Source organism: Salvelinus sp. IW2-2015, linkage group LG19 (genome assembly GCF_002910315.2).
Source record: "Salvelinus sp. IW2-2015 linkage group LG19, ASM291031v2, whole genome shotgun sequence".
NCBI classification, from domain to species: domain Eukaryota; kingdom Metazoa; phylum Chordata; class Actinopteri; order Salmoniformes; family Salmonidae; genus Salvelinus; species Salvelinus sp. IW2-2015.
Window position 1 is genome coordinate 747,068 of NC_036859.1, and position 142,842 is coordinate 889,909.

A 142,842-nucleotide genomic window follows, 5' to 3' on the forward strand; every position below is an offset into this window, starting at 1 on the left:
ATGTTGAGATTGCCTCACCAAGATTTACATGCTAAAATCGCCACTGGTAGCACCCTAACCATTATGAAACGTATATTTGATCAAATAAACCTTATATGTAGCAAATTAGCGATTACATGTTTTGTTGACCAAATTCGACCCTCATTAACCTCCATACAAAGATTCCTCACTTAGTAGTCTTATTTTCGAGGACAGATTTTGGGCAGAGTAACCATCTAGCTTTGCCTGTTTCTCTGGTTGCGTTTAACTATTTAACTACGAACGGCTCCCAGAATGCTTTGAGAAGGTAGGATAACATAAAGAATGATAGAGGCTTCTAGTTGCCAAAAGGATGTATTAGCATGGGCAGCGCCAATGAGGGCTTTCGCCTATTTAATGTAGTCAACTCGGTGGGACTTGCAACTTCATTGACTGGACTCTCCTGGTGACCCTGTTGGAGTCATGTCCAACCAGGTAATCAGGAAGGATCCGCCAATCGTGAAGAAGAAAATTGACTACTTCAAAATTGAGATATCCTCAATGGTCTAACACATGCTGTCACAGACGCTATAAAGGCACAGATACAAAGGGTCCTCTATCTTTCTCTATGTAGGAAACGGCACAGGCTCGTACACGCAAACGCTGTCGATGCTATCCGGGATCCTTAGCAGCTGATACAAAGTAACAACATTTTTTACTACAGTTTGCGCTGGAATTAGTTCGAGGGTGGGGTAAGAATTTATCGAGACTATCGGGTTGATGTCGTATTTTATAGTTTTATTTCACGGGGAAATGAAATACTTCTTGTTGACTTAGGCTGTAACACCTGACCTGACTATGTGGACCTGACTGTTGCTAGGTTGGTTGGTCGCCATAAAAATGTTACATTGTAATGATTGCAGTAATTTTAACTTGAATTAACTTTTCGAAAATTCTACCGACATGTATTTGACGTACTGAAATGAAATGCTTTACAAACATATGCCTTGTAGCCTTCAAACTTAAATTCATACTTCAATGCAGTATTTGCTCAAAATCAGCTGTTGAAAGTAATTCAAGTCACTTGGAGGTTATATGTTGTCAAACTAAGATTTTGAATATCCATCTCTCTCCAAGACATCAAAGCATAAACGTTAACAGACACCCACTTGTACCTATTTCTCTACACACTTCTCTCCACTACTGAAATTAACACCTGCCATTCACACTCGTGATTATTCCCTGTTAGGGAGGGAAGAGGTTCTTAACCTCAGTGGCTCTGTTGAATACAGTACTTTACATTAGAAAGACAGATCCTCATGGACCCTGTTAGAAGATCTGACAGGTGTCACTATCACCTCTCAGATAGAAACTAAACATGGGACACTGTTTAGCAAGCTACCTATATGATGTGTGTGTGAGGGGAAAAGCCCCAGGCAGGGTGTGTGTGTGTGTGAGGGGGGAAAAGCCCCGGCCCAGACCAGGCCAGCCATTACTGAGGCTGTATTCTGTATTTTTCAGTTTGTCCATGCAGAACCCCTGATGGGAGTAGGTCACATGATTATAAGTAGGCCTAGCTAGCTGTGCTGGAGCTCACATACTCTCTCTCACACACACACACACACACACACACACACCCCTCACATCATTTTTCCCCAACCCAAGGATTTAGACTCTCGCCCTGAGAATTCGCCTCCACAGTCCACACACACACACGCACAGAGCGAGAGAGCAAAAGGGAGAGAAAGATACTGTAGCTATTTCCTGTTAATGAGTAAACAGTGTGTCAAGGCCCCTGCCCTGTGGACATCATGAAGGGAGCATGTTGAACATTTGCTAGTGGCAGTGTACTGACTAATGTTTTACAGGCAGTCAGTGTTGTAGTGGAGTATAAATGCCATTTACGCACCTTTTTTATTTTGCATTATCGTTTACTACATTTTTTTCTGGGAAAATGCATTGAACGTAGAGAAAGCGTTAATCTACTGACACTGCGTTCACCCGCCGGGATACTTGGCTGACCTGTATTTCACGTCCGCACCCACTCTCCCCTCCTCCCCTTTCCTGCCAGGTCAGTATGGGGAAGTGTAAAACTTAAATTCCTAAATGGCACCCTATTCCCTATGTAGTGCATTACTTTTATGGGCCCTGATCAAAAGTAGTGCACCATGTAGGGAATAGGGTGCCTCTTCTTGACTCTCTGTGTATAGTGTACTGTAGGAGGAAGCTGTGTCCTGTCTGTCTGTGAACAGGTGAGCCAGAGACTGTAGAGACAGAAGGGTGTGTGAACTGTGTCTTTAGTACCCAGCTGTGTGAACTAAGCACACACATTCACACACACACACATGCAGCCAGTGGGTTACTTTCCTCTATGGCACACACTCCTGTCTGTATGTTTTGGCCAGCCTTGGTGTCACTAGGCTGTCACGTGTGTGTGTGTGTGTGTGTGTGTGTGTGTGTGTGTGTGTGTGTGTGTGTGTGTGTGTGTGTGTCCACCCAGTAGAGAGAGATCTTTGAGCTACAGTGGTTGGACAAATAAGACCAAACTTGCTCTGAGGCCCATACATACTGATGGTGTACTGACATTTTACATGGGACATAACCCTTTCCCCATCCTTTTTAGCATGACATATGCTTATGAATGTTTTTTTTATTCATATATTTATGCCTTATAAAGGATCTATGAAGGCTTCATTAAGTTGATAGTATATTTTATTTCAATGCAATTTAGTTGATGGGGTCAGTTCACTACTGTGACCATTAGGTCTATGCTATGATGCTAATGAACATCAATCAAGTTCGTAGGAGCATGTCAAATTGGGTCTCAAATTAAAGCTAAGAGACATTTTTTTTTAAATTAAGGCATATATAAAAAAAAAAAATGTTAATCCATCCTAAAAAGGCGCGGAAAAGGGGTCTTAGAAAACATCTACAGTACCAGAAAAAGTCTTCAGTTTTTAGAAATACATCAAAACACAATGATGTTGAAGACCCCTGTCAAGTTATATTAACACTTTAATATTTAGTTTTGGAGAAATTGTTTGCCTCTTGTAAGTTTAAGAAATATTGCCTTGTGCCTCGAAATTCCGTTACCAAAAAAACACATCTTAAAGATATTTTTTAATTTCTCTCCCTCATGAAGAGGGAGGATAATGAACATGCACAGAATTAACAAGTAAAGGTAGGCCTATCAATTAGTGTTTTTACTGATATCAATTGTATTAATTAAGTGATTACAACTCGAAATTCCGTTACCAAATCAGTAACGGGATTTCTGAAAAATCGGTAATGGAATTTCTGCAATTGAATTTGCTTCAATGGGAAATCATAGTTGTCACAAACCATAGTTGGGTTCACACGTTTGGATAGCACAGTACAGTAGAGTACAATAAAAAAAAGTAGAGTATAGTTCAGTACAGTATACAGTAGAGCACACTGAGCTGAATTCACTAATGTATTGTGCTCTACTCTACTTTACTGAACTCTACTGTGCTGTACTTTAATGTTCAAACTTGCAGTGGTGGAAAAAGTACCCAATTGTCATACTTGAGTATAAGTAAATATACCTTAATAGAAAATGACTCAAGTAAAAGTAAAAATTACCCAGTAAAATACAACTTCAATAAAAGTATTTGGTTTTAAATATACTTAAGTATCAAAAGTATAAATCATTTCAAATTCCTTACATAAAGTAAACCAGACGGCACCATTTTCTTGTTTTTTAGCCAGGGGAACACTCCAACACTGAGACTTAATTTACAGATAGCCAGGGTCACACTCCAACACTCAGAAATAATTTACAGATAGCCAGGGGCACACACCAACACTCTGACATATTTACAGATAGCCAGGGTTACACTCCAACACTCAGACATAATTCACAAACGAAGCATGTGATTAGTGAGTCCGCCAGATCAGAGGCAGTAGGGATGACCAGGGATGTTCTCTTGATAAGTCTTTGAATTGGACAATTTTCCTGTCCTGCTAAGCATTCAAAATGTAATGAGTACTTTTGGTTGTCAGGGAAATGTATGGAGTAAAGGTATATAATTTTCTTTAGGAATATAGTGAAGTAAAAGTTACCCCCAAAAACTACTTAAGTAGTGCTTTAAAGTATTTTTACTTAAGTACTTTACACCACTGCAAACTTGTGAAACATAGACGACTAGGATTATTTCAGATTTGATTACCCAAATTCTGTTACTGGGTGTAAATCCTCTTCACTTACTGTAGTTCAATAACCAAAAAGGATTTTTTTCAAAGTCAATGTACCATGCCATAGCTGATACCCCATTCTTTCTGCAGACATTGTGGAATCCTAATTCGAAAAACGTGGACACAAACTGAGGGAGATTTTACTGAAATTCAGTATAAATTGTTAAAAGGATTCATTGTGCATGGAGTTGTATGGGTTGTTAAACTTTGAAATCAATGTTTTTGTTTGGCGTACTTTTTAATAAATAAATCTGTGTCTCGGCGCAAGTTCGTTATCATGGAATTGCCCCCTGCGGTCTTGTGTTGTGTGAATTCTCCCTGTCCGTCCCTCACCCCTGCCATGTGTGTTGTCAGTGAGCTCGTCTGACTAGGGCTGTCGTGCTGTAAGTGTGTCAAACCAGCTTTCTTTCCTTTCCACACCACAGGCTTTGTTTCTGTTCTGTAATAGAAAATAGTCTTTCTCAGGATTCAACACGATTTAATCCTCTCTTCCTGTCTGGGGTATTTTCTATACAAGCTTTTGATCGTTTCAAGGAACGGTAGAAATAGTCTAGAATGTCATTGTGTGCTCTAGCCTTAAGATTTCCATTCACTGGAATTATGGGGCCTTAAACAGCCCCAGAGCTACTCCTCCTCCTGCATCCGCCAAACTGAGATTTGTCCGTCGGACTGCCAGATGGTGAAACGTGATTCATCACTCCAGAGAACGTGTTTCCACTGCTCCAGAGTAAAATGGTGGCGAGCTTTACGCCACTCCAGCCAACGCTTGGCATTGCGCATGGTGATCTTAGGCTTGTGTGCGGCTGCTCGGCCATGAAAACCCATTTCTTGAAGTTCCCGACGAACAGTTATTGTGCTGATGTTGCTTCCAGAATCATTTTGGAACTCGGTAGTGAGTGTTGCAAGCGCTACACGCTTCAGCACTCGGCGGTCCCGTTCTGTGAGCTTGTGTGGCCTACCACTTTGCGGCTGAGCCGTTGTTGCTCCTTGACGTTTCCACTTCAAAGTAACAGCACTTACAGTTGACCGGGGCAGCTCTAGCAGGGCAGAAATTTGACGAACTGTCTTGTTGGAAAGGTTGCATCCTATGACGGTGCCACGTTGAAAGTCACTGTGCTCTTCGGTATGGGCAATTCTACTGCCAATGTTTGTCTATGGAGATTGCATGGCGGTGTGCCCAATTTTTATACACCTGTCAGCAATGGGTGTGGCTGAAATAGCCGAATCCACTAATTTGAAGGTGTGTCCACATTTTTTTGGTGTGTATCTAATCTAAAACCAGTTTAAACATCTAAAATTATAGTAGGCCACAACAAACAAAACACTGTCTTTACATGAAACCAAACTTCCAGTACCGTATGCGGTATTGTGACCTGGCCAGGTTATTTCTCATTAGCTTTACAAATGAGCAATTAAATAACAAAACACAATGTAATACAAATGCAATCTCTCTCCTCCCTCCATCCAGCAGTTCTGTATACAGGTTCCATCCCCCAGGCTCCCATGGCCTCCCCATGGCCTTGGTCCCATCATCCTGACCTTTAACCCCCACATACTGTAACACATGGATGACCTGGATGCTGTCAGAGGACTTTCTCCTCGACCCCCTCCTCCTGAGGACTCTGTGTCCCTCTCCTCGTCCAGCACCGACATCATCAACTTAGAAGGTACAGGATCAGGGAGTCAGCTACACTACAGTAGTTGCAGTAGTTAGTCCTGTATGTGTTATTGTATCTGTCTTATATTTGTTGTGTGTTATTGTGACACTTTTTTTGTGTGTGTCTAGATGTCCATTAAGCTGTGTGTGTGTTATTGTGTGTGTGTAGATGGCCACTACAGTGCCCTGCTAGCGGAGTTGGAGGCTGATGCTCAGGACCTAGAGGGAGAGTCCTGGAGTGTCTCTGTGGACCAGCAGTACATAAAGAGACTACACAAAGATGCTATAAAGAGACAAGATGTCATCTATGGTAAGACTATAGCTGGGGTAGCTGATCTTATCATTCAAGAATTGGTTTGGGTGATGATGATAACCATTGCTACAATTATGTTGTTGATGACTTCTTTATAACAGTAATAATGATGACGATGGTAGTAACTTTATAACCGTAATAATGATGATGCTGTATTTGTGTGTGTGTGTCAGAGTTGATCCAGACTGAGGTGTACCACATGCGGACCTTGAAGCTGCTGCTGAGTGTGTACCAGTATGAGCTGAGACACAACCTACAGATGGAGGAGACTAGGCTGGACAGGATGTTCCCTCAGGTAACACACACACACACACGTACATACAGAGAGATGGGGAGAGAGAGAGATCTGAGACAGAGCCTACAGATGAAGGAGCATAAGCTGGACAGGATGTTCCCTCCGGTGACTCCATCTCTTGCTTAAAACGAATAGGTGTGTATTACATGTACAGTAATCATCATCCTTTACTCTTCCATCAGATGGACAGCCTGCTGCACATCCACCAACACTTCCTGTGGTGTCTTAGAGACTGCCGCGACGGACAGAATCACTACACAGTCACACAGCTGGGAGCTATACTCATCAACCAGGTAGGAACCATTACACCCTTACACAGACAGGTAGGAACCATTACACAGTCACACAGCTGGAAGCTATACTCATCAACCAGGTAGGAACCATTACACCCTTACACAGCCAGGTAGGAACCATTACACAGTCACACAGCTGGGAGCTATACTCATCAACCAGGTAGGAACCATTACACAGTCGCACAGTTGGGAGACATACTCATCAACCAGGTATGAACCATTACACTGTTACACAAACAGGTAGCAACCATTAATTACACTGTTACACAGAAGGGTAGGAACCACTGCACTGTAACACAGACAGGTAGAAACCATTACAAAGTGACACAGACCAGGGGAAAATGACTGCCACCTCTCATTTAAGCCATGGAAGTTGAAGGCCGACCGCGGTACTACAGGCATTGTTAGCAAAAAACATGATCCCCCATTTTAGTGAATGGATAAAATGGCAATCTTCGTGAAAATATCGAAGACAATCAAAGTACCAATAATTGCTTCTAATACACCAGATGTTTATCTTTGAACCGATTATTTTAAAATCGCACACAGAATAAGTTATTTTTGTTGATTTTGTTAATTTTGTTGCTCATGGCAGCCTGCAGTACCCAGGTCCGCCTTCATCTTGAGTTAATGAATGTAAAGGGGCAGCACTGAGCTAGCCTGCAACTTCACTTCCTGGAGTAGCTCAAACTGCGCATGTTGTCTCCATGAGACGCCGTCTTAACTGAATTCATTTGGCTTCAATGCGCTATTGAGTCTTCACATAGGAATTAATGGTTTCACATGATCGATGGCTTGGTCCATTCATATACACAGTCATTGAAACAGACATGTAGGAACCATTACACTGTAACACAAATGGGTAGGAGCCATTACACTGTCACACAGCTGGGAGATAAACTGATCAACTAGGTAGCCCGCCTCTCTCTCTCTCTCTCTGATTCTGAGAAAGCATTCTCAAGAAATCATGACTCTCTCTGTACTATCCCTTTGTCATATATTGAGTGATACCTGATGTTTGCTTGTTTATTGTTGTTTACCTGATCATTATCATGATGATGTGGTGGTGTAGTTTTCAGGTGAGATGGGAGAGAGGATGAAGGAGAGCTATGGAGACTGCTGCAGTCACCACACAGATGCTGTCAGCTTCTACAAAGAACAGCTACAGAACAACAAGAAGTTCCAGAACTTGATTACGAAAATCGGTCGGTTGTCCATCGTGCGGCAGTTAGGAGTCCCAGAATGTATTCTGTTGGTGACTCAGCGGCTCACAAAGTACCCCTTTCTGGTCGAACGCATTCTACAGAACACTGATGGTAACTAACAAACTCAGTTAGGTAACTGAATGCCTTTAAGGTGGACTCAGCTGGGCTAGGATGCATATCTCTTTGCACTATAGGCCCCCAGGCCCAGCATGCTTGATAACCGCGCTGTTCACAAGTGAAATTAGATTTTACTTCCTGAATTGACTGAATTGAATTGGAATGAACCCAAACCCAATCCTCTACTCTCATCCCATCTTCTCCCATCAGCTGACAGTGAGGAGCACGATGCCCTGGCCCAAGCCCTGGTTCTGATCAGAGAGACAATCTCTGCTGTGGACTCTCAGGTCCATGACTATGAGAGGGCCTCTTGGTTGAGAGACATCGGCAGCAGTTTGCAACCTCATTCCCACGGCAGGCTGAAGGACGAAAGGGTGTTCAAGAGAGAGGACCTGGCAGTGGGGACCAGAACCCTGCTCCATGAGGGGACTGTCAACTGGCAGGCAGCCAACGGATGGCTGAAAGGTGATTTAAAAGAAATACTGTCAGATCCCAAATTTTTGGTACCCTTGATAAAGATCAGCAAAAAAACAGTATCAAATAAATAATACACATACTGAGCTATATTGTATGCAAAAACAATTTTTTACATGTAAAAATGTTTCTTTCAAAAAGATTGGGGTCAAAATTATTGGCACCGCTGTTTTCGGAATCTTTCCAGATCCTTGATATCCTTCATCTGCGCTTATGGACTGCCCAACCACAGGTTTTCACTGTGATTCAAGTCCGGAGACTGAGATGGCCAATGCAAAATGTTGATTTTTGTGGTCAATTAACCAATTATTTGGGGTTATTGTCTTGCTGGAAGATCTGCTTTCGGCCAAGTTTCAGCCTTCTGGCAGAGGCAACCAGGTTTTTTGGCAAAAATGTCCTGGTACTGGGTGAAGTTCATGAGTTGACCTTAAAGATATTCTCTGGTACTTTTGAATACTTTTTAGCCAGTTTTTCTGAAAGTAGCGTCCACGAGCCAAAAGTGGTCACCGTAAATTGCTTACTACGTCACAAATGTACAGTTACAGTGAGCTCCAAAAGTATTGGGACAGTGACACATTTGTTGTTGTTTTGGCTCTGTACAGTCATGGCCAAAAGTTTTGAGAATGACACAAATATACATTTTCACAAAGTCTGCTGCATCAGTTTGTATGATGGCAATTTGCATATACTCCAGAATGTTATGAAGAGTGATAAGATGAATTGCAATTAATTGCAAAGTCCCTCTTTGCCATGCAAATGAACTGAATCCCCCAAAAACATTTACACTGCATTTCAGCCCTGCCACAAAAGGACCAGCTGACATCATGTCAGTGATTCTCTTGTTAACACAGGTGTGAGTAGTGACGAGGACAAGGCTGGAGATCATTCTGTCATGCTGATTGAGTTCGAATAACAGACTGGAAGCTTCAAAAGGAGGGTGGTGCTTGGAATCATTGTTCTTCCTCTGTCAACCATGGTTTCCTGCAAGGAAACACGTGCCGTCATCATTGCTTTGCACAAAAAGGACTTCACAGGCAAGGATATTGCTGCCAGTAAGATTGCACCTAAATCAACCATTTATCGGATCACCAAGAACTTAAAGGAGAGCGGGTCAATTGTGGTGAAGAAGGCTTCAGGGCGCCCAAGAAAGTCCAGCAAGCGCCAGGACCGTCTCCTAAAGTTGATTCAGCTGCGGGATCGGGGCATCACCAGTACACCACCAGCTTGCTCAGGAATGTCAGCAGGCAGGTGTGAGTGCATCTGCACGCACAGTGAGGTGAAGACTTTTGGAGGATGGCCTGGTGTCAAGAAGGACAGCAAAGAAGCCACTTCTCTCCAGGAAAAACATCAGGGAYAGACTGATATTCTGCAAAAGGTACAGGGATTGGACTGCTGAGGACTGGGGTAAAGTAATTTTCTCTGAATCCCCTTTCCGATTGTTTGGGGCATGCGGAAAAAAGCTTGTCCGGAGAAGACAAGGTGAGCGCTATACCATCAGTCCTGTGTCATGCCAACAGTAAAGCATCCTGAGACCATTCATGTGTGGGGTTGCTTCTCAGCCAAGGGAGTGGACTCACTCACAATTTTGTCTAAGAACACAGCCATGAATAAAGAATGGTACCAACATATCCTCCGAGAGCAACTTCTCCCAACCATCCAGGAACAGTTTAGTGACGAACAATGTATTTTCCAGCATGGAAAGGCAAAAGTGATAACTAAGTGGCTCGGGGAACAAAACATCGATATTTTGGGTCCATGGCCAGGAAACTCCCCAGACCTTAATCCCATTGAGAACTTGTGGTCAATCCTCAAGAGGCGGGTGGACAAACAAAAACCCACAAATTCTGACAAACTCCAAGCATTGATTATGCAAGAATGGGCTGCCATCAGTCAGGATGTGGCCCAGAAGTTAATTGACAGCATGCCAGGGCGGATTGCAGAGGTCTTGAAAAATAAGGGTCAACACTGCAAATATTGACTCTTTGCATCAACTTCATGTAATTGTCAATAAAAGCCTTTGACACTTATGAAATGCTTGTAATTATACTTCAGTATTCCATAGTAACATCTGCCAAAAATATCTAAAGACACTGAAGCAGCAAACTTTGTGGAAATTAATATTTGTGTCATTCTCAAAACATTTGGCCACGACTGTACGCTAGCATTTTGGATTTGAAATGACACAATGAAAAGGAGGTTAAAGTGCAGACTGTCAGCTTTAATTTGAAGGTATTTTCATCCATATCGGGTGAACTCTTTAGAAAGTACAGCACTTTTTGTACATAGTCCCCCCATTTTAGGGGACCAAAAGTATTGGGACATATTCACTTGTATGTGTATTAAAGTAGTACAAAGTTAAGCATTTAGTCCCATATTCATAGCACGCAATGACTACATCCAGCTTGTGACTCTACACATTTGTTGGATGCATTTGCTGTTTGTTTTGGTTGAGTTTCTGTGTTTGTTTTGTTTGTTTTTGTTGTGTTTGTGTTTTGTGCCCAATAGAAATGAATGATTCATAATGTATTGTCATTTTGGAGTCACTTTTATTGTAACGCACAAATATCATATCCCCTCAAAAATGCTAACCTCCCCTGTTATTGTAATGGTGACAGGTTATTATGTCTTGGGGGTTTGATATTTGTGCATCTGTAACTTTCTCACTCATCATTATTCACAATTCATTCAGGATTATCCATAATCATGGTAGCATCCACATTCATGTAGAAGTGTTTAGAAACATAATCTATTCTAATTTACAAAAAAGTGACTCCAAAACGACACAATACATGATGAATCATTCATTTCTATTGGGCATAATCTGAAACACAACCAAAACAAACAGCAAATGCATCCAACAAATGTGTAGAGTCACAAGCTTGATCTAGTCATTGTGTGCTATGAATATGGGACCAAATACTAAACCTTTTATTACTTTAATACACAGGAATTTGTCCCAATACTTTTGGTCCCCTAAAACGGGGGGACTATTTACAAAAAGTGCTGTAATTTCTAAACAGTTGACCCCATATGGATTAAAATCCCCTCAAATTAAAACGGACAGTCTACACTTTAACCCCATAGTCATTGTATAATTTCAAAGTGCTGGAGTACAGAGCTAAAACAACAACACATGTGTCACTGTCCCAATACTTTTGGAGCTCACTCTATGTGCACCAAGTCATTGCTCTCTCTCTCTCTCACTCTACTGTGTGTGCATCTTGCTAGCTGTCACTCAAATAGCGAGGGGCTGAAGCTCATTGGCTGAAACTCGAATTGCTAAGGGCACTGACCAGCGTGGGGTTAATTTATGCTCATGCATCCTTATTTTGACTCCAAACCCACCACTGGTGTGTGTGGCCAAAGAGATCTATTTTCATGTCATCCGACCATAACACTGGTTCCAATCCAAGTGCCAATGACATTTGGCATCCAAGTGCCAACTCCAGGTGTTTAAGATTTGTTGGATGACAAGAAAATAGAGCTCTTTGGCCACGCACACGATGGAGGAGCAGCTGTACAGTGAACAGGAGGAGGCCAGGCTAAACCAGTCTCAGAGACTTCCAAGGTAAAAGACGCTACCCATACCAGCTCTACCCGAGCGCTTCAAAATGTCCTCGATAACAGCTGCCTGCAACTCCCATTGTCAGGTCATATGGAATATATGTGTGTGTATCTGTAGGTCTGTTTTTTTTCTGACCATAGAATCTGTGTGTGTCTCCAGGGAGTCTATGTATGAAGGATGCCCAGATCATGCAGAGCCTGACAGAGAAGCTGCGTATCTTTGCTGACATGGCGGAGGCTGTAACAGGGCTGGAGGATGTAGCTAATCACTCTCGTCTGCTGCTCCGCAGTGACGACTTAGACCCCCAGCAGGGGGAGACACTGCTCAAGGGGGCCATCACTGAGGGTAGGTTTGAATGATAAATCCACCCCTAGACCTTATGCAATTGTGGAGATCTGAGAGGATTTGATAGGTTAAAGCAATATTGTAATAGCTCCACCTTCACCTCTGATAGGCTGGCCTTGGTACTCCTGCTAGGTCTGATAGGATCTGATAATAGGGAACTTAACCCTTTTCTTTAGTAAATCTGATATACAGTTGAAGTCAGAAGTTTACATACACCTTATCCAAATACATTTAAACTCAGTTTTTCACAATTCCTGACATTTAATCCTTGTAAAAATTCCCTGTTTTAGGTCAGTTATGATCACCACTTTATTTTAAGAATGTGAAATGTCAGAATAATTGTAGAGAGAATGATTTATTTCAGCTTTTATTTCTTTCATCACATTCCTAGTTGGTCAGAAGTTTACATACACTCAATTAGTATTTGGTAGCATTGCCTTTAAATTGTTTAACTTGGGGCAAACTTTTTGGGTAGCCTTCCACAAGCTTCCCACAATAAGTTGGGTGAATTTTGGCCCATTCCTCCTGACAGAGCTGGTGTAACCGAGTCAGGTTTGTAGGCCTCCTTGCTCGCACATGCTTTTTCAGTTCTGCCCACAACTTTTCTATGGGATTGAGGTCAGGGCTTTGTGATGGCCACTCCAATACCTTGATTTTGTAGTCCTTAAGCCATTTTGCCAGAACTTTGGAAGTATGCTTGGGGTCATTGTCCATTTGGAAGACCCATTTGCGACCAAGCTTTAACTTCCTGACTGATGTCTTGAGATGTTGCTTCAATATATCCACATACATTTCCATCCTGATGATGCCATCTATTTTGTGAATTGCACCAGTCCCTCCTGCAGCAAAGCAACCACACAACATGACGCTGCCACCCCCGTGCTTCACGGTTGGCATGGTGTTCTTCGGCTTGCAAGCCAACCCCCTTTTTCCTCCAAACATAACGATGGTGATTATGGCCAAACAGTTATATTTTTGTTTCATCAGACCAGAGGACATTCCTCCAAAAAGTACGATCTTTGTCCCCATGTGCAGCTGCAAACCGTAGTCTGGCTTTTTTATGGCGGTTTTGGAGCAGTTGCTTCTTCCTTGCTGAGCAGCCTTTCAGGTTATGTCGATATAGGACCCGTTTTACTGTTGATATAGATACTTTTGTACCTGTTTCCTCCAGCATCTTCACAGGGTCCTTTGCTGTTGTTCTGGGATTGATTTTCACTTTTCGCACCAAAGTACATTCATCTCTAGGAGACAGAACGCGTCTCCTTCCTGAGCGGTATGACGGCTGCATGGTCCCATGGTGTGTATACTTGTGTACTATTGTTTGTACAGATGAACGTGGTACCTTCAGGCATTTGGAAATTGCTCCCAAGGATGAACCATACTTGTGGAGTTCTACAATGTCTTTTCGGAGGTCTTGGCAGTTTCTTTAGATTTTCCCATGATGTCAAACAAAGAGGCACTGAGTTTGAAGGTAGGCCTTGAAATACATCCACAGGTACACCTCTAATTGACTGAAATTATGTCAATTAGCCTATCAGAAGCTTCTAAAGCCATGACATCATTTTCTGGAGTTTCCAAGCTGTTTAAAGGCACAGTCAACTTTGTGTGTGTAAACTTCTGACCCACTGGAATTGTGATACAGTGAATTATAAGTGAAATAATCTGTCTGTAAACAATTGTTGGAAAAATGACTTAAAGTAATGTCCTAACCGACTTGCCAAAACTATAGTTTGTTAACAAGAAATTTGTGGAGTGGTTGAAAAACAAGATTTAATGACTCCAACCTAAGTGTATGTAAACTTCCAACTTCAATTGTAAATACTTATTGACCCACCATGAGAATCCAATGTCAGCTTGTCAGTCAGATAATCAGCTTTTAGTTTATTCTTCTTCTCTCTTCAGTGGAGAATCTGCAGAACCTTCTCCTGTCCAGTGTGACTCTGAGAGACCCCTACCCCCCTCCAGAGGACTTCCTGGGATCAGGGGGATACAGTTTGAGGCCAGAAGATCTACGGCTCCTTCGAGGGGGGCTAGGCCTTGGGAACCTGGCCGCACTCAGGAGAGCCGAAACCTTAGGGGGTTATGTCTGCAATCCCATACCCCCTATGAAGAGTAAGTCTACCGCTCAGTCTACAACTCATATTGCTGTGGTTGCTGGATTGACCCCCGCACCTGTCTGATTCAGAGGGGTCGGGTTAAATGCGGAAGACACATTTCAGTTGAATGCATTCAGTTGTACAACTGACTAGGTATCTCCCTTCCCTTTCCCTTATTATACCACTGTTCGTATTCATATCTGGTCATGCTGTATCATTCCTCTTATCTCACAAATCCAGTGTTTTCTTTGGAACACAGTTGAACATTATTTGTTCAACATTTGCTGAATGTTTTCAGCAAACATTTGCTGCATGTTTTCCAGATGGTAATATACAGGCGGGAGATCGGCCAGGCAGTGTGGCGGTACAACCTCTAGACAGAGGTCAGCATTCAAACTCTGACCCCCAGCTACAGGACCTTGACCAGTCAGAGAGTCTGGAACTGTCGGTGAGTGACTGGCTGTCCCATTCTCTCCCTTTCAATTCCAAGTGGGCACTTGTTCCCTCCTACAAGTGTGCTCTTGTTCTCTGAGAGAGAGGGAGGGAGGGAGGTATTGACTGGTTTAGTTAATCTGATTCATGGTATTGTGATTACAGGCTGATGAGTCACCAGCACCAGCATCATACTGGACTTCTCCATGCCCAAATCCATCCTTTCCTGAAGCTGAGGTAAGTGTTGCTAGATGACTCTGAAGTCTGAACATATCTTGATGTTTAGGTTCATGAATATCTGCAGTCACATTTTTTTTTATTGTGCTAACCAAATATGCAAATATTTGTCTATTAGATCACATTTATATTTAAGGATCATTTAATTTATGTACAAGTGCTGTGAAAAAGTATTTACCCCCTTTCTGATTTTCTCTATTTTTGCATATTTTTGACACCGAATGTTTTCAGATCTTCAACCAAATCCTAATATTAAATAAAGGGAACCTGAATGAAAAAAGGTTTTCATTTATTTCATAAACAAAGTTGTGCAACACCCAAAACCCCCTTACTCAATAGCTGGTTGTGCTATCTTTAGCTGCAATGACTGCAACCAAACACTTCCTAGAGTCGTTGAACAGTCTCTCACATCGCTGTGGAGAAATTTTGCCCCACTCTTCCATGCAGAACTGTTTTAATTCAGCGACAACATTTGTGAGTTTTCGAGCATGAACTGCTTGTTTCAGGTTCTGCCACAACATCTCAATCAGGTTTAGGTCTCGACTTTGACAAGGCCATTCCAAAACTTTTAAATATGTTGCTTTTCAGCCATTCTGATGTAGACTTGCTTGTGTGTTTTGGATCATTGTCTTGCTGCATGACCCAACTGTACTTCAGCTTCAGCTCACGGACGGATAGTCTGACATTCTCCTTTAGAAGTCTCTGGTACAGAGCAGAATTCATGGTTCCTTCAATGATGGCAAGTCGTCCAGGTCCCGAGGCAGCAAAGCATCCCCGAACCATCACACTACCACCGCCATGCTTGACCGTTGGTATGAGGTTCTTACTGTGGAATGCAGTGTTTAGTTTTCGAGAGACGTAACAACGTTCCACTTTTGACACATCTGTCCATAGAACATTCTTGACAATCATCCAGGTGCTTTTTGGCCAATTTGAGTTGACTTTTTAGACGACATGGGTCCCGTTATGTCTGACGAAAACCAATCACTGCATTCCACAGTAAGAACCTCATGCCAACGGTCAAGCATGGCGGTGGTAGTGTGATGGTTCGGGGTAGCTTTGCTGCCTCCTGACCTGGACGACTTGCCATCATTGAAGGAACCATGATTTCTGCTCTGTATTAAAGAAATGTATTTTTATTTTTTATCCCCAATTTCGATCTTGTCTCTTGCAACTCCCCAACGGGCTTGGGAGGCAAAGGTCGAGTCATGCGTCCTCCGAAACATGATCCGCCAAACTTCGCTTCTTAACAGCACCAATGTGTCGGAGGATACACCATTCAACTGACGACCGAAGTCAGCCTGCAGGCGCCCGGCCCGCCACATAGTCACTAGAGCGCAATTAACCAAGTAAAGCCCCCCCGACCAAACCCTCCCCTAACCCGGACGAAGCTGGGCCAATTGTGCRTAGCCCAATGGGACTCCCGATCACGGCAGGTTGTGACACCTCCTGGGATCGAACCCGGGTCTGTAGTGACACCTTAGACCGCTGCACCACTCGGGATGCCTGTATTAGAGAATTCTAAAGGAGAATGTCAGGCTATCCATCCGTGAGCTGAAGCTGAAGCGTAGCTGGGTCATGGAGCAAGACAATTATCCAAAACACAGAAGCAACTCTACATCAGAATGGCTGAAAATCTACAAATGTAAAGTTTTGGAATGGCCTAGTCAAAGTCCAGACCTGAACCTGATTTTAAATGTTGTGGCAGAACCTGAAATGAGCAGTTCATGCATAAAAACCCACAAATATTTCTAAGTTAAAGTAAGAAGAGGGGGCCAAAATTCCTCCACAGCGATGTGAGTATGATCAACAACTCTACGAAGTGTTTGGTTGCAGTCATTGCAGCTAAAGATGGCACAACCAGTTAATGAGTGTAAGGGGGCAATTTCTGTTTTCACACAGGGGCATTGGGTATTGCATAACTTTATCAAAATGTTGTGTTATTTGTTCACTCAGGTTCCCGTTATCCAACATCAGGTTTTGGTTGAAGATCTGATAACATTCGGTGTCAAAAATATATAGAAAAAAATATATAGAAAATCAGAAAGGGGGGAAATAATTTTTCACGGCACTCTATATGGTTTATGCATTCATTTGGTTATGCTCTATTATTTGAATTCTAATAGGCCAATTACTCCCTCTATCCTCAATTAGTTGTAAGTATGGGTGGGCCTGCCCGGGTATATAGAAACAGGAAGTGAGGCCTACGAGTTATGGCAAACGTTTTACCTTGATCTAATTTGTATACCTGGAATACCGGAACCTTTTGTTTACCTTGCACTTATTTGTTTGGATTCTTGAGTTTACGATGGGATGTGCTTCTCAAATCTTGCAATTGGTTTTCCCACGGCTATTCGAAAGCTGCTACACAAACCTATTTCTATCTCTCTCTCCCCAGTTCTTTGACAGAGTGCTGCTGCTCTCACAGAAACTCTACAGTCTGCTGGTAAGACATACTGTATCTATTCTTTACATTCTACAGACAGTTGCTATGTTTGACTGGTCTTATCTTACTATTAGATATGTTTTAACTGTGTCCCCTGCCCGTCCCCTGGTCTGAAGTTTGTCCTCTGCCTCCTGGTGTTAAGTTTGTCCCCTGCCCGTCCCCGTAGGCCATCGTGTCCCAGCAGGACAGCCACATTGAGTTGCAGCGTGCCTCGCTGTCAGAGCGTGAGCATCCGGGCCGTTCTCGTGGAAATGTGCTCCTGGAGCAGGAGAAACAACGTAACATGGAGAAACAGAGAGAGGAGATGGCTAACTTCCACAAGCTGCAGACACAGCACAGACAAGAACAGGTATTGATCTAGAACACAGTTTATTACATTATAGAAATGGAGAGAGGAGATGGCCAACTTCCACAAACTGCAGACAGCACAGACTAGAACACAGTTTAAAACCCTGAGGTAGAAAATTGTTTATATGTTAGAGACACGGAGAGAGACACCATCAGGAACAGACACCATCAGGAACAGGTAGCTAGAATAGAGCTTTAAACTGCAGACACTGTATCAGTTATTACGTCTTTCAGCTTTTACCAAAATATAGCCACATGTTGTATAAGTATACATACAATCTTGTTACATGGTTACACCTGCTGGATGAATGTTGCTTGTCTGTCTGTGCACAAGTACTTGCGATTTCCTGCGTCTTTATTTTTATCTCGATTAATCCTCTATCTATTAATTGAACTATCTATTGTGTTTATCTATGATATCCATCTCATCTCTCTGCCTCACAGGTGTAAAACTCGTTCCACGGAGGGCAGAGTGTCTGCATGTTTTTTTAAACTTCTCCCTTGTAATTGATTGATCACTGATTTAGTTAGGAACTTTCCTCGCCTGGTTTTCTAGTTGCTCCAGCAGAAACTCAGGCCTCCGTGTAATGAGTTTGACACCCCTGCTTATCTATCTCACTTTTCTCTCATTGCTATTTGATCCGTCTCATTCTCAGGCTCGCTGCGGGGAGGAGCGGGAGCGTCGCCAGTTGCAGGCGGAGGTCCTGGAGGTGGAGCTAAGACACAGAGAGGAGGAGTGTAGGAGAATGAAGGCGAGGCTAGCAGAGGAGAGGGGGGAGCTGGAGAGATGGAGAGAAACCTACCAACAGGTTTCTGCTTTGTTTTGTTACATTATACAGTGTTACAATATAACAGTTGTGGTCTTACTGTGATAAGAGTGTCTGCTAAATGACCAAAATGTAAAGTGGTCTATTAAGAGTTAAAAAAATAAGTTAAAACAAAGCTTCAATTGCCGATTTTATCCAAGTGAGTGCTGCTGGCATGTTTCCATTGTTCATGTGACGTACCTTGCCAACAGGATCTGGAGAGGCTGAGAGAGGCTACAAGGACTGTGGAGAAACAGAAGGAACGCCTGGATTTACAGATGAAGTTGAAGAAGAGCAAGACCATTGCCAAACCTGGGAGTTTTAACTTCAACACTCAGCAGGTGAGGAGGTGGTGTGGTCGTTTAGGACTGAGGACCAATAGTGAGAGGGCTGTTAATTATGCATTTATAGATATTGATGTATGGGATGTTTAGGTCATCTGGTCATTCTCGTCTTCTTCTCAGGCTGTCCCCCACTCCCAGTCGTTCCGAGGGGACCTCCCCCACTCTGCTTCCTTCCGAGGGGACCTCTCCCAGTCGTTCCGAGGGGACCTGATTGGTGGTTGGACCACGGGAGGTGACGTGACCCCCATCCCGGCCTCTAAGGTCCACGTCCAACACAGCCCCTCTCTAGCCACAGATTTCTTCCTGGAGCCGCGCCCAGAGGTGAGACATAGCTAGGACGTAACGTGGGCTAGACTACATGGATGGACAGTATACATTTACATTTACATTTAAGTCATTTAGCAGACGCTCTTATCCAGAGCGACTTATAGGGTTGACAAATTACGGCAACTTTCCCCAAATTCTAGAAATAGGAAATATGAGAAGTAGAAGATTTCTGGAAAATTTTTGAAAAGTTAACGGTACTTTGCAAACCCTATCCACAGGACTATGTGAATATGTGTGTTCACCTTCCAGCGTTTTTGTATTCTATTTGTTGTAGTGTATTGATATTTTGTATGATGACCTCACAAAATGCATTTCCATGAAAAGTGACAAAGTTCCCTATCAGATGGTACACTTCGATACAACACTCTTACGAGTTTGATCCTCATAGCTGTGTGTTGTAACTCGTTTCCCAATAGTTCCCAGTATTCATAATCTCGTTCCCAGAGACTTCCGCCCTAAATGCGAGTCTGGTGGACCAACGTGTCAAACTTTCCCTTCGTTAGCCAATACAGAAAGAGCAGGAGAAACTCCCAGAGCATAAGTATTAACTTAATCTACCAACCAATCATCTCCGACAACTAAGGTTGGGCGGTATTCAGATTTTCATAGCGTCATACAGTTTCTGTACCACCCGGAGTATACGGTATTACCGGAAGTGCACACAAGGGACGCCATTTCCAAAAATAACATCTAAAAAAATGTACGAATAATATATATGCACAAACAATTAAGGCAACAGGGGTCTTGATCCAGGAGGAGATTGAATGTGTCTGCTGTAAACAAGAAGCTGGATTTTGACATATAGCCACTTAGCTAGCAATTTAGCAAACCAAATGCCTAGATGGAGCCCTGAGCTGGATATACAGTGCCTTCAGAAAGTATTCAAACCCCTTGGCTTATTCCACTTTTTGTTGTTACAGCCTGAATTCAAAATTGATTAAATAAAATACAACTCACCCATCTACACACAATACCCCATAATGACAAAGTGAAAACATGTTTTTAGAAATGTTTGCACAGTTATTGAAAATGAAATACAGAAATATCCCATTTACATACTGTAAGTATTCACACCCCTGAGTCAATACTTTGTAGAAGCACCTTTGGCAGTGATTACAGCTGTGAGTCTTTCTGGGTAAGTCTCTAAGAGCTTTCCACACCTGGATTGTGCAACATTTGCCCATTATTCTTTTCAAAGTTCTTCAAGCTCAAATTGGTTGTTGATCTTTGCTAGACAACCATTTTCAGGTCTTGCCATTAGATTTTGAAGTAGATTTTGAAGTAGATTTAAGTCAAAACTATTACCTGGCCACTCAGGAACATTCACTGTCTTCTTGGTAAGCAACTCCAGTGTAGATTGTCCTGCTGAAAGGTGAATTAATCTCCCAGTATCTAGTGGAAAGCAGACTGTACCAAGTTTTCCTCTGGGATTTTGCCTGTGCTTAGCTCCATTACATGTATTTTTTATCCTGAAAAACTCCCCAGTCCTTGCTGATGAAACGCATGACATAACATGATACAGCTACCACCATGCTTGAAAATATGAAGAGTGGTACTCCATAATGTGTTGGATTTGCCTCAAACATAACACTTTGTATTCAGGAGATAAAATAAAATAAATCACTCTGTCATTTAGGTTAGTATTGTGGAGTAACTACAATGTTGATCCATCCTCCTATCATAGCCATTAAACTGTTGAACATTTTTAAAGTCAGAATTGGCATCATGGTAAAATCCCTGAGCGTTTTCCTTCCTCTCCGGCAACTGAGTTTGGAAGGATGACTGCATGTTTGTAGTGACTGGGTGTATTGATACACAATCCAAAGTGTAATTAATAACTTCACCATGCTCAAAGGGATATTCAATGTCTGCTTCTTTTTTTTTTTTACCCATCTACCAATAGGTGCCCTTCTTTGCGAGGCATTGGAAAATGTTCCTGGTCTTTGTGGTTGAATCTGTGTTTGAAATTCACTCTTCGACTGAGGGACCTTACAGATAATTGTATGTGTGGGGTACAGAGATGAGGTAGTCATTCAAATATCATGTTAAACACTATTATTGCACACAGAGTGAGTCCATGCAACTTAACAATGTGACTTAAGCAAATGTTTCCTCCTGAACGTATATAGGCTTGCCATAACAGAGGGACAAAACATTTCAGCTTTTCATTTTTGATTAATTTGTAAACATTTGTAAACATAATTCCACTTTGACATTATGGGGTATTGTGTGTCACTGGCCTACACACAATCTCAATTTAATCAGGCTGTAACAACAAAATGAGGAAAAAGTCAGGGGGTGTGAATACTTTCTGAACACACTGTCATTTATTTGACACCTCTTAATTTCCTATAGTTACATTTATAGGTTGTTATAAACAGCGGCGTAGCACGCTCCCCCCAAAATCATACCGTCGGTATTTCGTAATACCCCGGTGTACGGTATATAGCCCATGTCTACCCACAATCCCTTCCCCATAATCCTCCCCCGTATGCTAGCGCAGAACGCCTCGCACTCGTGTGATTCGCCAAAATTAAATGATGACAAATACTTTACTTCGTAAGGTCCCTCCCATAGAATTCTATGGTCAATCCCACTAAGGCCAACTTTGAATCGTAGATGTACCAGGTTTATGTTTGCTGTGCGCGATAGCCTGGGGACAAGGTTACAGTATTCATAACTTTACATTATTGTATTGTAGGTGCCCCTTCATAGGGAGAGCATCAGCCCTGCGCCCCCTAAAGCGGAGGTTCCCATTCACCTGATCAGCACCACCAACCAGGTGGTCCACAAGCCAGGGGCTGTGCAGCAGCAGATCCCCACCAAGCTGGCTACCCTCAGCAGCAAGGGCAAGGAGAAGAGCAGAAAAAAGGGATCGCACCAGCGCATGCATAGTGCAGGTCAGAACACAGCACTGTAGAATATAACAGAATACTTCATGGTAGAAATGATCACATAAGAAAACTACCCACACTGGATGGTTAGATGCTCCTATAGTTTTTATTAGCAATGTATTGAGACAAAGGCTCTTCATCAGGCTGTGGGAAGGCTCCTCAGAGGAGGAAGGGGAGGACCATCTTCAGTGAATTTTATAAAAAATAGTGAAGCATAAAAAAAGTTATCCTACACTAAATATATTCACATGTCACCAAATAATAGATTAAAACACAGTGTTTTGCAATGAAGGTCTACAGTAGCCTCAACAGCACTCTGTAGGGTAGCACCATGGTGTAGCCAGGGGACAGTTAGCTTCCGTCCTGGTCTGGGTACACTGACTTCAATACAAAACCTAAGAGGCACAAGGTTCTCAACGCCTTCCATAGATTTACACAGCACAGGAGGTTGGTGTCACCTTAATTGGGGAGGACGAGGGCTCATGGTAATGGCTGGAGCGGAATTAGTGGAATGGTATCAAATACATTAAACACATCCTTTTCATATGTCCAACACTGGAACTCTTCCAAGTCAAGGTAAGCTTTTGGTTTGACTCATTTATTGCCACCGGGGCCTGCTTTCTAAACTGCTTACTGACTGTACACTGTACTGCATGATTGTAGTGGGTTTACAAACACATTAGTTCTATTAGCTATGTTGACTATGACATTACTTTAGCTAATATGGTGACAACAATGTAGGCTATGTGTATTGGATATGAAGGTTTAGCTTGGACATTTCCCCCCTGGTCACAGACAGCTGATGTGTTGTGCATTGAAGTCCACAAGCGAAGGGAAAAGGTGAGAGGAAGAGAGTGGGTAGATGTGAGAAGGAATACAACAAGCTATGAAAGTGAACTGTTTGCGTGTGTTCAGGGGTGTATTCATTCTGCCGATTCTTCTGTTGAAAAACGTTTCTTAAACGGAAGCAAATGGAACCAAACAGGGATAAACATACCTGAATTTGTCCAATAGAAACTCTCGTTTGCAACTGTGCACCTACATTGTAAACTTTCATTCATAGGCTAGGTTGTAGCAACCTCATGGGTATAGGGAGAATTCAAGTAGTAGCCTAAATCTATCGATGTTACATTGAACTGGGTGAATGGGATACAAATGACAGTCATCCAATATGCTGTTATAGAAAAAAGGCCATGCTCATAAACAGCACCAACCGCCACTGGTGGGATCATGATGTCAATCACAAGTCAGATCTTTGAGCAAATTATAACATTTACCTCCACTGTTGATATTTTCTATCTGTTAGGGAGTGAGTAGTTGTCTTTCTTCCTGCAGCATCTATAGACATGTCTCAGGTGGTGCCGATCAGAGTGACAAGAAAAGAGTGCGGGAGTCTGCGAGGGAAGAGGACTGTGAGTCCTCACAGGAGCTACCAATCAGGTAAAACGAGAACCTCGGGATTTCCAGGTACACACGATCAGATTATTACCATGACTGGAGATGTGTTTTAACGTCTCAGGATCTAAATGAACATGGGGGCACGCATGCACACATGTACAGACACACGATGAGTAAGTTAACCCTATGTTGTTATCCCTCCTTAGATCGTTTCTTTAGTCCTCCAGAGCCTCTGTCCAATGCCAAGCACTCCCAGACCCTATTGTCCAACAGCAGCATGAGGAACAGCCAGAGCCACTTCCCTCCACCCGAACCTCCCCGTCCTCCCCCCTTCCCAAAAGACATAGCAAGCAAACCAACCAAGGAACGCGTAATCTACCTGTAAGGACACAGGGTAAGACCAAAACCCTAACTCATAGGGCCTATGCCAGGGGTCTGCAACTGGGTGCCTGTGTGCCAAAACTGGTCCACAAGTGATTTTATTTGGCCCGCCAAAGCAGTCTGTTCTGATCGAAGTAAAGATGTGATTTAAAAAAAAATGTTGAACTGATTTGGCTTTTCTAATTCCTTGTACTTCTTGAGTGCCTGTTGAATTTCCAAAGACATTTATATTGTTCTGATGAGTGTTTCTGTCATGGTTTAAGAGAAAGTGTCTCTAACTACTCAAGTCTTTACTTTTAAAAGGATTCTTATTCATGTTGAGCGGTGTTGTTAGGAAGCTGTTTATTATTTTAACTTGTTTACAGATCTGAGGTGCCAAGCACGTTTTATTCTCAGAGCACATTACTACTCTAATCCATATAGTTTACCTGCTGCTTGAAATCAGAATGTCTTAATGAAAATAACACATGGAAGTAAATGTAGCTTTCTGTTAGAGGGAATAATAACTATATGGGGTTATGGTGTATTTTAACACTAATAATGTCTACTGGACATAAATGATGCCAATTCTACTGTGGTTTCTGTCATGAGGGAGACAGGAATGGGTGTCATGACAGTTTGTGCACTTGGTGGACTGTTGAATGCAGAAGGCCTGACCACGTGATATCAACGCTCAAAATGGATTGTAGTAAGTCAAGTTTTACCACACAGCTTCCCTGTGTGCGTGAATGTACAGAAATGTTAGGACACTCTGTGTTTAGTTTGAACTGGAGCAAATAGTTTTTCCTTTTTGCTCATTGTGTAACTGTAACAAGGTTATGTTCTGGGAACCAAGGTAACTTGTAAATAATGTTTTAATAATAATGAAACTTTTTTAATGATGATTTAATATGGGGGAGGTTGTTTGGAAGGATTTGTGAATCATGTTGCTCAGTTTCCAGTGCACACATAAATATAATTAGAACACGTTATATACAGTGCCTTCAGAACGTATTCATACCCCTTGACTTATTCCACATTTTGTTGGGTTACAGCCTGAATTCAAAATTGATTATTTGTTTCTCAGCCACCTGCAAACAATACCCCATAATGAGTGAAAACATGTTTTTTAAAAAAATGGTTTTGCAAATGTAACACAGAATTTACATAACTATTCGTACCCCTTTGCTATGACACTCCAAATCGAGCTCAGGTGCATCCAATGCTCTTTGATTATCCTTGATGTCACGACAACTTGGTTAAATTGTTTGGACATGAATTTGAAAGAAACACACCTGTCTATATAAGGTCCCACAGTTGACAGTGCATGTCAGAGCAGAAACTATACTATGAAGTCCAAGAAACTGTCCTTAGTACTGTGATGATGTATATATCTGGGGAAGGGTATAAAACTATTTCTAGATTGTGAAAGTTTCCAAGAACACTGTGGTCTCTATCATTGGGAAATTGAACTACCCAGACTCTGCCTAGAGTTGGCCTTCCATCCAAACTGAGCAACTGAACAAGAAGGCCCTTGGTCAGGGAGGCAATGACCACTCTGACAGAACTACAGAATTCCTTGGCTGAGATGGGAGAACCTGCCAGAAGGACAACATTCTCTACAGCATTTCACCAATCTGGGCTTTATGGGAGGATGTCCAGATGGAAGACACTTCTGAGAAAAAGGCTTGAAAAAAGTTTGAAAAAAGGCATGTGAAAGACTGATCATAAGGCAAAAGTTTGTGGTCTGAAGAGACAAATGTAACTATTTGGCCTGAATGCAAAGCGCTGAGAAAACCAGGCACAGCTCACCACCTGTCGACCACCATCCCTACTGTGAAGCATGCTGGTGGCAGCATCATGCTATGAGGATGCTTTTCAGTGGCAGGAACTGGGAGAGTGGTAAGGATAGAGGAAACATTGAATGGAGCTAAATACAGGCAAATCCTTGATGAGAACCTGCTTCAGAGTGCAAATGACTATAGACTGGGGGGGGGGGGGGGGATTTACGTTCCAACAGGACATTGACCCCAAGCATACAGCCAAAGAAACACTGGAATGGCTTCAGAACAATAATGTAAAAGTCGTTGTGTCCCAGCCAAAGCCCAGACTTGAATACCATTGAAAATCTATGGAAAGACCAAGATTGCTGTTCACCACCGCTCCCTATCAAGCTTAACAGAGCTTGAGAAAACCTGAAAGGAAGAAAATCCAGACGTACAACGCTCATACAGACATACCCAAGATGACTCAAATCTGTAATCGCTGCCAAAGGTGCTTCTACAAAGTATTGACTCAGGGGTGTGAATACTTATGTAAATGAGATTTCTGTATTTCATTTTTAATACATGAGCAAACATGTCTACACATGTTTACACTGTCATTATGGGGTATTGCGTGTAGAGGGGCGGAAAGTATTTCATCCATTTAGAATTCTGCCTGTAACAACAATGTGGAATAAGTCAAGGGGTATGAATACTTTCTGAAGGCACTCTAGATCTCTATGGTCTTGACTATTCTGTTGTAATATCATTGTTCTGCTGTTCTTCCCATCCACAGCTGATAGAAATAATAAAAAAGAACCATGACGTATGTAGCCAGCCTTGCCTGTTTGTTAAGGCTGTCGAGTCAATGTCATCTCCGAATTACTCCCCTCCTACCCTTTCCAGTCTAAAACAGAAAGTGATTTTTATTAGGATCCCCATTAGCCGATGCCAATTGCGACAGCTAGTCTTACTGGGGTCCAAGACGGTACAGACAAAATACTTTACAACTGAAATTTAAAAACATGAACATGTTTGTTTGCATCTATCAGTTACACATTTCATATCAGTACATACAAAGTAGGTCACATGGAGAGGCGTTGCTTTATTTGTTTTTTTTAAACCAAGTTTGTTGCTGACTTGTGCTATATGAGATGGAAGTGAGTTCCATGCAATCATGGCTCTGTATAATACTGTACGTTTCCTTGAATTTGTTCTGAACCTGTGGACTGTGAAAAGACCCCTTTTCACGTAAGTGTGTGTGTGTAAATTGACTATGCAAACAATCTGGAATTTAACACATTCATGTTTCTTATAAAAACAAGAATTGATGCAGTCAGTTTTTCCTCAACTCTTAGCCAAGAGAGACTGGCATACATATGATTGATATTAACCCTCTAATTACAATTAAGAGCAAAATGTGCTGCTCTGTTCTGGGCCAGCTGCAACTTAACTAGGGCCTTCTTTGCAACACTTGACCATATGACTGGACAATAATCAAGTTAAGATAAAACTTGAGCCTGCAGGACTTGCTTTGTGTGTGTTGTCAAAAAAGCAGACAGACCTCTCCCTATCTTTACAACTCTTGAATCACAATGTTTTGACCATGACATTATACAATCTAAGGTAAAACGGACTGCGACTCTTTGTTTAGGGCTGCTGTGGTTGCGTACCCCCCCAACACACACTTTGCGACAAACATTTCAGTAACCCACCCGTGAGAGCAAAAACGTATGTTTTAACGTTCCTTTCCTGCCATTTTGCCATGTGGCGTAGAGAAAATGTTGCCGTTTTAAAGCAAGTTTGCTGCAATTCTACACATTTTCCCTTGGGGCGGAAAGAAAGATGTGCAGTTTTACAGCTAATTTCCTGTAATTCTACACATTTCCCACACCTTCAACTGACTACCGGAAGTCAGCCTGCAGGTGCCCGGCCCGCCACAAGGAGTCGCTAGAGCGCTATGAGCCAAGTAAAAGACCCCCGGCCAAACATCCCCTAACCTGGACGACGCTGGGCCAATTGTGCGCCGCCCTATGGTACTCCAGGTCACGGCCGGTTGTGACAGCCTGGGATCGAACCTGGGACTGTAGTGACGCCTCAAGCACTGCGATGCAGTGCCTTCGACCGCTGCGCCACTCAGGAGGCCCCATGTTTGCAGTTAATATAACTGATGATCAATGGCTCCACCCGGTCGGTAATTAGACCATGCTTACGATAAGTTTAGATAGACTGGTACATTAGTTTAGCGGACAGCTAAGAAAGATTTAGCTGACATGGGCCAATTAAGTGACTGCTGATGCTCAACCACATTTTTTAATTGCTCCTTGTGTATTGTATTACTCTGTCAGCACTAAGTTGACACTGACTGATTTACAAAAACATGTATTATATATTTTTTATTTGTCCGAGGACCTACAAAAGGGCCCGCCAGTTTAGACCATGGTCAAAAGTAGTGGACTGTATAGGAAATAGGGTACCATTTGGGATGCAGACAAAAATATTGCGCAAATGTATCGAGTAAGTCACTCGAGAATTGAGACTGTTGGTAATTATTATGAGACACCCACCAAACTTCAAAATGATCACTTATCATAGTTTAATTACGAAACAAACACAGCACTTTGTCTTCATAAAGCAATATGCACAGAGACATTCAAATTGTAACCATGGATACAAGTAAGGCCAAAACCCATTTAAGACAATATTGAATATTATAACCAAATCGGTCAATCTAGGGGATTTGATTCAATCCGTATTGCTTAAGTTCAGCACTATTGTGCACTTGAAATAAAGGTAATTTCAGATTGAGCCATTATATACAGCATTTACCATGAATGCAGCGGGAACGTTGCCTTTCAATTTCAATCGTGCTATAGCGCTGAACTTTGGTGATATGGATTGAATCGAGCCCTTAAGTCTCCTTATAACGTAGTTACGTACTGGTAAGTAGTTAGTGTAATGAATTAGTACTTACAACTTAAACTGTTTACCTATGTAAGAATGTTTGCCTAGCTGCCTACAATGTAATTAAACACATACATGGGTTTTACACCTACTATAAAGTGGAACCACAACATCTACTGGAAAAAGAGTGGGGACAACCTTAATTGTTGCAACCTTAAATGTATATAAAAGACAGCCTGGATCAAACCAAACCCATAGCAAGCAAAGATAAGATTTAAAAAAATATATATATATATTTGGGAAGATTTCCCAAACACAGATTAAATCTTATTCTGGATTTATAAACACTTTACATGAAGATTCTCCACAAAGCTTACTTTTTAGTCCACTAGTAAAGTATCCCTTTATGCCCTAAATCAATAATCATTATTATCATATACCTTTGGCTGGTTGAGAATCCATGATAGCACCACATGAAAAAGGGTATGTCTGATACTTCAGTCATCTTTGATGTACAGAGGACAGGCCGTAGTGTGGCTCTTTCGTTCTTCATGGTACTTCAAGAAGAAAAAGAAAGGGAACAAGCCGACCGATTTATAATGGTGGGACACATTGGCATCATCCCAAATCGCACCCCATTTCCTATACAGTGCGCTACTTTTGACCAGGGCCCTATTTAGGGAACAGGGTGTAATTTAGAATGCACATATATTGACCTTCTAGTAGTGTAGATTATAATGGCTGCCAGGCCTCCCTTAAAAAAAGAGATTCAATGGGACTCACCTGGTTAAATAAAGGTTAAAAAATTATTGAATGCTTTTCTGCATAGAATTGGTGGGGGAGACAAACTGAACAGGATGGTGTTGAGGGTGGGATGTTGAGCAGGGCAGGTCATGTGTATTGGATGCGACTCAGGCTGACTACATGGGAGATGCATGAACATAATCGGCTACCACATCATATGGGGTTGAACAGGGCAGAGTAGGCAATCTATAGTGATGTGACTCAATTTCAGTCACGGGGGTCTAACTCATATGGGAAGGGCCAGGGGGTGTTGGTTAGCGTAAGCCTTTATTTCCAACCTACCTCATGTCCGATTGGAATAGCCGAGTAGTGAACAAGACTTTGGCATAGTGTGTGGTGAGAAAGTTAGACATACTTTTTATACTTAGAGAAGTGTCTATTGTTATATGCTAGTGTTTTTTCCCCCCTGATACAATCTTGTCGACAGCTAAGAGCCGTTTGGGTGCAAACGCAGCATGCGACATCACATTTTATCTATCTGCCGGAACTCAGCTGTGTGGAAACTTGCAGAAACGAGCACAGTGTGAGCTGTGGCAAATGCCGTTAGATGGTTAAACCCTCGTGCTATCTTAATCTGCACAGGCAAACTAATCGCCTTTTACACACTGTTCCACGCCCCTGTTTACACACATCTGCTAACTGCCACATATACCAAGAGGTTGTAATTTCATATAAAAGCTGAGACCCAACTGTTCGTTGGGCTCTAAATCTGCACAATTGAGTGACTTAACTGCTCCGTTTTTGCAAATCTTATAATTAAGTTGTTTGAAGAATCAGGTCTCTCTTCCTTTTGGTTAGAATTTCCATGACAATGGTAACAAGGGACTAGGTCAGCGTAGGTCGAAGCTATATTGTGCTCTTTGCCTGGCTTGGTGTTGTTTAGCCTGGGTCACGTCTGGCTCATTTACCAGGACTCCCATGGCTGATCCTGCCGCCCCAAGGATATGAAGAACAGCCACTGTAGGTTGGGTGCCCTCTTTCCCTCCCTCCCGCTCATCCATTCTTCCCTTTCATCCATCCTCTTTACACACCAAGTGCACTGAAATGTTTATAATTTTGTCCATTACGAATGTATAGAGTTCCATTGAGAACCTTTGTAAAAAAAAAAAGAGGAAAAAAAGAACAGAAACTAAATGAATAAGAAATTGGCATCCTAGAAATCCTTTATTCTGATTTGCTGGCCTCTGGAGGGGGTGTGTCCTGAAGTGGGGGAGGAAGAGGGTCCTCACTCTGCTTCAGGACCTTGTAGTTCAGGATTGGTGAGGGGCTCCTCTATGGGTGGTCCTGGGGTTTGCGTACAGTTGATTGGTTGCAGAACTATGGGAGGCTGGGAGGGACAAATAGAGGAGAGACATCAGACCACTGTGGAGCTAGTCTGAGACAACAATAAGCACATGACAGTTTATGCAGAACACCAAAACATATACTGCCATTCCTCTGTCAACAAGTCAATTCTAGATCAATGGACTAAATAAAGCCTTCACTGTATTTCTTATCACAGCAATCCACTGACTGGAGGAGTGTGCTACTATAGCAAGCTTGTTAGAGCTCTAGTATCTGTGCATTAAGGATTTTCACTATGAGTAGGTGTCTCTAACGCCCAGGAACCTCTGATTCAAACTCCCATTAGACAGCTCCGCAAGAGTTATAGGTTCGTTCCTCACCAAATATGGAGTTTCGTTGAGAAACTATCTTCATTTACTCCTGTTACGGCCAGTATGTACTTCCAAAAAAGGTCTAAATAAAAATGTACAAGCAACCAAAAAAAAGCCTATTTAGCACCTCCAATCACTCATTACTGCAATGTACAGGTCGGAAGTCTACAACAGCAGAATACATTGAAGCTACTGAAGATTTTTTTTTTAACGGTTTCTTGTATCTTTTATTGGAAGTACATACTGGCCGTAATGGGAGTAAATGAAGATAGTTGCTCAGCGAAACTCCATATTTGGTGAGTAACAATCGTATTTTGACATAGCGTTTGCAGAGCTCTATAATGGGAGTTTGAAATCGGAGCTTCCTGGGTGTTAGAGAGGAGACATCTTTAAACACACATTTTTTATTTATTAAGTCAGTTAAGAATTTGTTCCTATTTACAATGACGACATACCAGAAGGCAAAGGGCATCTTGCGGAGACGGGGGCTGGGATTAAAAATAAATATATATAGGACAAAACACACAACACTACATAAAGATAGACCTAAGACGACAACATAGCATGATAGCAGCACAAAACATGGTACAAACATGTGGCACAGACAACAGCACAAAGGGCAAGAAGGTACAGACAATACCTCACGCGAAGCAGCCACAACTGTCAGGAAGAGTGTCTATGATTGAGTCTTCAAATGAAGAGATGGAGATAAAACTGTCCAGTTTGAGTGTTTTGTTGCAGCTCGCTCCAGTCGCTAGCTGCAGCAAACTGAAAAGAGGAGCGGCCCAGGGATGTGTGCGCTTAGGGGGCCTTTAACAGAATGTGACTGGCAGAATGGGTGTTGTATGTGGAGGATGAGGGCTGCAGTAGATATCTCAGATACGGGGGAATGGTTTTAAAAATAAGCATCAACCAGTGGGTCTTGCAACAGGTATACAGAGATGACCAGTTTACAGAGAAGTATCGAGTGCAGTGTGATGTGTCCTATCAGGAGCATTTGTGGCAAATCTGATGGCCGAATGGTAAAGAACATCTAGCCGCTCGAGAGCACCCTTACCTGCCGATCTATAAATGATGTCGCCATAATCTAGCATGGGTAGGATGGTCATCTGAATCAGGGTTAGTTTGGCAGCTGTGGTAAAAGAGGAGAGATTACGATAGAGGCAACCAAGTCTAGATTTAACTTTAGCCTTCAGCTTTGATATGTTTTGAGAAGGACAGTGTACCGTCTAGCCATACTCCCAAGTACTTGTATGAAGTGACTACCTCAAGCTCTACACCCTCAGAGGTAGTAATAACACCTGTGGGAGGAGGGCATTCTTCTTACCAGACCACATGACCTTTGTTTTGGAGGCGTTCAAAACAAGGTTAAGGGCAGAGAAAGCTTGTTGGACACTAAGAAAGCTGTGTTGTGGAGCGTTTAACACAAAATCCAGGGAGGGGCCAGCTGAGTATAAAACTATCTGCATATAAATGGATGAGAGCTTCCTACTGCTTGAGCTAGGTTGTTGATGTAAATTGAGAAGAGCGTGGGGCCTAGGATCAAGCCTTGGGGTACTCCCTTGTTGAAAGGCAGTGACTGAGACAGCAGATTTTCTGACTTTATACACTGCACTCTTTGAGGTAGTTAGCAAACCAGGCCAAAGACTCCTCAGAGACACCAATACTCTTTAGCTGGCCCACAAGAATGGAATGGTCTACCGTATCAAAAGCTTTGGCCAAGTCAATAAAAATTGCAGCACAACATTGCTTAGAATCAAGGGCAATGGTGACATCATTAAGGACCTTTAAGGTTGCAGTGACACATCTATAACCTGAGCGGAAACCAGATTGCATACCAGAGAGAATATTCTAGATCTCAATAATCAACTGACTGGCTTTCTTGATAAGTTTTTCCAACACTTGATAAACAGGGCAAAATAGAAATAGGCCTATAACAGTTAGGACCAGCTTGATCTCCCCCTTTAAATAAAGGACACACCGTGGCTGCCTTCCAAGCAATGGGAACGAGAGACAGGTTAAAAAGGTCAGAGATAGGCTTAGCGGTGATAGGGGCAGCAACCTTAAAGAAGAAAGGGTCTAAACCATCTGACCCAGATGTTTTTTGGGGGTCAAGTTTAAGGAGCTCCTTTAGCACCCTACCTGCAGGGAGAAACTTTGTAGCGGGGCAGGGGAAAGAGGGGAGATGAGGAAATGTTTAATGGGCAAGGAGGCATGGCAGAGTCAAATAGGAATCCTGACTTAATGAAGTGGTGATGAAAGAGCTCAGCCATGTGCTCCTTGTCTGTAACAACCACATTGTCAACATTAAGGGACATGGGCAGCTGTGAGGAGGGTTTATTCTCCAGGTCTTTAAACCGTTTTCCAGAACTTCTTGGGGTTAGACCCATAGAGAGAACTGCTCCTTAAAGAAACTAACTTTGGCCTTCCGGATAGCTTGAGTGCACTTTTCTAGTTTGCCTGAACGAGAGCCAGTCAGCCCGAGTATGCGTGGGCCGAGCGATTTGCCAAATGGCATTCTTGAGGTGGAGTGTAACTCTACCAGATCACGGTCGAACTAGGGGCTGAACCTGTTTTAATTATCATTTTCTTTATGGGCGCATATTTGTTAACGATACCCCTGAAAAAAAATGTATAAATCCAAGCGTCTTCGACAGAGGGGATCAAGCTGACTCTATACCAATTTACAGAGGCCAGCTCATGAAGGAAGGCTTGCTCATTAAAGTTTTTTAGCAAGCGTCTATGACAAGTCGTTTCACTGAGCAGCCATTACAAACACAGGCTGTAAAACAGTGATCACTAAGGTCATTACAGAAAACACTAGACTGATACCTATCATGATTATTTGTAAGGATGACATCAAGGAGAGTAGCCTTTTCTGGGTGTTTGGAGTCATACCTTGTAGGATTGGTAATAATCTGAGAAAGATTTAGGGAGTCCCATTGCTTTAGGACTTGGTCAGGTGGTTTAAGCACGGCCCAGTTTAGGTCACCTAGCAGGACAAATTCAGACTTAGTGTAAGGGCATTTAAGGTACAGGCCGGTGCTGATGGTGGACGATAACACCCAGCAAGTCAACAAAGAGCTATTTGAAAGCTTAACGTCTAAAACCAGCAAATGAAATTGTTTGGGGATCGACTTTGTGGAGACAACCGAGCACAAAAGGTATTCCTTGGTAAAGATTGCCACTCCACCACCTTTGGAAGATCTGTCTTACCAAATAATGATAATAAGTAATGACCAACACATCTGGATTGTTGCTGTGAACCCACACTTTCAAATGATCCATTTTAGGGTAAGAAGCTTCTAGTGTTAACGTGCAGAAAACCTAGGCTTTTACGAGAGCAGAAATCAGTGAAGCAGAGCACAGGTCAGAATTGGGGCTAGCAACAGACGGGCCAGGGTGTACATGCACATTTCCAGAAAAAAAACAGCAGTAATACAATTAGGGCACGGCTGAGGACAGGGAGAGCTCTGCAGTGTTGACTTAGAACATTTGAATGTTCATTAGATGGCAACAAGATCATATTGTACAGCAATTTCATCAGGTAACATGAATACAAAGCCGGCGAGAGGTGGTTAGCATAGGATGGGAGGCCAAAAGTCGGTGTAACCAATGGAGCAAGGCTGTCCAAACCTGTTCCTGGAGAGCGACCCTCCTGTAGGTTTTCAACCCCAGTTGTAACTAACCTGATTCAGCTTATCCACCAGCTAATTATTAGAGTCAGGTGCGCTAGATTAGGGTTGGAGCGAAAACCTACAGGATGGTAGCTCTCCAGGAAGAGGGTTGGACAGCCCTGCAATAGAGAGTCAGAGTCCCGAGTGTGGGAACACACAGATTGTCCCACAGTTGGGTAAACAAGCAAGTTCATAGTCAACAAAGCACACAGGAGTCCTTGGCCAGCTCTCCTGCTATCTCTCTCAGAATGACCTTCTTGATCCAAATCAGTCAGGTTTCAAGACTAGTCATTCAACTGAGACTGCTCTTCTCTGGTCACGGAGGCGCGCTCCGCACTGCTAAAGCTAACTCTCTTCTCCTCTGCTCTCATCCTTCTAGACCTATCGGCTGCCTTTATACTGTGAACCATCAGATCCTCCTCTCCACCCTCTCCGAGCTGGGCTTCTCCGGCGCGGCCCACGCTTGGATTGCGTCCTACCTGACAGGTCGCTCCTACCAGGTGGGCGTGGCGAGAATCTGTCTCCGCACCACGTGCTCTCACCACTGTGTCCCCCAGGGCTCTGTTCTAGGCCCTCTCCTATTCTCGCTATACACCAAGTCACTTGGCTCTGTCATATCCTCACATGGTCTCTCCTATCATTGCTATGCAGACGACACACAATTAATCTCTCCTTTCCCCCCTCTGATAACCAGTGGTGAATCGCATCTCTGCATGTCTGGCAGACATATCAGTGTGGATGACGGATCACCACCTCAAGCTGAACCCGGCAAGACGGAGCTGCTCTTCCTCCCGGGGAAGGACTGCCCGTTCCATGATCTCGCCATCACGGTTGACAACTCCATTGTGTCCTCCTCCCAGAGTGCTAAGAACCTTGGCGTGATCCTGGACAACACCCTGTCGTTCTCAAACTAACATCAAGGCGTGACCCGTTCCTGTAGGTTCATGCTCTACAACATTCGCAGAGTACGACCCTGCCTCACGCAGGAAGCGGCGCAGGTCCTAATCCAGGCACTTGTCATCTCCCGTCTGGATTACTGCAACTCGCTGTTGGCTGGGCTCCCTGCCTTGCGCAGTAAACCCCTACAACTCATCCAGAACGCCGCAGCCCGTCTGGTGTTCAACTTTCCCAAGTTCTCTCACGTCACCCCGCTCCTCCGCTCTCTCCACTGGCTTCCAGTTGAAGCTCGCATCCGCATACAGACCATGGTGCTTGCCTACGGAGCTGTGAGGGAACGGCACCTCCGTACCTTCAGGCTCTGATCAGGCCCTACACCCAAACAAGGGCACTGCGTTCATCCACCTCTGGCCTGCTCGCCTCCCTACCTCTGAGGAAGTACAGTTCCCGCTCAGCCCAGTCAAAACTGTTCGCTGCTTCTGGCACCCCAATGGTGGAACAAACTCCCTCACGACGCCAGGTCAGCGGAGTCAATCACCACCTTCCGGAGACACCTGAACCCACCTCTTTAAGGATACCTAGGATAGGATAAAGTAATCCTTCTCAACCCCCCCCCCCCCTTAAAAGAGTTAGATGCACTATTGTAAAGTGGTTGTTCCACTGGATATCATAAGGTGAATGCACCAATTTGTAAGTCGCTCTGGATAAGAGCGTCTGCTAAATGACTTAAATGTAATGTAAATGAGTCATGAGGCAAATATCATAAAGCACAAGAGAAAAATATAACAACTTGGGGCTAGCCATTGTAAGTTCAGAGTCACTTGCCCCACAGTGCATGTGTGCTGGAGGTGATCGAAAGCTCGGGGAGAGAGGGGAGTGTGGCGGGGGGACAGGGGGAGACAGGCCAGGGAGACAGCGAACGGATTGCCAGGTGGAATCCAAGCAGCAGTGCAGCAGGCAATGGGAGTAGGTGAGAGAAGTTTGAGAGAAGTTTTTTTTTCTGCACAGATGGAGGGGGCTTCAAAGGCCTCATTTGGTGGGGGGGGGGGGGCTGATGAAACTCTCCCGCCATTGTTAGGCCAAGAGTTCACATCTCTCACTTTGCACTTCAGTGCTAATTTCAGTCAGATTCTATCCTAGCAGCTTGATAGCCTTAATTATTAAGCTTTATATAACAAAATTAGCTAGAGACAGTATTTTACTGTTTGGCTTCAGAAAGGAGGTTCAGACTGAATATTACTCACTCAGTTTTGTGTTGGATGGTATTTCCAGGTTCCGCTGTGTTTCTTCTGAATGTTTTGGCTTGTTAGAAGTTTGTTTTTCTTGATAGTCCTTGGTGGTAATAGTCCGTTCAGGTAATTTTATCCAAAATCAAGGTTTTAGGTATGGAATTGTGAATTGTAATAAAGGTTTTGATGTTAGTATCCTATAATAAGTCCTTGCAAATTTTAGTTTGACTTTTATCTACATTTGTCAAACTCAAATTCTATGTTTTTGCAGAAGAACTCAGGAGCCCATGCTCTCTGTGTGTCTCCGTCTCTCTCCCTGACCACAGATAGTGGGGCAGCTTGTTAGCACAGGTATGGCTGTACATTGAGCGATAGATCTGACACACAGAGGTGGAGGAAACATTAAGAGGAAAGCAAGAGCCTTAAGAGCACCTTGTGATACAAAACCCAGTACCTTCTAGAAACATGTTCACAATGTGCAGTTCAGAGAAAAAGGGGTGAGATACAAAGTACAGTACACTCCCTTGTCACCGCCAGATACTATGCGTTGTCAACTACCTACCAAATGGTGTTTAATGACCCAAAACCCTATAACGCATCGTGTCTATTCCAACACCACAGCATTACAATCTACTGTAAGACAATCTGACTGGTATCTAGCAGCAGAGGACTATAATTATACTAGTAAAGAATAAAGGCAAGCCCAGATCAGATATCGGCAGCGACATTCATAGACACCTGATAGCAAAGAACCCACAGTAAAATGACAGTATGGGTTGGGAGGGCAGAGCAGGGGGAACAAAGAAACCGATATCTAGTTTTTCGGGGCTACGGTACTCAACAGTAAACCTAGAATTTAAAGTTTGGTACATAATACTAGACATGTTTCTGTCCATAGGCGGCGGCGGCGACACTCATATCAAACTGGTAATCACCACAAATCCACTTCCTGTCCAGAATAAGGGCAGCTCTTTGCGCCACAGCGCCACCGCCAGGCTGGAGAGGAGGGTGCAAGGCACCAGGTACAACAGGGCCGGCTGACCCATCTGCATCAGGGCCAGAGCTACAAAGGTGATGAGCAGCCCGATACCATAACCTGGAGAGCGGGAGCAAGGGAGAGGGTGAAAGAGGTAGAGGAAGCGTGAATCAGGTGTGTTACTGCTTGGTTGGAACAAATATTGTCCGGTATAGACTACAAACAAAGTCGATTTGACTATCAAAAAGATTATGTGTTGGTCTTACCGATAGTGCAGGCCAGGAAATAGAACCGTGAGGACTGCATGAGGATGTCAAACCTGTGACAGTAGGCTACCAGCAGACCTGACACACACAGAGAGTGAGGCAGAGAGCGAGAGACCATGTCAGCTAAGCCGGGACGAGTTCAGATAGCAGCTTTATCTCGCCACAGAAAGATGCTGTATGATATAGGTCCAGGTCAGGGAGAATTCCTGGCCCTAAATGAGATTTAGATTAGGCACTATGGGTATTACCTGGTAGTAAGACAGGATACAAGAGTAGAGTAAATCAAATTGTATTGCAAAAACAGATATCACATTTACATAAGTATTCAGACAATTTACTCAGAAATTTGTTGATGCACATTTGGCAGCGATTACAGCCTCGAGTCTTCTTGGGTATGAAGCTAAAATCTTGGCACACCTGTATTTGGGGAGTTTATAGCATTCTTCTTTACAGATCCTCTCAAGCTCTGTCAGGTTGGATGGGGAGTGTAGCTGCACAGCTATTTTCAGGTCTCTCCAGAGATGTTCGATCGGGTTCAAGTCCGGGCTCTGGCTGGGCCACTCAAGGATTCAGAGACTTGTCCCGAAGCCACTGCTACGTTGTCTTGGCGGTGTGGTAAGGGTCGTTGTCCTGTTGGAAGGTAAACCTTTGCCCCAGTCTGAGGTCCTAAGCGCTCTGGAGCAGGTTTTCATCAAGGATCTCTGTACTTTGCTTCATTCATCTTTCCCTCGATCCTGACTAGTCTGCCAGTCCCTGCCACTGAAAAACATCCCCAGAGCATGATGCTGCCACCACCATGCTTCACCGTAGGGATGGTGCCAGGTTTCCTCCAGACGTGACACTTGGCATTCAAGCCAAAGAGTTCAAGCTTGGTTTCATCAGACCAGAGAATCTTGTTTCTCATGGTCTGGGTGCCTTTTGGCAAACTCCAAGCGGTCTGTCATGTGCCTTTTGCTGAGGAGTGGCTTCCATCTGGCCACTCTACGATAAAGGCCTGATTGATGGAGTGCTGCAGAGATGGTTGTCCTTCTGGAAGATTCTCCCATCTCCACAGAGGAACTCTGGAGCTCTGTCAGAGTGACCATCGGGTTCTTGGTCACCTCCCTGACCAAGGCCCTTCTACCCCTATTGCTCAGTTTGGCTGGGCAGCCAGCTCTAGGAAGAGTCTTGGTGGTTCCGAACTTCTTCCAAATAAGAATGATGGAGGCTGGGGTGTTCTTGGGGACCTTCAGTGCTGCAGAACATTTTTGGTACTCTTCCCCAGATCTGTGCCTTGACACAATACTGTCTTGGAGCTCTACGGACAATTGCTTCGACCTCATGGCTTGGTTTTTGCGTTGACATGCACTGTAAACTGTGGGGCCTTATATAGACAGGCGTGTGCCTTTACAAATCATGTCCAATCAATTGAATTTACCATAGGTGGACTCCAAGTTGTAGAAACATCTCAAGGATGATCAATGGAAACAGGATGTACCGGAGCTCAATTTTGAGTCTCATAGCAAAGGGTCTGAATACTTAGGTAAATCTGCATTTTATTTTTAATAAATTTGCTAACATTTCTAAAAACCTGTTTTTGCTTTGTCATTATTGTGTGTAGATTGAGGACATTTTTGTAACGTAACAAAATGTCGAAAAAGTCTGAATTGGGGTCTGGGGGTCTGAATTGATGTGCAGGGTTACAAGGTAATTGAGGTAGAGACAGTATGTATACTGAACAAAAATATAAAACACAACATGCAACAATTTCATAGATTTTACTGAGTTACAGATAATGAGGAAATCAGTCAATTGAAATAAATGTATTAGGCCTTAATCTATGGATTTCACATGCCTGGGAATACAGATATGCATCAGTTAGTCATAGATACCTTAAAATGGACCTCGCAATGGGCCTCAGGATCTCATCACGGTATTTTTGTGCATTCAAATTGCCATTGATAAAATGCAATTGTGTTCGTTAACAGTAGCTTATGCCTGCCCATGCCATCATGGAGCACTCTGTTCATGTCATTGACATCAACAAACCGCTCACCCACACGACGCCATACACTTGGTGTGCGGTTGTGAGGCAAGATGGACGTACTGCCAAATTCTTTAAAACGACGTTGGGGGTGGATTATGGTAGAGAAATTAACATTCAATGCTCTGGTGGACATTCCTGCAGTCAGCATGCCAATTGCACACCTGTGGCATTGTGTTGTGTGCATTTTAGAGTGTCCTTTTATTGTCCCCAGCACAAGGTGCACCTGTGTAATGATCATGCTGTTTAGTCAGCTTCTTGATATGCCACACCTGTCACGTGGATGAAAAATGCTCACTAACAAGGATGTAAACGAATTTTAGCACAAAATGAAAGAAACAAGCTTTTAGTGCATATGTAACATTTCTGGAATGTTTTATTTCAGCTCATGAAACATGGGACCAAGACTTTACATGTTACGTTTATATTTTTGTTCAGTGTACATATAGGTAGGGGTAAAGTGACTAGGCTAGACTAGGATAGATAATAAGCAGTAGCAGCAGCGTATGTGATGAGTCAAAGGAGTTAGTGCAAAGGGAGGGGGGGGGGGCGTGTCAATGTAAATAGTCCGGGTGGCCATTTGATTAATTGTTCAGCAGTCTTAATGGCTTGGGGGTAGAAGCTGTTAAGGAGGCTTTCGGTCCTAGACTTGGCGCTCCGGTACCACTTGCCGTGCAGTAGCAGAGAGAACAGTCTATAACTTGGGTGACTGGAGTTGACAATTTTTTGGGTCTTCCTCTGACACCGCCTAGTGTATAGGTCCTGGATGGTAGGAAGCTTGGCGTTAGTGTTGAGGCGTTAGTGTTGAGCTTGTACGGGATTATGGTGTTGAACGTTGTGGGAGCTACGCATTAAATATAAATAGGTGTAGTTGCCATGCTGAAGTAGCAAGGACATGCACATTTAAAGAAGATGACACCCAGGCCATACTCCATTTCTGAAAGGGTAACATGCCAAAGAGTACATTAACCAAGGCCATACATACATTTATGACAGCTGGACATACTATGGTCAGAAGGATACAGGAAGGAGGATGGTAGCAAAATGACTGATGACCAACAGGTGAAACATAGGCATGCAATGCATGCATTATTTTCAGGACGTGAAAAGGGTCCCGCAACCATTATAACCTATACAGCTGTCAGATGTGGGCGTTAACAAGCTCTGAGATGAAAAGATAATAATGGAGAAATGTCAAGGGAAGCTATTTTCATATAGGAGAGGGGACTCTATACGTTATGCAAAGACAGAACTTAGTCTGAGAATTTAGTCTCTTTCCATGGAGGGGCTCGGCTCTGTTACGTTTGTGATAGGGTCCTTCCATGGAAGGGCTCGGCTTTGCTACTTTGTATTAAAGTCTATAATTAAGTTCTTGTAAGAGTGTCATATTTCTGAGACAATTTTCCACGACATAGTCAATGAACAACATTCCTCTTATCCAGGTGGAACAGGGCAGTCTGGAGTGTAATAGAGATTGCGACATCTGTGGATCTGTTGGGGCGGTCGGCGAATTGGAATGGGTCCAGGGTGTCTGGGATGGTGGTGTTGATGTGAGCCATGACCAGCCTTTCATGGCTATAGATGTGAGTGCTGATGGATTCTGGGTTCTGACTCCTAAACTTGGAATAGTGTTAATTATCAGGTATCCTATTGAAATATTGAGTGCTATAGTCTAGGGTCAACACCAGAAGTTAATGGTTATCTGTAGGAGGAATGTAATATGGTGGAGGGCAATCACATGTGGCAGGGACTGATAAGAGTGGAGAGATGTGGTTTAGTGAGGAAGGGGGCCGAGGTCAGGTCAGGTCACGTTAAGGGAGAAGGAACAGTTTATGGCCCGCATCACTTAATTTCCTGCCCAGCAATAAAGATGTAATGTTGAGAGGGAAGGAGGACGTCACCCAAATTGGGATATATATATATAAACCACTGGTGGAACCATGTCTTTGTCTTATGCAGCTGTGTGACCCAATGGGTGAATAAACTTGATTTAAGCTTTACTAATCGTCTGAGTTTTACTAGGATCATTTAAAACCTAACAGTGCTATGGGGCGATAGTCATTTAGACAGGTTACCTTGGCGGTCTGCTTGAAACATGTAGGTAGAGGGCAGAGTATAGAACAATAATGTTACCTGGTACTAAGATGTCTCCAAATCCCAGCAGAGAGAAGGGCCTGTCACACAGAGCCAGGGGGGAGGAGTTGAGGCGGGGCACTTTAAGCACCATAGGAAGCTGGAGAAAGGACAGGAAGGACAGCGAGCATAGATTAGTACATTATTTCTTACTTCTATTACTACATCGGTTCAAGTGAAAAAACAACTCTTGTGACGCCAAATCAACAACAAAACATATAAAACCAATTGATTGACCGATTGATTAATGATGCCAACTGTACCTTTTCATGTGTGGAGGAGTCAGAGGGACCAGCCGCAACCTCCCCCATTATACTCTCACCACTCTGAAGAGAGAAACACAGGAAACATGGTAGTGGCTTAATGTATGGTACATTTAATCTAGCAAGTTATAGTTCTTTAAGTTCTTCCTGTAACAAAAAGCGTTTTAGAATGAAAATGTATCATTATTTCTTAATGAAAAGTTGGGCTCAACCATGAATGACTGACGTACCTTGGTAAAGAGAGGTGTGATAAATACAAAGAAGATATCGTAGACAAATAGGGTCACCAACAGCATGGTGCAGGCCTGGAAGAAAGAACATGAAAGAAGACATTACTATGACTGTATTTTCATGCCCATGGTTAGATACACAGGCCATTGAGTGTCATAGGTGTGGTTAGGAAAGTCCTGGTCATTAACACACATGCATGATCATCAGTACAACTCGTGACCCTAGTTAGTTATTAAATGTGGTCAGTACCATAGACATAAAATCACTTTAAAAATGGTCCCAAGACAATCCACGACAGACCGATCGACTTTGTTGGATACGGACTTAAGCCTGTTTTAACATAATTGTATAATTAGCCTAGCAGTAGTAATTGTGTTATGGGTTACATGGAATGGTCTGTGTGTATTGTATTTGGGCAGAGAGAAAGTACAAAGGCCTGTCTCTGAGGGCAAGAATCATTCCATAAGGTTTGAATAAGAGCCAAGTGTCTGGCGATAGAGCTGATAGAACAGTAATTACAATCTATAACTGTGTCTTATACCATTATATATTCTTAAGATAAATATATAGCACATTACATACACATACAGTACCAGTGGAAGGTTTGGACACACCTACTTATTATATATATATTTTCTACATTGTAACATAATAGTGAAGACATCAAAACTATGAAATAACACATATGGAATCATCTAGTAACCAGAAGTGTTAAAACAATCAAAAAAATATATATATTTGAGATTCTTCAAAGTAGGCACCCTTTGCCTTGACAGCTTTGCACACTTTTGGCATTCTCTCAACCAGCTTCATGAGTTAGTCACCTGGAATGCATTTAAATTAAAAAGGTGTGCCTTGTTAAAAGTTAATCTGTGGAATTTCTTTCCTTCTTATTGCGTTTGAGCCAGTCAGTTGTTTTGTGACAAGGTAGGGGGGGTATAGAGAAGATAGCCCTATTGGTAAAAGACCAAGTCCATATTATGGAAAGAACAGCTCAAATAAGCAAAGAGAAATGACAGTCCATCATTACTTTAAGACATGAAGGTCAGTCAATCCGGAAAATAACAAGAATTTTGAAAGTTTCTTCAAGTGCAGTCGCAAAAACCATCAAGCGCTATGATGAAACTATGATGAAACTGGCTCTCATGAGGACTGCCACATAAAAGGAAGACCCAGATACCTCTGCCTCAGAAATTGAAGCCCAAATAAATGCTTTAGAGTTTAAGTAACAGACACATCTCAAAATCAACTGTTCAGAGGAGATTGCGTGAATCAGGTCTTCATGGTCAAATTGCTGCAAAGAAACCACTACTAAACGCCACCAAAAAGAAGAAGAGACTTGATTGGGCCAAGAAAAATTAGCAATGGACATGAGACCGGTGGAAATCTGTCCTTTGGTCTGATGAGCCCAAATTTGAGATTTTAGGTTCCAACCGCCATGTCTTTGTGAGACGCAGAGTAGGTGAACGGATGATCTCCGCATGTGTGGTTCCCACCGTGAAGCATGGAGGAGAAAATGTGATGGTGTGGGGGTGCTTTGCTGGTGACACTGTTGGTGATTTATCTAGAATTCAAGATACACTTAACCAGCATTGCTACCACAGCATCTTGAATCATTTGTGTTATTTGTTTCCCAGATAAGTTGTCCTGATACGACCCATACCAGCTCACTGTCTGTCAACTGATTTAACTTGTAATATATGCTGGCTCCTTTCCCGTTTCAAATTTGTTACGGGGAACGTATATATTTCCCAAATTGACCTTCTCCTGTAACATAAAGTATATATATATATATGTAACACATGTAAGCCATCCCACCTGGTTTGCGCTTAGTGGGATGATAATTTGTTTTTCAGCAGGACAATGACCCAACACACCTCCAGGCTGTGTAAGGCCTATTTGACCAAGAAGGAGAGTGCTGCATCAGATGTGCTGCATCAGTGCTGCATCAGATGACCTGGCCTCCACAATCATCCGACCTCAACCCAATTGAGATGGTTTGGGATGAGTTGGACCGCAGAGTGAAGGAAAAGCAGCCARCAAGTGCTCAGCATATGTGGGAACTTCTTCAAGACTGTTGGAAAAGCATTCCAGGTGAAGCTGGTTGAGAGAATGCCAAGAGTGTGCAAAGCTGTCATCAAGGCAAAGGGTGGCTACATTGAAGAATCTAAAATCATTTTTTGGGGTTACTACATGATTCCATATGTTTTATTTCATAGTTTTGATGTCTTCACAATTATTCCACAATGTAGAAAATAGTAAAAATAAAGATAAACCCTTGAATGAGTATGTGTGTCCAAACTTTTGACTGGTACTGTTTGGGAAGGGGGGCCTAGTCGGAGGTTATAAATATGTGCTTGTAACGTTGTAACTTGTCTTGGAAGCTACAACACCCAGTGCGGTAAATAAATCTAGCCTGAGCTTTCTTTGATATCTGTCTGGGTTATTGAACCATAATGTAGAAACTAACAACTTGAATGAGGATGTCCATTCTAATGATTCTACTTCTGTGGCCAGTACATTATAGAGCTCCATCTATGCTAGTGTACCCATAGAAAAACATTAAAAGTAATCTTGTTATAGGATCTCTATACAGGTGTACCCACCTTAAATGTAGGCAGTCTGATAGTCTTGAGCATGTAGAGACAGAAGGCTATGCCCAGGGCATCCTGTAACACCCACGCCCACCTAGGTGAGGGGACACACACATATGTATATATTTAAAAAAATATATATATACATACATAAATAATAATTTTGGGGGTGCAGGTGGTTAGAGCGTGGTTAGAGCAACCGAAAGGTTGCTTGATCGAAACCCCGAGCTGACAAGGTAAAAATCTGTCGTTCTGCCCCTGAACAAGGCAGTTAACCCACTGTTCCCCGGTAGGCCGTCATTGCAAGCAAGAATTTGTTCTTAACTGACTTGCCTAGTTAAATAAAGGTTAAATAAAAAAAATGGCCGGCTTTTGGCTGATAAAATACATTAAAAAACGACAAATAAAATTGCCGCCAGCTAATTGTCCATGAGAATAAAAATATCCCATAGCAAAATACAGCTTTTTCAACTATTCGTTCATGAAAATACCTGTCGATGATAAGTATATTTGACTGTACTGCTATGGGATCCCCCATGGCTATGCTAATGCTAATTTGCTAACTATGCTAATTTGTATGTGGGTTACAGGGAGAAACAGTCTATTTTCAATCCTCTCCACAATGTTTTCTTGCCTAACATCATTATTTGGAAACGGTATATTGATGATATTTTTGTTCTATGGAGGGGTGATGCAAAACAGCTTCAGGCGTTCCATGCTTTTCTTAACTCCTGTTCTGAACATCTGAGATTTACTATGCAATCTGATACACGTCAAATCAGTTTTCTTGATCTTCTGATCTTGTGTGAAGATAATGTTCTATACACTGATCTTTACAGGAAACCTAATGATCGTAACAGTTTGTTGAGGGCTGATAGTTGTCACCTACTTCCCTTGAAAAACAGTCTGCACTACAGCCAATTCTGTAGAATCAAAAGAATTTGTAAAAAAACAAATCAGATTGACAGAAATATGGCTGAGACGCACAGAAAATTCAAGGAGAGGGGGTACAAAAATGGTCAGATTAATACTGCCATTGAGAAAATTCAAAACAAAACAACCTTTTTCAAGGTCAGTCTCGCAAAAAGAAGCATTCTTGCATTCTAACTACCCGCTATTCAAAGTGCTCTGAACAAATTAAGGGAATCGTTCACAAATATTGGCACATTCTATGATCCGATGATAGTATCGGCAATGTGTTTTCGGACCTCGGTCGTATTATCGCGGGGCAGAAACCTCAGATCAATTGGTAAACTCTGATTTACCACCCCAAGATATCCCTGCACAACGTGTATTGCGCCCCTACTGGATGGAAACTACAAGTGTAATGGCTGTGCTCAATGCAATGGCCCTTCTAAATGTAGATCCTTCAAACACCCCCAAACAGGGAAACAGATCCAAATCAAAAGGTGTTATCACGTGCTCCACTAAGGCAGTTATTTATCTTATAACTTGTCCTTGTGATAAAAATTGTGTGTGTAAACCAAAGCGTGAATTAAAAGTACGTATCTCGGAGCATCGTAGTACCATTAGGTGCAAAAACCCGACTTACCCAGTTGCGGCCCACTTTCTGGAAGCAAACCACTCGATTTCGTCTCTACGTTATATCGGCATCGAACATGTCACCCTCCCTAGGAGGGGGTGACCTCGACAATTTATTATTAAAACGAGAGGCTGCCTGGATCTTTAATTTAAATGTAGACTTTGATCTGAAGCCATTCTTGTGATTTTGCTATTGTAAATGATTGTAGGCTTATGTAACCAAATTGTATCTATGATCGTATGCTATCCATTTATGTTTTTTGTATGCTATTTTAATATATGAGAATTAAATCAATGATATCAGGCCACACCCAGCCATGATTACAGACACCTGTGTGTGTCTTTTGAAACTATATTCTTGCATGTCAGTTCAGTGCACACTGCGTAAAGGAAAATACAATATTTGAGAATCGATTTTTTTGTATTAGGCGGTCATCTCCAAATCAGAGTTTTCAACTAATTGTATTATGAACCTAACATTTGTGCATAGCCTACTGCTGCACTTACAATGCGTATGAATACAAGTTTTAAATGTTTTAGGCTAAATGTTCTGATCTGTTGCATCAGTCTTATTGCTTTTTAAAGTTTTTTTATGTACTGGTTGAATGAATTTAGGATCTATCATTCCACAACTGTCCCGGAGTCTGTTTGGAATAGGCGATCCTCGCACAGAAGGACACGCTGACCAATAGAATAGGTCAACTTTTCTACTATGGGGGATAGTACATTGACATAGACTAGTGATTTTGCGGTTCATTACTCGTCTTGCTGGCTGAGGAAAAGTAAATGTCTTCAAAGTCCACATCGGAATTCGGTAAAGAAGGCCACGCCATTGCATCCTTGAGTTGCATGTTCTGTTAAGATGAATTACCATAATCTAAAATGTGATTTATGTCATTCTGAGCACCAGGGGAGGACGCCCTAATCAGGTTGCGCAGCCAATGCATATGGGTCGGTAAACATCTCAAATGTCTGGTAAATTAAAATGCTGCTGGTCAAATGTCCCCCAACACATAAAAAAAAAAATGTAAACAAAATTATACATTTGGAGTTAGATAAACTTGGATTTTTCAGCAGGTACATATGCAGGATGCTACCCTCCACAGCACGGCCTTCGCTCCAGATCAAAACTCCAAACCTTACATTACTGCTTCCAATGTTTTTCCCCCAAGCTATACAGAGGGTGCTCTGGCAAACAAACAGCAGAGACCTGAGGACACCATCCAACCTGGAACTGAGTGAGTAGTGCTTGGTCTGATGCCATTTTGAAAGCCAAGAAGAAAAAGAAAAAAGGAAATAAAGTACAATACAATGATATATTTTATTTTAAATGGAGACTGAATGCTGAGTTAAGGCTCCGAGGCTTGCAAGGACAGACCAGATGCAAATTCAATTAGCACTAAGGTGTGAAGTAAAAAGGTGTTGAGGGCTTTGGGCCCAACAAGTGGCAGGAGGCTTTGACGCATCCTCTGAAGCCCCCTCCAGCTGTTCAAAGACCGTTCACTGGCATTTTCTACAAGAAATCTGCCTCCAGAAATAAAAGTGTCACCCAAGTGGGTGTGACACCTACTACCGTTGCACTGCTGCTTGGATTCCACCTGGTGATCTGTTCACTGTCTGCCCTGGTTGTCTCCCCCTGTCTGGTACAGGTACCCCCACCACACTCCCCCCTCTCTCCCGAGCTTTTGGTCACCTCCAGCACTCACACACTGTTGGGGCGAGTAACTCTGAACTTACAATGGCCAAGTCGTTATATATATWTTTTTTTCTTGTGCATTTTGCCTCATGACTCCTGCATACTTTGTTGACTACAAACTGTCTTTACCCAACCGTGGGACCGACTATGTTTTTTCCCCACACTTGGGACTCTGCCTCTCTATTGGTTACACAGACTTTTGGCCTCCCATCCTATTCTAACCACCTCTCGCCAGCTTTGTATTCATGTTACCTGATGAAATTGCTGTACAATATGATCTTGCTGCCATCTGATGCACATTCAGATGTCATAAATCAGCACTGCAGAGCTCTCCCTGTCCTCTGCCGTGCCTTGATTGTATTACTGCTGATGATATCTGGAAATGTGCATGAACACCCTGGCCTATCTACTGTTGCTAGCCCCAATTCTGACTTGTGCTCTGCTTCACTGATTTCTGCTCTCGTAAAAGACTGCGTTTTCTGCACGTTAACACTAGAAGCTTATTACCCTAAAATGGATCATTTGAAAGTGTGGGTTCACAGCTCCAATCCAGATGTGTTGGTCATTACTGGGACGTGGTTAAGGAAGAGTGTTTTGAATACCGATGTTAACCTTTCTGGTTATAACCTTCTCGGCAAGACAGATCTTCCAAAGGTGGGGGAGTGGCAATCTTTACCAATGATCACCTTCAGTGCTTGGTCTTTCCCCAAACAATTTGATTTGCTGGTTTTAAGCATTACACTTTCAAATAACTCTTTGTTGACCTGTTGCTGAGTGCTATCGTCCTTCATCAGCAACGGCCTGTACCCTACCTGCCCTAAGCTCTCCTAGCCCCTTACACTAAGTCTGAATGTGTCCTGCTTGGTGACCTAAACTGGGACATGCTTAAACCACCTGAGCACATGGCTAGCTCTTCAGTCATCACTTCATAAAGTCAGGATTCCTATTTGACTCTGCCATGCCTCCTTGCCCATCCAACATCATCTCCCACCCCTTCTAATGCGACTATCCCCGATGCTCCTCCCTCTTTTTCCCCTGCCCCGCTACAAAGTTTCTCCCTGCAGGCAGTCACTGAGTCTGAGGTGCTGCCTTCCAAGCAATGGGTACCTCCCCAGAAAAGAGAGACAGGATTGGCGATGATCGGGCAGCAACCTTAAAGAAGAAAGGGTCTAAACCATCTGACCCAGATGTTTTTTTTGGGGTCAAGTTTAAGGAGCTCCTTTAGCAGCCACACTTCATCCTTTATTTAAAGGGAGAGATCAAGATAATCCTAACTGTTATAGGCCTGTTTTTATTTTGCCCTGTTTATCGAAAGTGTTGGAAAAACTTGTCAATAATCAACTGACTGGCTTTCTTGATGTCTATAGTATTCTCTCGGCTATGCAATCTGGTTTCCGCTCATGTTATAGATGTGTCACTGCAACCTTATAGGTCCTCAATGATGTCACCATTGCCCTTGATTCTAATCAATGTTGTGCTGCTATTTTTATTGACTTGGCCAAAGCTTTTGATATGGTAGACCATTCCATTCTTATGGGCCGGCTAAGGAGTATTGGTGTCTTTGAGGGGTCTTTGGCCTGGATTGCTAACTACCTCAAAGAGTGCAGTGTATAAAGTCAGAAAATCTGCTGTCTCAGCCACTGCCTGTCACCAAGGGAGTACCCCCAAGGCTCGATCCTAGGCCCCACACTCTTCTCAATTTACATCAACAACATAGCTCAGGCAGTAGGAAGCTCTCTCATCCATTTATATGCTGATGATACAGCCTTATACTCAGCTGGCCCCTCTCCGGATTTTGTGTTAAACGCTCCACAACAAAGCTTTCTTAGTGTCCAACAAACTTTCTCTACCCTAAACCTTGTTCTGAATGACTCCAAAACAAAGGTCATGTGGTTTGGTAAGAAGAATGCCCTCCTCCCACAGGTGTTATTACTATCTCTGAGGGTGTAGAGCTTGAGGTAGTCACCTCATACAAGTACTTGGGAGTATGGCTAGACGGTGCACTGTCCTTCTCTCGGTGCACTGTCCTTCTCTTGGTGCACTGTCCTTCTCTCAGCACATATCAAAGCTGAAGGCTAAAGTTAAATCTAGACTTGGTTTCCTCTATCGTAAATCACTCTTCTTTCACCCCAGCTGCCAAACTAACCCTGATTCAGATGACCATCCTACCCATGCTAGATTATGGCGACATCATTTATAGATTGGCAGGTAAGGGTGCTCTCGAGCGGCTAGATGTTCTTTACCATTCGGCCATCAGATTTGCCACCAATGTTCCTTATAGGACACATCACTGCACTCTATACTCCTCTGTAAACTGGTCATCTCTATATACCCGTCGCAAGATCCACTGGTTGAAGCTTATTTATAAAACCCTCTTAGGCCTCACTCCTCCCTATCTGAGATTCCTACTGCAGCCCTCATCCTCCATATACAACACCCGTTCTGCCAGTCACATTCTACTAAAGGTCCCCAAAGCACACACATCACTAGGTCGCTCCTCTTTTCAGTTCGCTGCAGCTAGCGACTGGAAGGAGCTGCGGCAAACACTCAAACTGGACAGTTTTATCTCCATCTCTTCATTCAAAGACTCAATCATGGACACTCTTACTGACAGTTGTGGCTGCTTTGTGTGATGTATTGTTGTCTCTACCTTCTTTCCCTTTGTGCTGTTGTCTGTGCCCAATAATGTTTGTACCATGTTTTGTGTTGCTACCATACTGTGTTGTCATCTTAAGTCTCTCTTTATGTGGTGTTATCTCTCTTGTTGTGATGTGTTTTGTCCACTGCCAGAGCCCTGCAAAATGATCTCCAGCAGGCCACAAATGTGCATGTGTCTGCTCAAACGGTCAGAAACAGACTCCATGAGGGTGGTATGAGGGCCCGACGTCCACAGGTGGGGGTTGTGCTTACAGCCCAACACCGTGCAGGACGTTTGGCATTTGCCAGAGAACACCAAGATTGGCAAATTTGCCACTGGCGCCCTGTGCTCTTCACAGATGAAAGCAGGTTCACACTGAGCACATGTGACAGACGTGACAGAGTCTGGAGACGCGTGGAGAACGTTCTGCTGCCTGCAACATCCTCCAGCATGACCGGTTTGGCGGTGGGTCAGTCATGGTGTGGGGTGGCATTTCTTTGTGGGGCCGCACACCTCCATGTGCTCGCCAGAGGTAGCCTGACTGCCATTAGGTACCGAGATGAGATCCTCAGACCCCTTGTGAGACATATGCTGACACACGCACATTAGTGGCCTGCTGGGGTCATTTTTCAGGGCTCTGGCAGTGCTCCTCCTTGCACAAAGGCGGAGGTAGCGGTCCTGCTGCTGGTTGTTGCCCTCCTACGGCCTCCTCCACGTCTCCTGATGTACTGGCCTGTCTCCTGGTAGTGCCTCCATGCTCTGGACACTACGCTGACAGACACAGCAAACCTTCTTGCCACAGCTCGCATTGATGTGCCATCCTGGATGAGCTGCACTACCTGAGCCACTTGTGTGGGTTGTAGACTCCGTCTCATGCTACACTAGAGTGAAAGCACCGCCGCATTCAAAAGTGACCAAAACATCAGCCAGGAAGCATAGGAACTGAGAAGTGGTCTGTGGTCACCACCTGCAGAACCACTCCTTTATTGGGGGTGTCTTGCTAATTGCCTATAATTTCCACCTTTTGTCTATTCCATTTGCACAACAGCATGTGAAATTTATTGTCAATCAGTGTTGCTTCCTAAGTGGACAGTTTGATTTCACAGAAGTGTGATTGACTTGGAGTTACATTGTGTTGTTTAAGTGTTCCCTTTATTTTTTTGAGCAGTGTATATTTTTAAACGGAAACTCTGACACAAACACCTCAAGAAGACTATGTTAGCCTACTGAGCTGAAACCACCTGAAGCCTTTGCATTCATTATATCTGGGAAAAGGCTGAAGCCAGTCTTCAGGTCTCAGGCAATGTTACTCATCCCTCTAGCATAGTTAACCAGTGAGACGGTTGGAAGATTCCTGGAATAAGGAGAGAATAAGCAGGAAATCCAGGAATCCTCTAACCAGGATTTCTGAAAATCTGTAGCCGATGTGAGAAATACCTTTAAAATATAATATACTTTCATGAAATCACAAGTCCAATACAGCAAATGAAAGATAAACATCTTGTGAATCCAGCCAACATGTCCGATTTTTTAAATGTTTTACAGCGAAAACACAACATATATTTGTTAGCTCACCACAATAGCCCAAAACACAACGCCATTTTTTCACCGTAAAGATAGCTTTCACAAAACCCACAAATAGAGATAAAATGAATCACTAACCTTTGAACAACTTCATCAGATGACAGTCTTATGACATCATGTTATACAATACATTTATGTTTTGTTCGAAAATGTGCATATTTATAGCTACAAATCGTGGTTTTACATTGGCGCCATGGTCACAAATGGCTCCAAAATGTCCGGAGAAATTTTAGAGAGCCACGTAATCTAACAGAAAAACCCATCATAAACTTTGCTGAAAAATACATGTTGTACATATAATTAAAGATACACTGGTTCTTAATGCAACCGCTGTGTTAGATTTAAAAAAAAATAACTTTAGTAAAAAGCACAGCATGCAATAATCTGAGACAGTGCTCAGCCATTCTCCGCCATGTTGGAGTCAACAGAGTCAACAAAAATACGAAATAACATCATAAATATTCCCTTACCTTTGATGAACTTTCATCAGAATGCAGTGCCAGGAATCCTAGTTCCACAATAAATCGTAGTTTTGTTTTAGAATGTCCATTTCTTCTGTCGAATTAGCAACTTTGCCTAGCATGTGTAGCTCACGTGTCCATGAAGATTTGACGCATTGAACGAAAACTTCTAAATGTGATAATAAAAGTCGAATAAACTGGTCAAACTCAGTTGAGAATCAATCTTCAGGATGTTTTTCTCATATATATCCAATAACGTCCCAGACGGAGCATTTCTTCGTGTCTACCTAACGCATTGCAGACATGCCCAGGTGCGTTGCCAAGTACTGCCAATATGGCTGACCTGTCACTCCAAAAGCTCTCATTCGGTCCCACATCAGGCTAGACACCTCATTCCACATTCTACTGCCTGTTGACATCTAGTGGAAGGCGTATGAAGTGCATACAGATCCATAAATACAAGGCAATTGAATAGGCGATGCCTTTTACAGAGACCCATTTCAGAAGTTTGCCTGCCAAATAAGTTCTGTTTTACTCACAGATATAATTCAAACAGTTTTAGAAACTTCAGAGTGTTTTCTATCCAAAAGTAATAATAATATGCATATCATATGATCTAGGACAGAGTACGAGGCCGTTTAATTTGGGCACCATTTTATCCAAAAGTGAAAAGGGCGCCCCCTATTTCCAAGAGGTTAAACAGGGCAACATTCAAAGCCACGGGTCCAAACGGATTACCAGGACGTGTACTCAAAGCATACGTGGACCAAATGGCAAGTGTCTTCACTGACATTTTCAAACTCCCTGACCGAGTCTGTAAAACCTACATGTTTCTAACAGACCACCATAGTCCCTGTGCCCAAGGAAGCGAAGGTAACATGCCTAAATTATTACCGCCCCGTGGCACTCATTGAAAGGTTGGTCATGGCTCACATCAACAGCATCCTCCCGGATCAACAGATACACACAGATGACGCAATCTCAATCGCACTCCACACTGCCCTTTCCCACCTGGACAAAAGGAACACCTATGTGAGAATGCTTTTCAATGACTACAGCTCAGCGTTCAACACCATAGTGCCCTCAAATCTCATCACTAAGCTAAGGACCCTGAGACTAAACCCCTCCCTCTGTGGATCCTGGACTTCCTGACGGGCCGCCCCCCAGATGGTAAGGGTCGGCAACAACACGTCTGCCACGCTGACCCTCAACACTGGGGCCCCTCAGGGGTGTGTACTTAGTCCCGTCAAGTACTCCCTGTTCTCCGACGACTGCGTGACCAAGCACGACTCCATCATCATCATTGAGTTTGCTAACTACTGACAACGATGAGAGCCTATAGGGAGGTCAGCGAACTGGCAGTGTGGCGCCAGGACAACAACCTCTTCCACAATGTGAGCAAGACAAAGGAGCTGATCGTGGACTACAGGAAAAGGAGGGCCGAACAGGCCCCCATTAACATCAACAGGGCTGTAGTGGTGTGGGTCGAGAGTTTAAAAGTTCCTTGGTGTCCACATCACCAACAAACTAGCATGGTCCAAACACACCAAGACAGTCGCAAAGAGGGCACAACAACGCCCTTTCCCCCTCAGGATGCTGAAAAGATTCGGCATGGGTCCTCAGATCCTCAAAAAGTTATACAGCTGCACCATCAAGAGCATCCTGACCGGTTGCATCACCGCCTGGTATGGCAACTGCTCGCCATCTGACCGTAAGGCGCTACAGAGGGTAGTGCGTATGGCCCAGTACATCACTGGGGCCAAGCTTCCTGCCATCCAGGACCTATATAATATGTCAGAGGAAAGCCCATAAAATTGTCATGGACTGCAGTCACCCAAGTCATAGACTGTTTTCTTTGCTACCGCACGGCAAGCGCCAAGTCTAGGACCAAAAGGCTCCTTAACAGCTTCTACCCCCAAGCCATAAGACTGCCAAACAATTAATCAAATAGCCACTAGACTATTTACATTGTCCCCCCCACCCCCCTTCATTTTTTTTTGTACACTGCTGCTACTCGCTGTTTATTATCTATGCATAGCCACTTCACAGCTACCTACTTGTACAAATTACCTCAACTAACCTGTACCCCTGCACACTGACTCGTTACTGGTACCCCCTGTATATAGCCTCGTTATTGTTATTTTATTGTGTTACTTTTTATATATTTTTTTTAGTTTGGTAAATATTGTTCTTGTAAAAAGAAACATTGTAAAAACTGTTCTTGAACTGCACTGTTGGTTAAGGTCTTGTAAGTAAGCATTTCACGGTAAGGTCAACACTTGTTGTATTCGGCGCATGTGACAAAGTTCGATTTGATTTGATCACACGCCCACAGAAACTCACTGGTCTTCGTTGCGGAACACGCCCCAGATAACACTGACTCCGATGCAGAAGGCTGACAGCAGCAGCATGCGGACCTGAGGCCTCTTGTGGCAGTAGGGAAGGTTGTTCTCTGGGATCCTATATCCACACACAACAAACCAGGAAGTTAGAAGTTAGAAAAAGTAAAAAAACAACAATAGTTAGAGAAGAGTAAACTATTTGCATTGATTCAGTTAGTGTTTTTAAATGGTTGATTGAATAGGCCTACTCTTCTTGTGATTTGTGTTGTTAGGTTGATTGGGTACCCCTTAATCTGTGAATATGAACAGATCTTTGTTAGGTTTATTTGATAAGTCTCTCACCTGCACTTGCCAAAGGGGAGTCTCCTCACAAAGGGCCAGAGACAACTGTAGAGGCCAACAGACGAGGCCAGGCAGAATATCCCAATAATGATATACACTAAACCGACAGAGAGCGCGAGGATTAGCATACACTATATACACACAGAGAGAAATTAACAGGAGGGCTGTGGCTAAAGCAACAAACAAACAAAAGGTATGTAGAACTCAGATCGAGTGTCTGTGGGATGAAGTTAACCTCCCCTTTCATGTAAAAAAGGCATGACCATCATGCTTTTAGGGAAAGAGGATTAAATCTTGTATTAACCTGTTATGGCTGAAGGGGCAGTATTGAGTAACCTGGAAAGAGGTGCCCATTTCAAACGGCCTCGTACTCAATTCTTGCTCGTACAATATGCATATTATTATTACTATTGGATAGAAAACACTCTCTAGTTTCTAAAACCGTTTGAATTATTTCTCTAAGTGAACCAGAACTCTTTCTGCAGCCCATTTCCTATCCGGAAGTGAGATTTCCAAAAGCGAGGTCTTTGTTCAAGAGCTTGTCTATAAAAGGGCATGTCACTTGGGACTATAGAAACACGTCATACACCTTCCCCTGGGTGTCAAGCGGAAGTGAGAGCAGAAATGAGTTGATTATCTTGTTCTGGGATTGAATACATCCTCTTGGAATGAGAGGTCCGCCATTATTTTTTTTTTTAGAAGGCGCGAAGTTGGACCTGGAATCGCCTTCTGGAAAACCGTCGTTATGGGTGAATATGATCTCCGGCTTAGATTTTATTTGATACATGTCACAATATCATCCTAAAGTATGTTTTTTCAATATAGTTTAATTATATTATTGAAATTTATTTGGGACTTTAGGCGTGATGCGTTGTATGAATTTGATCAAGAAGGAGAGGTTAGCGCCGCATGGCCAGTGTGCTTGCTAATTCAAGAGGGAAAGAGTTCGTTCTGGATCCAAACAAAGACGGTTCTGGACAAAGGACCCCTTGTACAACATTCTGATGGTTTACGAAGATCAACAAAGATAAGGACCCAATTTGGGATGCTATTTCATATATCTGTCGAAATGTGCTATCGCTACCGATTACTTGGAATCAATGCTGTTGTGTGTTAGCTATTGCAGTAAGCTAATATAACGCTATATTGTGTTTTCGCTGTAAAACACTTAAAAAATCGGAAATATTGGCTGTATTCACAAGATCTTTGTCTTTCATTTGCTATACACCATATATTTTTCTGAAATGTTTTATGATGAGTAATAGGTAGTTGACGTGGGTCTGTATTTACTCTGGCTACTCCCGTGCTATTTCTGACTGTAGCTATGATGGTAGCAGTAATGTAAAACTGATTTATAGCTCAAATATGCAAATTTTCGAACAAAACATAGATTTATTGTGTAACATGTTATAGGACTGTCATCTGAGGAAGTTGTTTCTAGGTGTTTGGTTGGATCTTGGTTAGTTAGGTTGGCTTTGTGCATGCTACCTGTGCTGTGAAAAATGTCTGTCCTCTTTTGTATTTGGTGGTGAACTAACATAAATATACGTGGTGTTTTCGCTGTAAAACATTTAAAAAATCGGACACGTTGGCTGGATTTCACAAGATGTTTATCTTTCAAATGCTGTATTGGACTTGTTAATGTGTGAAAGTTAAATATAAAAAAAAATATAGATTTTGAATTTCGCGCCCTGCACTTGAGCTGGATGTTGTCATAAGTGTACCGACCTCAGGCTTGCAGCCCTAACAGGTTTTAAACTGTCAGTTTGACCAATGCCAGTCATTTTCTCTGTGACAGAAAACTTTAACCCCTGCAGGAAGGGCGGTGTATTTCAACTACCTTATTATTATGTAATTACTTATTTTTTTACTGACAACTGCAAAAACAGGTAGAGAGAAAGAGAGACATGGAGAAAGGCTGAGGGAGGCGGACAGACAGACAAAGAGAGAGAGACAGAACGCTACAGGTAGAGAGAGAGAGGTAGAGATAACAACAGCTACAGGTGTATATCTAGGTGTGTACCCAGGTGGTCGTAAAAGAAGTAGAGCAGCACCAGCATCGAGCAGCACATGACCACAAACACAGAGATCATGATGGGCGTCACGTCCACCGTCTCATCCTGCTTTTCCGCGCTGTCGTCACGCTTGTGCCTCATGTAGCGCCTGCAGAGGGACACAACAGGGACACATGAGGGAAGTTGCCCCTGGGATGCCGAACTGACCTCTGATCAGTAGAGGCAATTTCACTCTAGCCCTCTCTCTCTCTCTCCACTCTGCTCTTAGTCACCCAGGCAACGGCCACTCAGCCTTGCAGTGTAGCTGGCTCTTTCTCTCTGGTCAACGTCACTACTGAGTCACTATAAACGACAACACCAGTCACACAGCCATGCTCTCCACTCCACATAGAATGTCTCTTCAGACAACACGAGGATTCACTCAGCCTTGCCCTATGACACTACCTCCACACGCAGTAGAATGAGTCTTCAGACTGCAATTCAATGGGATAACATCGGACAAGATTAAACTGTGTTGGGTGGGTTTTCCCCAGAGATGATAACTAGGGATGTTAATCTGACTCTATACATGGGCTCTAATTCGATACAGGAACGATCCATTTTAATTCGAAACAATTCGGTTTGATTAGAGAACGAATCGATGCGATTCGGTAAGATACACTAACATTTGTTGCATAAACGCATACATTTTCCATTCTAAATTAAAATGGCGCCGGAGCAGAAGGCAGACGTTTTACATGCCCCCAACCGATTGTGTTTTTTTTWTTTTTTATCTGCGTTGTTTGTAACTTCTTTACTATTTTTGTACATAATGTTGCCGCTGTCATTCGAAAATAACTTCTAGACATCAGGACTGCGATTACTCACCACGGACTAGCGGAATCCTTTTTCTTCTTTGACGACTCTGTCAAGCCCGAGGCGGAGGATATACGGCTCCCTCAGGAACATGCCCCGACCCCAGTGATCTGCGTGAAGAGTCGGAGAAAGAGTGGCCGGATGGCGGCCTGCCTTCTGAGGAGTAGGCAGCGATCGAATAAACCCCTACTCCCCTCAATTCTGCTCGCAAACATGCAATCTTTGGACAATAAAATGGACGAGTTATTGGGAAGATTAAACTACCAAAGGGACATTAAAAACTAACATCCTATGCTTCACGGAGTCGTGGCTGAGCGACGACAATATCAACATACAGCTGGCTGGTTATACGATGTACCGGCAGAATATAACAGCGGCGTCTGTTAAGACAAGGGGAGGCGGTCTATGTATTTTTGTAAACAACAGCTGGTGCACGATATCTAAGGAAGTCTCGATCCATTGCTCGCCTGAGGTAGAGATAAGCTGCAGACAACATTACCTACCGAGAGAGTTCTAATCTATATTCTTTGTAGCTGTTTACATACCACCACAATCAGAGGCTGGCACCAAGACAGCATTGAATGAGCTGTATTCTGCCATAAGCAAACAAGAAAACGCTCACCCAGAGGCGGCGCTCCTAGTAGCCAGGGACTTTAATGCAGGGGAAACTGAAATCAGTTTAACCTAATATCTATCAACATGTTAAATGTGCAACCCGAGAGAAAATAACTCCAGACCACCTTTACTCCACACAGAGACGCGTACAAAGCTCTCCCTCGCCCTCAATTTGGCAAATCTGACCATAATTCTATCCTCCTGATTTCTGCTTACAAGCAAAAATGAAAGCAGGAAGCACCAGTGACGAGATCAATAAAAAAGTGGTCAGATGAAGCAGATGGTAAGCTAAAGGACTGTTTTGCTAGCACAGACTGGAATGTGTTCCGGGATTCCTCCAATGGCATTGAGGAGTACACCACATCAGACATTGGCTTCATCAATAAGGACACAATTGACATCGTCCAAACGGTGACCATACGTACATACCACAACCAGAAACCATGGATTACAGGCAGCATCCACACTGAGCTAAAGGCTAGAGCTGCCGCTTTCAAGGAGCGGGACCCGGAAGCTTATAAGAAATCCCGCTATGCCCTCCAACGAACCATCAAACAGGAAAAGCATCAAAACAGGACTAAGATCGAGTCGTACTACACCGGCTCCGACGCTCGTCGGATGTGGCAGGGCCTGCAAACCATTACAGACTACAAAGGGAAGCACAGCCGAGAGCTGCCCAGTGACATGAGCCTACCGGACGAGCTAAACTACTTCTACGCTCGCTTCGAGGCAAATAACACTGAAACATGCATGAGCGCACCAACTGTACCGGAAGACTGTATGATTACGCTCTCCGCAGCCCATGTGAGTAAGAACTTTAGACAGGTCAACATTTACAAGGCCGCAGGGCCAGACGGGTTACCAGGACGTGGACTGCGAGCATGCGCTGACCATGTGTCTTCACTCACATTTTCAACCTCTCCCTGTTCGAGTCTGTAATACCAACATGTTTTAAGCTGACCACTATAGTGCCTGTGCCCAAGAACACTAAGGTAACCTGCCTAAATGACTACTGACCCGTAGCACTCACGTTTGTAGCCATGAAGTGCTTTGAAAGGCTGGTCATGGCTCACATCAACACCATCATCCCAGAAACCCTAGACCCACTCCAATTTGCATACCGCCCCAACAGATCCACAGATGATGCAGTCTCTATTGCACTCCACACTGCCCTTTCCACCTGGACAAAAGGAACACCTATGTGAGAATGCTTTTCAATGACTACATAGTGCCCTCAAAGCTCAACAATAAGCTAAGGACCCTGAGACTAAACACCTCCCTCTGCAACTGGATCGTGGATTTCCTGACGGGCCGCCCCCAGGTGGTAAGGGTAGGTAACAACACATCTGCCACGCTGATCCTCAACACAGTGGCCCCTCAGGGGTGTGTTCCCCCTCCTGTACTCCCTGTTCACTCATGACTGCACGGCCAGGCACAACTCCAACACCATCATTAAATTTGCCGATGACACAACATTGGTAGGCTTGATCACGAGACAGCCTATAGGGATGAGATCAGTGTGGTGCCAGGACAACAATCTCTCCCTCAACGTGATCAAGACAAAGGAGATGATTATGGACTACAGGAAAAAGAGGACCGAGCAGGTTGAGAGCTTCAAGTTCATTGGCGTCCACATCACCAACAAACTAACATGGTCCAAGCACACCATGACAGTCGTGAAGCGGGCACGACAAAACCTATTCCCCTTCAGGAGACTGAAAAGATTTGGCATGGCTCCCTCAGATCCTCAAAAGGTTCTACAGCTGCACCATCGAGAGAATCCTGACTGATTACGTCACTGCCTGGTATGGCAACTGCTCGGCCTCCAACCGCAAGACACTACAGAGGATAGTGCGAACGGCCCAGTACTTCACTGGGGCCAAGCTTCCTGCCATCCAGGACCTCTATACCAGGCGGTGTCAGAGGAAGGCCCTGAAAATTGTCAAAGACTCCAGCCACTCTAGTCAGACTGTTCTCTCTGCTACCACATGGCAAGCGGTACCAAAGCGTCAAGTCTAGGTCCAAGAGGCTTCTAAACAGCTTCTACCCCCAAGTCATAAGACTCCTGAACATCTAGTCAAATGGCTACCCAGACTATTCACATTGCCCCCCTCTCCATACCACTGCCACTCTCTGTTGTCATCTTTGCATAGTCACTTTGATTTACTCTACCTACATGTACATACTACCTCAACTAACCGGTGATCCCACACATTGACTCTGTACCGGCACCCCCCCTGTATATATTGTTATTTTTTTACTGCTCCTCTTTAAATCTCTTATTCTTATCCATATTATTTAGAACTGCACTGTCGGTTAGGGGCTTGTAAGTAAGCATTTCACTGTAAGGTCTACACCGGTTGTATTCGGCGCATGTGACTAATACAATTTTATTTGATTTAAATTCAAATCTGCTGCTGATGTAGCTCATGAGCTGGGCCTCTCTGAGCTGGAGCCGTCTGAGCTGACACGTGTGTGTGTGTGAGAGTGTAAATTATGTATGTCTATGGTGTGTACTATGTAGGCACCTGAGCTGAGCCAAAGGGAGACTCGGCATCTACCGACCCACTATCAGATCAGGGGCGGGGGGAGCCTGTTTTTTGTTCCCCCACTTTGGTTCTGAAATCACCGTCACTTGCACATTTTTCAGATTAAGTGTTTGAGCTAGTAATGTAACAATATTTAACGTTTACAAATTATCCAATGAATATGTAGTACAACTTTGGATTCCATCCATCCCATCTCAAAATCGAATGGTTTTGACTTTTCGCGTCGACCATGCAGTGCGCCTCGCAAACGCGATTGCCGTCCTCGTTATGAAATTATCAACTTTACCCTGTTTATCTTCAAATGACCAAATGCACTGATTGTTTAAAGCATAACTACCAAAACCATTGCTGATGGTGAACCTGAACAATCAAAATAAAATATATTGTAAGCACTGTTCAGCCGGTATAGCCAGATGAGTTGTCTTCAGAAGCTTACTTTTATACCAGTAAAACACACTTTTAAAACCACGCATAGATCACAATAACCTAGCAAATCACATATGTTGTCACTCAACTAATAAAGCCTAATATCACGCAAGCCATTTTAGCATTTGAATGCTGAAAGTGCAGCACAGATGTGCAAGATCAGGAACAGGCCGACTACCTCGGTCTGCGAGTTGAAGCTGGGCACAGTGCGCAGTTTGACAAGGCTACTGATATTGCCTGGGGTTATCCGGCATGCAAAATGACTTGTAGATTAATGACTGTCAACCCAGTTACATGCAGTTCGACACTTAAAGAGAGGACGCATCAGTTGTCACAGAAGATGAGCGGGGCCTCCCGAGTGGCGCAGTGGTCTAAGGCCAGAGATTCTGGGTTCGAGTCTAGGCTCTGTCGCAGCTGGCCACGACGAGAGACTCATGGGGTGGCGCACAATTGGCCCAGCGTCGTCCGGGTTAGGGGAGGGTTTGGCCGGCATGGATGTCCTTGTCCCGTCGCACACTAGCGACTCCTGCGGCGGACCGGGCGCAGTGCACGCTTACACGGTTGCCAGGTGTACGGAGTTTCCTCCGACACATTGGTGCAGCTGCCTTCCGGGTTAAAGGGGTAGTGTCAAGAAGCAGTGCGCCTTGGTTGGGTTGTGTTTCGGAGGATACACGGCTCTCAACCTTCGCCTCTCCCGAGTCCATACGGGAGTTGCAGCGACGAGACAAGACTAACTACCAATTGGATACCACAAAATATGGGGGGGAAAAAGGGGTAAAAAAATCTTTAAAAACATTTGCTAAACATTTTAGCAAATCGGCAATTTGTAGCATTTTTATCTATTTTCTGACAGGTGCGCGGTGCATGTGCACGGTCCGATGCACTTGTACCTTAAACATTTGAATCAGGGACTGATGCGTATCGGTGAATCATTACATCCCAAATGATAACCCTTGATAATTAAACCGTGGTCTAAATGAAGCCCCCCACCACACTTCCCTTGTAGTCTCAGAGCACACTGCTTTCCACAACTGTCTGTTGGAGTGGCTTAGGGTGGTATAGCGGTCTACGCTGCTGCCTCCAGATCACATATACTGCTGCAGCATTGATTTGAATCTGGCCCAATGCCATTTCAGCGCACACTCTCTCCTCTATTTCTCTCTACCTCTTTCCTATCCAAAAAACAAAAAAAAACATGTGACTCGTTAATATCATTCATTCATTCATTCATTTATGTTTGGTTTCTGAGCTTGAACTATTATTAATCATCAGTTATAAAAGAGACATGAGGGGTGCAATAATGAAGCTTGGGAGAGGCTGAGTGCAGGGAAAATGGTCACATGTGGAAGTACTGATAAGGGGAGGAACTGTTTAAGGCCCATTTGACTCAGCTCCCTGCCTAGCAATAAGGATACAATGTGTAGTGATAAGGAGGAGACTCCACCAAAAGTTGGGTATGTATACTACCACGGGTGAAACCATGTCTTTGTCTAATGCAGCTGTATTGAACCTCTGGGCAGAAAAACTTGGTTTAAAGCTTTCATAGTGTGCGATGAGTTTGTACTCTGAAAATTAGAAACTATTTATCTATATATACAGTTGAAGTCGGAAGTTTACATACACCTTAGCCAAATACATTTAAACTCAGTTTCACAATTCCTAAAATTTAATCCTAGTAAAAATTCCCTGTCTTAGGTCAGTTAGCATCACCACTTTATTTGAAGAATGTAAAATGTCAGAATAATAGTAGAGAATGATTTATTTCAGCTTTTATTTCTTTCATCACATTCCCAGTGGGTCAGAAGTTTACATACACTCAATTAGTATTTGGTAGCATTGCCTTTAAATTGTTTAACTTGGGTCAAACGTTTCGGGTAGCCTTCCACAAGCTTCCCACAATAAGTTGGGTGAATTTTGGCCCATTCCTCGTGACAGTGCTGGTGTAACAGTCAGGTTTGTAGGCCTCCTTGCTCGCACATGCCTTTTCAGTTCTGCCCACACATTTTCTATGGGATTGAGGTCAGGGCTTTGTGATGGCCACTCCAATACCTTGATTTTGTTGTCGTTAAGCCATTTTGCCACAACTTTGGAAGTATGCTTGGGGTCATTGTCCATTTGGAAGACCCATTTGCGACCAAGCTTTAACTTCCTGAATGATGTCTTGAGATGTTGCTTCAATATATCTACATAATTTTCCTACCTCATGATGCCATCTATTTTGTGAAGTGCACCAGTCCCTCCTGCAGCAAAGCACTCCCACAACATGATGCTGCCACCCCCCTGCTTCACGTTTGGGATGGTGTTCTTCGGCTTGCAAGCATCCCCCTTTTCCCTCCAAACATAACGATGGTCATTATGGCCAAACAGTTCTATTTTTGTTTCATCAGACGAGAGGACATTTCTCCAAAATGTACAATCTTTGTCCCCATGTGCAGTTGCAAACCGTAGTCTGGCTTTTTTATGGTGGTTTTGGAGCAGTGGCTTCTTCCCTGCTGAGCAGCCTTTCAGGTTATGTCGATATAGGACTCGTTTTACTGTGGATATAGATACGTTTGTACCCGTTTCCTCCAGCATCTTCACAAGGTCCTTTGCTGTTGTTCTGGGATTGATTTTCACTTTTCGCACCAAAGTACGTTCATCTCTAGGAGACAGAACGCGCCTCCTTCCTGAGCGGTATGACGGCTGCATGGTCCCATGGTGTTTATACTTGTGTACTATTGTTTGTACAGATGAACGTGGTACCTTCAGGCATTTGGAAATTGCTCCCAAGGATGAACCAGACTTGTGGAGGTCTACAATTTATTTTCTGAGGTCTTGTCTGATTTCTTTTGATTTTCCCATGATGTCAAGCAAAGAGGCACTGAGTTTGAAGGTAGGCCTTGAAATACATCCATGGGTACACCTCCAATTGATTCAAATGATGACAATTAGCCTATCAGAAGCTTTTAATGCAATGACATCATTTTCTGGAATTTTCCAAGCTGTTTAAAAGCACAGTCAACTCAGTGCATGTAAACTTCTGACCCACTGGAATTGTGATACAGTGAATTATAAGTGAAATAATCTGTCTGTAAACATCTGTTGGAAAAATGACTTGTGTCATGCACAAAGTAGATGTCGTAACCGACTTGCCAAAACTATAGTTTGTTAACAAGAAATGTTTGTAGTGGTTGAAAAACGAGTTTTAATGACTCCAACCTAAGTGTATGTAAACTTCGGACTTCAACTGTACACACACACACACACACAGTACTAGTAAAAAAAATGTGGACACCTACTCATTCAAGGGTTTTTCTTCCTTTTTACATTGTAGAAGTGAAGACATTAAAACTTTGAAATAAGACATATGCAATCATGTAGTAACGAAAGAAATTGCTAAACAAATCAAAATATAAAATATATTTGAGATTCTTCAAAGTAGCCACCCTTTGCCTTGATGACAGCTTTGTACACTCTTGGCTTTCTCTCAACAAGCTTCATGAGGTAGTCACCTGGAATGCATTTTAATTAACAGGTGTGCCTTCTTAAAAGTTAATTTGTGGAATTTCTTTCCTTCTTATTGCGTTTGAGCCAAACAGTTGTGTTGTGACAAGGTAGGGGTGTTCTTGCCATTATGGGAAGAACAGCTCAAATAAGCAAAAAGAAACGACAGTCCATCATTACTTTAAGACATAAAGGTCAGTCAATCCGGAAAACGTCAATAACTTTGAACGTTTCTTCAAGTGCAGTCGCAAAAAAACATCAAGCGCTATTTATTTAGAATTCAAGGCACACTTAACTACCATGGCTACCACAGCATTTTGCAGCGATACACCATCCATCTGGTTTGCGCTTAGTGGGACTATCATTTGTTTTTCAACAGGACAATGACCCAACACACCTCCAGGCGGTGTAAGGGCTATTTGACCAAGAAGGAGAGTGATGGAGTGCTGCATCAGATGACCTGGCCTCAACAGTCCCCCGACATCAACCCAATTGAGATGGTTTTGGATCAGTTGGACTGCAGAGTAAAGGAAAATCAGCCAACATGTGCTCAGCATATCTGGGAACTCCTTCAAGATTGTTTGAAAAGTATTCCAGGTGAAACTGGTTGAGAGAATGCCAAGCTGTCATCAAGGCAAAGGGTGGCTACTTTGAAGAATCTAACATCTAAAATATACACTTTTTTGGGGTACTACATGATTCCATATGTGTTATGTCATAGTGTTGATGTCTTCACTATTATTCTACAATGTAAAAATAGTACAAATAAAGAAAAACCCTTGAATGTGTAGGTGTCCATACTGTACATATCTGCCACACTTCTTGATGTCCTTGCTGATACTACTACCACCAGTCTCACTTGTTGTTGTCCTTACTGCTACTACTACTACTACCAGTCTTACTTCTTGATGTCCTTGCTGCCGGCCCAGTATCCTCCGATGGCCACCGTCCCCACAGCCATGAGGAAGATGACGACCATGTTGTAGTCCAGGAACGGCTCGCTCGGGGCGTACATGGCCACCTCTTGGCCCGGTCCAAACGTCTGCAGGGGACAGGAACATGGCATTTGGGTCAATTTATTGATATTTGTTAGTCAAGTTAATTGTCAAACATTACGTTTGTTTGAACAGAGTCACATACAGGAGGATGCAACATGCCAACGGCGGCAGATAAAACATGTCATAAATAGAACTGACCTGGTACCCTCAATGCGTTCTCTACATGTTAGAGAAATCTCTGATCTATAAGATATATGCTTTACGGAACATTGCACAATCCCACATTGTGCCTTGCTGAACAGTGTTGATGTAGCCTGGTCCCAGATCTGTTTGTGCCATCATTCCACTCCTTGTCATGCCAAACAAGCATGATGGCTGGTACCTAGGCTAATATTGGTTGGTCTCCCCTCTCACCTTACTGATGTCCAGCATGTCAGTGTAGCTGAGCAGCGCCACAGGGATGTCAATCTTCTCATACTGAGTCTTGTTTCCTGCCGGTGGGGTCTTATCAGGAAAAATAAATGAGCAAATACTGTACAGAACCAAAAGCCTTTTAGAAAAATCTATATTCAATCTATTATTCATACACCAAGTAGGCTACTAGGACAGATACACACGATGTCCTACAGTCACCTCCAAAATAATTGGCACCCTTGACAAAGCAAAAAAGTCTGTATAAAATAAATAATACAAATACTGTGCTATATTGTATGCTAAAATTATATTATGTTAAACTAATGCAATTGCTCAGAGAAATATTTTTGTTTAACAAGTAAAACAACCAGAAAATAGGTGTCAAAATTATTGGCAGCTCTGTTTTTAATACTCCGGCATATTTTTCAAAAATATTTCGTGAATTTGGAGAACACATTGGGAAGGATCTTAGACCATTCCTCCAAACAGAATATTTCCAGATCCTTGATATCCTTCAGTCTGCACTTATGGACCGCCCTCTTCCATTTAAACCACAGATTTTTAAAATCAGGTTCGAGTCAGGAGACAGATGGCCAATGCAAAATGTGGATTTTGTGGTCAATTAACCATTTCATTGTGAATTTTGAAGTGTACTTGGGGTTATTGATCCACAAGTTTCGGCCTCCTGGCAGAATCAGACAGGTTTTTGGCTAAAATATCCTGGTACTTGTTCAGGTCAACGGCATCAGGAACTCTACCAAGGGCCCCAGGACCAGTGGAAGCAAATCAGCCGCATAACATCAAAAGATCCACCACCATATAGGTAGGTACCAGTAGGTATGAGGATATTTTCTGCATACTTATTTTGACGCCAAACCCACCACTGGTGACTTAGTGACCCGAAGATACCAAGTTCTGTAATTTTCCAACTTTGGCTCTTAGATTTTTCTTTGACTCCCAAACCATCTTCTTCACTGTGCATGGGGACACTTGCGTCCAATACCAGGCAAGTTGACCACTGTTCCAGTGGTTTTAAACTTCTTAATTGTTGCCCTAATAGTGGTAAGTGTTCATTTTTCTAGCAATTTTTGTTGTACCTAATGCCTGATTTATGAAGGCGAACAACCATTTGTCTTGATGGATAAGACGTTGTACATGCGTGTTACCAATTTTTTTATACCCCCAGTGAAACGGGAAGACCACAATACAGTACAAACTGAGAACTTTTTTATTTTTTATTTTTTTAAGTAGAATGTTATTGCAGATTTCATTTTGTTTGATTTAATTTCTAAGAATCTTTAGTGGTGCCAATAATTTTGACACATATTTGAGAAAACATATTACTTCTTAAACAAACTCTATTTCTCGAAGCAATTGTATAATTTTTCATACAATATAGCACAGTGTATTTATATCATTTATTTATAGTATTTTTTGCTCATCTTTATCAAGGGTGCCAATAATTTGTGGTGACTGTATAACCTGGATACTAAGGTGTGTTCCAATGCTCTTATTCTGCTTCTCTCCTTCCAAGCCTATTAGAACTGCAGTAGTGAAGATCAAAGGAAACAGGAGAGATCGCTAAAGAACATAGACAAGTATGGAACCACAGGCTAACATGATAGGACTTGCTGAATGATATAGTTTGACTCTTACTAGCCTGTCTTTTCTGAATGATATGAGTTGATTCATGCCAGCCTGTCTATGATATGAGTAGTCTCTTACCAGCTTGTCTTTGCTAAATGAGTTGACTCTTACCAGCCGGTCTTTCCTGAATGATATGACCAGTAATGTAGTTGTAAACGCCGATTGCCATTCGCAGTAAGTAAAGTTGCGCTCCCTATACTTTCAATGCCTTTTTTTCTGCAAAAGGTGGGTGAACACAAATTTGGTTTTACCCTCCAATACACCATTGGATGACTCTTACCAGCCCGTCTTTGAAGAACGATTCACCTCTTACCAGTCTGTCTTTGCTGATGATGAGCAGGCCTTTAGCTCCGTTGAGCTGGGCCAGGCGGACCTTCTCGTAGAAAGTGCAGTTCCCCCTCATTACCATGGGGATACGATTGGGGAAGCCCCCCTCCGGGACGTCCGATGAGGAACACAGGACTGACGGTGTCAGGTCATAGATCTGGAGACGGGACTGGAGACAAAGGATAGGTTAACAATGGGGGCCGCTCGCAATGTTTCAACTTGTCAGGGCGGCTGTGTTTCGAGAGTATCCAGCATAGAGCACAAACACACACAAATGTTTGTCCGACATCTCTCGAGAAGTTAGGTTACTCCACCACTTACTGCTTTGTTGAGATGCTGAGGTAGACGAGCCCATTGGGAGTTGAAGAAGATGCAGTAATCTTTTCCTTTGCTCTGGCCTTTGTTTCTGAAATGGGCCATGCCGTATTCCCCGACAACCTTGCATAAGAGAATGAAGATTATTAACAGACGGTGACAGTGGTCAGAAGAACTGAAGATGTTTCATAGACTGGCCTTGACCTTGATAATGACTCTCAGTTCCATTACATTACACGTAAGAGTCGTTGGACGAAGGTGTAATGTTCAGACCGAGCCCCGACACTCAATCAGAACCAGTGGAGGCTGCTGAGGGGAGGACGGCTCATAATAACGGCTGGAATGGAGTCAAAGGAGTGGTATCAACCACATGGAAACCACGTCTTTGATGTGTAGGATACCATTCCATTGACTCCATTCAAGACATTATTATGAGCCGTCCTCCCCTCAGTAGCCCCCACTGATCTGAACATTAAACACGCATCGCTTGCAGTAAGCATAAGGACCGTATCTTTCATATAAGCAAGAAATCATTTTTTTTAAACTACAGGTTAAATTGACACACACTTTTACAGGGTTAGTGTTCCCACACAGCCATATCTCCATGTTAGAGCACGTTTACGGAAGACAGAGGGACTACCTGTCCTAATTAGCTCTCTAGCATGCTCCGAACACCTGTGTAACGGAAGAAGGCCGCCAGAAGCGTGTTGTCACCAAAAATATACTGTCGGCTGCAACTGTGATGAAGCCGGTTATAACACTGTACTGTAAGTGTATATTTTGCATTTGACAAATTATTTTGATGTAATATTAAAGGGCTTTATGTTTCTAGAACGGTATCTAAATTGAGAATCGACACACGTTTAGATGGAGTATTTTGCTGTTTTGGCTGCCAGAGCCAGTCTACCTCTGAAAATAACAAGGTCCTTGGACTTAAGTGACAATCAGCAGTAGAAACAATAACAAAGGCGTGTCCCCGCCCCTGTTTCGGTAAAAAGCTGATAGGGCTGGAGAAATGTAACCACCCTCAAATTCATAGACAGAGCTACGATGCAAGGACTGACCATAAATGATATCAAAATTATAGTTTTAACCTCTACGGGATCGGTGTCTCCCCCCACGGGACGGAAGAGCTAACGTGCGCTAATGTGAGTCGCATGACGTTTTAAGTAACAAGAACATTTCCCAGGACATAGACATGTCTGATATGGGCAGAAAGCTTAAATTCTTGTTAATCTAACTGCAGTCCAATTTACAGTAGCTATTACAGCGAAAGAATACCATGCTATTGTTTGAGGAGAGTGCACAGTTATGAACGTGAAAATGTATTAATAAACCAATTAGGCACATTTGGGCAGTCTTGATAAAACATTTTGAACAGAAATGCAATGGTTCATTGGATCAGTCTAAAACGTTGCACATACACTGCTGTCATCTAGTGGCCAAAATCTAAATTGAGCCTAACCTGGAATAATACATTGTGAACTTTCTCTTGCATTTCAAAGATGATTAAATTAAAAAAAACACTCCTCTGTAAAGTGGTCATCTCTGTAAACCCGTCGCAAGACCCACTAGTTGATGCTTATTTACAAAACTCTTAGGCCTCACTCCCCCCTATCTGTGATATCTACTGCAGTCATCATCCTCCACATACAACAACCGTGTTGCCAGTCACATTCTGTTAAAGCTCCCCAAAGCACACACATCCATGGGTTGGTCTCCTTTTCAGTTTGCTGCAGCTAGCGACTGGAACGAGCTGCAACAAACACTCAACTGGACTGTTTTATCTCCATCTCTTATTTCAAAGACTCAATCATGGACACTCTTACTGACAGTTGTGGCTGCTACGCGTGATGTATTGTTGTCTCTACCTTCTTGCCTTTGTGCTGTTGTCTGTGCCCAATAATGTCTAGCATGTTTTGTGCTGCTACTATGTTGTGTTGCTGCCATGTTGTTGTCATGTGGTGTTGCTACCATGCTATGTTGCCATAGGTCTCTCTTTATGTAGTGTTGTGGTGTCTCTCTTGTCGTGATGTGTGTTTTATCCTATATTTTTACATTTACATTTACATTTAAGTCATTTAGCAGACGCTCTTATCCAGAGCGACTTACAAATTGGTATTTTAATCCCAGCCTGGTTGTGAATGAAGTTGTCAAGGAAGTGAATTTGTGTTTATTCAGGACCTACCCTCCGTATGGAGCCTCTGGTTCGTATTTCCAGAGCAAGCATAAATTGTCTTTAAGACTGGCCACACTAAAGTTAACTGTTGGTGCGGTGCAGTACTGCATCTTTCCAACACCAGTTAACGTTAGCTAGCTAGCTTTACTCTTATGCACAAGCTTAGCTAGATATTTCTCAAAGTGACAATACCAGCAGACACGATATGAGAGGTGTATAAACGATTAGGAAATTCATCTTAAACCACCGCGATACTTAAATGATCAAAGTCATGTCACACAAGGATTTACAGAGGACGTCTAGCAGACCCTGAGTGGCGCAGCGGTCTAACATGCTGAACAGACCACCCGCGTGCGTCTTCGCGCGCATGTTGATTTTGTCCACCCACACTAGACGCGATCAGGACACAGGTTGAAATATCAAAATAAACTCTGAACCAACTACATTAATTTGAAGACAGGTCGAAAAGCATTAAACATTTATGGCAATTTAGCTCGCTAGCTTTCTGTTGTCCTGGGATATAAAAATGTGGTTGTTATTTTACCTGAAATGCACAAGGCCATCTACTCTGACAATTAATCCACAGATAAAGGGGTAAACTGAGTTAGTTTCTAGTAATCTCTCCTCCTTCTGGCTTCTTCTTCTTTGGGCTTTATATGGCGGTTGGCAACCAACTTTAAGGTGCATTACCACTACCAACTGGACTGGAGTGTGGACCTCAGTTCATCTTTCAATCACCCAAGTGGGTATTTGCTCCTAAAAACCAATGAGGAGATGGGAGAGGCAGGACTTGCACATGTCAAGTGTCACACATAGAACCAAGTTCTATTTTAGCGTCTGGGTACGGAGACGCTCGTTGATGCACACGCGATGCGAGCGGTGTGGTCAGCATGTAATGCACTGCATCGCAGTGCTAGAGGTGTCACTACAGACCCGGGTTCAATCACGGGCTGTATCACAACCGGCCGTGATCAGGATTCCCATGTGGCAGCACACAATTGGCCCAGCATCGTCAGGGTTTGGGGAGGGTTCGTTGTAAAAAACAATTTGTTCTTAACTGACTTGCCAGTTAAATAAAGGTTAAATAAATACACAATAAAAAGAGCCCTGTGTAGCTACGAATATTCTCAGCGCCCTACTGTACCTCGACTAACCTGTATCCCAGCACATTGACTCGGTACCGGTACCCCCTATATATAGCCTCGTTATTGTTATGTAATTTTCTTGTGTTACTTTTTGATTTGATTTAGTTTATTTACTAAATATCTTCTAAACTCTATTTCTTTAACTGCATTGTTGTTGTTTTTTAAAGTACGCATTTCACGGTAAGGTCTACACCTGCTGTATTCGGCGCATGTGACAAATAAAATGTGATTTGATTTGTACTCAATCGTTGGGGTATGTTAGCATGCACACTAATTAACACCTCGACAAAAGTACAAGTACTGACTGTTTAGATTGTTTTACAGATTAAGGCCACACAATATTGGGTGAATAGACATGAGACCAATCTCACCTGTTTTATGAGAATAACTGCCCAAACCAGGTTTAGCGAAACCTTCATGTTGCTTAGCTTATTGTTATCTCCCCATTACCCGCACTGCTCTGGTCCGGTCGTGCCTAGTTACCACAGCCACAAAATCATAAGTATGGCTAAACTCCGCCTATTTCTAAAAAGTATCTTCTTAAAATCTGATTTTAAACCGAACCTTAACTACACTGCTAACCTTATGCCTAACCTTAACCTTAAATTAAGACCAAAAAGCTAATTTTTGTTTTCATTAATTTGTATGATACCCACTGCTCAACACCAGCTGTTTTGCCAGCTCCCGCCCATATTAACAAATGCGTTTATCATTGGTTGATTTTGATCCATCGCCGAGGTATATACATTTTGATTGGTTTACATCGATGCCAATGAAATTATTGCGATAAAATCCAGGTGTTTTCTGTCAGCATACTAGCTAAACTTGTGGTTTACAATACATTGACGAGTTAAAATTGGTCTAAAAATAGGCTAAATTTGATTTAATGTATATAGAAACAACTTGAAACAGCTGAGCTAAAAATTGATTATTTTGCTTCTTCCGGGTCAAGGGTTGGAGTTCGAAAGACTTGGCTGGAACAGTTTAAAAATGGCGGTGAGTCAATCATATCTTCCATAAACTTTTTTAAATCGTCGTAAACTATTTATTGACTATTGTATATTATTTACTTAGCGATTGGAAATACGTGTCTCTTTCAATCTAGCATCAGTATTCTGGTAACTAGCAAGTGAGGGCAGAGTAGACATATTTAGATTGCATCGTGTTGTCAATGAAACCGACAAAAGAAAAAATATCCACCCACTTGAATACATCTCTTGAAACCCCGTTGGGACGTTGCAGATGACGACAATATATTCAGCAAAACGTGCAACGTTAGACTACATAAGAAAATTCCGTATAGACATAAAAAAAAACGATCATCAAATGAACTCAAGTTGTCTGAGAATGATGGGCCGTCTACTACAAAAACCAAACAGGGCATATTTGGTAGAGGCTTTTATACTGAACTAACATTTTAACGCAACATGTAAAGTGTTGGTCCCATGTTTCATGAGCTGAAATAAAATATCCCAGAAATGTTATATGCGCTCAAATCGTATTTCTAAAATGTTGTGCACAACTGTTTACATCCCTGTTAGCAGTGTTTGACTTAGGGTGGAAGAAGTGCATGAGCTGTCTTTTTCCAAATCGGTCCATTAGACTATGTTAACTGAAATTCACAAATGACATTATGCTAGACAGACCTGATTATTCACTGTTAACGGTTTATACAAATTTTCCATGACTTCTAACCAAATGTTCATAACTATTATTATAGCCTACATGAAAAAGTAAGTATTATTGGCACTGGAAAGTTGCTCTGTGTGATGTAGACATACCACCTTCTACAGTGGTTGTGCCCTTAATCAAGGCACTTAGTCCCTCACGTAGAACTGCACTGTTAGTCACATGTTGTTAACATGTGGTCAACCCTCCATCTGGAGAGCTCCTGCTTGTGCAGGCTTTTTCAACATTACAACCAAATACATTTGTCTTTATAAAATTATTCCCCCATTCAATAAATCAGGGATCAAATGGATACAGTAGGCTACTTCAAAGCAAGATATCTAACTAGGCATGTTTATATATAAGGCTGAAATACTAATGCTTCTGGGGAGATCTATGCACAGCAAGTTATTTGTCAATTAGGCTACTCCTAGAATATTTTTAACGTTGTCGCAATGACATGGCTAATGTTTAATAGAGGAGAATCCCAGCTTTCCAACTGTGCAGATGTATTTAGGCTCTACAGTGCAGGTGGAAAGGCAACAACGAAATGAATGCTTAGTTAACTATAGTTACCTAGCGAGACAACTGCTACTAGTTATGTTTTGAATTGGTGATCTAGTTAGTCTGTCGTTATTTTATACCTGCTTCTGAAATGTCGCGCTCTCTCTCTCGGGCAACAGCCCACACTCACTGGCACACACACAGCACCATAGACCTGCACTGAAGGGTGATTCCGATTTACATTTACATTTAAGTCATTTAGCAGACGCTCTTATCCAGAGCGACTTACAAATTGGTGCATTCACCTTATGATATCCAGTGGAACAACCACTTTACAATAGTGGCATCTAACTCTTTAAGGGGGGGGGGGGTTAGAAGGATTACTTTATCCTATCTAGGTATTCCTTAAAGAGGTGGGGTTTCAGGTGTTTCCGGAAGGTGGTGATTGACTCCGCTGACCTGGCGTCGTGAGGGAGTTTGTTCACCATTGGGGTGCCAGAGCAGCGAACAGTTTTGACTGGGCTGAGCGGGAACTGTACTTCCTCAGAGGTAGGGAGGCGAGCAGGGCAGAGGTGGATGAACGCAGTGCCCTTGTTTGGGTGTAGGGCCTGATCAGAGCTTGAAGGTACGGAGGTGCCGTTCCCCTCACAGCTCCGTAGGCAAGCACCATGGTCTTGTAGCGGATGTGAGCTTCAACTGGAAGCCAGTGGAGAGAGCGGAGGAGCGGGGTGACGTGAGAGAACTTGGGAAGGTTGAACACCAGACGGGCTGCGGCGTTCTGGATGAGTTGTAGGGGTTTAATGGCACAGGCAGGGAGCCCAGCCAACAGCGAGTTGCAGTAATCCAGACGGGAGATGACAAGTGCCTGGATTAGGACCTGCGCCGCTTTCCTGTGTGAGGCAGGGTCGTACTCTGCGAATGTTGTAGAGCATGAACCTACAGGAACGGGTCACCGCCTTGATGTTGGTTGAGAACGACAGGGTGTTGGCCGATATTGGCTGATATGTACTTGTTTAATTGATTGATCATATTTAAAGTGTGTTTTCATGAATTACATTAACAGCAATTCTGAAACTAATTTCCATGACTTTTCGTGACCGTACAAACCCTCATTTGACAATTTGGAACAGCGCATCGCATCATGCCATTCAGGCTGGCACATTTTCAATCTGCGCAATCTCGAAAAGCCTACTGTCACACACAGATTCACAGATTAGAGGCAAATAAACTTGAACAAAGCGGAATCAAGAAATGAATACCCACTCTCCATTGCTATTCAATGAAGTTCCCGCATTCATTCCGCTTTGATTAACCTTTTTGGCCTTGGTGTGTGCATCTGGAGCCAGTGATAGGCTATTTTTGTTTTTTATAGAGGAGCCGGTATGCAATTCCCAAAAAATGTGAAGTGTCGGTACAGCCTTCAAACAGCTCCCGCCCAAGTCAAGCACTGCCTGTTAAGGAGCACTCCTTTGCCAAGATATGCTACACCTGTTAGGTGGATGGATTATCAAGAAGCTGATTAAACAGCATGATCATTACACAGCTTCACCTTGTGCTGGGGACAATAAAAGGCCACAATGACACAGATGTCTCATGTTTTGAGGGAGTGTGCAATTGGTAACAGCTGTTGCCAGAGAATTGAATGTTACTTTATCTCCCCGTACTATTTGCATTGTCCCCCACCTTTTTTTACGCTACTGCTACTTGCTGTTTATTATCTATGCATAGTCACTTTACCCCTACCTACATGTACATGTTACCTAAATTACCTCGATTAACCTGTATGGTATCCCCTATATATAGCCTCGTTATTGTTATTTCATTGCAATTTTTTTCTCTTTTTTTTCTTCTTGAAAATGCATTGTTTGTTAAGGTCTTGTAAGTAAGCATTTCACGGTAAGGTCTACACCTGTTGCATTCGGAGCATGTGACAAATACAATTTGATTTGATAAGCCGACCACCAACGTTGTTTTAGAGAATTTGGCAGTACGTCCAACCGGCCTCACAACCACAGACCATCTGTAACTACACCAGCCCAGGACCTCCACATCCGGCTTCTTCATCTGCGGGATCGTTCCGAGACCAGCCACTAGGAACGCTAATGAAACTGTGGTTTTGCACAACCAAAGACTTTCTGCACAAACCATCTCAGGGAAGCTCACCTGCATGCTCGTCAACCTCATCCGGGTCTTGACCTGACTGCAATTAAGCTTCAGTGGGCAAATGCTCATCGATGGCCATTGGCACGCTGGAGAAGTGTGCTCTTCATGGATGAATCCCGGTTTCAACTGTACCGGGCAGACGGTGTGTATGGCATTGTGTAGGCGAGCGGTTTGCTGAACAGAGTGCCCCATGGTGGGGTTATGGTATGGGGAGGCATAAGCTACGGACAACGAACACAATTGCATTTTATTGATGGCAATTTGAATGCACGGAGATACTGAAATACTGTGACGAGATCCTGGTAGCCGCCATCATGTTTCAACATGATAATGCACGGCCCCATGTTGCAAGGATTTGTACACAATTCCTGGAAGCTGAAAATGTCCCAGTTCTTTCATGGCCTGCATACTCATAAGACATGTCACCCATTGAGCATGTTTTGAGATGCTCTGAATCGACGTGTAAGACAGTGTGGTCCAGTTCCCGCCAATATCCAGCAACTTCGCACAGCCATTGAAGAGAAGTGAGACAACATTCCACAGGCCACAATCAACAGCCTGATCAACTCTATGCGAAGGAGATGTGTCGCGCTGCATGAGGCAAATGTTGATCACACCAGATACTGACTGGTTTTCGGCTCTACGCCCCTACCTTTTTTTGTAAGGTATCTCTGACCCAACAGATGCGTATCTGTATTCCCAGTCATGTGAAATCCATAGATTAGGGCCTAATGAATTGATTTCAATTGACTGATTTCATTATATGAACTGCAACTCAGTAAAATCTTAGACATTATTGCATGTAGGGTTTATATTTTTGTTCAGTGTACAAGCATCCAAATTTATTTCGAAAAACTGGGGTGTATTCATTACTCATATTCTGTTGAAAAACGCTTTGCAACAGAAACCGTTTACTCCAAACATAAAATGTTTTGCAACGAAAACTAGTTTATTGGACAAATTCAGGTAGTTACCTCGTTCCGATTGGTTCTTCAACTGTTTCCGTTGCAATACGTAATGAATACACCTTTGGACAACCAGAAACTCCGTGCATTTATCAATGAAGGTGAAAAACGGAGGCGCAGTTCCTACTAGTGGCCAACTCAGGAGACTGCATGTACCAAGGGTAGCTGCAAAAAAATGGCAGAGTGGATCATTTCTTCCATAAACTCTAGCCTTTTTGGATTTGGTTGCCACCCAGTGGCAATTCTGAGGTAATAACTTTGACCAGACTGAGCGAGCGTTTATGTGGTGAAATAGAATTAGAACTGCCCGCAACCTACGAGGTAAATTGGAGCCAAGCAACCAGCATAGCAACGGACGCTTTGGTTCATTACGTAATCCGGTCAGAACGTTTCAAATTCTAGCAACCGAATCTAAAGCTCATCGAATCCCATTGTGACGTAGAGGGGGACACTATTTGGCATGACAGCCCCCTTCTTGACATTACATTCCTGCGATAGTACACATTTTCCCATTAGAAATTTTGCCGTAGAGAAAATAACCAGGTTTCCATCTAACCTTTTTATGCGAGTAAAGTACATGTTGGATAAAAAATGTCATGACAGGCCTAAAGGAAATAGCTAATTTGTCTGTAGACTTTCCAAGTGTCAACAAAACACTCAAGATAAGGTGGGATCTTTTTGTGTCAGTAAAATTCATTATGCAAGAAATGGCGGGGGAAACGCTTTTATGCGAAAATGTTGATATAATAACCATCATATCGAAGTAAACTTGGATGAGCTTTTGCACTCAAGGTATTTAGACCTACTTAATTAATTTTGAACAGTAGTTACACGTAATTGTTATTTTTACTTAAAATTATTATTGCAGATTTACCTAATACTTGTTATTCAAACATTATTGAATTGATAAATAATCATTAGAAATTGTCAGGTTGACAATGTATGTAAATCTTCACGTCTCTAACATAACTGGGTCAAATACCTCTAAAATGAATAAATTACTCCTTTCCAATAAATATTGATGGTCTTCTTCTGGTGACATGATGATCGATGCTTGGCTGCCAAATTATTATTATTATTATTAGATTTTTGAAAAATGTATTTAACCTATTTAACTAGGCATGTCAGTTAAGAACAAATTCTTATTTACAATGGCGGCCTACACCGGCCAAATCCGGCCAACGCTGGGCCAATTGTTCAACCGCACTATCGGACTCCCATTCACGGCCGGTTGTGATACAGCCTGGATTTGAACCAGGGTGTCTGTAGTGACGCCTCTAGCACTGAGATGCAGTGCCTTAGACCGCTGCGCCACTCGGGAGCCCCGAATGACCCCCCCCCCCCCCCCCCTGAGCTCTTATGTCCATAATAATGTCATCATGTACTAGGCTACCTGTACTGTATCTGCCAGTTGTTGGCTAGAGTGCACGTGCCAAGACCAGAGTGGGCACAATCGCTATTTAATGCAATTATTTTGTGACAAAACCATCAGTAGAGTTGAAAATGCGATGGAAACCCATTTAACTTTGTTTTTATTCGGTACAATTTAACCACAAAAGTAATTTTTATGTGCACTACGTCATCATGCACAGCCTTTTATCTACAACAAGTCAATTTGATGGAAACACACCTGTGTTGGAAAATGTGCATATTGTTTTTAATGCCGATTTGTAGAATATTCACAAAAATCTGATGCCAATTGGATGGAAACCTAGCTAATGTTGTAGTTTTAAAGCAAGTTTTCTGCAATTCTACACATTTTGTGCAATTCTACTCCTTTTGCCATGGGGCAGAGATTTTTTTGTTGTTGCAGTTTTACAGCTTATTCCCTGCAATTCTACAAATTTTGTCATGAGTTATGCCATGTTAATATGATATTTGATTGAGAATGACCAACAAAATCAATGATGGCCCCCTTGAGGTCCGCGCCCTGGGCATGTGCCTTGCATGCCTGTTGGTATTCATTGATGATTATTACAAGTTTAGATAGCTTGCAAGACTAACTGCTCCTGGTGTATATACATTTATATATTTTTAGGTCGGGGCTTCCTAGCGGCCAGGGGCCCTAAGCGACCATTTATGTCGCTTATGCCTGGAACCGGCCCTGCATAAACTTAAAACCTAATATATCGTCCACTATCTGTTCTATAGTTCTTACAAATTTAAAATAGGTGTCTTTCAATCTAGTTACAGTATTCTGACCACTACTAGCGAGAGATGGAGTGGGTTGAGATCTTTGTTAGCGTGAGGTGCAAACTCATGACTGAATCATAGCAGCGTGCTAAATAAATATACTAAATGTTTTCCTTTCAGGACAGAAACCAGGACAGAAACAAGGAAGGAGAGAAGAAGAAGAAAGAGAGTATCTTTGACCTGTCAAAGTACATTGATAAACAAATCCGTGTGAAGTTTCAGGGAGGACGAGAGGGTAGGCCTAAATCAGTTTTTACCTTTTGATCTAGCTATTGAAAAGAAAGTGAAGATAACATTTACTTAGTCCTCTTCATTACTATGTGAAAACATGCAGCTTTCACAACAGAACACTGACAAACTTTTGCCTGTGTGGAAATGCTGTTCCATGACTGGCCACAGTCCTCATCCTTTTCTCTAGTGTTCTTCTCCCTGATTCCATTCAAGATAATAATCCAAATGTATTTGTCTCAGCCAGTGGAGTCCTGAAGGGGTTTGACCCCCTGTTGAACCTGGTATTGGACAGCACCATCGAGTACTTGCGGGGTATGTAGCGGAAACTAAGACTTGCTTGTATGACCTCATATCACTTCTACAGAAGTAAAAATGCACTCCTGGGTTTGTAACGAGACTGTTGCCCACAGACTTAAATGGAACACGTATGTGATGTAGCCCCTCAGTAAAAAAAAAAAATTGACAATGAAACCAAAAGGTCATAACTTGCCAATTTTATAAAGAAGGTTGTGTTGGGTCATTCATGGTGTAGTTGCGCATACTGTCAATGACCTCTGGCCTGTTATGTCACTTCCTTCTGTTGTTTCCAGATCCTGACGACCAGTTCAAGTTGACTGAGGACACGCGGCAGCTGGGCCTGGTGGTTTGTAGAGGGACGTCCGTGGTGCTCATCTGTCCTCAGGATGGCATGGAAGCCATCCCCAACCCCTTCATCCAGCAGCAGGACGGATAGTCGGCCAGTCTCATTCCTCTCGGATAACCTCACAGTAGTCCAATTGCTGGGGTGTATGTCAATTGTATTTCCTTGATTCCTCGCATCCTCTACTTGTCTCCTTCGCAAAATGCATTGGAGAAGATCCGAGGGTGGGGAATGTAAGATTTACTCCATGTGCTTTGAGAAGGAGACAAGGAGGGAGGATGTGAGGATTCAATTAAATATAATTGAGATTAACTCCTATGCTCCACTGTCCCATCTCCCCAAGGTGTACGTCATGTTTACAGCCCCACACGTCTTTGAGTCCCTATAATCAGGAAAATCATTTTGTTGTAATTTAGTTGGTGTTGCCAACCTGAATATTGATCTAGCAGGGTATGGTGTGATGGCATGTATTTTGTTTATAACTGAAGAATAGTGATTTAAATGTTATTTTTTGGCGGGGAAGTGTCTCTGACTGCAGATTTTTTGTTGTTGCTGTGATGGTAAACACTGAAAATGGTTTTATTACTTTTTACTACTGTTTTCCCAGTCAGGCCAGGATTGAATGATATGGCATATTATGTTTTTACATTCCAAATGTAATACATTGACTATTTTCTTTATTCGTGTGTTTTGCATTGTCTTTGAGCCTCAATGGAACATAGGGCCCAACTGGAGTAAATAATTGTGATTAATGAAACAGACCCATACACATGCCAAGCAGTGGCAATTTTAGCATTTGAATCTTGGTGGGGCAAAAAAAAAACAAGTGGGATGCATGCTAGCAAACCCACAAGACTAAACATTAATTGCACTATAGCGGTGACAAACGATGCTCACAAACTGTTAGGGCCTACATAAAGCTGTCCCAATATAATCAATCAATCAATTTTATTTTATATAGCCCTTCGTACATCAGCTAATATCTCGAAGTGCTGTACAGACACCCAGCCTAAAACCCCAAACAGCTAGTAATGCAGGTGTAGAAGCAGGTGTAGACAATGAGAAGCTCTTACAATATTCGATGATTACATTTCTCTAAAACAGGTTATAGGCTATATGTGCACCACCAAGTTAGAACAGTAGGCAAAATTAATTAGGTTGAGGCACATTGAACACCGTTTAGGTCTTTGCGTGTCAAAAAATATACACGTCATATAGCGCTATTTGACGTGTTAAATAAGCTTTTAATTTGACATGTCAAATAACACAATTCTATCATAGAATGTTGTGTGTGCTGAATTTGTACGTGCAAGTCAAGCGCCAGCACCACGAGTGACACAACACTGAGCCAATCACGGCGTAACGCTCCAGATTTAGCTGGCTCGCCCCACCACCACAGAAAGCACTGAGCTAGGCTGAAACATCTGCACTTTGGAGCTGCCTTACTCAAGAAAACAAGAGACCATGTCTGTATGCAGCTTTATTAACTGAATTATATATCTTTTTTTACATTGTTTGCAAACTGATATGTGATATGTATTAATTCCAAAATAACATGTAAAACAGGCAAGCCCAAAAAATAGAATTATTTATTTTTGCTACAAATGTGGAGCTCTGCCCCACCCGCCCTGGATGACGGGTCGCCACTGATGCCAAGATGTCCAAGTTATGGAAAAGATCATGTCATGTTTTAAAATGGATGAAAATGTGACACGTTGCAATTGTGGTGGGAACCAGGAAGCAACTGCTTTGGAATGCCTGACAAGGGTGAAGGAGAATGAGGTGGCCAAAGTCAGGGCTGTCCAGAGCGTTTCACATGCAGCGGTTGTTAAAAGGGTTGAGGGTTCAAATGGTGTTCCAGAAGAGGCCATAGTGGTGCATAAGCCTTCACTGCAGACTGTAGGGGTTGCCTTTCACCAGCGGGACCGAGATATTTCAAAGGTTAAGAAGGTGGACATTGTGGCCTTTATAGCTATGGTGATTAATTACATTTACATTACATTTAAGTCATTTAGCAGACGCTCTTATCCAGAGCGACTTACAAATTGGTGCATTCACCTTATGATATCCAGTGGAACAACCACTTTACAATAGTGCATCTGATGGTTCACAGTATCAAAGGCAGCCGATAGGTCTAGAAGGATGAGAGCAGAGGAGAGAGAGTTAGCTTTAGCAGTGCGGAGCGCCTCCGTGACACAGAGAAGAGCAGTCTCAGTTGAATGACTAGTCTTGAAACCTGACTGATTTGGATCAAGAAGGTCATTCTGAGAGAGATAGCAGGAGAGCTGGCCAAGGACGGCACGTTCAAGAGTTTTGGAGAGAAAAGAAAGAAGGGATACTGGTCTGTAGTTRTTGACATCGGAGGGATCGAGTGTAGGTTTTTTCAGAAGGGGTGCAACTCTCGCTCTCTTGAAGACGGAAGGGACGTAGCCAGCGGTCAAGGATGAGTTGATGAGCGAGGTGAGGTAAGGGAGAAGGTCTCCGGAAATGGTCTGGAGAAGAGAGGAGGGGATAGGGTCAAGCGGGCAGGTTGTTGGGCGGCCGGCCGTCACAAGACGCGAGATTTCATCCAGAACTGTGAGATGACTATTAATGGCACTGCCAAGGTGGAAAGAAGGTCCAGGAAAATAGATGTTATTGTGGGTGCGGTTCCTGGGATTGAAATATTTATTGGGGGAGGAGTTGCATGGAGTATTGTCACAAGCCCTATGGAGATTTTAAGGAAGAAATGGGAGTTTGTTTTGTTTTTGTCAATGTACTATTTTTATTTGAGTGGATTAGGTTAGTTTTCCCTATCGTGTATGGATTTTCTTTTTACCTTTGTAATATATTAGCACACTGAGGAAGGGATGCAGGTAGAAGAACAATGTTTATCAGATGTCATGGGTCAAGTGCAAGTACAGACGATCACATGTAGTAATTAGTAACAGTGCCACTTTCAGGCACTCCAGGTAAGTACATGTACATACATGACATCTCCCTTAATTTAGACTTTTTTTTAATCTCTCTTTCTGACTGTCTCTCGGAGTGTGTCTCCGGTTTCTTCTGTAGATTCTCTAGTTTGGTGTTTGTACTATTTATTACCTTGTCTGGTCATGTTTTCCAAGTAGAATTGCTGGTTACCATTTGTTGTCTTGTCTGATCCTGACTCGTTCTCCTTCCTTCATGACCGGAAGCTTATGTGTGCCTTGGTCAAAGTAGTGTTTTTGTCTCGGTTGTCTGCTTGTGAGACAGTGCCTGACATGCTGATAAGAGTCCTGGCTTTAACAATCTCTTTGATGTCAGAATCTTTGTCTTCAGCCTTCTTCCCATTAGTAGTTGTGCAGGCGAGAGACGTACTCCATCCAGGGGTGGGTTTCTGTACTTAAGGAGAGCTATGTAAGGGTCTCTGTTGATGTCTTGTGCTTTTTTCAACAGGTTCTTTACAGTCTGAACTGCTCTCTCAGCTTGGCCGTTTGACTAGAACTCTAGGGCTCGACGTGACATGATTGAACTCCCAGCTCGTAGAGAACTATGACATTTCTTGACTCACCAACTGTCTTCTATTGTCGGAGCACAAAAGGTCGGGCACCCCATGCCTTGAGAAGATCGACTTTAGTAATGATATGTTTACTTGCTGTCCCACTGCTCGGAGATTTCTGGGTATTTTGAGTAGTTATCCACAAATAGTAGATAATCTGTGTCGTAATGGAAGAGGTCCCCTCCAACTTTTGCCCAAGCTCTCTGGGACTGGATGAGACATGAGCGGCTCTCTTTGGTTGTTGTTTTAATGTGTGTTGCAGACTTCACATTTTGTCACAACATCTTCAATCTGTTTAGCCGTGTCTGGCCAGAACAAAACATCCCTTGCATTTTACGGTTCCCATGTGTTCATGGATTTTTTCCATAATTTCTTCTCTCATTATCTGAGGAACGACAAGTTTTGAACTTTTGAACAGCAGTCCATCTGAGTATGTCAAGTCCTCTCTGAAAGTTCAGTAGTGCTGTATTTTCTTTGTAACTTTCCCTCTCGTGCCTGGCCATCCTTTAACTGTTTCTGTGACTAGTCTTAACTCTTCATCTTATGCTGTTGCTGTTTTGAATTGCTGCAGTTTCTCTTCTGAAACAGGAAGTTGATGAGTGATGTAGTTTACATCCAGCTCACCATCCAGCAATTTCGCTCTCTGTTCCTTCAGGTATGCTCAGCTCAGTGCATCAGTGATATGCATCTCTGTTCCTGGTTTGTTTATCACATGTAGACTGTATCTCTGTACTCTCATCAGCATTCTACTACACTGGCGCTGACGCTCGTCGGATGTGGCGGGGCTTAAACTATTACGGACTACAAAGGAAAACCCAGCCGCTAGCTGCCCAGTGACGCGAGCCTACCAGACGAGCTAAATGCCTTTCATGCTCGCTTTGAGGCGAGCAACACTGAAGCATGAGTGAGAGCACCAGCTGTTCCGGACGACTGTGTGATCACGCTCTCCGTAGCCGTTGTGAATTTGTTCTTAACTTACTTGCCTAGTTAAATAAAGGTTAAATAAATAAAAAACATCTGCGACGCTGATCCTCAACACTGGAGCCCCTCGGGGATGCTTAGTCCCTTCCTGTACTCCTTGTTCACCCACGACTGCGTGGCCAAGCACGACTCCAACACCATCATTAAGTTTGCTGACGACACAACAGTGGTAGGCCTAATCACTGACAACGATGAGACAGCCTATAGGGAGTAGGTCAGAACTGTCAGTGGTGCCAGGACTAGGGCTGCAAAGGGTCGTAAACTTTACGGAAATTTTCCATGGGAAGTTAAGCCCAGGAATTCATCAAAAACATTAGCTTATAACAGTGAATCAATCAATCAAATTATTTATAAAAGCCCTTCTTACATCAGCTGATGTCAAAGTGCTGTACAGAAACCCAGCCTAAAACCCCAAACAGCAAGCAATGCAGGTGTAGAAGCACAGTGGCTAGTAAAAACTCCCTAGAAAGGCCGAAACCTAGGAAGAAACCTGGAGAGGAACCAGGCTATGAGGGGTGGCCAGTCCTCTTTTGGCTGTGCCGGGTGGAGATTATAACAGAACATGGCCAAGATATTAAAATTTTCATAGATGACCAGCAGGGTCAGATAATATCACAGTGGTTGTAGAGGGTGCAACAGGTCAGCACCTCAGGAGTAAATGTCAGTTGGCTTTTCATAGCCGATCCTTTAGAGTATCTCTACCGCACCTGCTGTCTCTAGAGAGTTGAAAATAGCAGGTCTGGGACAAGGTAGCACGTCCGGTGGACAGGTCAGGGTTCCATAGCCGCAGGTGGAACAGTTGAAACTGGAGCAGCAGCACGACCAGGTGGACTGGGGACAGCAAGTAGTCATCAGGCCAGGTAGTCCTGAGGCATGGTCCTAGGTGCTTAGGTCCTCCGAGAGAGAGAATTAGAGAGAGCATACTTAAGCTCACACAGTACACCGGATATGACAGGAGAAAAACTCCAGATATAACAGACTGACTCTAGCCCCCTGACACAAACTATTGCAGCATAAATACTGGAGGCTGAGACAGGAGCAGTCGGGAGACACTGTGGCCCCGTCCGACGATACCCCCGGATAGGGCCAAACAGGCAGGATATAACCCCACACCCTTTGCCAAAGCACAGCCCCCACCACCGGAAGGATATCTTCAACCAGCAACTTACTATCCTGAGACAAGGCCAAGTAGAGCCCACAAAGATCTCCCCCATGGCACGAACCCCAGGGGGAGCTCCAACTCGGACAGGAAGACCACATCAGTGACTCAACCCACTCAAGTGACGCACCCCTCCTAGGGACGGCATGGAAGAGCACCAGTAAGCCAGTGACTCAGCACCCGTAATAGGGTTTGAGGCAGAGAATCCCAGTGGAGAGAGGGGAACTGGCCAGGCAGAGAAAGCAAGGGCGGTTTGTTGCTCCAGTGCCTTTCCGTTCACCTTCACACTACTGGGCCAGACTACGCTCAATCATAGGAACTACTGAAGAAATGAGTCTTCAGTAAAGACTTAAAGGTCGAGACCGAGTCTGTGTCTCTCACATGGATAGGCAGATCATTTCCTAAAAATGGAGCTCTATAGGAGAATGCCCTGCCTCCAGCTGTTTGCTTAGAAAATCCAGGGACCGTAAGGAGGCCTGTGTCTTCTACGTGTAGGTACAGTTGAAGTCGAAAGTTTACATACACTTAGGTTGGAGTCATTAAAACTCGTTTTTCAACCACTCCACCAATTTCTTGTTAACAAACTATAGTTTTGGCAAGTTGGTTAGGACATCTACTTTGTGCATGACACAAGCCATTTTTCCAACAATTGTTTAGAGACAGATTATTTCATTTATAATTCACTGTATCACAATTCCAGTGGGTCAGAAGTTTACATACACTAAGTTGACTGTGCCTTTAAACAGCTTGAAAACTCCAGAAAATTATATAATGGCTTTAGAAGCTTCTGATAGGCTAATTGACATAATTTCAGTCAATTGGAGGTGTACCTGTGGATGTATTTCAAAGCCTACCTTCAAACTCAGTGCCTCTTTGTTTGACATCATGGGAAAATCAAAAGAAATCAGCCAAGACCTTAGAAAAGAAATTGGAGACCTCCACAAGTCTGGTTCATCCTTGGGAGCAATTTCCAAATACCTGAAGGTACCACGTTAATCTGTACAAACAATAGTACGCAAGTAAAAACACCATGGGACCACGCAGCCGTCATACCGCTCAGGAAGGAGACTCTCTCTGTCTCCTACAGATGTACGTACTTTGGTGCGAAAAGTGCAAATCAATCCCAGAACAACAGCAAAGGACCTTGGAGGAAACAGGTACAAAAGTATCTATATCCACAGTAAAACGAGTCCTATATCAGCCTGAAAGGCTGCTCAGCAAGGAAGAAGCCACTGCTCCAAAACCGCCATAAAAAAGCCAGACTACGGTTTGCAACTGCTCATGGGAACAAAGATTGTACTTTTTGGAGAAATGTCCTCTGGTCTGATGAAAAACAAAAATAGAACTGTTTGGCCATAATGACCATTGTTATGTTTGGAGCAAAAAGGGGGATGCTTGCAAGCCGAAGAACACCATCCCAACCGTGAAGCACGGGGGTGGCAGCATCATGTTGTGGGAGTGCTTTGCTGCAGGAGGGACTGGTGCACTTCACAAAATAGATGGCATCATGAGGATGGAAATGTATGTGGATATCTTGAAGCAACATCTCAAGACATCAGTCAGGAAGTTAAAGCTTGGTCGCAAATGGGTCTTCCAAATGGACAATGACCCCAAGCATACTTCCCAAAGTTGTGGCAAAATGGCTTAAGGGCAACAAAATCAAGGTATTGAGTGGCCATCACAAAGCCCTGACCTCAATCCTAAAGAACATTTGTGGACAGAACTGAAAAAGCCGTGGCGAGCAAGGAGGCCTTACAAACCTGACTCCAGTTACACCAGCTCTGTCAGGAGGAATGGGCCAAAATTCACCCAACTTATTGTGGGAAGCTTGTGAAGGCTACCCGAAACGTTTGACCCAAGTTAAACAATTTAAAGCAATGCTACCAAATACTAATTGAGTGTATGTAAACTAATGACCTACTGAAATAATCACTCTTACTATTATTCTGACATTTCACATTCTTAAAATAAAGTGGTGATCCTAACTGACCTAATATAGGGAATTTTTACTAGAATTTCCATACATGTTTTCATTTAAACATTTTATCTTACAAAGGAGTTGTTTAATCTAACTGCTAAACTATTTATCTGTACATGGAATTGTTTTTGTTTTACTCATTTTTATAATCTTTACAGGAAAATGCCACGGGCTCTATCTGATGTGTGGGGAGAAATTTCTCTCAGCTAATGTAGAAGGAAAGCTTTGTACATTTGCAAGTACTGTGCCAAATCATATGTGAAAAATGCAACAAAGATGCAGAATCATCTGGCCAAGTGCTAAAAGTTCCCTCAGCGCTCACAACAGGTTGTAACCGATGTGAAATGGCTAGCTAGTTAGCGGGGTGTGCGCTAATAGCGTTTCAATCGGTGACGTCACTCGCTCTGAGACCTTGAAGTAGTTGTTGCCCTTGCTCTGCAAGGGCCGCGTCTTTTGTGGAGTGATGGGTAACGATGCTTCGAGGGTGGCTGTTGTTGATGTGTGCAGAGGGTCCCTGGTTCGAGCCCAGGTAGGGGCGAAGAGAGGGACGGAAGCTATACTGTTACACAAGCAACCTCTGACAAACGTCCCTCTACTTCTATTCGAGGTGGAAATTATGAATCAGACACCTTATCGATAGCAACAGCTCATGGTCCTCCTGGAATCTGAAGTTTTTTTGACCCAATGGAGGAATGTAGTCAGAGAAATGCTGATGAATGTCTTGCTCAAGCTGTGTATGCAACTGGTTCACATCTGATGCTCACAGGCAATGTGTATTGGAAGAGATTTCTGAATGTTCTTCGCCCAGCATACACCCCTCCAACCAGACATGTATTATCTACTCATTTGCTGGATGCAGAGTTCAACAGAGTTCGAGCGAAGGTCAAGCAAATAATAGCGAAAGCAGACTGTATTGCAATCATCTCTGATGGGTGGTCGAATGTTCGTGGGCAGGGAATAATTAACTACATCATCTTCACCCCTCAAGCAGTATTCTCAAGAGCACAGACACAAGAGACAACAGACACACCGGTCTCTACATTGCAAAGGAGCTGAAGGCAGTCATCAATGACCTTGGACCACAGAAGGTATTTGCACTGGTGACAGACAATGCTGTGAACATGACGGCTGCTTGGTCTAAAGTAGGGGAGTCCTACCCTCACATCACAACCATTGGCTGTGCTGCTCATGCATTGAATCTGCTCCTCAAGGACATCATGGCACTGAAAACAATGGATACACTCTACAAGAGAGCCAAGGAAATGGTTAGGTATGTGAAGGGTCATCAAGTTATAGCAGCAATCTACCTCACCAAGCAAAGTGAGAAGAATAAGACCACCACATTGAAGCTTCCCAGCAACACCCATTGGGGTGGTGTTGTCATCATGTTTGACAGTCTCCTGGAGGGGAAGGAGTCTCCAAGAAATGGCCATATCACAGTCTGCCGATATGGACAGCTCCATCAAGAGGATCCTCCTTGATGATGTATTTTGGGAGAGAGTGGTAAGCAGCCTGAAACTCCTGAAACCTATAGCAGTAGCCATTGCACAGATTGAGGGAGACAATGCCATCCTGTCTGATGTTCAGACTCTGTTTGCAGATGTAAGAGAAGAAATCTCCCTGCCCACTTCACTGTTGCTCCCAGCAGAGGAAACTGCAGTTCTGAAATACATCAAAAAGCGTGAAGACTTCTGCCTGAATCCCACACACGCTGCAGCGTACATGTTGGACCCCAAGTATGCTGGCAAAAGCATCCTGTCTGGTGCAGAGATCAACAAGGTCTATGGTGTCATCACTACCGTGTCTCGCCACCTTGGTCTGGAAGAGGGCAAGGTTCTTGGCAGTCTGGCGAAGTACACTTCCAAGCAAGGGCTTTGGGATGGAGTATATCTCATCAGCCACCTGGTGGAAGTGACTTTGTGGATCTGAGGCTCTTTCCCCTGTTGCCTCCATCATCCTCCAATTCCCACCAACATCAGCCGCCTCAGAGCGCAACTGGTCCCTGTTTGGGAACACTCACACCAAAGCACGCAACAGGCTGACCAATACAAGGGTTGAAAAATTGGTGGCCATCCGGGCAAATATGAGGCTTTTTGAGCCTGACAACGAGCAAAGGCGGCTGACGAACCTCCTCAACAAGGTTGGAAAGTGACAGTGAAGATGAGGCCTCAGAGTCTGATGTTCAAGAGGTGGACATTGAGGAAGTCCAGGGAGAAGACATGGAAGCCTGAGAGGAAGAAAACCAAAGCTTTTGTTTCTAGACTATCATTTTACAGATGTATGTTGAAAACTTTTTGGGGAGATGTGATGGATCATTGGGATCATTCAGTATTCCCTTTCTTTTGTTTTTCAGTGAAATCATCCCATGTGAAGAGTCAATTCATTTAATTAAAGTTCAATTCGTGACTAAATATTTGTATTTATTTCTATTGGAAGGATTTAATCATTTGCAATTATGTCTTCTTATAAGGTTGAAAGGTTTATGTTTCTGTCTCCATATGATATGGTAAATATATTAAATGCAAAAACACATCTACATTTAAATGGTATTAATATTAATTTGCATATATTTCTGTTAATTCCCATATATTCCTGTTAATTCCAATATATTCCCGTTAATTCCCACGGAAAGTTTCCACCTCTGAATATTCCCCAAAATGTGCAACCCTAGCCAGGACAACAACCTCTCTCGCAATGTGAGCAAGACAAAGGAGCTGATCGTGGACTACAGGAAAAGGAGGGCCAAACAGTCCCCCCCTCCCTCTTTGTTTTTACACTGCTGCTACTCGCTGTTTACCTACCTAACTGTTAACATTGGCTAAATTCCATCCAGCTGCGAGGTGAAATTTTTTTTTTCTTCGTAGTACGTAACTTTGAAAGTAAACCTAAACGGTCAAATTGACCCTGCCCTTCTACTGTGAAGGCCAATCAACAAAAAAAATGTACTGGTAAAATGTGTATGACGTACGTATGATGCATGCAAGGGAGTTGCATGAATGAAGCATACACAACAAATCGGTTGGGCATGACGGAGGGGGCAGATTGTGGGACAGAATATGGATACAAAACTGAGGGGGCACAATATTCCAACTAAGGGGGCAATGCCCCCCATTGCACCCTCGTGGCGCTGGGCCTGGTTATGAATACTCCTTCCTTTAATGAAGGCTGATTGAATTTCACTGATTATATCATCAAGGCCTTGTTTCAGCCTATTGGCATAGACATGGGCTAGTAACTTATTGTCAGGTGCAACAACGTGATTGGTCTCCAATTGTCCAGGTAAAGAGAGTACTTCTTTGGTTTGGGTATAAGAACTATTAGTCCCTGTCTCAAAGAAGGAGGTAAGATAGCGTTAGCAATACCCTCTTTGTAGACCAAAAGCTAATAAGTCTCTAATATCAGGCCAAAAATTTTGATGAATTCAGGAGACACCCATTCCGGTCCAGGAGATTTACCTATAGGCATTTGTTTAATGGCTTGGTCCAACTCAGTAATATCTACATCAGAATCACCGTTTCTTAAACCTTTCTTCTATAGGCTAAACAGAGTTATTAAAGGAATGAAAAAGGAATCCAAGTTGCCTTCTCAAAGATGAGATTGATATAGTGAACTGTAGAAAGAGTGCATTTTCTTATTAATCACTTCAAAATCATAAGATATAGTGTCATTACATAAATGGATTAAATCCTATTCCTACTCTGCCTACTTTTCTCCAAATTAAAGAAATAAGATGTTTTTTTTCACCTTTTTCAATCCAATCCTGGCCTTTGAATGGATGAAGGCATCATGTGCCTTATCGTTGTATATGTCGTTCACGTTGGCATTTAGCAAGCTCTGGTTTTTCATCTTCATTTAAATCAAGTTTATTTCTCAGCCTGTTAATATCAACAATAATATCCATGAGCTTGATGAATCTTTTCCGAGCTAGCATTTTACCAGTAGCTACGGGACCCGTAGCAAGCAAGACATCGAATTCTGAATTAATAATTTCCCATTTGTTAGTAGAAGAAAGAGCAGAATCGAGACAGGTCTCTCTGATAAGAGCTTTAGACTGTAAACAAAAATGACTCATTCTTTAAAATTAAATAATGAAATGTCCAATATGCTTTAGAAAATCTCTTGTCATTATCAAAACAAAAGAATAATAGAACAATAGTCTGTCAGAGGAGCTGAAGAAATACTACATTCACTGAGAGTACTTCTTTGGTTTTGGGTATAAGAACTATTAGTCCCTGTCTCAAAGAAGGAGGTAAGATAGCGTTAGCAATACCTCTTTGTAGACCAAAAGTAATAAGTCTCTAATATCAGGCCAAAATTTTGATCGAATTCAGGAGACACCCATTCCGGTCCAGGAGATTTACCTATAGGCATTGTTTTAATGGCTTGGTCCAACTCAGTAATATCTACATCAGAATCACCGTTTCTTAAACCTTTCTTCTATAGGCTAAACAGAGTATTAAAGGAATGAAAAAGGAATCCAAGTTGCCTTCTCAAAGATAGATTGATATAGTGAACTGTAGAAGAGTGCATTTTCTTATTAATCACTTCAAAATCATAAGATATAGTGTCATTTACAATAAATGGATTAAATCCTATTCCTACTCTGCCTACTTTTCTCCAAATTAAAGAAATAATATGTTTTTTTTCACCTTTTTCAATCCAATCCTGGCCTTTGAATGGATGAAGGCATCATGTGCCTTATCGTTGTATATGTCGTTTCACGTTGGCATTTAGCAAGCTCTGGTTTTTCATCTTCATTTAAATCAAGTTTATTTCTCAGCCTGTTAATATACAACAATAATATCCATGAGCTTGATGAATCTTTTCCGAGCTAGCATTTTACCAGTAGCTACGGGACCCTAGCAAGCAAGACATCGAATTCTGAATTTAATAATTTCCCATTTGTTAGTAGAAGAAAGAGCAGAATCGAGACAGGTCTCTCTGAATAAGAGCTTTAGACTGTAAACAAAATGACTCATTCTTTAAATTAAATAATGAAATCGACCAATATGCTTTAGAAAATCTCTTGTCATTATCAAAACAAAAGAATAATAGAACAATAGTCTGTCAGAGGAGCTGAAGAAATACTACATTCACTGACAAGATTCATAAGATTGGAAGATACCAACCAATAATCATTTATAGATTTGAATTGTCTGTCGCTAGTTGTAGAGTTAAACCAATAACATTTTTAAAGTTGGATTCTGAGAACGCCAAATATCGGAAAGGTGAAAGTTGGAGCAGAAATGTATAATTAAGTTATTTAAAAAATGGGCTGAATGCCTGGTGGGATACCTATCCATCCAGTCATCAGGAGCCCCTCATGCCATATGGTCCATCCTGAAATGGAACATGCTGTAATTATCTTTAACCACCTTTGACTCCGGAGACGAATGCGGGACCCGTAGCCAGTTAACGTTATAATGTAGGTAGCTATCTATATTATTGTGATTAAATTACGTCATTTTTAAAAATAAAAGTGCCATCGTGTCGTTTTACACAAACGTTAGCGTTTGCTTCGAATCCCGACCTTGTGTGTGACAAGCACAGCTAGCATGCAGCGATTGCTAAATTGTATGGCTAGACTGGCTAATGTAAGTTAGCAGCTAGCAAGTTAACTAGATACAATGTAATAGTTTTGTCAAATTGTTACAATAGCTTAAATGTTATGAATAGTTATCGATTTGACCCATTGTCATATCAGTCCGGTGTTTTAGCTAGGTTTGCTGGTGAGTTATTTTCTTCTGGACTAAGTGGACAGACATAGTTCGCTTGCTTGTTACAGACGTTAGCTAGCAAGATTTGTTTTGCTTGAAACAAAATCGTGGGCCTATTTAACAAATCTAAATGTTTTTTTCTTGATAGCAGAAGTTAGCAAATGGTTATCCAATGTCATGTTAAAACCGAATTGAGAGCCTTTAATCAGCTAGGTAGTTGATGGAAGAATATGACGTAAGTAGGACTGACTAATGCATCGACATCAGCCTGCTGTGTTGACTTCGGCCAAGTATGGACAGCCACTGCTGGTGTTGTTGAATCAAATCAAATTGTATTGGTCACACACACATGGTTAGCAGATGTTAATGCGTGTGTAGCGAAATGCTTGTGCTTCTAGTTTCTACAGTGCAGTAATATCTAACAAGTAGTCTAACAATTCCCCAACCACTACCTAATACACACATCTGAAGGGGGAATGAGAATATGTACATATAAATATATGGATGAGCAAAGGCAAGGTGCAATAGCTGGTATAAAATATAGTATATACATGTGATATGAGTAATGTAAGATATGTAAACATTATTAAAGTGGCATTATTTAAAGTGGCAGTGTTTAAAGTGACTAGTGATCCATTTATTAAAGTGGCCAGTGATTGGGCCTCAGTGTAGGCAGGAGCCTCTCTGAGTTAGTGGTTGCTGTCTGGTGGCCTTGAGATAGAAGCTGTTTTTCGTTCCCAGCTTTGATGCACCTGTACTGACCTCGCCTTCTGGATGGTAGCGGGGTGTACAGGCAGTGTCTCGGGTGGTTGTTGTCCTTGATTATCTTTTTTGGGGGGGAATGTGCGCACGGTCATAAATCCATACTGTATGTGTTTGTTTGAGCTGATTTTATTATCACTGCCACCTAATGTTGCTGTAACATGTCTATAACAATCAATCCTGTAGTTCATTTAGGCATTTCTGCTCATGTCAACATCACATTCATCTGTCATTGTTATGATATTGGTCTTAAACCTTTGTGCTCTTTCTCTGGTAATTACAAAAAAAAATTGCCCCCTCTTCTGTATTTCAGTGTGATTCAAGACACAGCTTCTCTCAGCAGCAACCCAGTCAGACCATGGCTGGCTTCAGGCAAGAGGATGTGGAGGTGTTCTACGATATGGGGGAGGAGCTGGGGAGGTAAGTTCTGACATCTGTAGGGCTAACTGAGAGCGCACAGATTCTTCTGCTTTTTCAAGATCGGACGTGATTGTGTGATACTGTTTTGCTGGATGATACTAGCCTTGACTTGATTCAGCTTGCCCGGTGCATCAGTGGGTAGAGTTCGCACTTCAGGGCAAGTGAGGTAAACTCTAAACCTGGCCTACCCAGCACATCAGACAATTTCAATCAAGTATGCCTACTAATGAATATGTTTTGAATGAGGTGGCAGAATAATACCGATCTCTTATCACCTTTTCGTTCTCGCTTGCATGTGAAGTGAAACACAATTTCTCCAAACAATCTTTTTAATATAGAATCCGTTGTTTAACTCTCATAATGATATACCAGTATAATACCACTTATTTAACTTGAAAATGCATAGCAGGAGGAAACCATGCATTGGCACATCCCCAGTGTATTTGTGGAACTGTTTATTAAACTGCATTGCACTCTGCCTTGTTATACAAGCTCTGTTTTTAGCAAGTCCTTGTAAACTAAACAGAGCTAGAGCAATAGAATGAGTCATGTGCTTGTAGAGGATTAAAACCTGTGCTTTATCTCAAATGGCACCCTATTCCCTTCATAGCGCACTACTTGAACATAGTGCTTTATATGGAAGCAGGCTTTTTTGCTACAGTGTTGCAGCAGAGGAATGACATCATTGTGTTGGGTACTAACTTCTAAACTTGAAGTATCCTTATTCATGTTACCGTATTAGAACTGAGGGTATGGAAATCTACTGAGTGGGAAAGGGGAGTGCAGGAAGAACATGTTATTGTTAAATCTCAGGTATCCTATGGAGAGGAGAAGTGCCACAGTCTGGTTTCAGTCAACAGATAAGGTAGGACAGCCATGAGTTGGGGAGGAGTGAGGAATTTGGGCATTTATTTTCTCTCCATGCCTCTAGGTTTAGACTTACTGTGAGAGGAGGGGAGACTGAGTTTGCTCAGGAAACTACAGGAGTTAAAGTTCTCCTGCGACGGATTTCCATCATATGGTTTCTGGAGAGGTTCTTTTTGAGAGCAATGTAGATCTGCAATAAAAATGTTGGGGGGTGACATGGCCTAATACAGAGAAGCTGTTCTACAAAATATATTCCCAAATAAATGTTTTCTCAAGTATTTTATTTTCTCTGTTAAACTGTGTACACTGAACTGACATGCATGATTGTTACTGACACTCAGACACTCAACGTTCAGATGAAGGGAATTAAATAGTCTATAATACGCATCACCGCGTCGCTCAATTCAAACAGTGGTGTGTAGCCTACAGGGAAACATGTATTCTGGCAAGCAGTCAATGCACAATAATTCTTAATGCAATCACAAGAAAACACTTTTAAAAGCAGTTTTGGCAAATATAATTTGAAAGCAGTTTTGGCCTTTGTTAGTAAAAGAGGGGATCACAGTTTTCCATTGCTACCACATTTATTTCTCTACTCCTTCAATAGCGTAAGTGGTATGGTTTGACAAATGCAGTGACAACAGGAGTTTCAAGCATGTTAGGGGCAGCTGCATAACAGAGCTCTTAAAGGAGCAATGGCCTCTTAAAAGGGCAATGATATAGGCCTACTTCGTAATAGAAACAACAACAAAAAATGTGGGTAGTGAATAATAATTATTCATTAATAATAACAATCAGGATGTTGTGTCCAGTGGGGTAAATGCAAAGGGACAAACGCCATGCTTTAGCCTACGTACATTTATCTATTTAAAAAAAAAATGCTTTATCTAATAAAGCATACGTGGTCGCATTCCCATTGTCTTGTTGTTTTGGTACATTTTCATCTCCAAAATGCAGCCCTCTCAGCCTCGCTCTGTGCTTTCTGTGGTGGAGGGGCAGACGGAGAAAGTACTGAGTGTACACTACCAGTCAAAAGCTTTAGAACACCCCCATTTTTCATTTTTTATAGAAATTTAAGCAGTTCAAGTCCAGTGAATAACCTGAAATGGTACAAAGGTAAGCGGTAAACTGCCAGAGGTATATATAATCTTTTTTTTTTTACTGAAAAAATAATGTACATTTCAGAGTTATAAAAAAAAAAAAAAGGCCTTTTTCAGGGAACAAGTAATGGGTTAACAACTTACAGCTGTTCTGCAGCAATGGAAGTAAATTAAGCCTTGTAGGTTGATGTTAACAAGTCCTTCAGGTCTCCCAACTTTTGTTGATACAAACCCTTACAATCCCTCTGTCTGTATAAAAGCAGTGTTGGAACAGACTGTGTTACTCCACCCTTTTAAGCATTATTTGGACAGTATTGTACTGCAAGAAAGTAGTATATTGCTATCATAATGGCGAGAAAAAGGCCATTAACAAAGGAAGACAGATAGACCATTATAACCCTTAAAAGTTGAGGTCTTTCCTTTAGAGAAATTGCAAAGAAAGCCAAGGTGAGTACAGTTTCCTACACCATCAAAAGGCACTTGGAAACTGACAGGAAGAGGTCTGGCAGAACCAATGCCACAACAGAATCAGAAGACAAGTTTCTAAGAGTCAACAGCTTGCGTGATAGGCGGCTCATAGGACGACAGCTTCAAGCACAGCTTAACACTGGTCGAAGTAAGCAAGTCTCAGTTTCAACTGTGAAGAGAAGACTTCGAGCTGCAGGTTTGACAGGTCGAGTGGCAGTAAGAAAGCCATTGCTAAGATGGCAAAATAAGAAAAAGAGGCTTGCCTGGGCCATAAAGCACCGCCAGTGGACTACTGAAGACTGGAAGAAGGTCTTACGGACTGATTTAATAAAAAATTGAAATCTTCGGTTCATCACGCATGGTTTTTGTATGCCGTCGAGTAAGCGAAAGGATGGTTCCTCAGTGTGTGACACCAACTGTCAAACGTGGAGGAGGACGTGTGATTGTCTGGGGCTCTTTTGCTGGATCCAGAGTCGGCGACTTGCACAGAGTGAGTGGCACCCTGAACCAAAACGGCTACCACAGCATTTTGCAGCGCCATGCAATACCCTCTGGTGTACGCCTAGTTGGTCAGGGGTTCATCCTACAGCAAGATAATGACCCAAAACATACCTCCAGGCTATGTCAGAACTACCTTAGAAGAAAAGAACAAGACGATAGGCTTCAAATCATGGAATGGCCAGCACAGTCTCCAGACTTAAACCCTATGGAGCTGGTTTGGGATAAACTGGGCAGAAGGGTGAAAGCAAAGCAATCTACATGTGCAACACATTTGTAGGAAGTTCTGCAACAGTGTTGGGAAGAACTTTACGAACAATATTTGATTTCCATTGTAGAAAGAATGCCACAAGTGTGTTCGGCTGTTATGTCTGCAAAAGGTGGCTACTTTGATGAATCAAAAATGTCGATTACATTTTGTTAAACAAAACACGATTCCATTATTTATTTTTGGTCTCCAATTGTTTATTTGTTCTATGCTTTAATTTCAGAGTACATTAAGACATTAAACTGTGTGAATTTCAATAAAAACTGGGAAAATTGAGGTGTTCTAAAACTTTTAACTGGTAGTACAGGTGTCGTTGATCTTCTCTGTGGTTGTACGTGATTGGCTCAGGGTGCTGTCACTCATGAGGACACTACGTCCCCGCAGCACCTGCTGGGAGAGCGAGCCAGCAAAAGCAGGGTGCACCTGATACAATGATTGTTCTCGATTATATTGACTGATTGGTTCTGTATGGGGTGGCTAAAGCCCCTCTTCGGTGCTCCATGGATTTACAGTAGAAGTTCCCGCCCAAGAAGGCTCATTGTCATTGGCCAAAGATAAATCAACGTTTTATGCCCGTTAACTCTGGACTGATGTGTCAACTTCATCCAGAACTCAGATTGGAAGGCGTGGGCTTACTTGAGAAATCTTGTTGTAATAAATATATAAGACAAATTCTTCATTCACAAAACCAACTTACACCGAGAGGAAAGTTTTTCTGGAACATGCTTATTCCTGACATTGTCTGGAAAAATGCATGGTTAAGGACTTACAAATACTGTATACCAAACAAAGTTAAGGAAGTGTCATGTTCGTCGTCCTCCTCATCTGAGGAGGAGTAGTAAGAAGGATTAGAGGACCAATGCGCAGCGTGACATTGTTACTTTTATTAACGAAGAAGACTGAATAAACTTACAAAACAATAAACGGACAAACGAACGAAAACGCAACAGTCCCGTATGGTGACATACACAAAGACACAGAAACAGGAACAATCACCCATAATACAAAACAGGCTACCTAAATATGGTTCCCAATCTAGAGACAACGACAAACACCTGCCTCTGATTGAGAACCATATCAGGCCAAACACATAGAAATAGACAAACTAGACATACAACAGAATGCCCACTCAGATCACACCCTGACCAAACAAAACATAGAAACATACAAAGCAAACTATGGTCAGGGCGTGACAGGAAGTGCATTTCAAAATTTTACATAAGATATATCCATGTAATTCTATGATTTCCAAATTTGTGGCTATTGATGATATCTGCGTTTTCTGTGAAAAAGAAGGTGAGAATCTGTCTCACTTGTTCTTTGAATGTAAATTTGTGTCAGAATTTTGGGAAAACCTTGCAAAGTACTTATTTAACATTATGAACACTGCCTATAATTTTAACATAAAATATATAATATGTTACTATTGCAATGATAACAAAACCACTGAAATTATTGTATTTTTTTTAAATTCTTGTTGCCAAATACTTTATACACACACAAAAATTACAAAATTCTATACCAAAATTACAAATTTTTCTGATTGAATTTAATTATCTTATTAAAACACTAACCCTAGTGAATAACAACAAGAATAACATCTTCATGAATCATTATAATAAGATATTTTCAGAGTGAATATAATTGCACTTAAATTGTTTATTTTTTGTATTTATATTTTTTGTATGTTTGAGTATTGTTAATACCTGTGTTTGGTTTGCTAGACATGTTTGATGTAGCAATGTAAGTTGATTTTTGTATTATGAATAAAATAAATGTATTACATTTTTTTTATTTTTTATAATAATAATAATTTGGGTCAAAATGTGTCAACTTCATAGCTAGCTAGTTGTTTACCAGGCGCTGTTACCACGTCTTTAAGCTAGGTAGCTTAGTTATGTCCTAGAAAATAATTTTCTACCTTTTAGTATTATGAAGGAAATGTGTAGGGAACGCCTGGTGCTCATTATTCACCTAAACTTGAAAATATGTCCATCCAATAAAATAAAGCAATCTGGAAAATGAGATTCAGGTCGAGTGGTTGGTGGTGGATCATGTAGCAGCTGCTAACATCTGTTTTGAGCCTATAGGATATTATAGCTAGCCTACCTAACGTTACATGTATTATAGTTGATGTTTGATGGCAGACTGTATTACGCATGGAACCACATGTAAAATAAGGGTTAGTTATACATATCTTTGATGGAACTGTGCAATAGATTAAGCAAGAGAATAGCGTTATAAACGTTGCATGTTGTTAACCGGGCCCCTTTATAACAGGCAGGCAGACACATAATATTGCAGACAGATTACTAGCTCGTTTACACTAGAAAAGTCTGCTGGACTACCGTGGTCTTCTGTGCAATAAGAGCTAAAGATATGGGAGGTAGCCATAAACTGATAATAACTCATGTTATAACGTTTGTGTGTGGCTCAACTCATTTATGGGATTCAATGTGTAGTCAGTGTAGTGTACTGGTTTCGATGCCTATGAGCTTTGTTGATTGATTTTGCCCCACCAATATTTTCTTTTTAAAACCACCCCTGTACATTTTATAGCCACTATTTTGCATCAGTCCAATATTTGTTTTCAATGTTTCACCAATATGTTATTTCACTCATTTCTGGAGGTGAAAATTATATTCTAGATGGTTTCAGCTTCATTTCATTTTCATTCATGTTGGAGTTAGAATGTCCTTTTTAAAAAGCTTCTCAGTCCTTCTACATAACAATGATCCCAGGGAGGAACCCGGACCCCCTAAGAAAAGGGACTGGAATTGGTCAAACTCAGTTAAATACATGTACAAAATTATAATTTTTCCCTAAAAGCATGATGGTCATAGGCTTTCTTACAGGCCGGTGACATCACGACTTCCCATCAAACCAACTCCTTGAATGCCCTACTCCTTGAAATTTGCAGTTGTCTAAAAAACACTACTTTGCTATCAATTTTTTTTTTTGCTTTAGTGTGCACTTTACTGTATATATACTTGGAATACACTTTTGAACAGTAAAAGTTCAGTCTTTAAGTTTCAGTTATGGGATTTATTTTTGTTTTAACTCCTGGGAAAGGGCTTGCAGACATGCAGAAAATTCAGTTCTTTGCAGACACACAATAACCCAAGACATTCCTTTAGGAACGGATTCACTCTCTGGAATGCAGCCTTCATAGCTTCTTCTTCCTATAGCATTACCATGCGCTAAATCAAATGTTGGGTGATTTTAGATTATTTTTTTGTCACCCACTTTACATTTGCTTATGGTCTTCATCTTATTACATCAAAGTTATGAAACTGCCAGCCAGTGTGTTGCAATGCGGCCACTGAACACTATCCTATACAATCTGTAGTCAAGATTGGTATATTGCTTCAAATCGGGATTTTTCTAGATGAGCTATCTGATTGTGGCCCAGTCACTCTTTCTTGTGTATTATATGTTCATGTTTTACTTTGTATCGTCATTCTCATAAAGTCATTTCCCCCCTCCCCTCAGCGGACAGTTTGCCATCGTACGGAAGTGTAAAGAGAAGCCCTCTGGCTCTGAGTACGCCGCCAAATTTATCAAGAAGCGTCGTCTGTCGTCTAGCCGCCGGGGCGTTAGCCGCGAGGAGATCGAGAGGGAGGTGAACATCCTGAGAGAGATCCAGCACAGCAACATCATAACGCTACACGACATCTTCGAGAACAAGACCGACGTCATCCTCATCCTGGAGCTGTAAGGGAGACTAGATGAGACCAGGGTCATATTCATAAATAATGTCAGAGTAGAAATTCTGATCTAGGATCAGTTTTGTCTTTAAAATCACAATTTTTTTTTTATTTTATTTTTTTTTTTTACCGTTATTTTACCAGGTAAGTTGACTGAGAACACATTCTCATTTGCAGCAACGACCTGGGGAATAGTTACAGGGGAGAGGAGGGGGATGAATGAGCCAATTATAATTAATTACATAGGGGTGGCAGGTAGCCTGGTGGTTAGAGCGTTGGGCCAGTAACCGAAAGGTTGCTAGATAGAATCCCCGAGCTGACAAGGTAAAAATCTGTCGTTCTGCCACTGAACAAGGCAGTTAACCCACTGTTCCTAGGCCGTCATTGTAAATAAGGATTTGTTCTTAACTGACTTGCCTAGTTAAATAAAGGTGAAATATATATATTTTTAAACAGACAGGGGGACGTGATCCTAGAACAGCACAATACTCGAGACATTTTATACATACGGCCACAAACCTGGGTTTAAATTAGCCTGTGTGACATTCTGTTCCTGCTCTCTTGTAAAGTGAAAAATCCCAAAACATCCTGATGTGGTTCTGTTGAGATGCTAGTTGTGTATGTTGTTTTAGATTAATCTGTTTATGTTGTGTTTCAGGGTGTCTGGAGGGGAGCTGTTTGACTTCCTGGCAGAGAAGGAGTCTTTAACAGAGGAGGCCGCCACACAGTTCCTCAAACAGATCCTGGATGGGGTCCACTACCTGCACTCCAAATGCATAGCTCACTTTGACCTCAAGGTACACACACACACAGATCCCGGATGGGGTCTACTACCTGCAGTGCCCGCACTCCAAATGCATCTCACACTTTGATCTCAAAGTGGACCGTAGGCTGTGGAGCTGGGTAAGCCAGGGTCATGTTCAACGGAAAACGTTTTGCAATGGAATACACTTCTTATTCTTAAGTCCAGGTAGTCTCTAGTGCCTAGTGAACACCATCCAGGCTGATGTTTTCAACAGTCATCCTTTTTAAACACTTACACTATATATACAAAATTATGTGGACACACCTTCAAATTAGTAGATTCGGCTATTTCAGCCACACCCGTTGCTGACATTTGTATAAAATCGAGTACACAGCCATGCAATCAGCCATGCAAACATTGGAAGTAGAATGGTCTTACTGAAGAGTTCTGTGACTTTCAACGTGGCACAGTCATAGGATGCCATCTTTCCAACAAGCAGTTTGTCAAATTTCTGCCCTGCTAGAGCTGCTCTAGTCAACTGTAAGGGCTGTTGTTGTGAAGTGGAAACGTCTAGGAGCAACAACGGCTCTGCCGCAAAGTGCTAGGCCACACAAGCTCACAGAACGGGACTGCCGAGTGCTGTAGCGGGTAAAAAATCTTCTGTCCACGGTTGCAACACTCACTTCCGAGTTGCAAACTGCCTCTGGAAGCAACGTCAGCACAATAACTGTTTGTCTGGAGCTTCATGAAATGGGTTTCCATGCCAGAGCAGCCACACACAAGCCTAAGATCACCATGCGCAATGCCAAGCGTCGGCTGGAGTGGTGTAAAGCTCGCTGCCAGTGGACTCCGGAGCAGTGGAAATGCGTTCTCTGGAGTGATGAATCACGCTTCACCATCTGGCAGTCCAACGGACTAATCTGGGTTTGGCGGATGCCAGCAGAACGCTACCTGCCCCAATGCATAGTGCCAACTGTAAAGTTTGGTGGAGGAGGAATAATGGTCTGGGGCTGTTTTTCATTGTTTGGACTAGGCCCCTTAGTTTCAGTGAAGGGAAATCTTAACACTGAAGAATACAATGACATTCTAGACGATTCTGTGCTTCCAACTTTGTGGCAACAGTTTGGGGAAGGCCCTTGACAATGCCCCCGTGCACAAAGCGAGGTCCATACAGAAATGGTTTGTTGAGATCGGTGTGGAAGAACTTGACTGACCTGCACAGAGCCCTGACCGCAACCCCATCTAACGCCTTTTGGATGAATTGGAACGCCGACTGCGAGCCAGGCCTAATCGCCCAACATCAGAATGGAAGCAAGTCCCCGCAGCAATGTTCCAACATCTAGTGGAAAGCCTTCCCAGAAGAGTGGAGGCTGTTATAGCAGCAAAGGGGAGACGAGCTCCATTCCCATGATTTTGGAATGAGATGTTTGATGAGCAGGTGTCCACATACTTTTGGTCATGTAGTGTACCATGATAGTATACTGTTTAGGATATTATAATAATAGTAATAATCATTCAGGTTAGCTATTTATTTTCAACATATGACGTTGTTATTATATTTCAAAACATCTGTAGTGTATCCATTCTCTTCTAACTTGAATTATGGAATGCTTGTTTGTTTTTGTTGCAGCCGGAGAACATTATGCTGCTGGATAAGAATGTTCCCAACCCCAGGATCAAACTCATCGACTTCGGCATCGCTCATCAGATCAAAGCTGGGAACGAGTTTAAAAACATCTTCGGAACGCCAGAGTTCGTTGGTGAGACCCTCTCCTACCGCTCAAGACCAAAAGAGCCATGGACTGTTTTTTTTACCGGCATTAGTACGGCTTTTATTTTCAAATTGATTCTTTTCACTTCGGGTTTGGATTCCCTTGGGGGGAATAAATACCTTATTCCTATTTAAGACATACAGTTACCATAAAATGTCTATCCAGAAATATGTTATTGTTATGATATGCCCACATGGGGAAAATATTCCTTGACATTTATCTTATTTAGTGGAGGTCTGTGTGATATCCTTGACGACCATCTGGGTTGAATTAAAGCTTTAAAGAGATTCTGGTGATGATGCTGCTTGTTTTACAGCTCCAGAGATAGTCAACTATGAACTGCTAGGCCTGGAGGCTGACATGTGGTAAAATGGACTAAGATCATTTAAATGTTTTTTATGATTTTGAGAATGTTTTCTTCTTATTGTTTCGCTCTGAGGGTAAATCTCACTAAGTTTTGTCCCTTTTGTCTCCAGGAGTATTGGAGTTATCACATACATTCTGTAAGTACTTGTTCACATTATAATGGTTGTCTCTTTTCATACAGTCAGTTGAGCAATATTAAACAGTGTTATGTTAAATTGTTTCAAATCTACACACATTTTTTGCATTACAAATGACAACTCTAGAAGTGACACGTATTTCTCAGTAATTCCATCGTCAAAAATGACGACATAGCAAGTAAGCCAATCTCCTGTGTATAACGTTTGGCCACGACCGGAAAGATGACACGATACAGTACGTCCGTTTTACCTCCTGTTGAGGGTTCCTATTGTGTTCTCACCATGCTGTCTGTCGGTCCTCAGGTTGAGTGGTGCCTCTCCGTTCCTGGGGGAGACCAAGCAGGAGACTCTGACCAACATCTCAGCAGTCAACTATGACTTTGACGAGGAGTACTTCAGCAACACCAGTGAGCTGGCCAAGGACTTCATCAGACGCCTGCTGGTCAAGGATCCCAAGTAAGCCTGGTTTTACGCTGGACGAAGTACGCCAGGGAATGCTTACAATAACATACACCGGAACCGTGCACTTTGTCTGTCTTTTTTTAATAGCATATTATCTCAGGGATCCCTAGCAAGAACTAAAGGTCTGTACCTTTTTTGCACCAATGTTAGAACTGCATATACTAAAAGTCAGGAAGAAATGAGTCGTTGATTTTCATCTCTAATCATTGACAAATGCTTCTTCCAGGAAGAGAATGACCATCGATGACAGCCTTCAGCATCCCTGGATCAAGGTAGGTACCTCTCACCATCTCATACATATTGTACCTCACATATCAGTAATCCCCCAAACTGTATCACTAATACCCCCCCCCCCCAATATATGCAACTGCTGGCTAATAGCACCCATTATACGGGGTGTTTTTTGGCCAGACAAAATAATTGAGCACCCCCCACACTTATCTACTATCCATTAAACCCCCTCTCCTCCCAGGTGATCAAGAGGCGGAACGTGCGCCAGGAGGAGAGCGGAAAGAAGCCGGAGCGCAGGCGCCTGAAGACGACGCGTCTAAAGGAGTACACTATCAAGTCCCACTCCTCCATGCCCCCCAACAACACCTACGTCAACTTCGAACGCTTCTCCCGGGTGCTGGAGGAGATCGCCGCTGCCGAGGAGGGGCTGAGAGACCTGGAGCACAGCCAGAGGTAGGAGGGGGGAGATAAACGGAGGGATAGATGGATGATTCAATGAATGGGTGGATGAATTCATTTGTGATTATTAAAAACAACATATAAAGCCGTTCTAGTTGGGTACAACAATACATCTATCCATTCATTCTAACATCCCCCTCTCTTCTCCAGGTCATGTCAGGAGGACGTGGCTGCTCTACTCTCTATCTATGAGGAGAAGGAGGGCTGGTACAAGACGGAGAACCAGAGCATCGCCAGCGACCTGGGTCACATCCGCCAGGCTCTGCAGGGTACCCAGGCCCAGCGCAGACAGAGTCAGGATGATGCCCGCGCCGCCATGCTGGCCGCTAACGCACTCAAGAGGACGTTTGGGCGCCTGGAGAACCGCTACGAGGTCCTGGCGGAGCAGGTGGCGTCGGAGGTGCGCTGGGTGGAGGAGCTGGTCAGAGGGATAGAGAGGGAGAAAGACGGGCTGGTAATGCCCTGAGACCTGGCTCCAGCTTGGCTTGTGGAATAGTCCTGAGCCTGGCCTGCCTTCTAGAACCACTGACATTATTCTCATAGAATCACTGACATTAGTCTGAATCTACACTCTTCAGTTTCTTCTTTCTATGGCGGTCTGGTCATGGCCTGTATAGGGCATCTGGTCATGGCCTGTAGGCAAAGTCCTACTGGGCTGGGGCTGGAATCACTGAATGACATTATTCTAGTTCTCAGCTTACTTCCTACTATGTCCGTGTCTGTGTGTGTGCCTGGTACAGTCAGGACAGTACATGTACACCAGCTGTCAGAGTTTTTCTGGTGTTGGTGTGGTTGTTGGAATCACTGACATTATTCTGCTTCTGCACTCTCAGCCTCTTCTTTCCATGTCTGTGTGTTTGTGGCACGAACAGGGCACATATTTCACACCAGCTGTCATCAGATTCAGAACGAGGGTCGAGAGTTCTTCGGGTTTAGAGAAAACGCTGGGGCCCCCCGATCATAAGCCATGCTGCCCCTCACACACATTTGATTGGGGAAAAAGGTTACTCCTCCTGTATCACTTTGTATGGAGAGAACTAGCAACGCAGAGTCCTTATGAATATGTTTGGTCAACTAAATACGCGTTTAATAATAGATTTTCTAAATGAATGTTTAATGTCGAAGATAAGGATTTTGATTGTTATACGCAATACTGACACATTGTTTGTAAAATACGCTGTTCGTTTTTGCAGTATATTTGGTTATGATTTGGTTTTCTGCACCGGCAATCATTTTCCTAAAGAGTTTTAAGCTCCATAGTTGAAGAAATACATGGTATATGCACCTGTGCGACAGCCTTAGTCTGGCTTGGTATGCCAATTTCAAGTAAGCAATATTCTCTCGCCTCATAACATGTATCATTCACAGCTGACTGTTATAAGTAACAACATAGTACAAATTGCACAGAAATAACAGGAAATTCATGTCGATGTATTATAGRGAGATCCCAGTACTTCATCTTATTGACACACATCTATTCTATACCATATGTCACTCAGCTGACTTGTGATGCAAATGAAACAAATGCAAATACTATAGCAGTCTTACCTAAGGAGAGAGTAGTCTTAAGATATATAGATTGTATAAACCTGTTTTGCTATTTGTACTCTGTGCCTGGATATAGAACACCTTATTGCCTATACATAAGCAAATATGTAGTAATGGCTAGACATGTTAGTGAAAATGGAGGCTTAGTGACTGTCCCTCAAAACGCTTTGGGCCAGTTTCCTGGATAAAAGCATGCTCAATGGAAGTTGTCCATTGAATTTGTTTTTTAGCCCAGGACTAGGCGTAATCTGCGTCTGGGAAACTGCCCCGTTTGAGTACAACCATTCATTGTGCATAAGATTCTTACCAAATTATCTGCATGATGTTAAACTATGTAAAGTATAAAACATGTTTTTTTTTCTCATTACGACCATAATAACCCACGCACTTTAAGACATTCCACGAGTTAGTCATTAAATCTATGCATCACATTCCATGTTCACCATAGAACTATAGAACCCTATATACTGTGTAATTCCCTAGTTTAATATTCTCATTTGCACTTAAGAATACAGCAGTGTTCCAAACTATCTCCCATTGAATTATTTTTATGTACGCAAAACGTATAATTGGTATGTATTTATTGGTTTGAACGATGACAGTTTTAGACAGGTTTGTGTTTTAAATAAACAAGCTTAAAATACATGTAGCTTAACTTTCCTTGTGTATATTTATTGTGTCCATTGAGATAAGAGTTTACCTTTCAGGTCAAATGAAGGAATGTGGAAAATAATTCAGGGAAAAGTTATTACAACTTAATAAACATTTGACCAGCTAAAATCGAATCCTTATGGGCCCTGGTCAAAAGTAGTGCACTAGATACAGAATAGGGTGCCATTTGGGATGTATTTGATCTTTAGGTGATGTCATAGGAGTCTACAACCATTTGTCAGGGAAAGTGTAGGCTTATTTCTACAAGTAGTTGGCATGTGAACAACCTTCTACAAAAGGATTTGTTTAAAAAGTAGTGAGATGGAATGTGCGGTGATGAGCGCGGCGTGTACTGTACACTCGTCCTGGCATGGTAAAATAAACAGAGAGGCTGCTATGATTCTTCCTCTATAAAAGCATTCTAACTAAGAAGTGGCGAAAGACTGGGTATTGGTTTTAAAGGAGGATATTTGGACAAAGGTAAGTGAGGTGTTTTTGTTGAAAGAGGACTCTGCAGTTAAACGGAAAACCTTACAATATACAGGACTTCTTCAGCCTGTGTAGCATGAGTCGTTAGGCTCAGTTGATAAAGACAAGTGTAAACTTCTATCTGGACTTCTGAGATTCAGAATTCTCATTTTTTTCCCATCACAGTGGACACAAAAGAGTCCTTCCGCCTGGAGCTTGTACAACTGCTGTCTGTCTCTGTTGTCAGACATAACCGACAAGGGATATGATCTTTGTCATTCCCAGCGCAACCACAGCTCCTGCTCCCTTCAACACCATGGCTCGTTCCAAGAGTTCCAAGTCATCCGGGACCTGCTGTAACCTGGTGATGGCACTGCTGACCTTGTGGTCCATGGTCTCCCTCATCGTTATCGTGGTGTGGGCCACCTCTCCTCACATGAAGGGCGTGGCCCAGTGCGACGTAGCCCAACAGGTGYGGACCACAGTTGTTTAGCATACTTGTTTAGCAGTATGGTGCCCTCCCTATCTGGGTACAACCCAGGGTACACTGTACAAGAGCTCGAGCCAGGGCTTACTGTGAGCTTACCGGTACAATCTTAACTCTGTTACACAGTCCCTGACGGAGAAGATGGAGGGGGCAAAGGTTGTGTGGGAGAAGGAAAAGCAGGCCTTGCTGGAGTCTATAAGGCTGAGCCAGGAGAACCAGACCACACTGCAGCAGGAGATGGAGGTTGTCGCTGAGACACTGAGAGAGAATAACGTGTCCCTGAGCCTCAGCCTGCAGGAGAATGTGAGTGTAGCCTCCAATGTCATTTTAGACATTCACATGTTTGACATCCTTGTTCATGTTCAGAATACATAGATTATAGATTGTATGCTGTTCATGTTCAGGATACAACTCCTTGGAATCAAAACTTTTGGTCAAAACTATCTATTCTAAAACAACATATCCATGTAGATTGTCAGTGACTGTAGATTTGCTTTGTATACAGGCGATGCTGCATGCGAATGAAACAGCACGAAGGAAGGCTATTTTCCTGCACAGAGACACACAGAGAAATATGTCCCTAGATCTGAGTCTACAGAGAGGTACGTTATTACTGGATCAAAGAATAAATATATATATACATGTATTTTTTAAATTTGTGCCTTTATTTAAGCAAAGTCCCATTGAGACGGAGTCTCTTGTACGAGGGAGACCTGGCCATGAATCATATCACTCACGTGATAGCGATTACAGAATAACCGAGATATCTTACATTATAAATGTTATTTTATGACACTGGAAGATGTTGTTTAATAATGTTCCGTTTTTTTATTACTGTAGACCATTTTGAGTGGTTACAATTCAACTTCACCCAAGCTGTCCACCAGTCCCACTCCTGCTCTGCTTCATGTGATGCTTCAAATAGCCAGGCGGTGGCAGCAACAAGTCAAATGAAAGCCTGCGAGTCCAGCAAACACTATATGATGACACAAATGTGAGTATACAGCAGCTCATATGTAAAAATATATATAAATACAAAAAACTAAACTAAAAACTGTAGTTGTGCTGTAGACACCAGCATTCCTGTTATTGTTCAGTTTCATTTCCACTAAACAAAGATCTTAAAAAGTACATTATGTTTTGTATTACAGGGAAAGAAAAGGTTGCAAGATCAATGGTAATTCACCACAAGAATCACTTCTGTTTATTGCTCATACACACTATGATTGATAACCTCATATATGCAGGCTTGTATCAAACCAACATGGCATAATAGTTTGCAATTGCTTTAGTTTATACTGTCGTTTTTCCCTACTTTCTCTCAGGATTGTCATCCAGAGCTTTTTGACTGTGAGGAGAGAACAAGGATGGCCTCATTGTTAATCTGAAGGGTTTATTAATTAATGTGATTAACACATACTTGTTTCACCGTGCTCTGTGTTGTACTGTTATATATGATATTTTTCTGTAGGGTTGGAAACATGTTGCACTGCTTTGCCATGTGTCTGTGTTGTTATTCCTCTGTGAATAAAACACTCCTGGGGGTAGATCAGCTTTAATATTACAGATAGATGGTGGGTTCTATCAATGTCATTGTCTGTATCATTCCTAATCCCCCGTGTATTTTTCACAATACAGTATTACACTCATCACATGATTGTGATGGAATAACATGTAACATTTTCCAGCCATGACCAGAACCCTATGTGGGGCGGCAGGTAGCCTAATGGTTAGAGCAGTCCCACTACATTTTGTCAACACTGGCAAACGTCCATCTCTGGAATCCCATTTCCCGACTACCTGAACAACGCCTTGGACACTCACTTATGGTCCACGTCAGGCAAAATGCGTTGCCATCCCTTGGCAAGGCATACATCTCTCACTGAAATCATAACACAACAACATTTCCCAAATGAGAAATAATGTATTGATGATACGTTCCCCAAAGAACAGGTCATCATATCACATGAGATATGCCGTGTAACGTTAGGCCTGTATATCATTTAAAATGCAAGTCATCACTATAAATACTTCAAATACAGGCTGAAAAGTAGAACTATTAACTTAATTAGATCAATAGATTAAACACCATCAAAAGACGATCCTTTGTTTTACTTACCTATTATCTCTATCAACTAAGCGTCATCATTAATGAAAATAATAACTCCAGATTAATATGAAAATAGTGAGGTTAACAGACTATTTTGATGGTCTGAGTCATCGGACGTTAAACTAGCTAAAGTTACGTTACTTCGTTAACCTGTGTCAGTGTCAAAACACCAGTTTACTAACGCGTTAGCGTTACCGTAGCTACACTGTAAACCTTGTTAACCGAACCGTGCTAACATATTAACGTTACTGTAGCCTAATACGGTGATCTTACCTGCTAGATATTCCGATCGATGATGATGATCAATGAAAACTCAAACAATTTTTTTTAGCTAATCTAAAGAAAATAAACATAATTCGCGAACAAAATTACCTAAAAGAAAATATATTTTTCCATCGTCCYCTTGACGAGAGTTTAAAGGTCCCGCCATACATAGCTCTATCCTCATTGGTGAATTATTGTTTACTGTCGACTCACGAGTGTCAGGGGGGCCAAGCAGTAACCGAAAGGTTGCAGGATCGAATCACCGAGCTGAAGGTAAACATCTGTCGTTCTGCCCCTGAGCAAGGCAGTTCCCCGGTAGGCCGTCATTGTAAATAAATATATATAAATATAAGAATATATTTGTTCTTGCTTTTTATTTATTATTGTCTCAGACACTAATGTTTAATCACTAGTTTGTTACAGTTACAGTAAATTCCTTTTAATTCCTTTCCTATTTTGGGTTTCTGCCAAAATATTTAATGTTGTCAACTTGTCTTGAAATAAAGGAAAATATAATTGCGTTGTTCCTAAATTCAGTGTAATGTGCTACATATGCCATGAATCAAAGGGCGCAAAACCCGACGATAGARGTTGTGTTTTGGCTCAACAGTTGCATTAGCGTCCCGGTAGAAACGTTAAGACTTCCGGTCTTCCGATTTTGCCTTCACAATAAAAGTCTGCGGCAAAACGCTGTGTATGACATGAAATCAATAATTGTGTGCAGCTTTACATAGTGCATAATGTTAAAACTAAAGAGAATTACTACTCCATATAAGATAAATAATATTATAAGGTGGAGCACATTGACTGTTCCTAGGCCGTGGATCTCATTGACTGTTCTTAGGCCGTCACTGAAAATAAGAATTTGTTCTTAACTGACTTGCCTAGTTAAATAAAGGTAAAATAAAAATAAATAAATTGGTAAATGTTTGGATCTTAAGTAAATGAAAATCATATTCTACAGACCCTATTGATGTCGCACTAGACTAGAGTTTATAGATGGTGTTATTTCTTGAATGACTGTGGTCTAAATACCCAGCAGCCCTTTCTACTCCACCCACTCCTTTGGTCCCAATGCAACAGTGTGTTGCATTGGGACCAAAGGAGTGGGTGTAGGTCTATAAATTACATATTGGCTTATAGAGAAAAAACTATTCTAGTAGGGTCTGTATGGTGTTATTTCATGGGACTCTGAGTGTTGCTGGCCTTTTACTGTGGTCAAATAGCTTAATAATGGGGTGCCTGGACACTATACGGTAAAAATATAGCAATGTACAGGAAAAATGATTATTTGTGATGATGTAAAAGTAGGGAAAGAAGTACTAAGTAGGGTCTGTAGAATGTATACTGTATGGTGTCATTTCATGGGGCTCTGAATAAAATGGAGTGTTGCTGGCCTTTTACTCCATCCATTCCATTGGCGGCCACATTGCGAATCACTGCATATGGAACACATATTGGCTTATAGAGCAAGAACGATTCTGGGTGCTGCAGTAAAACTGTAATATTATTTAAGTGCCAGCTGATGGGTCATAAATTGTGGATGGGCTTCCCATTGTATTAAAACGGGTAAAGTAGGTTTATACCACCGGAACACACTTGGCCCAATGGGCAATCCGCAAGCAGTTGTCTGGACGTCACAGAAWAGTGAACATTCACACAGTTGCAATGTATTTTCTACGAACCGATATAATATCAATATCGAATCGAAAATGCAACTGATATTGATTTTCCATATTTGTGCCCATCACTAATTGAATGTATGTATTTGATAAGGGATTGCTACAAATTAATGTATCATAAAGTGTGTTAGACCATAAATGTTTTKCTGAAACATTTTATGAAATGAATTAAGTATGACCATGAATTTTAACTGACACATTTGATACAATTGGTGACTGAAGTGACTGTGTCCCTATAGCCTGGTTGCTGTTGATTTATGTTTAAATTGTAAATAAATKAGATTTTTGTTTTGACAAATATTTTTGCCTTATGGGTTTGTTATTTGAGTGCTGRTAGTTTAGTGTGTATAGGCATTGACTTCAGGACCATAGATAGCACCGGGTCATTTGAAGGTGGTTTATACAGACCTTACTGAGTACTCCCAACCACACTTTTACCTCTGCACATAGAATAATTTGTTTATATTTAAGCCCCCATTTTAAGCTATTTGACCACAGTAAAAGGCCAGCAACACTCTATATTATTCAGAGCCACATGAAATGACATCATATATACATTCTACAGACACTACTGACTATTCCCTACAATACYTTTAGTACGGTCCCCAGAATACCTTTTGCTCAACAAGCCAATATGTATTCCATATACAGTGATTCGCATTGGGGGAATTTATTTGACCTTGGAACATGTATTAAAACCAAAATGTAATGCAAATGTCACTTAAATATGAACAATGTTAATGTTTAAACAATTATTTACACGTTATAACTTTTCTACTATTAGGTGGGCGAATTTTATTCTGAAAATGTTCGAAATTCCGTGACCCCGGAATTACTTTTTTAAGAGTTGCTGACGAGACGCTGAGAGGAGTTGCAACCTTTCAAGTATCTAGAAGAAACTATTCCATCTATTTTGCTGTGTCTATGTGTATGTATACATCTTTATACAAATCAGTATTTGGAACCTTCTATGCTACTATTATTTATTTCTGGTTTGTTAGCGAAATATTAATTGCAATCCGATACAGTAGCTARCTATCTGATTAGCCAGTACAGAGTATGTGATATAATTATCGTTAGCTTGCTACTGTTGCTTGACCAGCAAACACGGTGTGATGTAAAGTAAATACAAAAAGTTATCAAAGCTAGGCAACTATCTGTAATGTCATTCGATCATTTTTGTTGTGAAATTTCGACGAGACTGATCAGTGGAGTGTCGACAACAGATGTGTTGCTAGTTAATTTACTTTATCTACCTGTTGGTATGTTGTCGATGGTAAACCCACAATCCCCACAACTAGCTAGTTACACGCAAAAGCGTTTAGGCCTGTTATTAAAGTTATAGCTAGCAAAGCAGAACTTTCAATTAYTTACAAGCAGTGGTTAGCAGAACAGATTTTTGCTAAAATGTTTCTTAGATGCACACAACAAGCCCTAAGATGACATCCCTCTCTGAAATTCACATTATTTGATCAACACAAAGAATAAACCTGTTCACATCCTGCATGGTTCCACCACAGCTCAAGATGATGAGCTTTGTCCTCCTGAGGAGCTGAAGCACTGGAGCTTGCCTGGCCCTGAACATGAGTTCTCCAGAGTACAGTTCTTCCTCTTCCACACAGAAGACCTCGGTTTGGGCCGACCAGCAAACAGCCACTCCACAGCTGGGAGTTAGCCTTCCGTCTCCCACACACTGCTTTGGGGATGGGGAAAGAACCAGCTCTGCTAACCCAGCTGAAACACCCATTTCAACCAACCCTGCAACCCCATCTGAAACACTAGTTTCAACCAACCCTTCTAGCCCATCTCAAACACCTGTTTCACCCCAAAAAAAGAGGACAGCAGAGAAAGGAACCTTTGATGCATCACAGCCACAGGGTGAACGTCGCAAGAGGGGGAGGCCACGCAAACACAAGACACTCCAGACTGACACAGAACACCATATCCATCAGGCCCAGTCTCTGACAGCTACACATCCATGTTTACAGCCAGAGGACCAAACAGAGGCTGTGACACTGACACCCGTCTTACCTGTGATACCAGAGGACAGGTGTCAGTCACCTGATGCCCAAACAAAGGTTGAGACACAGCTCCAGTCACCCAGCTCACCTGTGCCTGAGGATAAGTGCCAGTCACCTGAGGCCACCTTTGAACCACCGTGCCCCACCTTGGATTTACAGAGCGCCAATAAGGGACAGAGTAAGAAATGGCCCCATCTCTCCAGTGCTTCTGTTGGACAAGGAGACCTAACAGGCCATAATGTTCTAACCACTGGTGGATACACAAACTCACAGGCCAGGGGGATGGGGGCTGAACCCAGCCAGAATGACAGTATCACTGCCACTGGGATATTTTTAAGCAAATGTGCCAAAGAGCAAAGGACTCTGTGCCAGTCACCACAGAATCTGAAAGATGGGAGAAAGGCGGCTAAAAAATCACWAACTCATAAGGTCGACCAGCCACAGGAGAGTGAGGCTGTGACAAATGGGGRAAAAACATCTAAACCCTTACCGACTATTAAGGTAGGACAGGAGAATTGCCTGACACAAAAGACTGGGCGAAAAAGGAAATATACCAAAAAATCACAGAGCCATAAGGTAGACCAGCCAAGTGACACTGACCAGTCACAGGAGAGTGAGACAGTGAGAAATGGGAAAAAGACATCTATAAAATCACCAACCCATAAGATAGACTGGTCACAGGAGACGGTGAGAAAGAGGACATATACAAAAAAATCTCAGACCCCAAAGGTTGACCAGTCACAGGAGGAGTCTGTAAAGAAAGAGGGCTCTAAAATATCTCCAACCCATAAGGGAACAGTCACAAAGATGGTATATAAAGAGGAATATACAAAAAATCTCAGACCCCAAGTTGACCAGTCACAGAGGAGTCGTAAAGAAAGAGGCTCTAAAAATACTCCAACCATAAGGGAGAGCAGTCACAAGAGATGGTAATAAAGAGAAATTACAAAAAATCTCAGACCCCAAGGTGACCAGTCACAGGAGGAGTCTGTAAAGAAAGAGGCTCTAAAATATCTCCAACCATAAGGAGAGCAGTCACAAGAGATGTAATAAAGAGAAATATACAAAAAATCTCAGACCCTAAGGTTGACCAGTCACAGGAGGAGTCTGTAAAGAAGAGGGCTCTAAAATATCTCCAACCCATAAGGGAGAGCAGTCACAGAGATGGTAATAAAAGAAATAACAAAAAACACAGAGCCATAAGGGAGACAAGCCACAGGAGACTGTGAGAAATGGGAAAAAGACAACTATGAAATCACCAACCCACCAGGTAGACCAGTCACAAGAGTTTGTAACAAAAAGGAAAAAGGTGTCTAAAATATCTTCAACCCACAAGGTAGACCACTCACAAGAAACTGTGAAAAAGAGGAAATATACAAAAAAATCACAGACCCAGGAGACTGACCAGTCACAGGAGGAGACTGGAAAAAATGCATCTATGAAATCACTGACGAATAAGGTAAACAAGGTGGCATCAAAAAAATCACAAAGCCATACAGTAGAACAGTCACTGGGGATTGACCAATCACAAGAGACCGTGAGAAAGAGGAACTACACAAAGAAATCACAGAGGCATAAGGAGGACTCGCATGAGACTGTGAGAAATGGGGAAAAGACATCCAAGAAATCACAGAAGCATAAGGTAGAGTTACGAGACACGGAACAGTCACAGGAGGAGACTGTAAAAAATAGGAAATACACTAAGAAATCAAAGACCCACAAGGTAGACTCAGGAGTCCTCTCCTTACTCCCTGTGTTATCTGCAGACCTCTCCCTCAACCTTTCCTCTCCCACATGCAGCCCTCCTGGGCTTACAAAGAGAAAATATACAAGAAAATCACAAACCCTCAAGGTAGACTCAGATGTCCTCTCCTTACTCCCTGTGTTATCTGCAGACCTCTCCCTCAACCTTTCCTCTCCCACATGCAGCCCTCCTGGGCTTACAAAGAGAAAATATACAAGAAAATCACAAACCCTCAAGGTAGACTCAGATGTCCTCTCCTTACTCCCTGTGTTATCTGCAGACCTCTCCCTCAACCTTTCCTCTCCCACATGCAGCCCTCCTGCGCTTCCAAAGAGAAAATATACAAAAAAAATAAAGACCCTCAAGGTAGACTCAGATGTCCCATCCTCACTCATTGTACTGTCTGCAGACCTCTCCTCCAGCCTTCAGAGTAGCCTCTCTCCTACTCTCAGCCCTTCTGGCATCCCCTTCTCACCAAACACACCTAAGAGAGTCAGAGGCAGACCTCGGCGGGTACAGCAGCAGCTCTTTCTTAGCTCCACGCCAGGCCCTCACCCCGGATCCTCCACAGGAACAGACAACCCCTTCTCTGCCTCCCTGTCTCACCTGGGACTGGGCTCCAAGACAGAGGGCCCTCAGAACGCCTCACCCATCACCCCCTGGAAGCTGTTGGAACTAAGCCCTCTGGAGAAGGTACTGTATTATCATCTTCATCACTGATTAGAAACATTTATTTATTTATTTAACCTTTAAGGTTAAAATCTGTTTTCACTTTGTCATTATGGGGTATTGAGTGTAGATTGAGGAAAATGTTTTATTTAATACATTTTAGAATAAGGCTGTAACAACAAAATGTGGGGAAAGGGGTCTGAATACTTCCCGAATGCACTGTATTTCCTCTTATCAAAAACAAGTTGTCATGAACCTCAGGTCACCTCCTTTTCCTTTAACACTATATTACGTTGTCAGGTGAWTGGTCAAACACGGAATAGTGCTCAGGATTGTGGTCAGTGTTTATGAGTAATCACCGTTCAATAACCTTCTCTCTTGCCTATTGCATTTCAATCTGTTTAAATGAAATCCCAGTATTCATATGTTCAATACAAAATTGTTCCAAAAAAATATATGTAATCTCTCCCAGACACACTTAGCTTTACCCGGTAGTAAACCTCGGGGTAGACCCAGAGTTAGGCCAAGGAAGAACTTGGCTACAGTGAAGGGAGTGAAGAAGAAGGTGAAGCCTGCAGCAGAGGGACGGTCCCAGACCTTCAGCTCTGAGGAAGGCCCCCCAGCCAAACTCAGACGTAGAAGCAGGAGGGGCCAGACGGAAGAGGGAGCTGGCCTGCAGAGCGGTGACACGACCAGCACTGAGCCACTCCAACGCTGCAGACCAAGGTTTGAGCTGCAGGAGTCAGACTCACCAGACGAAGACACAGGAGATGCCTCCCTGTCCTCAGACCTCTCCATCGAGTTAAGCGTACAGGAAGACCGTGTGACATCACTGACTCTTGAAGAGGAGGAAGAGCAAGACGACGAGGAAGATCTGCCCAGTTTCTTAAATAACACAAGTGAGTAACGTGCTGACTAGACTGGCTACGTTGCGTGCGCAAGCATTGCAAAATATTATTCATGTATGTATTATAAATAATATTATGTAAATATATGTACACATGCGTGTTATTAGGGCCGGGAAATACCAGTATTGTGATACTCATTAGTATCGTGGCAAGGAAACAAAACACAGAGCATATTTCATTTCTGTAGGAAAACAGCACTAATGTTGGAAAACAGATCATGTTTGTGATCCAGAGTCACATTTATTTGTTTTCCAAACTATAGCACACAATAATTTACATAAAGCAGGTTTTTAAAGGGCCAAAGAGTTTGACTGTTTCATGTTTCCATTTTTGCCATGGAAAAAAATATTGTGATACTGGTATCGTCCCGGCCCTACATGTTATTCAATAATTTAATCCAAACTGCTCGCGCGCGTCAACGAGCGTCTGCGTTGAGATGCTTGAAGCACCRCAAGTCCCTCCTCTCCCATCTACTCATTGGTTTTCACAAGCATGCTAACCAACGTGGGTGGTTGAAAGATGAGTCAACCTATGTTTCCTGATTTACCTGTGGATTAATTGTCGGGAGTAGAGAACACACATTTCTGTATGACTCAAAATGGGTCAAAATTCTACACAGATCAACAACAACAAAAAATACGACCATATGCATTTCAGGTAAAATGACAAGCTGATGTTTATCTCCCAGGACAAATTAGCTAGCAGCAACAAGCTAGCTAAATGTCCATCATTGTTTCATGTGTGTTTCGACCCGTCCCCAATTTTAATATGGTGGGTTCACAGTTGGTTTTGGTATTTGAGCCTGCGTGTCATGAACGTGTCTGGTGGGGATAGACAACATCAACAAGCGCGTGTGGATGCACGTGGGGGCCGGTGTGGTGTGTGAGAGAGCGAGTGCGCGTTGGTCAACTCCCTTGACGATATGATGCCTTCCTGCATGTGTGTACTATAGCTTATGTTGAGTTGTTAATTCAAACTAAAATAACCCGTAGTTATTTGTCTCTTTTCAGAGCCACTGTCCATAACAGAAGGAATATGTGTTTGGTGCAAATTTAGAAACTATCCTTTCTGGCCGGCAATGGTGAGTATTGATCGCCGTGCTTCAACTAAATTGATTTTGAATAGTCATCAGTCGCAACTGAACWAGAAACTGTTTGACTCCATAGGTGAAGAGTGTGAACCGTAARCTGAAGAAAGCCAGCATTGTGTTTATTGACGACCTGCTGTTTGACAAAAAGAGGATACGAAAAGGGTAGGAACCAAAACTCTGTGCAGCTCWTCCCACAGTCATTCCCTATGAGCTGTAACTGGTGTCCATTCCCTGATTGCCGGATTAGCCTCCGCGCTCCAATATTAACTGTTGTCTTTTTGTGTTTCTTTCAAAGCTTTTCTGTGTCCCTAAAAACATTGAAGCCTTTTGACTGTGAAGAGGCTGATCAGCTAGTGGTAAGGGTAACTGAAGAAAACAGTTTATTAAGAACTCCACAGAACTAATATATAATATAGATACAGTTTTTATATATATTTTATATATATACGCTGAACAAAAACATAAATGCAACATGTGAAGAGTTGGTCCCATTTGCACAAAAATCTTATTCTCTCAATTTTTTGGGGCAAATTTGTTTACATCCCWGTTAGTGAACATTTCTCCTTTGCCAAGATAATCCATCCACCTGACAGGTGTGGCATATCAAGAACCTGATTAAACAGCATCATTACACAGGTGCACCTTGTTCTTGGGACAACGAAAGGCCATTCTAAAATGTGCAGTTTTGTCACACAACACAGTGYTGCAGATGTCTCAAGTTTTGAGGAAGCGTGCAATTGGCATGCTGACTGCAGGAATGTCCACCAAAGYTGTTGACAGTGAATTTAATGTTAATTTCTCTACCATAAGCCGCTTCCRATGCGGTTATAGAGAATGTGGTAGTACGTCCACCGGCCTCACAACCGCAGACCACATGTAACCACGCCAGCCCAGAACATCCACATCTGGCTTCTTCACCTGCAGGATCATCTGAGACCAGCCACCCGGACAGCTGGAGAAGTGTGCTCTTCATGGATGAATCACGGTTTCAACTATACCGGGCAGACGGCGTCGTGTGGGTGAGCGGTTTGCTGATGTCAATGTTGTGTACATAGTGTTCCTTGTTGGCGGTGGGATTATGTTATGGGCAGGCATAAACTACGGACAACAAACACAATTGCATTTTATCGATGGCAATTTGAATGCACAGAGATACCATGACGAGATCCCGAGGCCCATTGTCGTGCCATTAATCTGTCGCCATCACTTTATGTGTCAGCTTGATAATGCACAGCCCCATGCCGCAAKGATCTGTACAAAATTCCTGGAAGCTGAAAATGTCCCAGTTCTTCCATTGCCTGCATACTCACCAGACATGTCACCCATTGAGCATGTTTGGGATGCTCTGGATCGACGMGTACGACAGTGTGTTCCAGTTCCCGCCAATATCCAGCAACATTGCACAGCCATTGAAGAGGAGTGGGACAACATTCCACAGGCCACAATCAACAGCCTGATCAACTCTATGCGAAGGAGATGTGTCGCACTGCATGAGGCGGTCTGGTGGTCACACCAGATACTGACAGGTTTTCTGATCCACACCCAATTATTATTTTATTTTTTAAAGGTATCTGTGACCAACATATTGCATATCTGTATTCCCAGTCATGTGAAATCCATAGATTAAGGCCTAATGCATTTATTTCAATTGACTGATTTCATTATATGTAACAGTAAAATCTTTGAAATTGTTTCGTTTTATGTTTTTGTTCAGCGTATATTTTGTCAACATTTCTGGTGACTGTTGTGTTGATGTTTCCTGTTGTCTGTAGTGTAAAGCCAGAGAGAAGTATGATGCTGCCATCAAATGGTGTCTGGCGTTGATAGCCGACTATAGAATCCGTATCGGTAAACTATTCTGCACTTCTCTTAGAATGAGCACCTTGACCCAGATTATACTCGGTGTTATATTCCCCATGACTGTCGTTAATGTTTGTGTTGTCTTTTCAGGATGCGGCTTCACCGGTTCCTTCATTGAATACTTTTCTGATGACATAAGTAAGTTCATGTCCATTCACTGATGTTTTCCGATGTTGATACAGTGACATTCCCTCAAGTCATCTCAAATGCTGTCTGTCCTTTTTAAAACAGGTCTTTAGTACCACATAATGTGTTCTCTGTGACTGAGTTAGATATATCAATACATTACCTGTATGATCCCTCCCCCAGGCTGCCCAGTGAGGAGGTGCTACCCCCGGGGCACCTCAGACCTGACCTTCCCCAGTAAGCTAATTCTGGAGGAGCAGTACGTAACCTCTGACCCGGAAGGGGACGATCAGGAGGGCAGCAAACGGCAGGAGGAGGAGAGGAGGAGGAAGCTGCTGCCTGACCGTTCCAAGGCTGCACGTAACCGTGCCAACGAGAAACTGGTGGACTTCGTCGTCAGGCAGCGCCGGGTGGAGACACGCCTTCTAGTGAGTAACCATGCCGATGCCTCTCTCTCTCCCKCCATCTGTCCGTCCCGCTCCTTCGCCTGTCAGTATCTTCTCTCCATCCCCCTCTCTCTGTCYATTCTCTATCTTTCCGTCTTTCTCTGTATGTAATATGGTTTCCAAATTGGAGTAGCTCTATATGTAGAAGATAAACCCTCTCTCTAACCCCAGGGCGTAATCAGTGGTCAGCAGCAGTCTAAGTGGCTGCGTTGGTTCCTGGCGGCCAGTCGGTCAGTTGTGGACACGTACCTGGAGGACGAGGAGCAGCTGGACCAGGTGTACCAGTACCTGAGAGGGGTGTACGAGACCGCCCCCCTCACCGCACCCTGTCTGGCCGATGTAGACCGCATCCGCTTGGTACTGGACGTGCTGTTACCAGAGGTCAGAATGCTGTAGAATAGAATACAACTTTATTGTCCATCGAAACACAAATGTGTCTTTATTTGCTGTCTGTTATTACCACCATTCTTTATTGTTGAAGTGATGTTAGAAGTCCTACTCCAGTCTCCTTTTTCACCTCATTTAACACCTGATTTACTTAACAAAAGGCACTTCTCAATAGGTGGTCCATGTATGACATGACATGGCATGGCACAAGTGGGGGGGTGGGCCTTTCCTATTTTGTTCTCTATTGTTCCTCAAGCAAGGAGGAAGGCCGATGACATCAGACCAACTCCTTGAAGTGTGCAGTTGTCAAAAAAAAACAAAAAAAACATTTTACCCAAAACTATTTTGTTTTACCCTTAAGTGTGTTTACATTACTGTGTTCATACTTGTTGTTTTATACTTATTGATATTGTTTTTCAACGGGAAAAGTTTAAAAAATAGCTGGAGTGTGTCTTAAATGAGTTATTGTTCTGAAGGGTGATGTCTTTTTGTGTAGGCTATTATCTATGCCATAGCTGGAGTGGACGAGTTGTCACTGGTGAAGGCAGAAGACAAATACCTGAAAGGGCCCTGTCTGAGTAAAAGGTAAGTGGCTCACTGAATTAAAGGCCAACACCGTTACATTTATTTCTGGGTCTGAATCTGTTTTCTTCTCTTTCCTTCCTCTCCTCAGGGAAAGAGAGGAGTTCGATGCGATGATCGAGCAGCAGATGAAGATGAAAGCATCGATCCGTCAGCGTCCTGCACACTGAACATAACACAGCCTACTTGGCTTCCAACCCTCAGACTAAGAGGGCYATAGGGCTCTGGTCAAAAGTAGTTTGAATAGTGCCATTTGGGATGCGGCCTCAGAATGCCAGTGTCCTAATCAAACGATGCTTCTAAGCATTATAGGACAGTAAATAAGTAAGTAGCCTTGTCCAAGCAAGAACAGCCAGTAAGGTAGAAGCCTTTTTCTGTACCGTGAAGYAGCTTGATATACAAGTACACCCTCTGGCCAGGACGCTGGTCTATCGCAGACAATAAGAACCATATATAACTGTCTCTAAATGTGGCTCTGAGGACAATCAACTGCTGTTGTACATGCTAGCAGTGGTGTGACTTAACAAAACTACATTGAATTACCAAGTTAATCAAATCATTGTCAAATCAACTGAAATCATCTGTGATCGGACTGGTCAAGATTTACAGCTTCAACACGGAACTCCTGGGAGGGTGGGACCTCGTATCATTCAGACAGACTTACACCGCCGGTTGAAACTGGGACTTCATTTTAGACCCACTGCAACAGTATTTGATCCAACATGGTCGCCCGTCTAGGCTGTTCAACTRTAAATTCAGGACATTAAAGAAGACACTGCTCTATTTTTCTATGGAAAGGTCTGCTCTTTTTTAAAATAAATAGTCATATTTGAACGTTTCAGTCTTATTCTATGGTCATGTAAGGTTAGCTTGTCAGTAAGTACCCATTTCCTGGTGACAGTGTTTAGAACATCAAGCTATACAACATTCTGAATGTGAATCATGTCAACTCGTCTATAGTGAATCCCAAATGACACCCTATTCCCTTTATGGTGCACTTTTTTGGGGTCAGTGCCCAAGTAGTGCACTATATAGGAAACCATTTGGGACGCACACCAAATGACAGTATAGGAACAGTATAGGAACAAGACTATTCCCCAATGACAGGTCAATAATGAATACATGCAAGTCTGATAAAGGATTTTATTTTTTTTCACCTTTATTTAACCAGGTAGGCAAGTTGAGAACACGTTCTCATTTACAATTGCGACCTGGCCAAGATAAAGCAAAGCAGTCCGACACATACAACAACACAGTTACACATGGAGTAAAACAAACATACAGTCAATAATACAGTAGAAAAATAAGTCTATATACAATGTGAGCAARTGAGGTGAGATAAGGGAGGTGAAGGCAAAAAAAAGGCCATGGTGGCGAAGTAAATACAATATAGCACGTAAAACACTGGAATGGTTGATTTGCAGTGGAAGAATGTGCAAAGTAGAGATAGAAATAATGGGGTGCAAAGGAGCAAAATAAATAAATACAGTAGGGAAARAGGTAGTTKTTTGGGCAAAATTATAGATGGGCTATGTACAGGTGCAGTAATCTATGAGCTGCTCTGACAGCTGGTGCTTAAAGCTAGTGAGGGAGATAAGTGTTTCCAGTTTTGGAAACATTTGTATTATTTACTGAACAAAAATATAAATGCAACAATTTCAACAGTTCATATAAAGAAATCAGTCAATTGAAATAAAGTCAAGTGGGCCCTAATCTATGGATTTCACATGACTGGGAATACACATATGCATCTGTTGGTCACGGATATCTTTAAAAAATAGGTAGGGGTGTGGATCAGAAAACCAGTCAGTATCTGGTGTGACCACCATTTGCCTCATGGAGCKCGACACATTTCCTTCGCATAGAGTTGTTCAGGCTGTTGATTGTGGCCTGTGGAAKGTTGTCCCACTCCTCTTCAATGGCTGTGCGAAGTTGCTGGATATTGGCGGGAACTGGAACACGCTGTCGTACGCGTCGATCCAGAGCATCCCAAACATGCTCAATGGGTGTCATGTCTGGTGAGTATGCAGGCCATCGAAGAACTGGGACATTTTCAGCTTCCAGGAATTTTGCACAGATCCTTGCGGCATGGGGCTGTGCATTATCATGCTGAAACATGAGGTGATGACGGTGGTTGAATCGCAAAACAATKGGCCTCAGGATYTCATCACGGTATCTCTGCGTTCAAATTGCCATCGATAAAATGAAATTGTGTTCGTTGTCCATAATCCCACCGCCACCATGGGGCACTCTGTTCACAACGTTGACATCAGCAAACCACTCGCCCACACAACGCCATACACGTTGTGGTATCCCRGAGGTCTACCCYGGGGGTTGGTGATAGAGGGGAGGTACGTGCCGCGACGTTGGCTCCCTCTGCTGGGAGTACCCGGGGTGGGCACCACGACACTGATGCCACCAATTAGGGGAGAGTGCCAACCAGTTGTGCAGGCCATGTAAATGGAGCACCGTGGGAGAGAAAATGAGAGGCAGGGAGTGGGCCAACAGATGGGAACGAAGCTCCCGGAGCACGGAACCGAATACGAGGAGGCGGCCCAGATGAAGGACCGAGCCAACTACTAAGNGGCGGCCCAGATGAAGGACCGAGCCAACTACTAAGTTATTTAGTTGTTACATTTATTTTATGTTGACCAGTAAAAGCGTGTTTTCTAGAACCTCCCTGTCTCTGTGTCCGTTTGTGTGCTCAAACCCAACACCCCATGGTTTACCACAACGTGGTCTGCACTTGTTGGACTTATTAACATATTCTCTAAAATGACATTGGAGGCGGTTTATGGTAGAGAAATTAACATTAAATTAAAAACTTGCGACATTGTGTTGTGTGACGAGACTGCACATTTTATAGTGGCCTTTTATTGTCCCCAGCACAAGGTGCAACTGTGTAATGATCATGCTTCAAACCTGTCAGGTGGATGGATTATCTTGGCAAATGAAAAATGCTCTCTAACAGGGATGAAAACAAATTTGTGCACAGAATTTGAGAGAAATAAGCTTTTTTTGTGTGAATGGAACATTTCAGTGATCTTTTATTTCAGCTTATGAAACATGGGACCAACACTTTACATGTTGCGTTTATATATATWTTTTGGTGTATTTATTATAGCAGTAATAAACATGTTACTTGATCTAATGTCTCATCAACCTTGGAATTCACAAGGCACTTCCTGGTTGCTCTGCAGTTGCTATGCTGCACGGGCTGGAAGTGGATTTCCTCATATGCAACTTCAGTCAATCTGGTTACATCCCAAATGGCACCCTATTCCCTATATAGTCCACTAATTTTGACCAGAGCCTTATGGGTCCTGGTCAAAAGCAGCGCACTATAAAAGGAATAGGGTGCCATTTGGGGCGCACACTTTTGAGTCATTGTTAAATCCCATCTCCTCTCAGGTTTGGAAAACGGTCTTCAGAGAGTAACATTTTGAAAACATTTAAATACAATTCATTAAACTTTAAAGTTTAAACAGCATGTACAGTACTTACAATGTAATACACAGAAAAAAGGCCACCCTGAGCCTTATTGCTACAATCACTACAATGATAGATGGTTGTTAATGTGTTGAATGATGACTGACACACAGATGAACAGTTTACAACTCGCTGCTTCTCACAGAGTTAAAAGGTAGAGAGCAAGTATATTTGTTTGTGTGTCATTTCCTAGAATCTCATATCCTCTAAGTCTGATAAGGGTGCTCCTCTCGTTCGCCTCCCAAATGGCACTCTATCTCCTATATAGTACCCTACTTTTGACCAGATGGGCCCTGTCCTGTGCTCATGGTTCCTTCAGAGAGTTGATGTGGGCACAGAGTTTGAGGGCGGGTCCTAGTTTGATGTTCATCGCTGTCATCAGGTGGTCCTCTGTCAGCAATAGGAGGGCTTGGCCGTCAATCTCGTGGGAACGGAACTCCTCTGATATGTCCCGCCCACCTAGAGAAGGAAGAGGGTGGAGAGAGAGGTGGGAGAATGAAGAGAGTGGGGGGAGAGGAACAGGAAGGTGGAAAGAGAGGAGTTTAGGGCCAGGAGATGTGACCTGAGCAGGAAAAACTACTGGCCCCAGTGATATTGTATAAGATATACTGTATATAAACTCAACAAAAAAAGAAACGTCCCTTTTTCAGGACCCTGTCTTTCAAAGATAATTCGTAAAAATCCAATAACTTCACAGATCTTCATTGTAAAGGGTTTAAACACTGTTTCCCATGCTTGTTCAATGAACCATAAACAATTAATGAACATGCACCTGTGGAACGGTCGTTAAGACACCAACAGCTTACAGACGGTAGGCAATTAAGGTCACAGTTATGAAAACTTAGGACACTAAAGAGGCCTTTCTACTGACTCTGAAAAACCACCAAAAGAAAGATGCCCAGGGTCCCTGCTCATCTGCGTGAACGTGCCTTAGGCATGCTGCAGAGGCATGACGATTGCAGATGTGGCCAGGGCAATACATTTCAATGTCCGTACTGTGAGACGCCTAAGACAGCGCTACAGGGAGACAGGATGGACAGCTGATCGTCTCTGGTGGCAGACACGTGTAACAACACCTGCACAGGATCGGTACATCCGCACATCACACTGCGGGACAGGTACAGGATGGACAACAACAACTGCCCAAGTTACACCAGGAACGCACAATCCCTCCATCAGTGCTCAGACTGTCTGAGAGAGGCTGGACTGAGGGCTTGTAGGCCTGTTGTAAGGCAGGTCCTCACCAGACATCACAAGCAACGTCGCCTATGGGCACAAACCCATCGTGCTGGATCAAACAGGACTGGCAAAAAGTGCTCTTCACTGAGGAGTTGCGGTTTTGTCTCAATGGGGTGATATCAGATTTGCGTTTATAGCGAAGGAATGAGCGTTACACAGAGGCCTGTACTCTGGAGCGAGATCGATTTGGAGGTGGAGGGTCTGGGGTGATGTGTCACAGCATCATCGGACTGAGCTTGTTGTCATTGCAGGCAATCTCAACGCTGTGCGTTACAGGGAAGAAACCCTCCTCCCTCATGTGGTACCCTTCCTGCAGGCTCATCCTGACATGACCCTCCAGCATGACAATTCCACCAGCCATACTGCTCGTTCTGTGCGTGATTTCCTGCAAGGCAGGAATGTCAGTGTTCTGCCATGGCCAGGAAGACCCTGGATCTCAATCCCTTTGAGCACGTCTTCTGGGACTTTTTGGATCGGAGGGGGCTAGGGCCATTCCCCCCTGAAATGTCCGGGAACTTGCAGGTGCCTTGGTGGAAGAGGGGGGTAACATCTCACAGCAAGAACTGCCATATCTGGTGCAGTCCACGAGGAGGAGATGCACTGCAGTACTTCATGCAGCTGGTGGCCACACCAGATACTGACTGTTACTTTTGATTTTGACCCCCCTTTGTTCAGGGACACATTATTCCATGTCTGTTCGTCCTGTCTGTGAACTGTTCAGTTTATGTCTCAGTTGTTGAATCTTATGTTCATACAAATATTTACACGTTAAGTTTGCTGAAAATAAACACAGTTGACAGTGAAAGGACACTTCTTTTTTTGCTGAGTTTACATCCATTACAGTATTGGTTACAGCAGCTTTAAGTCCCATGGTAGGACAAATTCATGATACCTGGTAGAGAGTTGATGTAGGAGCAGACTTGACCCACGCTCCACTGTGTTGGATTGTCACTACATTCTCGTCGTCCTGTGGTCTGTTCACCAGAGGATATGAATGTGTCTTTCCTCTGTCTTCCCTGCTCCCTCTCTCTCTCCTGTACCCTCTCCCTCTCTTCCTGCCGGCGCAGCCTGGTGATCATAGGGACAGGGGGCTCATCCTCAGCCTCCTCTTCCCCTTCTCCCCTCAATGTTCTCTGGGTCTCCTCAGAGCCGTACGGCCCCTGCACCTGCAGTGGAAAAACCAGCATGACTACAATCAGACATTTACCTATGGAATATTCTGAATGATAACAGTTTGGGGTTTCATACTGTAAGTAGACCAGAGAATTGCAAAGTTGTTCATATCAATTCTGTCTGTCTGATTGACCTAGCCTGGTTTCAGATTTGTTGTCCCCCATGATGAAATTGGGGAACTGTCTCATTCATTTGTGCGTTAGTCACACGCGATATCTCAGACAGCACTGGCGCGATTTTGACAAATGGGGTGAATGATGCGTCGTGCCATAGAGATCCGGCAGTGGCAAAATTGATTGTCCCAAGACGGGAGCTATAGTTATCAACAGAAATGTCAAGGCAGGGTGCTTCATCATTCGTGGAGGACGACACGTTTACTGTTGCCTGGTTTGTGTTGTTTTGCAAACTGTCYTGTCGTGATTGGCATTGACCATAGGATAGTTTGCTAGATATGCTAAATCTGGGACCAGGCTATGACATCTGACCTGTCTGAGGAGGAAGTGTTCTCTGGTGCCCCCGTTGACCCTCCCCGAGGGACGTCCTCTACGGCCCATCGGCCTGTGGCCCCAACGACTGGCCTTGTCCACCTTCAACACGCTCAGACGCTTTGTACAGCTCACATTGAACCTGACAGGAGGGGGGAGGGGAGAGAGAGAGCGAGAGAGAGAGAGATGAGATCTGTAGATAAAACGTTTCTGGAGTTTAGCCATTCAGGGGAGATATTCCACAGAACACCATAATGTTCAAAACATTCCAGTTGGGGTGTCTAGATTCCCCTGGATCCTGGAAGAGAACATTTACATATGGCTTTTGACAACAAGTCCACAAGTGGGCTTGAGGAGCTTAATCTGCCTCAGGAATAATGTTCCAAAATTCAGATTTTTCAAGAAATACAGGTTCCTGGAATCAGGAGTGAATAACCAGGAACTACAGGAATCTTCCAACTGGGATATCTGGAAACCCCAGAAATGTTGCAACCCTACAGGACTCACCTCTTGACACAGGTCATGGAGCAGAATCGTTTGGATCGGAGGAAGGTGTGAACGTAGCCTCTCTTCCCACAGAACTCACACTGCAGCACGTCTACCAGGCTCTCAGCAGCAGGTTCTATAGTACAGCAGGAGATGACAAGCTGTTAGACAGACACACAGACAGATGGACAGACACACACAGACACACCGGAACTGACCGTCCTGGGTGGGGGTATCATCCATGTCTGAGTCATTGTCTGGCTGCTCAGCATCCATCAGGCTCTCCTCTGGCACTCGATCCCCATTGGTTCTCATCTCAGACACTCGATCCCCATTGGTTCTCAATTCTGGAGCTGAATCCTTATTGGTTCTCATCTCAGGTGTTGGATCCCCATTGGTTCTCACCTCCCGGGCTTCAGGAAGCGTGGCCTGCTGGTCCGCCCCCAAAGAGGAACGGCCCATCTGAAGCAGGAAAAACACCACTGTATCACTGGATCACATACAGTACACAACATTTACCACTATAGAGGGCTGAACATAATGGTAACTAATCAACTACCAGTGGGAGACTGCTTGTTCAAGAGGACATTTTGTATCTGCGAGGTTGTTGGTTCTTGATGCAGTGCTCTCACAGTGAGGGAGGTGTGACTGGGACTAAGCTACTCTCCCAGCTAGCACATTTGGTTTCTTGGAAGATGTGGGAACGTATGTTTTTGGTTTCTCATTGTTTCCGGGAATGAAGCCATACATTTCTTGACCTGTAAAACTGAWYWTTTTTTAAACGTTCTGACACTGGAAATGTAAACTTGTTGGTTGCAGAGGTTCTGAGAATGATTTACTATGGTTCCCTGAACGTTACCCTGGAGGTTTTATTAACGTTCTGTGAACGGAAATTATACATTATTTGATTTTTGAATAACTTCCTTAACTTTTACTGAATGTTTCAACAATACTTTTTATAACACTGCTAGCTTATTTTGGTTAAACTTTTTTTAACTCCAAGCACAGGTAGGACACATGGAAATTAATTTCCTTAGGCATTAATCACATTTCTATTTTAGGGGCTCTCGAGTGGCGCAGTCTAAGGCACTACAGACCGTGGTTTGATTCGAGGCTGTATCACAACTGACTTTGATTGGGAGTCCCATAGGGCGGCGCACAATTAGCCCAGCATCGTCTGGGGTAGGCCGTCATTGTAAATAAGAATTTGTTCTTAACTGACTTGCCTAGTTAAATAAAGGTTCAATAAAATTTCAAAAAAATATTAACCTTTTGTTCTCTATCCATGGATTTAGCCTGCTAGAGCTGCAACTCTCTTTCCTTCCTCTCGCACTTTATCAGCTCAGTTTAATAAAGTAGCTTAAATAATGGCTTTTCTGTTGCTTCCCTCACTCGGATCGGACCGGGTCTTGATCAAACAAGGTCTGTATGAAACGGGATTAGTTGTCCTTGGGACCATTCGGAACGGGTCTCTTTATATTTTTTGTATAAATTAATGCATATCGGGTCCGGGTGGGAAAGCCCCAGGTCCATTTCGGAACTGGTCCATCTTTTTGGAATACCTCTAGCTAGCCTGACATGTTTTTTTTACACTTACAAAGCTGTTCATTTTAGTCTATTCAAACAGACCACATTTCAAAGGAAACAAAGACTCATTAAGATCAGGTGTTAGTTGGCACGGCCAACACACCTGAACACAAATAATAAGATAGAGGATAGAGAGAGTTTTGCTGATACTAAGAACGGAATGTATATGTTTTTAAAACTTCTTAGGGCTAGGCCCCTTTTTTTCTCAATTTCCGCCTGAATGACGTGCCCAAAGTAAACTGACTGTTGCTCAGGCCCTGAAGCCAGGACATGCATATAATTGGTACCATTGGAAAGAAAACACTTTCAAGTTTGTAGAAATGCTACAATAATGTAGGAGAATATAACAATAGATACGGTAGGAGAAAATCCAAAGAAAAACCAACCAGATTTTTTTTGAGAGCCCATGCTCTTACAATGGAAAGTATAGGGGCATATTGAATTCTAGCAATTTGGATGCAATTTCTATGGCTTCCACAGGGTGTCAGCAGTCTATGTTCAAGGTTTCAGGCTTGTAACTTCCAAAACGAATAATAAATATGAGTTTTAGTACAGGGACACAGTCTTGGAAATTAATGTATGAACGCGCGATGAAGACAGAACGCACCTGCTAAAATCGGTTACCTATTGAACATACTTCTTTCCGTAAGAAATAATATAGTTTGATTACATTTTAGGATACCTGAGGAGTAAATAGAAACATTTTGACTTGTTGAAACAAAGTTTAGGGGTAGATTTTTGGATTCCTTTCTTTGCATGTTGAACGAGTGGATTACTCAAATCGATGGGGCCAACTAAACTGACTTTTTGGGTTATAAAGAAGGATTTTATCTAACAAAACGACACTACATGTTATAGCTGGGACCCTTTGGATGACAAATCAGAGGAAGATTTTTAATCGCTATTTGTGAATTTATGAAACCTGTGCCAGCGGAAAAATATTTTGATGTGGTACGCCGTCCTCAAACAATCACATGGCATACTTTCGCTGTAATGGCTACTGTAAATCGGGTAGTGCAGTTAGATTAATTTGAGCTTTCAACCGATATAAGACACTTGTATGTACCTAAATGTTTAATATCCATAATTTGTATGAATATTTATTTATTTAAATTCCGCGCCCTCCGCTAGCGGGACGCCTAGACCTAAAGTTTTTAAATAACATTCTTAGAACGTTACTCAAGTTTTCTTGTGGTTTTTATAGAAAATGTTCTTAACGTTCTCAGAACAATTTGAGAACATGCAAAATAACCAAAGGACAACCACAATCTCACCAAGCTCTAAGAAACAAATGGTTCTCAGAACATTATGTGCTAGCTGGGTTCAGTCGCAGGGCTGACTCCAGGCATAAGTGACATAAGCGGCCGCTAGGGGGTCCCGACTCCAAAAAACGGTACTCAGTCGAACTTTAAAACGTACATTTTTCTCTCCACTGTCAAGTTTTTTGCCTGCTTGTTGGGGGGCCCCCCCATCCAAATCTCGCTTAGGTCCCCCAAAAGGCTAGAGCTGACACTGGCCTCAGTGCCTTTGGTGACAATTAACGAGACCAGTGCCTGTGTACACTGTGGAGCTTGGTTAACACACCCACCAGTGAACATACCGGGAGGAACGGCTGCAGGGCCTCTCTGACGACGAACCCCTCTATGATGTGTGTGAGGATGAGAGGTCTAGCTCTCTCAGGGCTCCCTGGTAGGGTGGCTGAGGCTGAGGGGGATTGGCCGGGGCTTCTTACCGCGGCCGAGGGCAGGAGTGGAGGAGGGGAGCAGCTGGTGTAAGAGGAGGGGTCTTGAGACGAGTGGGTAACGGAGCAGCTGGACGGAGGGACGCAGGGGAAATCCAACCTGCCTGGAGGATGGAGCCGAGCAAAGAGAGAGAGGCAGTTACTGTATGTCAGGGTTAGATTTAGTATGAAAATAGTAAATAGTGTAAAAGGTCAAGTTAAGTAATGAAAAAACGAAATGCTATTGTGCCGTGTACCTGTGCAGTTCTCTGTATAGGCGAGCTGTATGTCTTTACAGAGTCTGTCTGAACCAGCCGATGGAGAGAGTGTGGGTGGAGGGGTCGTCCTCTCCTCTCTCATCTCCTCTCTCCTCTCTGGGGTCTGGGTGCGTAGGGTGGCTGGAAGCATCTTCAGGTCCACAGCTACAGTCTGGGGTGGGGAGAAATTATGGAACGTCTGGGATAGATTCTGGAACGTTTGGGGGGGGTGATGGTTCTGAAAAGGCATCTGGACCGGAGCCTCTGCCACAGGCATCTCCTCCGACACCTGAACCCCAGTGGACTGCACTGCCAGGGCCTGGACTGAGCGCAGGGACAACCTCTGGAGGGAGGACGGTGGAGACTGGAGCAGCCTGGGGAGAGAGGCCTGGGAGATGGGGCCAAGACGCAGGGTAGGGGGCTTGGGCTGGCGGTGGAGCTGGGGCTGGAGCAGGCTGGGACACAGAAGAGGTGGAGGGGCTAATGATGAGGATACTACCACTGTCTGCTGGGGAGGGGGTGGGGTGGGCAGCTCACAGGAAGAGGAGGAGAGGCCATCCCCAGGCTGGGATTGGACAGTGGTGGTGGTATGGGTGGGAGTGGCCAGGGGCTGGAGGGTAAGAGGGAAGAGAGAGGGGGAAGTGTCCTGGGGTGCGAGGCGCAGTGCGATAGGGTGCAGCTGCCGGTGGGATCCTGCTGTGGTCTGCTGGATGATGAGCTGGTGGGGTGCCCCCTTATGGCTCGGAGGACAGTGCAGCTGGTGCCTGACCACAGCATGGGACTGGACAGGAGTGTAAGACGCTGAAATAGAACCACATTATTACACCTGAAGGTGGTCTAAACCTGCACTAGGTTGGAACAAAATGTACGACACTGGAGTTGAAATAAAACCATGTTAACAGACTTAAGTGATTGAGACATTGATATGTGTTGTAAACCTCCTCTGGGCTGGAACAAAAGCCTACCTCAGGATCAGTATTATTTAAGAACACTGATATGAACCAACAGAGCACAAAAGATGAGACCTCGCCATGGTGACTGACTTACCAGGCGCGATAAGCTGGTTTGCTGATGTTAGCCTGGTGATGTCAGCCAGCCGAGGCTTAGCTCCAGAGGCTTCTGTGGAGGGGTCAGACTGCTGACTGGACCTCAGGGGACAGATGGACATCTTRGGCAGAGAGGAGACCAGCGTCTGGGGCTGGGTGGAGAATGGCTTCAACAGGACACTCTGGGCAGGGGCCAAAGCCCCTGGGAGATGGGCCTGCACAGCGAGGCTGTGGACCTGAGAGAGGAGAGGACCCGCAGTATTATTATAGACGTAAATCTAACATCCAATGTCTCTTAGAAAGTGCTTGATATCAAAAAATATAATGTGGATATCATGTTGTGTCCCACTGGGTTCCATACTGGGGCACTACTGTCTGTACCTGATATATATTTAGGTAATTGCAACTTGATCATGTCGAGCAATGACATACCAAGTCAAGTCAGATACACTCCACTTAGCAGATACCTTTATCCAGAGCGACTTGTGCTTTGGCTCACATTTTTTGTATAAAAATGATTTGTCCTCCAGGGATATAAATAACATGTCAACAGGAGTTTGCTGTCCTCCGATGACAACCTAGTTAGCTTGCCAGGTATGTAAAACCTGGCAATGCTCAACCTTTCACCTTTGACCTTTGCCCCTGGTGGCGGTTGCTGACCTGTGAAGTGGAGAGTTGAGAGGAGCTGCAGCAGACAGAAGGCAGGTCAGACTGGACTGCTGCCACCGTGGCCGCAGGGGTCAGAATCAACTTACAGAGACAGAAGAGAGAAAAGAGAACGCGACAGAAGAGAGAGAAGACAGAGAAGCAAGGGAAAAGACAAAGAAGCAAGGGAAAAGACAAAGAAGAAAGAAGAAAGAGAAAAGATAATAGAGTAGAAAGAAGTTAGTGGAGAACATCCGTGGAAAAGGAGACAGAGAACTTGGCATGCTTACTTATTTTTACTTCCCATGGTCTTTGGGCAAGTAGATAGTTTATCATATGCTACAAAACTGTTACAATAAAGAGAGAAGGTAGGTACCATCTGGGTGCGAAGGTACATCTGGGCTTGGTTACAGGAAGCAGAGCAATTCCCCAGGAGCATGGCCTGCTGGGTAATAGTGCCTGTGGTGGAGCTGGAACTCTGAGAATGACCAATCAGCTGGCCTGTTACTGGAGAGGCTGGGAGGGTGATCTGGAGACAGACAGAATTGCAGTGGTCTTACTAGGCATTGGTAGTCTTGGTAGTCTTGATACCAGAGTGCTCAACTTACAGAGGTACCAGTTGACTGGGGCACCGTGCTGTTGGCAGCAGAGGGTAAGGAGGGGGACTGTCTGCTACTGTAAGGCTGTTGCTGCTGCAGCGCAGCTGTCTGCAGGATGATGTGTTGCTGCTGGGCCGCGTACATCTGCTGCAGGTACTGAGCTGCCATGGTCTGGGGCCTGCTGTGGATGGCCTGCTGGATCACCTAGAGAGGGAGACAGCAGAGAAACAATAGTCATATTGGGTAGCTGGGAACGGTTCGGTAACTACTACGCTCCCAGAACTAATGGCTCAGCTTTAGCTCAGCACGTGCATGATCAGGGTTCGATACCAGGAATGCTGAAAGACCCAGGTTTGGTCAAGATAACACTCTTCCCAGCTAGCACAGTTGGTTCCTTGGAAGTTGTGGGAACTTATTTTTTGGATTTCCCAAAAAGCACTCTGGTATCAAGACTACCAAGACTACCAATGCCTAGTAAGATCACTGCAATTCTGTCTGTCTCCAAGTTCTGGCCTGGTTTAGATCTTATCTGTCGGAAAGATATCAGTTTGTCTCTGTGAATGGTTTGTCCTCTGACAAATCAACTGTACATTTCGGTGTTCCTCAAGGTTCCGTTTTAGGACCACTATTGTTTTCACTATATATTTTACCTCTTGGGGATGTCATTCGAAAACATAATGTTAACTTTAACTGCTATGCGGATGACACACAGCTGTACATTTCAATGAAACATGGTGAAGCCCCAAAATTGCCCTCGCTAGAAGCCTGTGTTTCAGACATAAGGAAGTGGATTGCTGCAAAATGTCTACTTTAAAACAAAACAGAGATGCTTGTTCTAGGTCCCAAGAAACAAAGAGATCTTCTGTTGAATCTGATAATTAATCTTGATGGTTGTAAAGTTGTCTCAAATAAAACTGTGAAGGACCTCGGYGTTACTCTGGACCCTGATCTCTCTTTTGACGAACATATCAAGACTGTTTCAAGGACAGCTTTTTTCCATCTACGTAACATTGCAAAAATCAGAAACTTTCTGTCCAAAAATGATGCAGAAGAATTAATCCATGCTTTTGTTACTTCTAGGTTAGACTACTGCAATACTCTACTTTCAGGCTACCCGGATAAAGCACTAAATAAACTTCAGTTAGAGCTAAATACGGCTGCTAGAATCCTGACTAGAACCCCAAAATTTGATCATATTACTCCAGTGCTAGCCTCCCTACACTGGCTTCCTGTTAAGGCAAGGGCTGATTTCAAGGTTTTACTGCTAACCTACAAACCATTACATGGGCTTGCTCCTACCTATCTTTCTGATTTGGTCCTGCCGTACATACCTACACGTACGCTACGGTCACAAGACGCAGGCCTCCTAATTGTCCCTAGAATTTCTAAGCAAAACGCTGGAGGCAGGGCTTTCTCCTATAGAGCTACATTTTTATGGAATGGTCTGCCTACCCATGTGAGAGACGCAGACTCGGTCTCAACTTTTAAGTCTTTACTGAAGACTCATCTCTTCAGTGGGTCATATGATTGAGTGTAGTCTGGCCCATCAGTGTGAAGGTGAACGGAAAGGCTCTGGAGCAACGAACCGCCCTTGCTGTCTCTGCCTGGCCGGTTCCCCTCTCTCCACTGGGATTCTCTGCCTCTAAACCTATTACAGGGGCTGAGTCACTGGCTTACTGGTGCTCTTTCATGCCGTCCCTAGGAGGGGTGCGTTACTTGAGTGGGTTGAGTCACTGACGTGATCTTCCTGTCTTGGGTTGTGCCGTGGCAGAGATCTTTGTGGGCTATACTCGGCCTTGTCTCAGGATGGTAAGTTGGTGGTTGAAGATAATCCCTCTAGTGGTGTGGGGGCTGTGCTTTGGCAAAGTGGGTGGGGTTATATCCTTCCTGTTTGGCCCTGTCCGGGGGTATCATCGGATGGGGCCACAGTGTCTCCTGACCCCTCCTGTCTCAGCCTCTAGTATTTATGCTGCAGTAGTTTATGTGTCGGGGGGCTAGGGTCAGTTTGTTATATCTGGAGTACTTCTCCTGTCTTATCCGGTGTCCTGTGTGAATTTAAGTATGCTCTCTCTAAATTTCTCTTTCTCTCTTTCTTTCTCTCTCTCGGAGGACCTGAGCCCTAGGACCATGCCTCAGGACTACCTGGCATGATGACTCCTTGCTGTCCCCAGTCCACTGGCCGTGCTGCTGCTCCAGTTTCAACTGTTCTGCCTGCGGCTATGGAACTCTGACCTGTTCACCGGACGTGCTACCTGTCCCAGACCTGCTGTTTTCAACTCTCTAGAGACCGCAGGAGCGGTAGAGATTTCTCTTAATGATCGGCTATGAAAAGCCAACTGACATTTACTCCTGAGGTGCTGACTTGCTGCGCCCTCGACAACTACTATGATTATTATTATTTGACCATGCTGGTCATTTATGAACATTTGAACATCTTGGCCATGTTCTGTTATAATCTCCACCCGGCACAGCCAGAAGAGGACTGGCCACCCTCATAGAGTTCTCTCTAGGTTTCTTCCTAGGTTTTGGCTTTCTAGGGAGTTTTTCCAGCCACCGTGCTTCTACAGCTGCATTGCTTGCTGTTTGGGTTTAGGCGGGTTTCTGTACAGCACTTTGAGATATCAGCTGATGTAGAAGGGCTTTATAAATACATTTGATTTGAATATGTTTTCTGACTGGTAAAACGTAATTTTTTAAAAACGTTTCTGAGAACGGAAGTGAAGCTTTCGCCTGTTCTGGGAACATACATTTTTAGGTTGCAGGGAGGTTCTGARAATGTTCTCCTGGGAGGTTTTATTCATGTTCTGAGAATAGAAATTATATGTTATTTGAAGGTAATTAAATAACGTTCTGAGAATATGTTTCAATAAGACTTCTAATAACACTGCTAGCTTAGTTTGGGTTAACAGTTTTGAAGCACAGATAGGACACATGGAAATTCACTTGCTTAGGCATTAATCATGCAAACACATTTCTTTTTTATTGTGGCACGGCGTCAGTGAGATTCTAACCTATTACCTTCTGTTCTCTATCTATGGAATTAGTCCACTGAGYCACCAGGATGGAGCTAGCATTAGAGGTCTTTACGGATCCACCTGTACCCGAATACCCGAGACCTGAGCAGGTTCAGATCCAGAATTCGAAATAATGTCATGCGTCTGGGTCCGATCTGATATGATTGTCACGGSTATGTGTAATTTTAACTGACCTTTCCGGTAGGAACAGTACAGATCCGAACGCAACAGCTGCAATAGAGAGAGAARTGTTATAATTTATGCTGCTGCTCGTGCTTTTCACGAGAGTGGAGCGTGGCGCGTGTAGCTTGTTGTTGTTGTTGGCCAATCATAAGTCATCATAGCGGCAATAGGCTAAGTTAGGAGATATCTAATCCTCCCTGCTCCCTGTGTCACTCGCTCATAGTATGGCCCCWCCCCCGCCTGCTTGAGCGGCACCTCTCTCTCCCTCCTCTCACGCTTTATCAGCTCCGGCTAATAAAGTAGCTTAAAAAATGACTTTTCTGCTGCTTCCCTCACTCGGATCTGACCGGTCTGGATTCAACCAGGTCTATACGGAATGGGATTAGTTGTGCTTGGGTCCATTCGGAACAGGCCTCTATACTTAAAAAATGTATTTAAGCTTATCGAGTCTGGATTAGGAAAGCCCCAGTGTCCAGTTTGGAACTGGTCCAACTTTTTGGACCTGTGAAGACCTCTAGCTAGCATGCCTTTTTTTTTTACTCCTACATAGCTGTTAATGTTAGTCCATTCAAACAGACCCCATTTCAAAGGAAACAAACACTCATTAAGATCAGGTGTGGCCAATGAGTGGGCGTGGCCAACACATCTGAACACATTTAACAAGAGAGAGGATAGAGAGAGTTTGACGCTGAGAACAGTGTTTATGCTTTTAAAACATTAGAACGTTCTTTGAACATGAATGTTTTCTTGTTGGTTTTAATGGAACGTTTTCTTAATGTTTTGAGAACATGACTTGAAATAGAACCATGAAGAAACCTGTAGAAAGCATTAGGCTAAAGTACTGAAATTCCCACAGAAGAACGTTGTTTCTTAACATTCTCTGAACGTTCTGAGAACATGACTTGAAATAGAACCATGAGGAAACCTGAAGGAAACGTTATGCTGAAGTACTGCAATTCCCACCTAAGAAACATACAGTGGGGCAAAAAAGTATTTAGTCAGCCACCAATTGTGCAAGTTCTCCCACTTAARAAGATGAGAGAGGCCTGTAATTTTCATCATAGGTACACTTCAACTATGACAGACAAAATGAGAAAAAAAATCCAGAAAATCACATTGTAGGATTTTTAATGAATTTATTTGCAAATTATGGTGGAAAATAAGTATTTGGTCAATAACAAAAGTTTATCTCAATACTTTTTCGCTCTCACTATTCACCCTTTGTTGGCAATGACAGTAGGTGCAAACGTCTTCTGTAAGTCTTTCACAAGGTTTTCAATAACTGTTGCCTCGGTATTTGGCCTATTCCTCCATGCAGATCTCTCTGAGAGCAGTGATGGTTTCTGGGCTCGTTGGCTTGGGTGGATCAACACGGACTTTCAACTCCCTCCAAGATTTTCTATGGGGTTGAGATCCTGGAGACTGGCTTAGCGCCCACTCCAGGACCTTGTTGGCTGGGCTCCCTGCCTGTGCATTAAACCCCTACAACGTCATCCCAGAACGCCGCAGCCCGTCTGGTGTTCAACTTTCCCAAGTTCTCTCAACGTCACCCTTCCCCCGCTCCTCCTCGCTCTCTCCACTGGCTTCCAGTTGAAGCTCGCATCCGCTACAAGACCATGGTGCTTGCCTACGGAGCTGAGAGGGGAACGGCAACCTCCGTCCTTCAGGCTTCTGATCAGGCCCTACACCCAAACAAGGGCACTGCGTTCATCCACCTCTGGCCTGCCTCGCCTCCCTACCTCTGAGGAAGTACAGTTCTCCGCTCAGCCCAGTCAAATACTGTTCGCTGCTCTGGCACCCCAATGTGGAACAAACTCCCTCACGACGCCCAGGTCACGGAGTCAATCACACCTTCCGGAGAAACCTGAACCCCACTCTTTAAGGAATACCTAGGATAGGATAAAGTAATCCTTTCAACCCCCCCCCCCCCTTAAAGAGTTAGAATGCACTATTGGTAAAGGTGGTTGTTTCCCGACCCTGAGATATCATAAGGTGATGCCACCAATTTGTAAGTTCGCTCTGGAATAAGGAGGTCCGTCTTGCTAAATGACTTAAATGTAATGTCAAATTTAAAATGCTTCTTCGAAGCCACTCTTTCGTTGCCCGGGCGGTGTGTTTGGGATCATTGTCATGCTGAAAAGACCAGCACATTTCATCTTCAATGCCCTTGCTGATGGAAGGAGGTTTCACTCAAAATCTCACGATACATGGCCCCATTCATTCTTTCCTTTACACGGATCAGTCGTCCTGGTCCCTTTGCAGAAAAACAGCCCCAAAGCATGATGTTTCCACCCCATGCTTCACAGTAGGTATGGTGTTCTTTGGATGCAACTCAGCATTCTTTGTCCTCCAAACACGACGAGTTGAGTTTTTTACCAAAAAGTTCATATTTTGGTTTCATTCTGACCATATGACATTCCCAATCTTCTTCTGGATCATCCAAATGCCTCTCTAGCAAACTTCAGACGGGCCTGGACATGTACTGGCTTAAGCAGGGGGACACGTCTCTCGGCACTGCAGGATTTGAGTCCCTGGCGGCGTCAGTGTGTACTGATAGTAGGCCTTTGTTACTTTGGTCCCAGCTCTCTGCAGGTCATTCACTAGGGTCCCCCATGTGTGTTCTGGGATTTTTGCTCACCGTCTTGTGATCATTTTGACGCCCACGGGGTGAGATCTTGCGTGGAGCCCCAGATCGAGGGAGATTATCAGTGGTCTTGTATGTCCTTCCATTTCCTAATAATGCTCCCACAGTTTTGATTTCTTCAAACCAAGCTGCTTACCT

General features: G+C 43.0%; 7 protein-coding genes across 24 annotated transcripts in view; 5 read left to right on the forward strand and 2 right to left on the reverse strand.

Annotated features, from left to right (window-relative positions):
* The first annotated feature begins 590 nt into the window (after nucleotides 1-590).
* Nucleotides 591-25,597, forward strand: LOC111979253 (rho guanine nucleotide exchange factor 18). Of its 8 annotated transcripts, none has more exons than XM_024009660.2 (19): nucleotides 591-710; nucleotides 5,642-5,840; nucleotides 6,000-6,140; nucleotides 6,317-6,438; nucleotides 6,621-6,731; nucleotides 7,804-8,047; nucleotides 8,264-8,518; nucleotides 12,252-12,437; nucleotides 14,340-14,549; nucleotides 14,857-14,981; nucleotides 15,131-15,202; nucleotides 17,601-17,648; nucleotides 17,815-17,997; nucleotides 18,653-18,805; nucleotides 19,015-19,143; nucleotides 19,267-19,467; nucleotides 22,175-22,373; nucleotides 23,703-23,807; nucleotides 23,972-25,597. In XM_024009660.2, exons 2-19 carry the CDS (start codon nucleotides 5,738-5,740, stop codon nucleotides 24,148-24,150), a joined length of 2,766 nt encoding a protein of 921 aa, XP_023865428.1. In that variant the 5' UTR covers nucleotides 591-710; nucleotides 5,642-5,737; the 3' UTR covers nucleotides 24,151-25,597. The 8 variants fall into 8 exon arrangements, with proteins under 8 accessions (XP_023865428.1, XP_023865427.1, XP_023865432.1 ...); XM_024009659.2 differs by having other exon boundaries at nucleotides 5,645-5,840; XM_024009664.2 differs by having other exon boundaries at nucleotides 591-660; nucleotides 5,645-5,840.
* Nucleotides 25,261-73,794, reverse strand: sppl2 (signal peptide peptidase-like 2). Of its 4 annotated transcripts, XR_011481558.1 has the most exons (16): nucleotides 73,485-73,794; nucleotides 69,796-69,912; nucleotides 69,461-69,643; nucleotides 67,501-67,590; nucleotides 66,991-67,130; nucleotides 58,169-58,308; nucleotides 56,146-56,242; nucleotides 55,805-55,921; nucleotides 45,553-45,634; nucleotides 42,946-43,020; nucleotides 42,716-42,778; nucleotides 42,453-42,552; nucleotides 38,297-38,374; nucleotides 37,990-38,150; nucleotides 32,309-32,383; nucleotides 25,261-30,923 (listed from the first exon to the last, which is right to left on the reverse strand). XR_011481558.1 is itself a non-coding variant. In XM_024009462.2 (15 exons), exons 1-15 carry the CDS (start codon nucleotides 73,530-73,532, stop codon nucleotides 30,822-30,824), a joined length of 1,593 nt encoding a protein of 530 aa, XP_023865230.1. In that variant the 5' UTR covers nucleotides 73,533-73,794; the 3' UTR covers nucleotides 25,261-30,821. The 4 variants fall into 4 exon arrangements, 3 of the variants coding, with proteins under 3 accessions (XP_023865230.1, XP_070304850.1, XP_023865232.1); XM_024009462.2 differs by lacking the exon at nucleotides 32,309-32,383; XM_070448749.1 differs by lacking the exons at nucleotides 37,990-38,150; nucleotides 38,297-38,374.
* A 227-nt stretch (nucleotides 73,795-74,021) lies between these two features.
* On the forward strand, nucleotides 74,022-82,157 carry LOC111979720 (U6 snRNA-associated Sm-like protein LSm7). The gene is made up of 4 exons (XM_024010401.2): nucleotides 74,022-74,109; nucleotides 80,727-80,841; nucleotides 81,078-81,149; nucleotides 81,428-82,157. Exons 1-4 carry the CDS (start codon nucleotides 74,104-74,106, stop codon nucleotides 81,568-81,570), a joined length of 336 nt encoding a protein of 111 aa, XP_023866169.1. The 5' UTR covers nucleotides 74,022-74,103; the 3' UTR covers nucleotides 81,571-82,157.
* A 12,270-nt stretch (nucleotides 82,158-94,427) lies between these two features.
* dapk3 (death-associated protein kinase 3) lies at nucleotides 94,428-109,282 on the forward strand. 2 transcript variants are annotated; one of them, XM_024010416.2, is made up of 11 exons: nucleotides 94,428-94,540; nucleotides 95,908-96,014; nucleotides 102,708-102,929; nucleotides 103,581-103,719; nucleotides 105,298-105,427; nucleotides 105,756-105,804; nucleotides 105,916-105,942; nucleotides 106,246-106,398; nucleotides 106,631-106,676; nucleotides 106,877-107,088; nucleotides 107,245-109,282. In XM_024010416.2, the coding sequence occupies exons 2-11, from the start codon at nucleotides 95,953-95,955 to the stop codon at nucleotides 107,558-107,560; spliced, it is 1,356 nt and encodes a 451-aa protein (XP_023866184.1). In that variant the 5' UTR covers nucleotides 94,428-94,540; nucleotides 95,908-95,952; the 3' UTR covers nucleotides 107,561-109,282. The 2 variants fall into 2 exon arrangements, with proteins under 2 accessions (XP_023866184.1, XP_023866185.1); XM_024010417.2 differs by lacking the exon at nucleotides 94,428-94,540 and adding an exon at nucleotides 94,675-94,844.
* A 328-nt stretch (nucleotides 109,283-109,610) lies between these two features.
* On the forward strand, nucleotides 109,611-112,679 carry LOC111979042 (uncharacterized). 3 transcript variants are annotated; one of them, XM_024009335.2, is made up of 7 exons: nucleotides 109,611-109,773; nucleotides 110,047-110,233; nucleotides 110,375-110,551; nucleotides 110,754-110,850; nucleotides 111,089-111,242; nucleotides 111,400-111,425; nucleotides 111,574-112,679. In XM_024009335.2, the coding sequence occupies exons 2-7, from the start codon at nucleotides 110,078-110,080 to the stop codon at nucleotides 111,594-111,596; spliced, it is 633 nt and encodes a 210-aa protein (XP_023865103.1). In that variant the 5' UTR covers nucleotides 109,611-109,773; nucleotides 110,047-110,077; the 3' UTR covers nucleotides 111,597-112,679. The 3 variants fall into 3 exon arrangements, with proteins under 3 accessions (XP_023865103.1, XP_023865101.1, XP_023865102.1); XM_024009333.2 differs by having other exon boundaries at nucleotides 109,642-109,773; nucleotides 109,948-110,233; XM_024009334.1 differs by lacking the exon at nucleotides 109,611-109,773 and having other exon boundaries at nucleotides 109,789-110,233.
* Nucleotides 112,680-115,141: 2,462 nt separating this feature from the next.
* Nucleotides 115,142-124,971, forward strand: LOC111979463 (PWWP domain-containing DNA repair factor 3A). Of its 5 annotated transcripts, none has more exons than XM_070448750.1 (13): nucleotides 115,142-115,232; nucleotides 115,825-116,901; nucleotides 117,530-118,762; nucleotides 119,211-119,637; nucleotides 120,657-120,727; nucleotides 120,813-120,898; nucleotides 121,032-121,098; nucleotides 122,509-122,584; nucleotides 122,687-122,734; nucleotides 122,906-123,150; nucleotides 123,340-123,549; nucleotides 124,052-124,140; nucleotides 124,229-124,971. In XM_070448750.1, the coding sequence occupies exons 2-13, from the start codon at nucleotides 115,888-115,890 to the stop codon at nucleotides 124,305-124,307; spliced, it is 3,645 nt and encodes a 1,214-aa protein (XP_070304851.1). In that variant the 5' UTR covers nucleotides 115,142-115,232; nucleotides 115,825-115,887; the 3' UTR covers nucleotides 124,308-124,971. The 5 variants fall into 5 exon arrangements, 4 of the variants coding, with proteins under 4 accessions (XP_070304851.1, XP_023865793.2, XP_023865890.2 ...); XM_024010025.2 differs by having other exon boundaries at nucleotides 121,032-121,092; XR_011481559.1 differs by lacking the exons at nucleotides 123,340-123,549; nucleotides 124,052-124,140; nucleotides 124,229-124,971 and adding an exon at nucleotides 121,661-121,755 and having other exon boundaries at nucleotides 121,032-121,092; nucleotides 122,906-122,947.
* Nucleotides 124,972-125,284: 313 nt separating this feature from the next.
* Nucleotides 125,285-142,842, reverse strand: part of phc3 (polyhomeotic homolog 3 (Drosophila)) — a 25,665-nt gene continuing 8,107 nt past the window's right edge. Inside the window, exons 3-13 of the mRNA XM_024009264.2 lie at nucleotides 136,873-137,067; nucleotides 136,641-136,793; nucleotides 136,280-136,369; nucleotides 135,621-135,855; nucleotides 134,574-135,374; nucleotides 134,329-134,441; nucleotides 131,228-131,471; nucleotides 131,031-131,145; nucleotides 130,524-130,665; nucleotides 129,758-130,031; nucleotides 125,285-128,085 (exon numbers count right to left, since the gene is read on the reverse strand). Of these exons, the coding sequence (XP_023865032.1) occupies nucleotides 127,931-128,085; nucleotides 129,758-130,031; nucleotides 130,524-130,665; nucleotides 131,031-131,145; nucleotides 131,228-131,471; nucleotides 134,329-134,441; nucleotides 134,574-135,374; nucleotides 135,621-135,855; nucleotides 136,280-136,369; nucleotides 136,641-136,793; nucleotides 136,873-137,067 (2,517 nt within the window). The 3' untranslated portion in view covers nucleotides 125,285-127,930. The remainder of the gene's footprint in view (nucleotides 128,086-129,757; nucleotides 130,032-130,523; nucleotides 130,666-131,030; nucleotides 131,146-131,227; nucleotides 131,472-134,328; nucleotides 134,442-134,573; nucleotides 135,375-135,620; nucleotides 135,856-136,279; nucleotides 136,370-136,640; nucleotides 136,794-136,872; nucleotides 137,068-142,842) is intronic.

Excerpts from the sequence above, each read along its gene's own strand:
- LOC111979253 (XM_024009660.2), top strand. The coding sequence starts at position 5,738 with ATGGATGACCTGGATGCTGTCAGAGGACTTTCTCCTCGACCCCCTCCT. Across the intron at positions 14,550-14,856 it reads TCCCATACCCCCTATGAAGA|ATGGTAATATACAGGCGGGA; the intron begins GTAAGTCTACCG and ends CATGTTTTCCAG. Across the intron at positions 18,806-19,014 it reads GGAGAGAAACCTACCAACAG|GATCTGGAGAGGCTGAGAGA; the intron begins GTTTCTGCTTTG and ends CCTTGCCAACAG.
- sppl2 (XM_024009462.2), bottom strand. The coding sequence starts at position 73,532 with ATGAAGGTTTCGCTAAACCTGGTTTGGGCAGTTATTCTCATAAAACAG. Across the intron at positions 69,913-73,484 it reads CAGTTATTCTCATAAAACAG|GTTGTCGGGGAATACGGCAT; the intron begins GTGAGATTGGTC and ends CTCTTATGCAAG. Across the intron at positions 38,375-42,452 it reads TGGAGACATCTTAGTACCAG|GTCTGCTGGTAGCCTACTGT; the intron begins GTAACATTATTG and ends TGTGTGTGTCAG.
- LOC111979720 (XM_024010401.2), top strand. Across the intron at positions 80,842-81,077 it reads GTTTCAGGGAGGACGAGAGG|CCAGTGGAGTCCTGAAGGGG; the intron begins GTAGGCCTAAAT and ends TATTTGTCTCAG. Across the intron at positions 81,150-81,427 it reads CACCATCGAGTACTTGCGGG|ATCCTGACGACCAGTTCAAG; the intron begins GTATGTAGCGGA and ends TGTTGTTTCCAG.
- dapk3 (XM_024010416.2), top strand. The coding sequence starts at position 95,953 with ATGGCTGGCTTCAGGCAAGAGGATGTGGAGGTGTTCTACGATATGGGG. Across the intron at positions 102,930-103,580 it reads GTCATCCTCATCCTGGAGCT|GGTGTCTGGAGGGGAGCTGT; the intron begins GTAAGGGAGACT and ends GTTGTGTTTCAG. Across the intron at positions 105,943-106,245 it reads GGAGTTATCACATACATTCT|GTTGAGTGGTGCCTCTCCGT; the intron begins GTAAGTACTTGT and ends GTCGGTCCTCAG.
- LOC111979042 (XM_024009333.2), top strand. The coding sequence starts at position 110,027 with ATGATCTTTGTCATTCCCAGCGCAACCACAGCTCCTGCTCCCTTCAAC. Across the intron at positions 110,552-110,753 it reads GCCTCAGCCTGCAGGAGAAT|GCGATGCTGCATGCGAATGA; the intron begins GTGAGTGTAGCC and ends CTTTGTATACAG. Across the intron at positions 111,243-111,399 it reads CACTATATGATGACACAAAT|GGAAAGAAAAGGTTGCAAGA; the intron begins GTGAGTATACAG and ends TTTGTATTACAG.